The sequence below is a fragment of the Suncus etruscus genome, chromosome 6 (genome assembly GCF_024139225.1).
Source record: "Suncus etruscus isolate mSunEtr1 chromosome 6, mSunEtr1.pri.cur, whole genome shotgun sequence".
In the NCBI taxonomy this organism is placed as follows: domain Eukaryota; kingdom Metazoa; phylum Chordata; class Mammalia; order Eulipotyphla; family Soricidae; genus Suncus; species Suncus etruscus.
The window spans coordinates 74842120-74986298 of record NC_064853.1 but is presented as its reverse complement, the minus strand read 5'-3'; the positions used below and the strand labels follow the sequence as shown (position 1 = coordinate 74986298).

General features: G+C 38.4%; 1 protein-coding gene and 1 pseudogene across 1 annotated transcript in view; both read right to left on the bottom strand.

Moving 5' to 3' along the window:
• Window positions 1-30650: 30650 nt before the first annotated feature.
• Window positions 30651-94472, bottom strand: LOC126011805 (tRNA (adenine(37)-N6)-methyltransferase-like; annotated as a pseudogene).
• A 9333-nt stretch (window positions 94473-103805) lies between these two features.
• KIF16B (kinesin family member 16B) overlaps window positions 103806-144179 on the bottom strand; it is a 291493-nt gene continuing 251119 nt past the window's right edge. Inside the window, exons 26-27 of the mRNA XM_049774326.1 lie at window positions 135362-135445; window positions 103806-105145 (exon numbers count right to left, since the gene is read on the bottom strand). Coding sequence (XP_049630283.1) covers window positions 104987-105145; window positions 135362-135445 — 243 coding nt within the window. The 3' untranslated portion in view covers window positions 103806-104986. The remainder of the gene's footprint in view (window positions 105146-135361; window positions 135446-144179) is intronic.

Genomic DNA, 144179 nt, shown 5'->3' with positions numbered 1-144179 from the left:
CATAGGAATGATGTAGCCTTGTGTATTGTTCAGGTAGGATTGCCAGACTAAGGTAACTAGTAATTTAGATAATGACCATCAAAAATTGGGCTTCCAAAAGGAAGATGTATTCTGTATACACTTGGTACAACAACATAAATATAAAAAAGCTTTGGCAGAAACTTACAATGAAGAGGAACTAAAGTTCTTAAAACTCATGTAGAGCCTGTGATTTTCAGAGATTCATGGTACATACTGAAGATAGTTTGGGTTAATGATCAGCCATGATATCCTCATACATATAAAAAAATGATAATGGGCACTATCGATGACATTTCCAATAATAGTTTATGTAAAAATAAATAAAAATACTAAAAGGAATTATGAAAAAATATTTGTCTGATGATACAAGTAAAGAAATAAAAGATGCTTAGTGCATTCTTGGGTAAAATTAAATTTTCTCCAAGTATCTATTATTTTATTTGCGATTGTTGAATGTAATACTCCTTCACTGACTCACTTTTGGAAATTCTTCTTAAGTCTGCAATTACATAGTTCATAACTCTCCTCTTACCATACTATTATCAACCAGAGCCTAAATTCTGGTGAATTTTTCAAATATAATTAAATATCTACAAGAATGGTCACCATTTTCTAAATTAAATTAATCTTATATTTATAATATGTAGAAAATACAATTTAATGATTAATTTGATTTTTACATACTTGTATTATCATTTAATAACAATAATAAAATAAACTTTGAAGGCACCAAATGAGTACTCCCCTAGCTAGACTCCACTGAGCAGAGACTATACTGGAGATCAGTAAGTCTATACATTTTGATGTTCTTCCATTGTATTGTATTAGGAAATCAGATCAGGGCCAGAGGATAACTCAGTGGAAAGTTTAAATCTATGATCCATTGTGAAGACCAAGAGAAATCAATTACATGAGTGCAGATAGGAATCATTTGGTGACAATCAGCATAGAGTCAAACTTTAGAAATACTTTTCCGGCCCGGAGAGATAGCACAGCGGCGTTTGCCTTGCAAGCAGCCGATCCAGGACCAAAGGTGGTTGGTTCGAATCCCGGTGTCCCATATGGTCCCCCGTGCCTGCCAGGAGCTATTTCTGAGCAGACAGCCAGGAGTAACCCCTGAGCACCGCCGGGTGTGGCCCAAAAACCAAAAAAAAAAAAAAAAAAAAATACTTTTCCTTGTTTTTATGAGATTCTAAAGTTTTGCTTTATGTTCACACGTTCCCAAAAGAATTTGACCCTTCAGTAACCAGGTTCCATTCTCCTCTCACAGGAAGTTAGACTATTCTTGCCCACAAGACCCTGGTTAATTTCATCCTTAGGAGATCTTTCTGCAGGATTCCTTCTTCCCAGTACATTCCTGTATTTAAGACTTCATATCTATAACTGAGGCATCTATGGGTTTCTAAAATAAAATTAATTTAAGTCTCAGTCACCACAGCAATTTTACACTACCTATCCCCCAAGTCTTCTATAACTCTTTCGATACCCCTTTTTTATATATACTTCTCTTCCAGGAGACTCCAAGCAAATGTATGTCAACTGGGCTTTCTCACTATTCCACCAATCATGCCAAACACTATAAGCAAAAAGTAGTATGGATAACCAAGACTGAGGCCAAATCAGTAATAGAAAAAGGTACTGGACACAGGTGCAAGGAAATAAAAGAACATTGTAAGCTCCATACTTAAAGCCTTTTTCCTTAAAGCTAATGAACACAGGTTTAAACTCAAAATCATATTCGATTTTCTGCCTCTGACATTTGAAATGAAGCCCTGAATTTTCATAACAACAAAAACCTACAGTGTTGTCTCATTATAGATGTCAGTGGTACAAGAATAAACTTGCCAAATAGAAAAACTCAAATCAAACTATTATTCAAATAAACAAATTGAGAATGAAGGCATTCCAGATGTTTTTGACAAGGGACAAATCAACTAACTCAAACATTTTATAAATAAATTAGCAGTGCATATTATTGAAACACTAACATTAATGACATACACCAGATTGTCAAGGTTCTTCATCAAATCTTTTTTTTTAAAGTTTATTGATTGATTGGTTGATTTGGGGGTCACACCCAGCGATGCTCAGGGGTTACTCCTGGCTCTGTGCTCAGAAACCGCTCCTGGCATGCTCAGGGGACCATATGGGATGCCAGGAATTAAACCGTCCCGGGTCAGCTGCATGCAAGGCAAATGCCTTACTGCTGTGCTATCTCTCCCACCCCACATCAAATCTTTTCAAAATAGGCCCTTGTATTGTTAAAGGGCTGGCTCTGATAGAAAATTTGTAACGCACACATACATACACACACACACACACACACACACACACACACACACACACACACACGACTCTCCAATGATGTTTGTGCCATCCTCAAATGTTTTTCTTCTGATCTGTCTCCAGGTCTGACATTTTTTAAATTAAACTAGAATACATTACCCATGATGTCTTAAATTTAATTACTCAAAATAACTAACTTGCCAGCTCCATGACTAAATTATCCACCTGCCGTCTAAACTTTGTAGTTTGACAACATACTGATTTTATTCCCATTTTGAAAAATAGAAGTAGAATTACATTACCCCTGGGAAAAAAATCTTTGTTTCCCAATGACTTTAGCAATTGCAGTCAATGTCCCATTGTAAAACAAATGACAATACATACATGTTTGAAGGTAATGACTGAAAAATCATACTCTTCATTCACCTCCTTTTCTCCCAATGCTTTTATGATAGTCTACTTTCTTGACTATTTTTTTAGGTATTGTTTTACACAATTTAAAACAATAGTGGAAGTCATTTCTACCTTTGTGCATGTCTCTGAATCAAAGGGAAGCCACATTTTAAGTCACAAAAGTACTATCACATTTTCTTCCCACTAAAGATTTTATTGCTTTATAATCCTTCTATCAGTGAACAAAAGCTGATGTTTCCCTTCACACTCATTAGCACTTCCCATTATCCATCTTTAATTTTTGCCATATAATAGGCCAAAAAATTGCTGATTTATACTGCCATTTCTATGATAATTAGAGATTAAACAGGTTTTCATATGTTTGACTCTATTTACACATGATTTCCAAAGTTAGTATTGATAGCTGGAACACTATTTTTAAAAGCTATAACTTCATAAGATTTAAAAACTGCCCAAATATTTTTGTTTGAATAGGACATTTTAAAGAACTGAATGAAAAGATTAGAGTCAAATTTTCATCAAAGATACATGATTTGAAAAATATATTTTCGGGCTCCCTGTGCGTGACACCAGGTGGGGAAAATCCGCGAAAGTACATCGGCCCAGTGGAGCCACTCTGTGAAAAACTGTGAGTGTGACCTGTCTATGTCTGTCTACTGTCCTCTTGCATGAAACTCTTGCAAGTGGGGCAAAAAGAGGCTCCAAAAACCTTGCTCGCCCAGAGGCCATTTTCAGGGAGGGACTACAGAGCATGAAAACCAGCAAGGCTTTGCAAAAGCCGGCTCCCTGTGTGTGACACCAGGCGGGGAAATTCCGCGAAAGTACACCGGCCCAGTGGGGCCCAACTGTGAAAAACTGTGAGTGTGACCTGTCTATGTCTGTCTACTGTCCTCTTGCGTGAAACTCTTGCGAGTGGGGCAAAAAGAGGCTCCAGCGGTGCACGGCCGCTCCGCTTCGCTACGCGGCCGTGCACTCTTTCTAAGGAAATAACACCATTGCAACAAGAAGGAAAAATTACACTGAGAACGGCGCTATATCATAGAAGCAAACATTTCTCTCCGGACTGTCTTCTCTGTTGCATGCTCGGGCCTAAGATTTGACCCAGTGTGAGGCTTCATCCACGGAGGACTCCCCTCCCTTAGAGGCAAGTCAGCCCATCCAGAAAGGGAGGAGCCAGAGGAGTGTGCTGCCTACATCATATAGACAATGAATACCACTACAACACGTAGAAAAACCCACAATACAAGTGTGACAATGGGGAAACAACGCAGGCCAGCATCAGACATAGAGAATGAAGATGACAATTCTGAGGACCAGATAATGACCAACCAACTAATCAACCTCTCAGATAAGGACTGTAGACTAGCAATATGGAAGATGCTCAATGGACTCCAAGAAACCATGGATCGAGTTGAACAGAACACTAATAAGAACCACGAAAATATGAAGTCAGAAATCACAAAACTCCAAACTGAAATAACATGTCAACTAACAGGACTGAAAACGTCAGTAAATGAAGTGAATGACAAAATGGATAAGCTCTGGGACAGGGTATCAGAAGCTGAGTATAGACTTGGTGCTGTGGAAGATGAGATACATAACAATTCCATACAGCAGGAGAGATTGGACAAAAAACTTAAAGCAAATGAGCAGACAATGGAAAAATTAGTCAAAGAATGGGAACAGATGAAAATAGAAGTCTATGATAAGATCAACAGAAACAACTTAAGAATAATTGGAGTCCCAGAGACCAAGAAAGAAAATTTCCAGGAAGAATCAACAGTCAAGAACATCATTAAAGAGAAACTTCCAGAGCTAAAGAATATATGTGATCAAATCCTGCATGCCCGAAGAGTACCAACCAAAAGAGACCCCAGAAAAACCACCCCAAGACACATCCTAGTCACAATGACAAATCCCACAGATAGAGACAGAATTCTGAAAACAGCAAGATCAAAAGGGGAAATCACGTTCAAGCAAGCTTCCCTGAGATTTACAGCAGACCTGTCACCAGAAACACTCAATGCCAGAAAGCAGTGGTGGGATATTGTGACAAGACTGAATGAAATGAATGCTTCACCCAGAATACTATACTCAGCAAAACTCACTTTCCGGTTTGACGGAAGAATACATGGCTTCACAGACAAAAAACAGCTCAGAAACTTCACAGACACAAAACCAGTCTTAAGAGAAAAACTGAAAGACCTAATCTAAGACAAGACTACCCAAAAGACACACCAAATTTCGAAATAATGATGGCGTTAAATCCCAGGACAATTCTTTCTCTCAACGTCATTGGACTAAATGCACCAGTTAAGAGACACAGAGTGGAGGGAGGGACTTCAGAGCATAAAAACCGGCTAACCTTTGCAAAAGCTGGCTCCCTGTGTGTGACACTAGGCGGGGAAAATCCGCGAAAGTACACCGGCCCAGTGGGGCTCAGCTGTGAAAGACTGTGAGTGTGACCTGTCTATGTCTGTCTACTGTCCTCTTGCGTGAAACTCTTGCGAGTGGGGCAAAAAGAGCCTCCAGAAACCTTGCTCGCCCAGACGCCATTTTCAGGGAGGGACTTCAGAGCATAAAAACCGGCTAACCTTTGCAAAAGCTGGCTCCCTGTGTGTGACACCAGGCGGGGAAAATCCGCGAAAGTACACCGGCCCAGTGGGGCTCAGCTGTGAAAGACTGTGAGTGTGACCTGTCTATGTCTGTCTACTGTCCTCTTGCGTGAAACTCTTGCGAGTGGGGCAAAAAGAGCCTCCAGAAACCTCGCTCGCTCAGACGCCATTTTCAGGGAGGGACTTCAGAGCATAAAAACCGGCTAACCTTTGCAAAAGCTGACTCCCTGTGTGTGACACTAGGCGGGGAAAATCCGCGAAAGTACACCGGCCCAGTGGGGCTCAGCTGTGAAAGACTGTGAGTGTGACCTGTCTATGTCTGTCTACTGTCCTCTTGCGTGAAACTCTTGCGAGTGGGGCAAAAAGAGCCTCCAGAAACCTTGCTCGCCCAGACGCCATTTTCAGGGAGGGACTTCAGAGCATAAAAACCGGCTAACCTTTGCAAAAGCTGGCTCCCTGTGTGTGACACCAGGCGGGGAAAATCCGCGAAAGTACACCGGCCCAGTGGGGCTCAGCTGTGAAAGACTGTGAGTGTGACCTGTCTATGTCTGTCTACTGTCCTCTTGCGTGAAACTCTTGCGAGTGGGGCAAAAAGAGCCTCCAGAAACCTCGCTCGCCCAGACGCCATTTTCAGGGAGGGACTTCAGAGCATAAAAACCGGCTAACCTTTGCAAAAGCTGGCTCCCTGTGTGTGACACTAGGCGGGGAAAATCCGCGAAAGTACACCGGCCCAGTGGGGCTCAGCTGTGAAAGACTGTGAGTGTGACCTGTCTATGTCTGTCTACTGTCCTCTTGCGTGAAACTCTTGCGAGTGGGGCAAAAAGAGCCTCCAGAAACCTTGCTCGCCCAGACGCCATTTTCAGGGAGGGACTTCAGAGCATAAAAACCGGCTAACCTTTGCAAAAGCTGGCTCCCTGTGTGTGACACCAGGCGGGGAAAATCCGCGAAAGTACACCGGCCCAGTGGGGCTCAGCTGTGAAAGACTGTGAGTGTGACCTGTCTATGTCTGTCTACTGTCCTCTTGCGTGAAACTCTTGCGAGTGGGGCAAAAAGAGGCTCAGAGGAGCACGGCCGCTCCGCTTCGCTACGTGGCCGTGCACTCTTTCTAAGGAAAGAACTCCATTGCAACAAGAAGGAAAAATCACACTAAGAACAGCGCTATATCACAGAAGCAAACATTTCTCTCTGGACTGTCTTCTCTGTTGCATGCTCGGGCCTAAGATTTGACCCAGTGTGAGGCTTCATCCACGGAGGACTCCCCTCCCTTAGAGGCAAGTCAGCCCATCCAGAAAGGGAGGAGCCAGAGGAGTGTGCTGCCTACATCATATAGACAATGAATACCACCACAACACGTAGAAAAACCCACAATACAAGTGTGACAATGGGGAAACAACGCAGGCCAGCATCAGACATAGAGAATGAAGATGACAATTCTGAGGACCAGATAATGACTGAACAACTAATCAACCTCTCAGATAAGGACTTTAGACTAGCAATATGGAAGGTGCTCAACAGACTCCAAGAAACCATGGATCGAGTTGAACAGAACACTAATAAGAACCAAGAAAATATGAAGGCAGAAATGACAAAACTCCAAACTGAAATAACATGTCAACTAACAGGACTGAAAAAGTCAGTAAACGAAGTGAATGACAAAATGGATAAGCTCTGGGACAGGGTATCAGAAGCTGAGAATAGACTTGGTGCTGTGGAAGATGAGATACATAACAATTCCATACAGCAGGAGAGATTGGACAAAAAACTTAAAGCAAATGAGCAGACAATGAAAAAATTAGTCAAAGAATGGGAACAGACGAAAATAGAAGTCTATGATAAGATCAACAGAAACAACTTAAGAATCATTGGAGTCCCAGAGACCCAGGAAGAAAATTTCCAGGAAGAATCAATGGTCAAGAACATCATTAAAGAGAAACTTCCAGAGCTAAAGAATATATGTGATCAAATCCTGCATGCCCGAAGAGTACCAACCAAAAGAGACCCCAGAAAAACCACCCCAAGACACATCCTAGTCACAATGACAAATCCCACAGATAGAGACAGAATTCTGAAAACAGCAAGATCAAAAGGGGAAATCATGTTCAAGCAAGCTTCCCTGAGATTTACAACAGACCTGTCACCAGAAACGCTCAATGCCAGAAAGCAGTGGTGGGATATTGTGACAAGACTGAATGAAATGAATGCTTCACCCAGAATACTATACCCAGCAAAACTCACTTTCCGGTTTGATGGAAGAATACATGGTTTCACAGACAAAAAACAGCTCAGAAACTTCACAGACACAAAACCAGTCTTAAGAGAAAAACTGAAAGACCTAATCTAAGACAAGACTACCCAAAAGACACACCAAATTTTGAAATAAAGATGGCGTTAAATCCCAGGACAATTCTTTCTCTCAACGTCAATGGACTAAATGCACCAGTTAAGAGACACAGAGTGGCTAAATGGATCAAAAAACTCAATCCAACCTTCTGCTGCCTACAAGAAACACACCTGAATAGTCAGAACAAACATAGACTCAAAATAAAAGGCTGGAGAAAAGTTATCCAAGCAAACAACACCCATAAAAAAGCTGGAGTGGCCATACTAATATCAGATAATGCAAACTTTATACTCAGGAAGGTTGTAAGGGACAAAGACGGACATTTTATATTAATCAAGGGGTACGTAGAGCAGGAAGAATTCACTCTCCTAAACATATATGCACCGAATGAGGGGCCAGCAAAATATTTAATACAACTGTTGACAAATCTGAAAAATAATATCAACAACAACACAATAATTGTGGGGGACCTTAACACGGCCTTGTCAACACTGGACAGATCAACCAGACTGAAACCCAACAAGAATATACTAGACCTGAGGAGAGAAATGGAAGAAAGAAGCCTAGTGGATATATATAGGACACTCCATCCCCAGAAACCTGGATACACATTCTTCTCCAATGTACATGGGACATTCTCCAGGATAGACTACATGCTGGCACATAAAACATACCTCCATAAGATCAAGAGAATAGAAATTTTGCAGACTACCTTCGCTGACCACAAGGCTCTGAAATTATTTGTGAACTCCAAAGGGACTCAGAAGAAACACTTTAACACCTGGAAGTTAAACAGCCTCATGCTCAATAACCAGTGGGTCCGAGATGAAATCAAGGAGGAAATAAAAAGGTTCCTGGAAACAAATGACAATAAAGACACAAACTCTCAGAACCTATGGGACACAGGAAAAGCAGTACTGAGAGGAAAATTTATAGCTTTGCAAGCACACATCAGGAAGGAAGAAGGAGCTTACCTGAGTAGCTTAATGACACAGCTAATAGAACTAGAAAATGCTCAACAAAAGGACCCAAGAATAGGAAGACAGAAGGAAATAACAAAGCTGAGAGCAGAAATCAACGAAGTGGAAACTCAAAAAACAATCCGAAAGATCAACGAAAGCAGAAGTTGGTTCTTTGAAAAAATAAACAAGATTGATAGACCACTGGCAAACCTAACAAAGAAAGAGAGAGAGAGAAACTTGATAACTCGTATCAGGAATGAAAAAGGAGAGATCACTACTGATATGACAGAGATTCAAAGGGTAATCAGAAACTACTTTGAAAAACTCTACGCCACTAGAAATGAGAACCTGGAAGAAATGGATAAATTCTTGGACTCTTATAATCTTCCACGGTTGAAGGAAGAGGATGTAGCATATCTAAACACCCCCATCACCATTGATGAAATTAAAACAGTAATCAAATGTCTGCCGAAAAACAAAAGCCCAGGTCCAGATGGATTCACTAATGAATTCTATCAAACTTTCCAAGAGGAACTACTGCCAATCTTGGCAAGACTCTTTCATGAAATTGAACAAACAGAAACACTTCCAAATAGCTTTTATGAAGCCAACATCACCTTGATACCTAAACCAGACAGAGACGCTACCAAAAAAGAAAATTACAGACCAATATCACTGATGAATGCAGATGCAAAGATCCTCAACAAAATCCTGGCAAATAGGATTCAATGCCTCGTTAAGAAGATCATCCACTACGATCAAGTAGGTTTCATCCCAGGAATGCAAGGCTGGTTTAACAGCCATAAATCTATCAACATAATACACAACATCAATAACAAGAAAAATAAAAACCACATGATCATATCAATAGATGCAGAGAAAGCATTTGATAAGGTCCAACACCCATTCTTGATCAAAACTCTCAGCAAGATGGGAATGGAGGGATCCTTTCTCAATATAGTGAAGGCCATCTACCACAAGCCAGTGGCAAATATTATCCTCAATGGAGAAAAACTGAAAGCCTTCCCTCTAAATTCTGGCACAAGACAAGGCTGTCCTCTCTCACCACTCCTATTCAACATAGCACTGGAAGTACTTGCTATAGCGATTAGGCAAGAAAAGGATATCAAGGGAATCCAGATAGGAAAGGAAGAAGTCAAGCTCTCACTGTTTGCAGATGACATGATACTCTACTTAGAAAACCCTAAAGACTCTATCAAAAAGCTTCTAGAAACAATAGACTCATATAGCAAGGTGGCAGGCTACAAAATTAACACACAAAAATCAATGGCCTTTCTATATACCAATAGTAATAAGGATGAAATGGACATTAAGAAAACAACCCCATTCACAATAGTACCACACAAACTCAAATATCTTGGAATCAACTTGACTAAATATGTGAAGGACCTATGCAAAGAAAACTATAAAACTCTGCTCCAAGAAATAAGAGAGGACACACGGAAATGGAAACACATACCCTGCTCATGGATTGGCAGGATTAACATCATCAAAATGTCAATACTCCCCAAGGCATTATACAGATTTAATGCCATCCCTCTAAATATACCCATGACATTCTTCAAAGAAGTAGATCAGACACTTTTGAAATTCATTTGGAACAATAAACACCCTCGAATAGCTAAAGCAATCATTGGGAAAAAGAATATGGGAGGAATTACTTTTCCCAACTTTAAACTGTACTACAAAGCAACAGTTATCAAAACAGCATGGTATTGGAATAAGGATAGGTCCTCAGATCAGTGGAATAGGCTTGAATACTCAGAAAATGTTCCCCAGAGATACAACCATCTAATTTTTGATAAAGGAGCAGGAAATCCTAAATGGAGCAGCGAAAGCCTCTTCAACAAGTGGTGTTGGCACAATTGGATAGCCACTTGCAAAAAATTAAACTTAGACCCCCAGCTAACATCATGTACAAAGGTAAAATCCAAATGGATTAAAGACCTCGATATCAGCCCCAAAACCATACGATATATAGAACAGCACATAGGCAAAACACTACAGGACATTACAGGCATCTTCAAGGAGGAAACTGCACTCTCCAAGCAAGTGAAAGCAGAGATTAACAGATGGGAATATATTAAGCTGAGAAGCTTCTGCACCTCAAAGGAAATAGTGCCCAGGATACAAGAGCCACCCACTGAGTGGGAGAAACTATTCACCCAATACCCATCAGATAAGGGGCTAATCTCCAAAATATACAAGGCACTGACAGAACTTTACAAGAAAAAAACATCTAACCCCATCAAAAAATGGGGAGAAGAAATGAACAGGCACTTTGACAAAGAAGAAATACGCATGGCCAAAAGACACATGAAAAAATGTTCCACATCACTAATCATCAGGGAGATGCAAATCAAAACAACGATGAGATACCACCTCACACCCCAGAGAATGGCACACATCACAAAGAATGAGAATAAACAGTGTTGGCGGGGATGTGGAGAGAAAGGAACTCTTATCCACTGCTGGTGGGAATGCTGTCTAGTTCAACCTTTATGGAAAGCGATATGGAGATTCCTCCAAAAACTGGAAATCGAGCTCCCATACGATCCAGCTATACCACTCCTAGGAATATACCCTAGGAACACAAAAATACAATACAAAAACCCCTTCCTTACACCTATATTTATTGCAGCTCTATTTACCATAGCAAGACTCTGGAAACAACCAAGATGCCCTTCAACAGACGAATGGCTAAAGAAACTGTGGTACATATACACAATGGAATATTATGCAGCTGTCAGGAGAGATGAAGTCATGAAATTTTCCTATACATGGATGTACATGGAATCTATTATGCTGAGTGAAATAAGTCAGAGAGAGAGAGAAAAACGCAGAATGGTCTCACTCATCTATGGGTTTTAAGAAAAATGAAAGACACCCTTGTAATAATAATTTTCAGACACAAAAGAGAAAAGAGCTGGAAGTTCCAGCTCACCTCAGGAAGCTCACCACAAAGAGTGATGAGTTTAGTTAGAGAAATAACTACATTTTGAACTGTCCTAATATTGAGAATGTATGAGGGAAATGTAGAGCCTGTTTAGGGTACAGGCGGGGGTTGGGTGGGGAGGAGGGAGATTTGGGACTTGGGTGATGGGAATGTTGCACTGGTGATGGGTGGTGTTCCTTTTATGACTGAAACCCAAACACAATCATGTATGTAATCAAGGTGTTTAAATAAAAAAAAATTATGCATTAAAAAAAAAAAAAAGAGACACAGAGTGGCTAAATGGATCAAAAAACTCAATCCAACCTTCTGCTGCCTACAAGAAACGCACCTGAATAGTCAGAACAAACATAGACTCAAAATAAAAGGCTGGAGAAAAGTTATCCAAGCAAACAACGCCCATAAAAAAGCTGGAGTGGCCATACTAATATCAGATAATGCAAACTTTATACTCAGGAGGGTTGTAAGGGACAAAGATGGACATTTTATATTAATCAAGGGGTACGTAAAGCAGGAAGAATTCAGTCTTCTAAACATATATGCACCGAATGAGGGGCCAGCAAAATATTTAATACAACTGTTGACAAATCTGAAAAATAATATCAACAACAACACAATAATTGTGGGGGACCTTAACACGGCTTTGTCAACACTGGATAGGTCAACCAGACTGAAACACAACAAGAATATACTAGACCTGAGGAGAGAAATGGAAGAAAGAGGCCTAGTGGATATATATAGGACACTCCATCCCCAGAAACCTGGATACACATTCTTCTCCAATGTACATGGGACATTCTCCAGGATAGACTACATGCTGGCACATAAAACATACCTCCATAAAATCAAGAGGATAGAAATTTTGCAGACTACCTTTGCTGACCACAAGGCTCTGAAATAATTTGTGAACTCCAAAGGGACTCAGAAGAAACACTTTAACACCTGGAAGTTAAACAGCCTCATGCTCAATAACCAGTGGGTCCGAGATGAAATCAAGGAGGAAATCAAAAGGCTCCTGGAAACAAATGACAATAAAGACACAAACTATCAGAACTTATGGGACACAGGAAAAGCAGTACTGAGAGGAAAATTTATAGCTTTGCAAGCACACACCAGGAAGGAAGAAGGAGCTTACCTGAGTAGCTTAATGACACAGCTAATAGAACTAGAAAATGCTCAACAAAAGGACCCAAGAACAGGAAGACAGAAGGAAATAACAAAGCTGAGAGCAGAAATCAATGAAGTGGAAACCCAAAAAACAATCCGAAAGATCAACGAAAGCAGAAGTTGGTTCTTTGAAAAAATAAACAAGATTGATAGACCACTGGCAAACCTAACAAAGAAAGAGAGAGAGAGAAACTTGATAACTCGTATCAGAAATGAAAAGGGAGAGATCACTACTGATATGACAGAGATTCAAAGGGTCATCAGAAACTACTTTGAAAAACTCTATGCCACTAAAAATGAGAACCTGGAAGAAATGGATAAATTCTTGGATTCTTATAATCTTCCAAGGTTGAAGGAAGAGGATGTAGCATATCTAAACACCCCCATCACCATTGATGAAATTAAAATGGTAATCAAATGTCTGCCCAAAAACAAAAGCCCAGGTCCAGATGAATTCATTAATGAATTCTATCAAACTTTCCAAGAGGAACTACTGCCAATCTTGGCAAGACTCTTTCATGAAATTGAACAAGCAGAAACACGTCCAAATAGCTTTTATGAAGCCAACATCACCTTGATACCTAAACCAGACAGAGATGCTACAAAAAAGAAAATTACAGACCAATATCGCTGATGAATGCAGATGCAAAGATCCTCAACAAAATCCTGGAAAATAGGATTCAATGCCTCGTTAAGAAGATCATCCACTACGATCAAGTAGGTTTCATCCCAGGAATGCAAGGCTGGTTTAACAGCCATAAATCTATCAACATAATACACAACATCAATAACAAGAAAAATAAAAACCACATGATCATATCAATAGATGCAGAAAAAGCATTTGATAAGGTCCAACACCCATTCTTGATCAAAACTCTCAGCAAGACGGGAATGGAGGGAACCTTTCTCAATATAGTGAAGGCCATCTACCACAAGCCAGTGTCAAATATTATCCTCAATGGAGAAAAATTAAAGCCTTCCCTCTAAATTCTGGCACAAGACAAGGCTGTCCTCTCTCACCACTCCTATTCAACATAGCACTGGAAGTACTTGCTATAGCGATTAGGCAAGAAAAGGATATCAAGGAAATCCAGATATGAAAGGAAGAAGTCAAGCTCTCACTGCTTGCAGATGACATGATACTCTACTTAGAAAACCCTAAAGACTCTATCAAAAAGCTTCTAGAAACAATAGACTCATATAGCAAGGTGGCAGGCTACAAAATTAACACACAAAAATCAATGGCCTTTCTATACACCAATAGTAATAAGGATGAAATGGACATTAAGAAAACAACCCCATTCACAATAGTGCCACACAAACTCAAATATCTTGGAATCAACTTGACTAAAAATGTGAAGGACCTATACAAGGAAAACTATAAAACTCTGCTCCAAGAAATAAGAGAGGACACACGGAAATGGAAACACATACCTGCTCATGGATTGGCAGGATTAACATCATCAAAATGGCAATACTCCCCAAGGCATTATACAAATTTAATGCCATCCCTCTAAAGATACCCATGACATTCTTCATGGAAGTGGATCAGACACTTTTGAAATTCATTTGGAATAATAAACACCCTGGAATAGCTAAAGCAATCATTGGGAAAAAGAATATGGGAGGAATTACTTTCCCCAACTTTAAACTGTATTACAAAGCAATAGTTATCAAAACAGCATGATATTGGAATAAGGACAGGTCCTCAGATCAGTGGAATAGGCTTGAATACTCATAAAATGTTCCCCAGACATTCAATCACCTAATTTTTGATAAAGGAGCAGGAAATCCTAAATGGAGCAGCGAAAGCCTCTTCAACAAGTGGTGTTGGCACAATTGAATAGCCACTTGCAAAAAATTGAACTTAGACCCCCAGCTAACATCATGTACGAAGGTAAAATCCAAATGGATTAAAGACCTCGATATCAGCCCCAAAACCATAAGATATATAGAACAGCACATAGGCAAAACACTCCAGGACATTACAGGCATCCTCAAGGAGGAAACTGCACTCTCCAAGCAAGTGAAAGCAGAAATTAACAGATGGGAATATATTAAGCTGAGAAGCTTCTGCACCTCAAAGGAAATAGTGCCCAGGATACAAGAGCCCCCCACTGAGTGGGAGAAACTATTCACCCAATACCCATCAGATAAGGGGCTAATCTCCAAAATATACAAGGCACTGACAGAACTTTACAAGAAAAAAACATCTAACCCCATCAAAAAATGGGGAGAAGAAATGAACAGGCACTTTGACAAAGAAGAAATACACATGGCCAAAAGACACATGAAAAAATGTTCCACATCAATAATCATCAGGGAGATGCAAATCAAAACAACGATGAGATACCACCTCACACCCCAGAGAATGGCACACATCACAAAGAATGAGAATAAACAGTGTTGGCGGGGATGTGGAGAGAAAGGAACCCTAATCCACTGCTGTTGGGAATGCTGTCTAGTTCATCCTTTATGGAAAGCAATATGGAGATTCCTCCAAAAACTGGAAATCGAGCTCCCATACGATCCAGCTATACCACTCCTAGGAATATACCCTAGGAACACAAAAATACAATACAAAAACCCCTTCCTTACACCTATATTCATTGCAGCACTATTTACCATAGCAAGACTCTGGAAACAACCAAGATGCCCTTCAACAGACGAATGGCTAAAGAAACTGTGGTACATATACACAATGGAATATTATGCAGCTGTCAGGAGAGATGAAGTCATGAAATTTTCCTATACATGGATGTACACAAAATCTATTATGCTGAGTGAAATAAGTCAGAGAGAGAGAGAAAAACGCAGAATGGTCTCACTCATCTATGGGTTTTAAGAAAAATGAAAGACACCCTTGTAATCATAATTTTCAGACACAAAAGAGAAAAGAGCTGGAAGTTCCAGCTCACCTCAGGAAGCTCACCACAAAGAGTGATGAGTTTAGTTAGGGAAATAACTACATTTTGAACTGTCCTAATAACGAGAATGTATGAGGAAAATGGCGAGCCTGTCTAGAGTACAGGCGGGGGTCGGGTGGGGAGGAGGAAGACTTGGGACATTGGTGATGGGAATGTTGCACTGGTGATGGGTGGTGTTCTTTACATGACTGAAACCCAAACACAATCATGTATGTAATTAAGATGTTTAAATAAATTAAAAAAAAAAGAAAAATATATTTTCAGGGTCATGTTTGAATAAAATTAGAGTGTAGGGAAATAAAGAGTATGTGTGAGATTACAATAAAATTATGAAATTAAAGTTTATAAAAAGAATTTATTGATGGGCTGGTACTTGACTTACTTACTTGTTTTCTGTATCTGCCTTAACAAATTATCACAAAAGTACTGGTTTAAAGCAACACCAATATTAGCATATGGTTTTATAAGAAAAATATCCTGTAGTAGACTAAATCAGATATCAACAGGATGCATTTTTTTCCAAAAGTCTAGGTTCCAGAAAAATTTGTTTTCATTCATTTGAGGTTGTTGGCTGAATTCAATTCCTTCAAGTTATAGAAAAAATGTACCACTTTTGTTACTGACCATAAACTGAAGAGTGTTACTAATTTCTGGACGCCTCAGATTCCTTCATCTTCCAAGTTAGAAAAGGCTCTAATTTCTTCTGACATTACATCTCTGTAGATCACTCTGCCTCATTCTTTTTCAAAAAGTTCTTGCGATGAGATGCACTCACTTGGTTAACATAGGAAAATAACCTTATATTTGACTGAAGAGGTTAACCACAATCACAATTGCATCTGAAACTATGATTTCTGGTTTCTATATGGCAAAACATACACAGGTTCTAGGAATTGGGTTGTCTTTCTTGGAGAGAGAGAGAGACATTGGTGGAGAGAGAGACTTCGTTCTGAGTTTCAAAATACAGCTAATAAGATATTCTAGTGGGATAATTGAGGAGCATAGAAATGCCAAAAAAAAATGCTGCCTCGTGTTCTACTGCTTTTTGTCCCTAACTGCTGAATGAAGAATAAAACCAAAAATTTCTGACTTGGTGCTGGGAAGATATTACTAGGAGTAAACACCCTGCCTGGCATGTGGCCAACCTGGGTTCAATGCTCAGTATGACATATGGTTCACCAAACCCATCAGGACTGATTTTTAAATGCAGAATCAGTAGAAACCTCTGAGGACCACTGGATGTGACCCAAAACCAAACCAAACCAAACAATCGCTGACTCCATAATTTTTTATGGAAACTAGTCTCCATGAGGTAGCTGCCACTTGGGGATTAGTTTCTTTTTTTTTTTTTTAAGATCCCTTCCCTTATCTACAGATTAGATATCGTCGCAACTTTCACTGTGTTTTCAAATAAGCCAAACCAGGCTTTGCTTGTACAAAAAAGTAGAGAGTATATCCCCTCCTTCAGTTTGTACCAAAAATCACAAGTGGGAGTCCTATAAGTCCTGCTTCTGTTACTATATTTCCCAGATCTCTCCTGAAGAGAATTTTATGCTTTTCTGAATTAAATTTTGATAGTTAAGAATATGGTTTGTGCACTTAATGAATTAGTGTGCAGAGATACTTCACATCACCATCACTAAAGTGCTCAAGACTTCTAACCCCCTGCAATGGTCTTCCTTCTTCTTTGAATCTTGAGCACTGTATGATTTCTCAGAATCCTCTTTTCTCCTCTTTATCTCGTTTGATGAAAGAAATTTAGAGCAATGGATACCTGAGCCTTACTCTTATATGTATATTCATGTGTATATGTGTGTATACATACATGAGTGCAGATTTATACTTTCATACACAATGAAACAAATAATCCACTTTCTCACCATGGAGTTCAAAATTCTATATAAAAATTATAGATAGAGGGGCCAGAGCAATAGCCAACGATAGTGCATTTACCTTCCACGTCTGACCCAGGATGAACCTTGGTTCAATATCCAGCATCCCATATGGTCCCCCAAGCAAAGAGTGATTTCTGAGCACATAGCCAAGAGTAACACCTGAGCATCACCAGGTGTGGCCCTAAAACAAAACAAAACAAAAATTATAGATAGGTAGGTAGATAGATAGATAGATAGATAGATAGATAGATAGATAGATAGATAGATAGATAGATAGATAGATAGATAGATGATAGCAAGAAAGAATGTGAGGCCTAAAGAAGAAGGAATTTCATTTTGTCAACCCACTGTTAAGTTTCCATTTAAGGCTAATAAGGTTAAGTTTCCATTTAAAGGTCAAATTTCTATGCAAACCCCAAGGCTGTTAGAAATCACAAATATTGCCCTGAAACTTCTGGCCACAGCAAAAGATAGCAGGATCTGTGGGAAAATCCTCAAAACACTAACCTATCAGTTTACAGGTCAACAAAATGAAACAACTCTTATATATGCCCTATATAACTTGCTTGCAGGCTATGGGGAAAGGGGTCACCTCTTGCAGGAGGTGGTCAGCTTGGGGCTTGCTGGCACATAGAATTAAGCCTTGTTATGCTTTATTTCAATTGCGTGGTCTCATCCTTCATCTCTGGATTATAATAAGAGAGGAACAAACCTGGTTGTGCTCAAGATCTACTCCCTGATCTACACTCAGGAATCATTCCCGGTGATGCTCAGGTATATGAACTGGGGCTTGAATTTGGGTTGGACAAATGCAAGGCAAGTGCTTTAACTCTCTGTATTATCTCTTTGATCCAAAGTATTTATTTTTACTGTATATTTGTTGGTCACATAATAAAACAGTCTAATTTTCCAGATTATAAAAGACTATCTTTTACTCACGTTTATTAGGACAACTAGTGATCAACCCCAGTAGTGTTGCTCTGAGATGACCATCACTACATTAAACCAAAGAGTTTATCTATTATGGAGACAATCTATATCACAGGTCTTGGTGCTCCTAATTTAATGTAATTTAATTTATTTTTTAAATATCTTTATTTAAGCACCATGGTTAAAAACATATTTGTAGTTGGGTTTCAGTCATAAAAACTACACCTTCCTTCACCAGTGCAACCTTCCCACCACCAATGCCCCCATCTCCCTTCTCCCCATTCCTCTTCTGTCTTCAAGGCAGGCATTCTATTTCTCTCGTTCACTATCATTTTCCTGATAGTTGTTGGTGTAGTCATTCCTCTGAATGCACTCATCAATCATTGTGATGAGCTTCATATCATGGCTGGTACTTCTAGCCCTCATCTCTATTGTCTCCAGGTATAATACCATACTGTCTTTTTTTTTAATCCCACAGATGAGTGAGACTATTCTGAGTCGATCTTTCTCCCTCTCCTTCTCCTTTCACTCAGCATAAGTTTCCATGTCCATCCATGTATAGGAAAATGTCATGATTTCATTTTTTCTGACAGCTAAATAGTATTTTATTTTGTATATGTATCACAGTTTCTTTAGCCATCTCTTATCAGGCATCTGGGTTGTTTCCAGATTCTGGATATATTACTATTCACTGTTGGTGGGAATGCTGAGTAGTCCAGTTTTTCTGGAAAACAATATGGATATTTCTCAAAAAACTGGAAATTGGGTTGCCATATGATCCAGCAATATTCCCTAGGAATATACCCTAGAAACACAAAAATACAATTCAAAAATGCACTCTGCATTACTATCTTCATTGCAGCTCTATTTGCAATAGCCAGATCTAGAAATAATTTTATTTTTTTCCTTAATTTATCATTGGCTAACAATTCTGTAGGACTCATGTATATTCATACTTATCACCAAAGTTTCAATTCAATAACACCAGCAAAATGACCCCTCTCTCATTCCTTTGACTTTTACTGTGTTTTCCTCTGGTAACTACCATGCTTTTCTCATAGCATCTATGAGTTGCTTTTGTGCTATATTTGTCCAGTTCACTTATTACATATATTTCACATATTATTAAAATAATTGTCTTCACATAATACAATTGCCTCATGTCCTATCCAAGTTGTCTCAAAGACCAGAGCTAATCTTTTAAAATAGTTGATAGTATTCCAATGAATATATAACAAAACCTAGTTTATTCATTTGCCCTTTTAATTGTGCAATTGGACTTTAAATTCCAGATTTTTGCCTTTACAATACAAAACTCTAGTTGTCTTGATAGCTGATATGAGCTTATTATGTACATAATATTGATGGATGATTCTATTTAAATCCATCTAACCATTCTGTAACTTCTTATTAGTACATTCATACCATTCACATTTGAATGATGTTGATATATGGGTTTAATGACAACTATTCAGTCTTTTCTGGTTGCGTTGTATTTTTGGTGCATCTTTGTTTTGTGACAGGGGCAGGGCATGCTGGTGGTGTTCAGAGATTACTCCTGGCTCTGAGTTCAGAGAACACACCTGACAGTGTTTGGGGAGAACATAAGAGGTACAGGGAAATAAATCAAGGTTGGCCATGTGCAGGATATGCTCTTAAGTAGCATATTGATGCCAGTGAATATAGTGCTTGTGGTGTCTTTTTAAAGATATTGGCAGCAGTGCACAGCTCCTAGAGTTTCTTTTTATCTGCTTTTTCAAATGGATGATTTTCCCTGGTGAATGTCTCCATTTCTTTGATTTTTTTTTCTTCTAAGTATCTCTGTTTCAGATTTGGTTTTGTAGCCAACAGGGTTTAAATAAGTGTATTTGTACCTAAGATTGTCTTTTTGTGTGTGATGGTATTGATTCGTCATTCATCTTTAGACAAAACAGATTTTGTCCAATTTTTCTTCCCCTTTGAGGTTTTGTTACCATCCCAGTTTCTTTTTTGGGGATGAAAGATGATCTGAACCATGCCCTCCTCTGTACTCAGGAATCATTCTCAGCAAGGGTTAAGGGTCCATGGATGGAGGCAAGAATCAGTCACATACAAGGTGAACACCTTAAACCTTGTATTCATGTATTCTCTCTCCAGCCTCCTGTTTATACATTTTTATGTTCTTTTTTTTTGGGGGGGGGGCGGGTTACACGCGGCAGCACTCAGGGACTCAGGGGCTACTCCTGGCTCTATGCTCAGAAATCGCTCCTGGCAAGCTCGGGGGACCATATGGGATGCCGGGATTTGAACCAATGACCTTCTGCATGAAAGGCAAAGGCCTTATCTCCATGCTATTTCTCGGGCTCCTTTTCTTTTTTTTTTATGAAAGAATTTTTTTTTTTTTTTTTGGTTTTTGGTTTTTGGGCCACACCCAGTGGTGCTCAGGGGTTACTCCTGGCTGTCTGCTCAGAAATAGCTCCTGGCAGGCACGGGGAACCATATGGGACACCGGGATTCGAAACAACCACCTTTGGTCCTGGATCGGCTGCTTGCAAGGCAAACGTCACTGTGCTATCTCTCCAGGCCCATGAAAGAATTCTTATCAAGATTTCTTGCCATGCTATTTTAGTCATTAAAAACTACAATAAAGTTTTGATTATTAGGAAAAATTTTCTCCATATTTGCATGATAAATTTATAAAGTAGAATACTCTTGGCTGAAAGCTTTTTATCTTTTCAGTTGTGACTATATCATTCTATTCTTTACTAGCCTATAGAGTTTTTGCTGATAAATTTGATGATAATCTATGATATATGTATATGTAAATATAAATATACACACATTTTTCTTTAGCATCCATTAATATTTTGTGTTTTTACTTTGGGGTCACATCCTCTGATGTTCTGGTTGCTTCTGACTTTGTTCTCCTAACAGGTCTCAGGGGACTATCTGGGATTCTCTGAAGTTGGAATTAGGCCATGTTTGGCCATGTGCAAAGCATGTAACATACCCACTGTACTATCATCTTTTTATATTTTCCTCATGTACTGATATATCTTGGCTATGTATGTCTCTTTTTATTTGTGAATTCTGATGATCTACCAGATTCTGAAATTGCTAGAGCTAATCCTTCTCTTAAATTTGGTAAACTGTTGAGTATTACTTAAAATTTCTTTTAAATTTAAAACATTATGTTTTACAGCTATTCATAGTTGAGCTTTAGATAATGTTTAAGCACCAATTCCATCAGCAGTATCAATTCCTTCCATCAATATTCTCAGATCCATCCCATCACCTCCACCATTCCATTATCCTGGAAAGTTGCACCATAAGATGGCATATTTTTCTGTTTGCTTATCAAAGTTTGGGTCTTACTATTTCAGTGTTATTGGTATTTTATTTTAAATAGTCATTTTCTCCCTATGTTCTTTGCATTCTCTTTGCTTGTTTCTGTTGCTTTTCCTGTAACAGAGTCCAAGATCTTTAAGGACTTTCCATTTTTCTATATCTTCTTTCTCTTTTTCCATTTAATTACTAAAATTTTATCTGTAATTTTATCTATTTTTTTCCCTCAGAAAATAGCGATGGTGGTGGTGGTGGGTGGCCAGACTTTAAACCATAGTCAGCATTGCTCAGGGCTTACTGAACTCTGTGCTCAGAGATCATTCCTGACAGTGTTCAAGAAACCAACCATATGCAGTGTCAGGTGTTAAACCAGGGACAGTCACATTAAAGGCAAGTGCTGTAACCCCTTTACTGTCTCTACTGGCTCAATATTGAAACTCTTTGCAATGCTTTCTATGAAAAAAAAATGTATTACCCATAATTTTTTATATTCAGCACCTTTTTGAAATTCTTTCTTATAGTTTCAATATCATTGCAGTATTCTCTTTGCTCCTGCATGGCTTTATTTCATTAATGTCTTGTTTTGTGTTTTGGTGTGAATTTGATATATTTCATTTGGGGCTCTTCATAATAGTTATTTTAAATTTGTCATCTGTTTGAGTCTCCATTTCTATGTTGTTAAGATTGATTCCTTAAAGAAATTTTCCATTTATTCTGTTACCAAATTTAATCTTCTTTGAGGGACATTGGCTTTGTTGTTTCCAATATAAAGTGCTGTGTTTCTTCATTTAGAATTTTGTTTTGTTTTTCAGGAGCTTTGCTATGAAGAGCGGGGTCAGTTTAAAGGGGTTTCCTTTGAATGCTTCAAGGGTGATAAAGACTACTTTGTGTAAATTCCTTTGCATTTTTCTGTCTTGTGATAAAACCTGTTATTCTCTGAACTCAGTGACCTATCTGAGATCCTTTCTCTAGGCCCACGTATGGGTACCTGTTCTAACTACCTTGCCTGTAATACCAGTAATGGTATGAGGGTCTCAATCTTCTATATTAAGCCATTTCTCCCTCTGCTGAGATAAGCTACATGACAGTATTTGGTAGCCTGAGACTTTGTAACTGCAGTGTTTGTAGATCAAATAGCACAAAGGCAAGGGTGGGGTGGATCTGTTTTATCATGTTTTATTTTTCCAAATTTCCAAATTAGTTCAGAATCTAGTCACACACTGTTTTCAAAAGCCATATAATAGTGGGGGAATTTATTGGGGCCCTGAATAATATGGTGTCCCCAAGACAATATTTTGCCTGTAATCCATGCTACAACTTTAGAGTATTTTAGTTTGCCTAGGAGTAGATGGATCTGATCTCACTGTTGCTATTATACCAACCCCACAGACTTTGTGGGACATACCTTCAAAAAGGTACAGGGCTTGGGAAATAGTATAGGAGTTTGCCAAAAGGGCATGCAGTTTGATTTCTGACAGAATATGGCTCTCCAAGCATCCCCAAGAGTGATTTTTGCAGGCCTCAAGAGTAGTATTGGATGTGGCGCTGGTTGTCTCCAAGCATCACTGAAGTGGACCTGATGGTCACCAGCATTGTAGTGCCTAAGAAGCAATCTATCCTGATGTCCTTGCATTGAACACAGGCCTAATTGACTAATAATCATTGGAAGCGTCCTATCCTCAGAACTGATTAGTAGCCCCCTCTCCAAGAGCTGTGCCCTTCAGTGAGAAGCTGATTAATTGTATGAGATTGAATTTGCTTCTTGTTGCATTTTAAGGGAAACATTCCATGGCATGGTATATTCCTCTACTTTATAGTTGTATCATCCCCATCAAGTGTTGCACTTATGTTTTTTTGTTTTTGATTTAATCCCTCCCAATGGAGGGATTCCAATATGGAATTAGAACAAAGACTTAGAACAGCATATCACATAGGACGAAAGATAATTTCTCTGGCTTCTAAAATCATGGCATGCATTTCAATGTATCAGAACTGTTGGTAATTTACAGGATGGAAAAAGCCTGCAGTTTTTGACTCTGGTTAAAACTTATGCCCTCTTATCTTCCTTTTCACAATAGTAGAAATACTAAATAAGTCACTGTGTTTATAACAGAAATTATTTTTTCTTCAATATACTAAGAATCTGAAATGGTTTTAAGTAGCTCAAAGCCTGTGAAACTGGGGTTAAGGATGTGGTTCAAATCCCGGCATCCCATCTGGTCCTCCGAGCCTGCCAGGAGCAATTTCTGAACATAGAACAGAAGTAACCCCTGAGCACTGCCAGGTGTGACCCAAAAACCAAAAATCTAAAAATAAATAAATAAACAAACAAACAAAGCCTGGTATTAACACAGGAGTTAAAATGATTATCATAATTGTGGATGACACTGGTTTTAATCCCTGCACTACATATCAGACCTATGTTTGATTTCCAATATTGTAGCTGGTCCCTTTAGAATTGCCAAGAATTATCCTTGAGCACAGAGCTAAGAGAAAGACATACCATACCTGGTGTTGCTCCCCAAACAACAAGCAACAACAAAAGAGTTATTCATATAGTATTTCATGTGGTAATTCAGTGACAATTCAACTTTTTCTATTATAAAGACAATTAAGTAGGATGCCAGACATTTTATCAAGTCTCATCATTTTTCAACATTATCACAGAACATAAAAGTTGGGAGAATTTTCATGGGTCTCTGTCTCAACTCTGCTATATACATCATGCAAATGGGTGGTTTGGGAAGAAATTCAATACTTTTCTTCAAAGATCTAAACCCTAGTAGAAACCAAAGCAATAGAAAAAGAACTGAGGTGGAATCTCAACTCTGTATTCATGGCTAGTGTGATCTCATGCCAGTCACTTCATATCTCTAAATCTGAATTCCATATTTACATATTCCATATTTATTGGATATGATAATTGTGCACAAAGAACTGCTATGAAAACAAGTCAATCTTAGATAAAGCCATACTATAGTAGTATGTTCTTTCTTTTTCTTTAAATTCATTAACGAAAACCCCCTTGCTCTATACTGACTATAAGAACAACCCATCACACTATTCATACTCAGAACTAAGTATTGCTTCACACAATAGTTTCCTGACCTAATGTGAAAATTGGAGCCTGGTCCACCGAGTAGAGATAGTAAAGATCAAAGTATATGGACATAGTTCTAAATAAAGTGAAAGGCAAGATCTCTTGGAAGGATCAATTTTGCTAAACTCTGGATACTTAAAATATGGTTTAAAAAATAGTTAAAAAAAAAAGAAGGACCAGAGTGGTAGCATCTGGCATCTACAATGATCCTGGGTATGGCCCAAAAATCAAAAAAAAATAAAAATAAAACAACACAAAAATAAAAGGACCTAAATAGCAGCAGAAGAAGTATACTAAGAACTTAAAGTATAACATTTATATTTTCCTGACTTCAAACCTTATGAAATATGGTATGAAACATGGTATTTCTTATTTACAAGAATATTCAAATATATCTTAGTATATGAAAATGACACTTTATAAAATATTGTTCACAGCATTTTATTGAAAAACCTAAGGAATATTTAATAAGAAAATTAACCAGTTCCACTAACATTTTTAATAGGCTAAAAAGAAAATGCAGCTTTTAGATAAAGCATCCTAACTACAGACCAGATCAGTTGGGCTACTTTTTCCACTCAGATAGGAATTCATACAAAACAAACAAAAAAAGTGATTATTTCATTCGTAGATACTGAGGTCTAGGCCAGTTTTTAGTTCATATTCTCAAGTACAGGCTCATTTTTACAATATTTCAAACCCAACCTCCACCATCATTCTTTATAAAATACACACACACACACACACACACACACACACACGGAGATTTACATATACACACTTTGTTAAATAAGAGGAACTCATTCAGGGGACAATCTGCATTTGGGGAGTCTACTGCCTTTTTTATATAGCAGAAGCATCAGTTTGAGTGTTCTCTGTTCAGGCTAGATTTTCTAGACCAGAGACCATGAGTAAGACATTTGAAACTAAACCAAATCTCATCAGATGACTTCTGATGAGGTCCTGGAAAAGAGGGAATGAAACAGATTTGTAAGGAGCCAATGTATAATTCTGTTTTGTTTTTGTTTTTTGTTTTAGGGACACTCCTGGTGGTGCTCAGGTTTTACTCGTGGCTCTGTGCTCAGAAATCACTTCTGGCAGGCTCAGAGAACCATATGGGATCCCGGTCAAACCAGAGTCAGTAGCATGCAAAGTAAACACCTTATTTGCTCCAGGCCCATGTATGATGTTTTGATATTCAAGTAATCACCATGGATAACTGATGTTAAATGCATGGAAAACTCTGGGAGACTGGATAGTGTATATTTTAGAAGTGTTCCCTTTTCAAAACATTAGAAGAGTTTATATATATTTATCCATCAACACTTTTTTTTGCCATTGGTTCAAGTCTGCATAGTCTGGTCTGCCAGATAGACCAGACCACAATCCTTTAGTCTGTAAGAGTTCTGGGGCATTTTACTTTTCAGGCTCCTCAAATGAAAAAGTAACAGTATTGTGCATAAGAACGACAAATAGAATTATAGGCTATTTTAAGCAAGGCATTGAAAATGTTCCCCTTCTACTATTCATAAACCTCCTCATATTTGGTCTCTGTCAGGATGACCATTTGTCTTCTCTATTCTAGTAGACTTAGTGATGAACTTTAGAAGCTTTCTTGGATCTAAAAGCACCATACTTGTCACCTGCCTTTCAGCATAGTCCTAATACCAGATATCCATGTTTTTAAATGAAAGGGGTAGATTTCATTTCAAATCCAAGAGAGCACCAAATTAGCAACAGTAAATGCAGTGATGAAGAATGTCAATGTCTAGAACTAGAACTTTATATCATCTATTCCTCATTTCAAATTTAGTTCAATACCAGGTCCTGATACTTTTCATGATCCTATGCTGTCCACAAGATTTCTAAAAGTTGCCCTTTTTTCTCACCCCAAATAAGAAAGTATGCATAATGTGTTATATTATTAAGGCTAAACTTGCACTGCAAACCCTCAAATGAGGCTAGTTGTGGTTATTTTCAGTCACATGGCAAGAAAAGGTCATTATTTCCTGGAAGTGCCCATAGATGTTTTGGTGGGGCTTGAGGGTGAGATGCTTTTGGGAACAAGTTCCAATTTACAAACTGAAAACAATTATGTATTTACAGCTTCATTCTAATCCCACAGACCACCAGGCAGAGAGCCATGTGGAATTGGTTGGCCATTAGCAAGGCCCAGAACAATTTAATTATAGAAATAAAATAAGAAAATACTAACAGGAATAAAATAATGGTAGGGCTACATATGAGAGAAAATGTGTGTGTCTAAGAAAAGAAACAGTGAAAAAAGAACAGCAGAAATAGCTGAACATCAGGGGAAGAGTAAGAAAAAGTGGAAAGAACATTAGTCGCGATTTTTAGTTTCAAACAAAGAAAAGTAACTGTGATAGATTTAAATTGAAAGTTAAACATTGTATGAATCACTCATAAAAGGGGACAGATAAGTATGCAAGTATCTCTAAATATGACAACCTTGGAATTCTGGAAATTAGAAAGAAAGGGATCATCTCTTCAGATGTCAGAACCACTACTTATGTATTCCACCTCATCCCTCCTCCATCATCTTCAAATTTTTCAGAATATTCTGACTTTTATTTATAAAGTACTTCACCGGACTTTATTTTATACCTGTGTTAGAGGCTTGAGGTTAAAAGGCTTGATTAAGAGTCTCTAACAGTCTAACATGGAGTGAAGAAAGTCCTGTCAAACAACAATATTAGGAAAATTGTTCAAATGCATAAAAACACCCTCAATGCCTATCTCACACATGCACAAAAGTCAATTAAAATGAATTATATACATCAATATCATAACCAAAGTCATGAATCATACTAAGGAAAATACAGGCAGAACCCTTTATAGTGCTGAATCTAGTGGCATCTTCAATGACTCAATGTCAGTGGCAAAGCCAATAGAAACAAAAGTAACAAAATGACACCAAATCAAGAAGTTTGCACTACAATATATATACTTATACACACACACACACACACACACACACACACACACACACACACATATATATATATATATACTCGCAGACAGGTAGAAAATTTTTCAACCCACATCTGTCAAAGGGTATACACCTGTAAAACCAAATACACTTGTATATAAAATAACACCTGTATAAACAAATGCAATAAACAAGAAAACTCAATAAATGGGAAGAAGAGTTGGACACTTCCATAAGATATACAGAAAGTTAATAGGTATATGAAAGCATGAGCTTATCAATTATCAAAGAAATGTAAACCAAAAGAACAATGAGATATCACCTCATACCAGGAAGGCTAATATACATAAAAAAGAAAACTAACCTTAGTGTTTATGTGGGAAGAAAGGACCCTTCATACACTGTTGCGTGAATGTTTACAGGTTAATCCTCTTTGGATAAAAGTATGTGTTTTTCTGGAAAAAAAAAAAAAAAAAAGAATTGGACTTCTTAGTCCAATGACCAAGCAATTCCAGTTCTTCACATCTACCTGAAAGGTCCCAAGTCAATATTGTAAAAAGACATTTGTGTTTCCATGCTCATAGCCACATTATCCCAATAGCCAAGATCAGGAAACTACCAAAGTGCCCCAAAACAGATAACTTAATAAAGTAACCATGGTATGTAATCACAATGAAATCATATTGAGCTATAAAAGAATAATTTAATCATGCAATCTGCCACCAGGTGTAAGGAATAAGAAGATATCATGCTGAGTGAAATCAACCAGCAGGACAGATTCAAAATGAACTTTCTCATATGTGTGATAAGTGAGGAATAATATGGGAATAACAAATGGTCATAGATAATAGAACTTAATAACTGGTTTTAGAACTGGGGTTATTAAAGGTAGGAGCAATAGCCTGGGAAGAGTGCCTGAGATAAATGCTGGAGGGAAGCATTTACACTGGTAAAGGGCCATTGAATGTGTGAAACTTGATCATTAATAGCAATGTGCTTCAAATCATGGTACTTCAAATAGTGATAATAATTAAGAAAGAGTCTTTCACAGTTTACATCAAATGAGGTCTGAATGTTCCAGGAAAACTTAAAAAAGAGCAAGAGAAGAACTGCTCAGAAATATCAGCTCTTTATCTCTGAAAAGAATCCAAAGGAGAAAGATAATAGCACTCATAAGGAGTTAAGGCAGAACCAACTACATACCTGGAAAGTATGTGGATGTAGGGAAGGGAAAAATTAAAAAGATAAAAGATAAGAATATAAGAAACTATATAAAGAAAAGAAACTAGATAAAGAAGAAAATCAAATGCAGTATGAGAAGAACCAGATAAAGAAAGGGAACAAAGAAAAAATAATAATATAATTTAATTCATAAATTCATTGAGATAACAATCATTCTAGGCACACTAATTTGATCTTCTAAAGTAGCTAAAAAGTAAAAGGAGCCCCTGAAAGAATATTTCAACCTTTTTCAGTGTTTTTACACTTGTGGGCTAACACTTGCACTGCATATCACCAATACATAGGCCCACATAGATAACTAAAGTGGTAGACTCTTTTTTTCTTTTAATTTAATTTAATTTTTTATAACAAACATCAGTACATATAATAAAGGCAACAGGTAACCAGATAACCAATTAAGCATTATAAACAAAAATTACCTAATAAGGGATGACGGATTCTCAGAACAGAGTCCATCCATCTAAGCATTCACTCCTCACACACATCTAAGTGTTGTTCCTAAAAGTCAAGGAGTTTGTGCACTATCACTTGACTAAGACTAGTTTATATTAATGCTAAGGTAAACTTGAACTAGTCAATGGGTCCTGATACAAGAGGGAAAAGTGAGACCTTTTTTTTCAAACCAATTGTAAGATTAAACAATTTTTGATATTTAAACACAGCCACTATGATGTAATTCATATTTTAAAAATAATTTTAAAATAGCAGCATCTCTGAATTATTCCCTATGGCTAGTTCAAAGGCATACATTGATTTTTTTGCGTTTAAGATCTCAGAAGCTTATTATTAAAATACATATCTTTTAAACAAAGTGTGTGAACCATCCCAATCAAGCAAAGTCATGAAATCACAAGTGCTACTTTCTTCCTCAAAGAAGGCACCCCATGCATGAGGTCAGGATCCATAAGCGACCTTCAAAGCCAACCAGCTCTTGGACATGCCAACAGCTCCTTAGGACCCAAGGTCCCCTAGGCCTCCTCAGGGTTAGACACTCCAGGAGGCCCAGAAGTGGGCTAAACCCTGAGCATCTCAGCAAAGCAGTCACCAAACCACCAAACCACAGTGTCGACAGTGAAGCAGAAGAGGTGGTCCTGGCAGAGCTTCCTGGGGTCTGCACAGCCTCGATGGCCCTTTGGGCCTCCTCTGCAGACTGGAGGTATTTGAAGGAAGCCAGCCCAACAACATCTTTGGAGCCAAGGTCCCTGAGCTGCGCTTTTGCATGTGGCGTGAAGCGGACTTGTAAGGTGATTATGGGGGCGTCCTTCACCCAGGTGGGCACGGCACTGTGCAGGGCTGCCTTGACTGGGTGAGGAGAGCAGTGAGGAGGTCCACGGTCTATCTCTGTATTGCTCCTCAGTAGTGCTGTAAGATCTCCCCTCCCACCCTTGGGGGTTTCCTATAGTACACTGCTCCACAGATGGCTCTGCCAACACCTTTGGACCCCCATTACATCCTGATTCAGAACCCTGACCTGCAGCCAACTCCTCAGTCAGAGGTGAGGCTTATGGGGTGCAGATTGTCTCATCCCGTTTCCTGCCCTTCTCTCCAGAAACCCTGTCCTCAGGGCACTAACGGCTCTCCTCGGAGTCACTATGGGACCGTGGTCCAGATGGCACTGAGGCTGCCCTCAGAGTGGGGTACAGCTTCCAGTTGAGGTGGGCACACGTTCTGGAGAGGTGCCATCCAGTTTTGGGGTGAGTAATAATCTGCTGTGTAGGGTTTTATGTGTAGGACAGGTGTGCCATGAATCATGTCAATTCCAGACAGGTACACAGTTTCTCCTTCTACCCTTTCCAGCCTGGCCAAGGTCAGCCCAATTGTACTGGGACGATGAGGGCTCCTTGTGGGAAACACTCGTCTTTGCACCATTCAGTCGAGGAGGCTGCACTTTGGCCTTACAGCTCAGATGACCATTCTTGTGAAAAACAAACAAAATCCGAACATGAGAAAACTGTTCTAAGCCCATCAAGGAATGTTCAGGATTATTAAAGATGCTCTTTCTAATTCTCAAGCAAGCCCTTGAGTAGCTGCAAATAGATGGCTGCCTTGGAGTACCATTCTTGTCTGAGAAACATGATTCCAATTGGCTCAGTTAATTCCCTGTCTCTAGCGCAGGCTTCACACACCCACGTGGGATCACTAAGGGCCAAGGCCCACCTGCCTCCCCCTGTTTTTTTGTTTGCTTGTTTGTTTGTTTTTTAATATCTCTGTATCACTAATCTAGCACCAGTCCTCCTACTGATGGTAGAAAACTCTGTATTAAGTAACTTGATCTCCATTACAGGCATATTCTGGCTCTTTGTTCCTACAGAGCAAATCACTGGCATATAAAGCATCATGAAATCACTTATTATCTCTTAAGATTGGGCTTGCTGGGGGTCAGAAGCAGAGTTTCTGTGGTATGGCTTAGGAAGTTCCTTTAGGTATCAACTAGAACTGTGATCATTAGAAAGTTTAGCTGTGTTCAAATGCTCAAGGAAGCAACACATTCACATGAATGGCAGTTGACACTACATTTCAAGTGACGCTATCAACTGAAATACCTCAGTGTGATTTGGGACTTTCTCAGCATCCAGCCAGGTTCTGAGAAGTCCTTGCAGTGAGCAAAGAGTACAGAGAGAAAGTTGTCAGTCAAGTTAAGCTAAGCCTGGAACACTCATGGCAGCATCACCATGGCCATAGTTACTGATCAAAGTTGTCACGAGACATACTCAGACACAAGGAAAGGAAAACAGCCTCTTCCTTCTGTGGGGAGTTTGGCAATGTCACAGTAGTAAGGAGCATGCAGGGTGGATAACCTTCTTTAGGGAAAAAAAAAATAGTGTCAGAGGTATTTAGCCTCTTGACATTGAAAAATGATGGTCTCTTTGCACCTTTCTGAGCAGTTAAATGCAAAGCAATCATATACATTGTGAACTTCCTATCCCATGTGACCTTCAAATGTAACCTTTGAAATGTCCTCATTTCAAAAGCAAATTGGTCATATCAAATGTTATATTTTCTAAGAATTAAGTTACCAAAAATTTCTATGCAATGCCCAGATGAGTGCATACTCAGTCTCTACAGAGTCATGGTATTTACAGTACTAGCCTCTTACACATTCATGTAGTCATTAATCATACAAATATTTTAGTCCTGGTACTCTGTTATGGATTGGGGAATGCAAAGATGAAAGACATAGTCTCTACCCTCAAGGGTCAAGTACTATGAGAGATATTCATTTACATCTCATTTTATAAGAGGCTTGTGGCATAGAGTTTAAATTTAGCAAGTAATCTTAAAATTGCATATTACCAAAATTGCTCTTCAAAATCTCTAAGGAAGGCATCGTTTAATATGCTATTCTTGAAAAATCCCCAACACAGAATTTTTTATCTGTGGGAACTAAATAAGTGTATTATTTTGTTGAATATCAACTAAAACACTGGCATCCCTTATAAATTACTTTCTTCTCCACTCTTACCACCCTCATCTTCTAAAAGATCCTATCACTTGATTTCCCTGCTTATAACTTTACCCATTTATTCTAGAGAAATTCTTCTTAGATTGAAGTCATATCATGTTATCCCTCTGCTGAATATCCACACAGGTCCATCTCACTCAAAACATCCAAAGCATTTTCCATTTCCACTTAAGACTTGCATCATTATACTCCTCTCTATTTAACATCAATTGTCACCATTCTCTTCTTTCCCTAGACTTCAACCAAAATGACTCCTCCTTCATATCAAAATCAAATATGCCTCAAGACTTTTGAACACTCTGCTCTTTCTATGTGTAAGAAATATAATAATTCTTTACTTTCACAATAATTATTTTCTTTACTGCTTAAAAGAAACCTAAATAAAAGTAATTTCTTGACCAAAGTAGATCAAACAGTCTGTCATTGTCTGTTCCCCTATCTTGCTGTATATATCTTAATCACACTAAGCACTGGATTGAGCATTTGCTTTCTCACTGGATATATACTCCATATGTGAGCTAGTGCACTACCCCCAATTCCTAGAAGAGTGACTGGCACATGATACTTTATGCTAATATTGAATGAATAAAAGAATTCATGAGAGAATAAGCAAATAGATAGAAATTTTAAAAAATCCAATAGAGGCTTCAACCAAATCACTCGTATATCTCAGGCATCTATTAATTCCAGATGCTATAGTTTTAACTGGATTCCAGCAATGTCCCTCCTCAATAATTGTCTCGAATTGAAAGAACTCACTATGCCTAAAGTTACATATTTTTCTCACTGGCAGCTGCATTGTTGATGGGTTGACTGAGTTATTTAGAATAGTACTTCTCAATTTTTTCTGAGCATAACCCTTTCCAATCACATTTACTTTCTGGAGCTTCCAAGTTCAACCCACTTACTTTTTGTTCCCATAGGTGGTTCCCCATTTACACAACTTTCTTTTTTTATAAGTTTATTTTATTGTGGTAGAGGTAAGATGGTTCCAATAGTGCTCAAATACATGATATTGATGAACAAAGTTTTTGCATTTCATCACCACCAAAGTGTCCTAATCCCAACACTACTGTCCTTTTTCCACCCTTAGTTCAGTCTTCATGACCATTTTTACATTTTTTTATCTGTCATCTCTTTGAAATATCCTAGAGACTCACAGATCCATAAGGACTTTGGTTGAGAATTGCTGATCTGAAAAGTTGGCCTTCTTGTCTCCATTTGATGCAAATCTCAAGCCTACGTTGCAAATTGTTCTATAATTTAGCTTGACTTTGCCCAATTCTGCTGTCCCAATTTCTAAATATATAGGCCCCAAAATGCCCCCCAGAAAATTTCCACCTCAGAGTTTGTTCCACTGAGATATGATCTAAGACAATGTAGTACCAAAAATATCCATGTTAATAAATAAAAGCAATTCACGTAAGAACAAAAAAAAACCTGACAAATTGGAAGATTTAAATAAATTTTCATTTATTTCTCCTTTCATAATATATTTTTCAAGTAGAGATTGTGGCAAAAATATTTTCATCATTTGAACTCTGGGGCTCCCATTTCTCTTTCCTTTGACCTACGTCTTCTTTTTTTTTTTCCTTTGTTAATTGAATTTTATGCAGATATGATGTAATCCCACTCTGTCTACTTTGACCAGGAAAAGATATCGAATCCAAGAAAGCCAGACAGATGTTTGCCAGATAATCTGTAAAAGTAATCTCTTCACCTCAAAAGGTAAGCCAGCTCCAATGTTCTCAAATCAAAACTGCTAATTAAGGAAGTGATAGCAGGATACAATGCTTCTAAAAGAGAAAGAATAAGGAAGATATAAGATATGAGTGATCTTAATAAATAGACAGCAAGATATAGAGCCCAGACACTGATGATGACATTCAGAACATTTTGAACACTGTTGAAGATCAGACTGTGGACCTGATGGGTCCTGTTGGTGGACATTCCACCCCTATCCTGTCACATTTGTTCCTACTAATAGGTCCAGGTATCCTGTTACCTAACTCCTATATGTATTTTCTCACTAAAGACATCAATTGATGCATATGGATTCTTTAACATACCAAAGTCATTCTGAAAAATATAAATACCATTGAACAGTTTTGATAATAGTATTATAATTGACTTATGTTATGGTCACCATAAAAGAATGCTTTCTAAAGACCAAATATGTATTATGTCCTCACAACCCTTCACAAGCATTTACAAGTAATGAAAATTGAGTATAGAAGGAACTGCAAGTATCTGGAAATTGATTCAGGTATTCAAATTCAGGTTTGAACAAGGTTTGTAAGGTTTTTAAATACCATATGTATGCTTCTTCAACCTCATTCTAAGGTCTATTCTGCATTGGTATATATGTGCATATATATATCCACTTAGCCACCCATTAAAGCAAAAAACAGAGTGAGATGGAGAGTTCTGCCCCATAATTAGTATAATAGTTTTGCTCTTGTTTCAAAGTTGGAACCCACTGCCTAGTTCTCCATGGATTTCCAAAGGTCAAATCTCAAGAGACTTTGTGTCCCGGAATATACCTTCTGCTCTTAAAGGAAATGAGGACTCTATGTATACAGAGACCTGATAGTTCAGGAGTAAATTTTTAAAGGAATGCAGACAGACATATACACAAAAACTATAAGAAAAAACAACTCTCTGTCACTTACTCTGCTGGGCCATATGGATGAACAGAAACCATCCTCAATAAAGTTCTTCTTCCTGATAGGCGATCCAAATATCTATTTATGTAATCATGGTTTTTTATGTACATATGTGGATATACAGCTATTTTACAATATACCATCTGTATTATCATAGTTATAGTCCTGACTGCATTTCCATAAAAATGATACTAAATTTTTATTTTATGATTTTATGAAACAGTCTATAAAAACTTGGTCTGGTTAAAACTATTGCCCAACAGCTTTCAGCCAGAACAATTAATAGATTTTGTTAATTAAACAAATATCAATTCACTAGAAAGGGTAAGGGATGCCAAAAATTTACTATTTCTGGATTCAAATATGCATTAATAAAGGAGAAAATAACACAATTTCAGTATCATCAGTATTATAGATATAGATTTATTTAAATAAGTTTCTAGTCCATTCCTTTGATTAATTTACAAAATTTTAAATAAAGTTAACACTAAACTATCTACAGATATTTTCTGATTGTATTTGTTGAAAATTTCCCCTATAACCAGCAATAGAGTAGGACACTGGAAAATGTTAGCAACAAGAAAATCCATCAGAGATACTCTAAAAATGGTAGAGAATTATAGAAAGGAACAGAGACAAAAAAAAAAAAAGAACCAGAGATGTATATGGGAAGTAGAACCAGAGTCTTAGGAGCAAAAAAAAAAAAATGCTTGTTATTACTAGATCTATAGTACAGATACTTTAAGCCTTTTATCTTCCTCCATATATTTTTCACGTAGATTCAAAATCTCAGAAAAGGGGATGAATAACAAATCCTGTTACATGTTTTTTTAGATTGTTTCTTTTGTGCTTTTTCTTTGGAGATCTCCAAAAGAAGAGGACATATCTGGGGACATAATTCATAATTGCTAAGGGAGGTAGGAAGAGAAGAATGGTGTGAAATGGAACTAGAAGGATAGGAAGGAAGAAGGCTGGAGTAAAACAGAGAAAATAAAAAGCAGTGAGAGAAAGAAGTTAAGAGCAGAAGGAGAGAAAATACAGAGAGTGATGGAGGAAGAATAGGAAGGAAGAAAATATATAAACAAAACAGAGGGAAGTAAAGAAAGAAAATACAAAGAGACAAAATGATAAAAATAAGAGATTGCAAACACTACATGACTTCAATACCAGAGAAATCATTGGGTAAATACAAATATAAAAATATTATATGGTCAATCAAACCTATAGAAAAGGCATTTAATTATTTAAAAATCATATTCATTGTAGTGTTAATAAAGTATATTGCCAAGTAATGATCCTGATATAATTTTATTTTAGGAATTAAATTGGTGATAGACAAATAATAAAGATAAGCAAGTTTTTATACTTTCTTAACAGTGATAGGAATCCAATTTATATCTGTGATATAATTTCTTATATACATATTGAAACTACATGTATATAAAGACTAGAGAGATAGCACAGAGGGTAAAACACTTGCCTTGCATGCAGTTGATGTATGAACCCTCAAATTCTGCCATGAGGGATCCCTAAGTGCCGAGTCAGGATAAGCCTTAAGCACTGCCAGGTGTTGTCTGCAAAAGAATCAAAAATGCATGTATATATGGATGAGCTATTAATATGAATGGATGAGCTTTCAATAATGCATTTCCGTTTTAAAAACTTCTAGAACTCAGAGCTCGAGAAATGGTACAGTGAATAGGATGCTTGCCTTGCTTGGGAGAATTTGGGTTCAATTTCCAACACCAGAAATTATTTCTTGAATCCTACCATGCCTCCTTGGCACAGAGTTAGGAATAAATCATGAGCAGTGCAGGGTGTGACCCCAAAATGAAAATAAGCAAATAAGTGAAACTTTCCAAAACTCTTAACGCTACAAATAATGTTTGTCATTGCCACCATATGTGGATGGAAAAGTTGAAGTCCAAAGTGAGTATCTCTGGGCAGTTTCTGCAGAGATAAGAGAAAACTAGCCTTGGTCTCAGGTTCTCGTCTCTTTTCCTCTCTCTTTCAGGAAGACTGAAATCACCTGAAATGTGACTTTCATAAAAGTGACCATAACTGGGCACTTGACACCTTTCCCGTGAATACGACCAGCCTCCCTACAGTCTTAAACTCTGAAATTCTAGATTATGGATCCATATCTCCTTATTTATAAAAGGAGAAGGGAAACTGGCAGTCCTAGAATTCAGTATGCTGCATTGGAGCTGCTATCTGTGACCTTTCACATGCCGTGTGGAAATCATCTCTGTGTCTGAAAGGTCACTTGTGCTCACTAAATGCCATTGATTTTCAGACATTTACAGGGGCACACGATGACTCCTGAGAAGCGGTTTTCAGAGACTGAAAAGTGAAACCAATCAAGTGCAGGTAATCAATGTCTCCTCCAAATAGAGTCCTTAAGAGGAAAATAAAGCCAGAGGTACTTGTCACCAGCAGTCTTGAAATGATGATGCTTCTCTGCGAGGACAGTTGTCACCATGACACTGTCACAGCTGACTCTAGCAGGTCACAGTGCCTGGCCAATCTAACACCACAGTGAGCATAAGTTTCTGCCTGCAGCTACCCCTTCTATGCACCAGGTAACTTTTGCTCCATAACAAAGAAATAAAAGAGGCTTCATGATCTATGAGGTTTGATACTGGGCACAAGGGTTCCTGGTTATTTTTACAGTAAATATAAGAAGGTTTTAGAAGTGGAAGTAGGTTTCATTAATCATTTGCATTGTTTTTATTAAATGTTTCTTATAAATAATTTAATTAAAACACCATGAACTATGCAGTTACAAAGTTGTTCATGACTGAGTTTCAGTCTATAATGTCAAACACTCTTCACCAGTGCATATTTCCTGCCACCAATATCCCAGTTACCCTCCCACTTCTCTCTCCCCCCTCTCTGCCTCAATGGCAAATATTTTTTCCCTCTCTCTTTCTCTCTCTCCCTCTCTCTTTCCTTTCAGACACTGTGGTTTCCTAAACTGTTACTGAAGGGGTATAATTTTCATTTTATATTACCAGGATTTATAATGTTTTATTCTAAAAAGTCAATTGAGCTGTGATGCACCATTTTTAGCACCGAGGGGCTAAAGCATAAAATCAATGGTTGTTCTGTCTCTCAATTTTATTCTTTACCATAAAGGATAAAAGCACTCAATTTTACCCTTTATAGGAATAAGTTTATATTCATTTAAAAACAAATTTTTGCCATGCTACAAAAAGCTAGTAGTGTCCCTCCCCACTCTTACTCTTGGGTGAGGATTATGAGCAGCATAGGTGGATTCATGAATATTACTTGAAACATCAAAGATGGCCCCCAGGTACATGGATAAATATTAGGAGCTTCACAGAAAGGAATCCTTCACTGTCGAGTTTCTTCATCCCCGAACTTCTCCAAATTCTCTGTATTAACTTCTCTAGGGCTCATTAGTAGTTGAGAAAAATATACACCCTCTGTTTCCAATATGCCATGTCTAAGATAATGTCATCCTCTACAAGAGATCTGTCCTGGCATACCATGCCAAATTAAAAAATAAAAACAAGGGGCCAGAAAGACAGTACAGCGGTAGAGCGTTTGCCTTGCACGATGCTGTTTCAGGTGAGATGGTGGTTCAAATCCCAGCATCCCATCTGGTCTCCCTGTGCCTGCCAATAGTGATTTCTGAGTGAGTGCAGAGCCAGGAGTAACTCTTGAGCTTGGACCCCCCAAAAAGAAGAAAAGTCTGGTATCACGAAAACCTGTCCAAGACAGTGGAACTAGATTAAAAAATGGATTTGAATGGCATGGCTATTTCCCTATTAAGTATAATGAGATTTGTGGTTAATTAGATATGGAGGAAAGAAAGCAACTGAAGAAGTTGTAAGGATTTCAGCTTGAAAAGGTGATAGAGAAAAGGCTATTCTTTGAAGCTAAGATATTGAAGGAGAGTGGGAGTGGGAGGGAAGATCAGTTGAAAACTCTACTAAATGCAACCCAAACAGGACAAATAACTACTGAGTCCCACAGGACTATGCTATGCCTGTGTGATATTTATGAAGAAAACATTTCAGTATTTACATATAGAATAATGAAGCTCGCAAGAAAAAGTATTAATCAGTATTGTGGGGTTCTCTGGAATCTTTGTTGCTGATTCTTAGTGGCAAATGCTTTTCCTGCAAAATATGCTGGTCACTGACTGAATCCCTGTTGACTATTAAACCTGCCCTTTTTTTTTAATGCTAAATTGGTTTTATTCTTTTTTAATAAAATCTTTATTTAAGCACCATGATTACAAGTATTATTGTACTTGGGTTTCAGTCATAAACAGAACACCCCCCCCTTCACCAGTGCAACATTCCCACCACCAATGCCCCCCCTCCTCTCCCCCACCCCCTGCCTGTATTCTAGACGGGCTTTCTACTTCTCTCACTCATTAACATTGCCTTGTTAGTTATTAGTGTAGTTATTTCCCTAACTGCACTCACCACTCTTTGTGGTGAGCTTCATATTGTAGCCGGTCCTTCTGGCGCTCATCTCTATTATCTCTGGACATTATTACAATATTATCTTTAATTTTCCTTAAAACCCATAGATAAGTGAGATTATTCTGTGTCTATCTCTTTCCCTTTGACTTATTTCACTCAGCATTATAGATTCCATGTACAACCATGTATAGGAAAATTTCATGACTTCAGCTCTCCTGATGGCTGCGTTAATATTCCATTGTGAATATGTACCACAGTTTCTTTAGCCACTCATCTGGTGAAGAGCATCTTAGTTGTTTCCAGAGTCTGGCTATTGTAAATAGCACTTCAATTAATATAGGTTGATGAAGGTATTTTTGAATTGTATTTTTGTATTCCTAGGGTATATCCCTAGGAGTATAGCTGGGTCATATGGGAACTCAATTTCCAGTTTTTTGAAGAATCGCCATATTGTTTTCCATAAAGGCTGGACTAGACAGCATTCCCACTAGCAGTGAATAAGAGTTCCTTTCTCTCCACATCCCTGCCAGCACTGATTATTCTTGTTCTTTGTGATGTATGCCAGTCTCTGTGGTGTGAGATGGTACCTCCTTGATTTGATTTGCATTTCCCTGATGATTAGTGATGTGGAGTATTTTTTTTCATGTGTCTTTTGTACATTTATATTTATTCTTTGAAGGAGTGTCTGTTCATTTCTTCTCCCTATTTTTTGATGGAGTTAGATTTTTTTCTTGTAAAGTTCTGTCAGTACCTTGTATATTTTTTATATTAGCCCCTTATCTGATGGATATTGGGTGAATAGTTTCTCCCAATCTGTGGGTGGGTTTTGTATCCTTTCCTTTGAGGTGCTTTGAGGTGCTCCTTTGAGGTGCTCCTCAGTTAAATATATTCCCATCTGTTTATTTCTGCTTTATTTTCTGCTACGCTCCCTGCTATACTCCTCAGGCCATTCCTTTTACCAGACTTTGCCCCTCTAAGTTTATCTAGAATGCTTAAACCTCCAAGGCAATGCACCATAGCTTATCTTATGACTCAATTAAGCACACATAACTATTCTTCAGGAATCTCAGGAAATCCTTTTATGCTTCCTTTGCTGGATTTCTTTCTCAGAAATTAAAGAGGGTGTTACACAGGGAGAACTTGTGAAGCCAGAAGGGAGAAGGATCCCTGGAGTACAGTAAAAATAAAGCTGTCATTAGCAAACTTGTAAAAAACTTTTTTGTCTTTTATGGTACATAGACCCAGATTATGTTTTTAAGAGTCTGGTTTTAAGTGGCTAGTTTGGAGGACTCATTGAGCCAAATCTCCAACCCTGGAGATGATTTAATTCTTTTAAAAAATGTTACTCTATTCATAATGTATATGTAATATCAGCAATAACCATATGATAGCAATAATATCTGTAACTTTCTTAGTGGTCTGTTAGCTTCTATATTTATATAATAGTCTCATATCAAAAGAATACAACGTGTTTCTTAAGATTCACTATCGGGGGCTGGAGCGGTGGCACAAATAGTAGGGCATTTGTCTTGCATGCGCTAACCTAGGAGGGACCGCGGTTCAATCCCCTGGCATCCCATATGGTTCCCCAAGCTAGGAGCAATTTCTGAGAGCATAGCCAGGAGTAACCCCTGAGTGTCACCTCAGGGTCTTTTGGATGAGGCCTAAAAAACAAAACAAAAAACAAATAAACAAAAAGATTCACTATAGTGGCAGTTTATTAAACACTTTAGTATTGATGGGCAATACATTTTTACATCAATACTATAAAATTTACACTACTGTAATAATATTGCCTAAACTATAATAAAAATATAATAAAATTCAAATATATTATTGGTTAAATTATATTTTGTTGAATTATTGATTATTCAATTTTATTATTTGTTAAATATTTTGCAAGAAGATGGAAGAAAATCCTAGCTTTGGTCCAAATGTTGTTTAGTTTGGAACGTTTGCAAGTTTTTACTGAGATATGTTTAAACTGAACAGTTATCATAGCTAAGTTTTCTCCTAGATAATGATATAATGTCAGAGAATGGGTCATCTGTATGACTATAGCCTTCCTTTAAATGCTATTTGTCAATGACCTAGTTGAAATCTTGAAATGGGTGAAGAAAGTTGAACTGGTGAGATCTGACTAGGCTAGTCTTGATTATGCTGTAGTGGAAAACTATCACCTAGGTTATGCCATAGTGGAAAACTATGACCAAATTCCAGTGGTTTCAACAGTATGCCTAAAATTAAATGCATAATCATTGAGTCCTAGTATTGCAGTCAAAGAACTGGTTTGTAATCTTTTATCACATAACTAATATGGTAATTCTGTTCATAATACTGCATAAAGGGTGAAAAGAACAATAATATATTCACTGGTGACATGTGAGTTTATCCTGTATATCTGTATGAAATACTGGCATAAAATATGTAACAATTCGGTGATGAAATTTTTAGTAAGTTTATGTATGAAGCATGTTTCCTAGATGTTGCTACCTATTATCTTTACTAGAGACCCAGGCTCATCAACATAACAGGAGAAAGATGAAAAACGAAAATTTATTATATTTTGTGTGTTAATATAAGTAAATAGGGTAAAATAGAGAAAGAAAAGAATTAGAAAGTTTTGTAAAATAAAGTCAATATCTTCACCCATAAAGAAAGACATTGACAGTGTCTTAATGGACTGCCTTTACTCACTTTTAGATCTAGAATTGATATCTTTCATTCTATCCACATTCTTTTAATTTACAAGTCACATGAGTTGGTATAAATTCCAAGAGGAACTGGAAACAGAAAGTTAAATATTTATGAACAAATGTAAATTTTAACAGTAAAAGAAGAAAGAAGCTTCCTTCTTTTTAACTTTAAGTTCAAGGAGATACAGTGCATACAGACAAAAACAAAGAGAGTCATAGGATATAATCATCTCCAAATACACATTGAATTTCTGAATTATATATTTTGAGAACAAAGTAATTTTAGGGAACACATAAATCAAACCACGTATTATCAATTAAATTCAAATAATTAAGTGACTTGCTATTAGATCATACAACCTGTAAGTGAGTCTTGTCACTTTTGGTCAGGCTTTGATGTCAGAGAAATACAAAGACTGAATTTTAAAACCATAATAATAATAATAAAGGCACAACTTGCATGAGAATTTTTTTTTATATTTGGGCCACACCCAGCGGTGCTCAGGGGATAGTTCTGGCTATCTGCTCAGAAATAGCTCCTGGCAGGCACGGGGGACCATATGGGACACCGGGATTCGAACCAACCACCTTTGGTCCTGGATCGACTGCTTGCAAGGCAAACGCCGCTGTGCTATCTCTCCGGGCCCGCAAGAAAATATTTTATATTAAAAATATCTGATTACTTCTTCATTCTATTTATAAAAATCTAATTGCTAGTAATCCCAATGAGAATAAAATTAAGTCCTTTTAGAACTCATATACTCAGCTGTAAACTTGGACAATCAAGACAGATATGCAAATGCTTCCTACTTCTCATTGAGGTCATGCTTCAAGAAATTGTCAAAGTAAACCCTGGATATATGCATCAGTTATTTGAATCAGTAGAATGATTGGCAAATTAATGAATGAGATCTAACAGAACCTGATTCATTTCCAGAATTCAATAAACATATGTCTTTAAAATTCCAAAGAAGTAATAAAAGACATGGCAAATATTGTAGTACAAATTGTATTGATTATGCACATTGACAATTCATTTCCCTTATGGTGGTTAGGGTTTCCAAGTGGTGCTGAGGGGATCTGAGAACCACTCTCAGCAATATACACACAACATAACCAGTGGTTCAATTCTGGAACCTGAAGGTGTAGTTCTTCTCAGTGTCTGGGATGCCAAGGACCACAAGATCCCCACCAGTGGTGCTCTGGAGGTCAGGAGGTGCCACTACATGTGCCCTAACTTGTGTAACATTTCCTCTGTCCATAATTAATTTTTCTTCTAAAGTTTATTACAATCAGAACTACAAATGATAAGTGGGCATGGGTCCCTTTATTACAAGATTTTTAAAATTTGAATCAGCATTTGTTTTTAAGAATCACAGAGATGAGAATTGGGAGGACCAATCCATAGTAGGAAGCTTGCCACAAAGAGTAGAGAGTAAAAACAGAATAGAGAAGGGTCTACTATGACTGAAACATGCATGGCACCCCTTCATTAATAGTGGTGCAAACCATAGTGTTACAAAAGAAGAGAGAGAATGAAATAAAATGCCTGCCTAAGAAACAGGCAGGAGAGGATATGTGAGAGGGGAGAGGGCATGAGGGAGAATGAGAGGGAAATGATATTTGTGATGAGAAATTTGCACTATTAAAGGTTCTTGTACATTGTATGACTGTAACTCAATCATGAACAATTTAACCTGTGGGGGGAAGAACTGTAGTAAGAACAACCTTTAAATATGATGTTTAAAAAACAATCAAAAAAGTATAAAGACCAATGGAACAGAGAAATAGTACAGAGTTTGAGACACTCACATTGCTTGTAACTGACTCAGTTCAATCTTTGGCACCACAAATGGTCCATCAATACCCACAAGAAACATAGCCAGGAGAGGCCCTGAGCTCAGCTGAGTGTGGCCCACTCTACTTCTTATCCCTCAAAAAAAGAAAAGAAAAAAAAACTAATAAATTGTACCTATAAGAAGCAAGGATATATCTATTATGAACTCTATATAAGCTTTCAACCATACTTGGATAATAGGATTGAAGTTTTAGGACTATGAGTTAAAAGAGTTGGTGAAAAATCATCCACTGTGAGTGTGTGGGTCTGTGGGGTCCTCTGTGATATGTGTAAAAGTAAGAAGTGAAATAGTAAATAATAGCATCCTATAAGATTTCTTCTCTTAAAGTGGTCTTAATGCAGAGTCTTTGGTCACTTTGCCCTAGGATCTATCTATATGGAGGCTCCAAACAACTCAAATAGTTGAGGAATAGCAGGTTTTCCATTAAACTAAGCTACATTTTCCCACCAAACATTTCTAACACTTGTACTTTGCTCCCTAAAGTAAAACAGGCCTTGATCATAATGGTCAAATCAGAGTGTGATATAGCTCTATATCCAAAGCAGAGATTTTAATGACACTGTAATCATGAGACCTAAATAACTACAATCACTGAGATTTGAAATGTGCATGTCAAGGTGGCAGCTGGGATGGGGAGTTTGGGAACTCTGGTGGAAGGAAGATGACAACTGGTAGTGAGAATGGTGTTTGGTTGTGAAATATTATATGCCTAAGACTCATCTATCAATAACTTTGTAAATCACAACTCTTCAACTTTAAAAAATAAAAAGAAATATTTTCAAAGGATTATTGCTTCTTCAACTATTCTTTTTTTTTTTTTTTTTTTGGGCCACACTCGGTAACGCTCAGAGGTTACTCCTGGCTATGCGCTCAGAAGTTGCTCCTGGCTTGGGGGACCATATGGGACGCTGGAGGATCGAACTGTGGTCCGTCCAAGGCTAGCGCAGGCAAGGCAGGCACCTTACCTCTTGCGCCACCGCCCGGCCCCTCTTCAACTATTCTTTCAAATATTTTCAAGTAGCTTATATGTTGTCATTCAAAAATTGACAATATATAAAGTACTGTACCTAACCATGTCAAAGAATTTATGCCACAAGTTTATTTTCTGCTCCCTACCTCGGGAGTCATATACACTGTATATACATAAACATATACAGATGTTTATGATGAGAACTGTTTTTGTTAAAAAAATTAATTTCAGCAAAGAAAGCAGTAAAATAAAGGAATAATAAGATGCACAGAAAACATCCTTAAAAGAATTTTGATTTTATATATGTTGTTGTCTTGCCATTACAATGAACAGAAAATTTTCAGAATTTTTGTTTGTTTTTGAGCCACAATCAGCAGTGCTCAGGGTTTACTTCTGGCTCTGTGCTCAGAAATTGATCCTGGAAGGTTTGGGGGAACATATGGCATATGGGATGCCAGGGATCGATCCTGGGTCATCAGTGTGCAAGGTAAAAACCCTACCCACAGTGCAATCACTCTATCCCAAAAAGCATGTTGTTTTTACATCTTGACCTCTTGTCTATATTTGAAGGTATGTGAAAGCTAACATTAAAGGGACATAGTTTCTTTAGTTTTTTTAGACCACATCTGGCTGTGTTCAGGGCCACATCTGGCTGTGTTACTCCTGGCTTTGCCCTTGGGATCACTCCTCGTAGGGCTTGAGGAAACCTATGGGATGCAAACCCTGGCTGGCCAGAACAAGGCTTAGTATCCAATACAGTTTCTTCTAACTTTTGTTTAACAATCACCACATTAAATGTCATATTTATTCATGCTTGGGAAAAAATAACAAAGATAAGAAACTCAGAGGACTAAAGTAAATTATCAGAGCCCAGAGATTACAGGATTTGAGAACAAACTAAGGGTGTGAGTGTTATTTTTAGCTAACAAAATGTTTGGTGGTTAAGAGAAAAGACAAAATTAAATCCATGAAAATCGCCTATTCTTAGAAACAGAGATCTTGATTTGCCTGGTTAATCCTAGATTCAGTGTATTCCATATATTTCACAATTAACAAGTCAGCAATCCAGTCCAACAGCATTGGTAAAATTAGAAACCTTTGTGTTGATCCCATTTATCCCAAACTTAAAAGATTCAGTACCTAGTTTTTATGAATAAATTTGCTTTCCTAAATAAACTTGATACTGAAACTGCTATTGCTGGTTAAATCTCTACTCTGGCACAAAACACAGTAGAATAATTCTATAATTAAATTATGGGAAATTCACCAAATGCTCTCTTCCAATGGTATAACCCATTCCAGTTCTACTGGGCTCTTGGTTACTTTCCAGTGCTTTTAGTATCTGTATTGATAAGAACTGCCACATTCATATTAGTATTCCTTAAAGTCAACTTTAAGGTAGCTACAGAGTTTAATTCTTCAATTCACTGACAGTGTCAGTTGTGTGACTGTGAAGAAGTTTTATAAAGTGTAAGATGAATTTTAGTAGTCCTTGTTATGAAATACTAATGCATAATATTGAAAGCAAATACACCTGTCATATAATAAATGCTAGCTGACTTTACCAATCTCAGACACTAAATAAACTCATAGTTAACTGTCAATTGTAAATTATTATACTGGAATTATATCATCATTTTGGGGAGTTTTTTTTTAAATAGAGCTTGTAAGATTTGGAGCAAAGGAGATGATGAAGTTAATCAGGGATAGATTTATATTTTAAAAGTTATTCTTTAGGATCTATTTTGTTGAAAACTAAGCTATTTTGCCAAATTTATGGCTAGATACTTTTCTTTCCTTTGCTGAAAATATTCAAGTGCATCACAAGAAATGGCTATAGTCTATGAATGAGTAATTTGCTATACAATGTACAGTTTTTAAGGAATAAAAAATAAAATCAGAACTTTAAAGTCATTAATTAGTAACACCAACAAATACAGAGCTGATAATTTACTTTTAGTTTGTTCCTAAAAATATACAACTAAAATACAAATTTAAAAATAACATAATTTTATTATATTATATATATTTCTAGATAAATAATGTGTATTTATATACTTTATATTATATATTACATATAAATATATAATATTAGTTATATTATATATAGCATATAATTTACTTTTAGTTTGTTCATGACTAAAATACAAACTAAAAAATAAACTTGATGTTTGGAGTTAAGGACAAAAGGTTATTAACAGGTTATCCAACTAATAGAGAATTGAGAACAAAATTATAAATAAATTCATAGATTCTTTTTTAAATATATAAAATTTTTATTTAAGCACCATGATTACAAACATGATTATAGTTGGGTTTCATTCATAAACAGAATTCTTATTATCATTTGCTTATCAAAACTTTCATCATGTACACAATCCCCTAGGAGAGACAGCGCCATGCATTAGCAGGGTGTAATAGGTTAATATTAGGTATGCATAATAACTGCTGTCGATGAGTGAAATATATTAAAGAAGTACCTATTCCAAGAGAGTGTATTTACTAGAAATGGTGCCTTGAAAACTTTCTCTGCTTTGGGGATTCAACCTGAAACTTACACATGCAAGGCACTGAACTGCATTTCTTGTTTCCTTTGGCCCATTCTCTTGAAAATCTGTATATATTGGCCACCACCAAAGGATTTGTGGTGACTTTCAAAGCAGATGTGCAATCATAAATTTCAAATGTTCTATTTCTACCTGTGCCCTTAAAGTGGTCTGTTGTGGCTGAGAGTTCAAAATATCTGGAGTATCACACAATAAAGTGTTGTTTTGTTTTTTTTCTTTTTTTGAGAATATAGTTACCAGCTCTTATATGGTGTCATTAAAATGCTATGGATCTTACACTTTATAACAAAGTTCAACTTGTAGGTAAAGTTTATGGCAAAATATTAACGTGTCCCTCAAGTTGATAAACTTATAAAGGAGGAAGTCAGGCCAGAATGTTTCTATCTCTTGACTAGACTCAGGTCAATGGACACTTTCTCAGACAGTTACCTTCATAGGACTTGTAATATTATAGATATTAACATAAATCTGAAAAACATCAACACAGTAACATTTTAGGCTGACTTCATTCTGATATTCAAATAAGTGACCATTTTACATAGCTGTTCATAAAATATCCAATATTTGAGTTCTAAAATTTAATACTAAAAATAATTCAAATAATACTAAAATTTACCTATTTTGAATTAGTTTTCTGAGGATTCCAAATAATCTTCATAAAATTTCTTAGTGATCTGCAACTATGAACACCCATTAAAATCACTTGAGATTTTTTTTATAATTTTTATTGTAGTCAAAGTGAATTACAAACCTTTCACAGTAATATTTAAGACACATGGTGACAATGAAGGAGGGGCATTCCCACCACATTATAGTGTTGTCTTCCCTTCATCCCCGTTCCCAGAATGCATCCCCTATCTGCCTCCTTTGCCCCTTAATGCTAGTGGAACTGTTCCCCACTTGCACAGCTTGTTGTAGATTGGGTATTGATTCTGTTGTCGTTGACTTTGGTTTTGGTGTTCGAGTCTGATCATTTTTTATTTTCATTAAATGTACATACGACTGTCTGTTCTTGGTACCATCTATTTTTCTCCCTCAATTTATGAAGCAAACAATGTGATTCCAGTAATGTGATTCTGTTGTAAATATATGAAAAGATAACAAAGAAGAGAAGAAAAAAACAGAAAAGAAGTTAAAAAAAACTAGGAGGTGTCCAGACTCTAGGTGTTATAAATACACATTTAGAAGAATAAAGGTAAAAAAGAAGGAAAAGGTAACAAAACAAAACAAAGAAACAAAAGGCAAAAAAAGAAAAACAAAACAGAAACCAATAAGGCAGTAACAACAAAAGTACAAAAAGAACAAAAAAAAAAAGAACAAACCAAGAACTAAAACCATCAACTATGAGAAAACTAACAAAACATAAGCAAAAAAAAAAAAAAAACAATAAAAAACAAAAACATTTTAAGTCTTGATAGCTCATTTCTTTTATTGCTAAAAATATTCCATTTCTGAATGTATCACAGTTTGCTTCTCCATTCACCGATTGAAGGTCATTTAGGTTATTCTCTAACTTGACTTGACAATTATGAATAAAACTCTTATAGACAATTAAAAAATGTCTTCTTCTCCTACTCTTCCTCCTCCTTCTTCTTCTACTTCTTCTCTCCTTCTCCTTCTCTCCTCCTTCTCCTCCTCCTTCTCCTCCTCCCTTACTTTCTCTTCCTCCTCCTCCACTGCTGCTGCTTCTTTTCTTCTTCTTCTTCGTCTTCTTTTTCTTCTCCTCCTCCTCTTCTCCACCTCCTCTTCTTCCTTCTTCTTCTTCTACTTCTTCTTCATCTTCTCCTTCTTCTTCTCCTTCTTCTTCTTCTTCTTCTTCTTCTTCTTCTTCTTCTTCTTCTTCTTCTTCTTCTTCTTCTTCTTCTTCTTCTTCTTCTTCTTCTTCTTCCTGCAAAGGCATAGTAAATATTGGAGAAATTAGAACGGGAATTTCCTAGAATTTCCTTGGCCTAAGAGATACAGGGTTTCTCTACCCTTGAAGCATACTGCCATGGGAACAGCTACATTTTCACACCTCAAGGTCTTTTATGGTGCCAGGAAACTTTCTGCTATTGTGGATGATGACATCATGCCTCTGTAGCTAGAGATCTTGTTATTTGCATCATATGAGGAAGGCTAGGAGTAAGTTTTTCTTTATGGTTCTAGTAGTTCTGTTCCATCACTGTTATTGTAATCAGTCTTCTGTAATTAGTGGTCTTGGTTTTTGTCAAGATCCTAAGACAAAGCCTAGGATAGAGCCTTTCAGTAAGGTTCCAGAAGTTCTGCTCAATCGCAAGTTTTCAAAGTTAGACCACTGGAATTAGAGATCTTGATTTGTATATGAATCCTAGGCTGAGGCCTAAGCTAGGAACTTTCTCATTGGTTCCTCGATAAGTTCTGTCCAGTCCATGTTTGTCAAAGTTAGTCTTCTGTAGTTAGCAATTTTGTTTTTTTTGCATTGAGCAAAGGAAGACATGTCTCCTGATTGCATCATACTGTTAGGTGGTGAGAAAGGGCAACCCTCTCTTTAGAGCAAGTTGTTGCCACTTTCTCATGTCAGGATGTCATATCAAAACTGGTGCAATTTGGTGCCAGAGCGGTATTAGGAATTTCCCTAGAGAAGTTTGGTTCCTAGTACTGTTGCTGGGACCTGTGTCAGTTTCACATCTGGGATCTATGGTTCTGGGTTGGACAGTCGCTGTCCAATCACATGGAGTCTAAGTTGGCTCTGCATGACACATGTTCAGAGTGGGAAGCATCCCTGTATTATTACAAGTATGGGTTCTTATCCCTAGTAGATAAAAGCTTGTTTCTGTGCATAATATTTCCCCTTATTTAGAGTGCCTTTGCAAAAGAGGATAGTGCCATATTATATTGCTGGTGGATTTGGAGGTCAGAATGATAGTCTGTACAATCTCTGTGCCCTGGTTTTAACCTGAGCTTTTACCCCAGGCAAGACTTTTTCTTGTAGGTTTTTGTATCAAGCAGAACCAAAACAAGTGAAGTTGAAGAGAGAAAGAGGAAAAAAAATGTTGTGCTTGGGGGCTAGAGAAACAGCACTGGTGGTAAGGCACTTGCTTTATATGTGGCTGACCATGGCTTGATCCCCCATACCACATATGGAGCCACAACCAGGAATAACCCTAAGCACAGTGGGATGTGACCCCAAATCTCTCTTCATCCAAATAAAACCTCTATTTTAGTGGTAACAAATAAAAACTAATAAGTTATGAAAGAAAATTACATGCCTATTAATGGGGAGATAATTTAAATGGTAGAATACGTGATGAATATATGCAAGATCCTGAATTCTAGTCATGACCATGTATTTCCTATCCCCTCCCCAACTTGGCCTAGCCCTAGTGATCCCCAAACACTGCCATGGTGGTTTTATGGCAGCTAAGTACTGTATATCTGGGTTCAATCACTGAATCAGGTGGATCATAAACATGAATTTTCTCTATCCCCCTTCTTAGTACTAATTGAAAAAGAATTGTATACCTGGACATGACTCTCAGATATTCTACTTCAACTTCGCTGGATCAGGATCAGACAGAGTAGTTCCTAAAAGCATCCAAAATAATTCTGCTGTCAAGATGGAGTATTGAGTTTGAAACCATTGTCCTCTTTGTTCTCTCTATGGCTAGAAAAAGTGAATCTTTGAGGACCTCAAAAAGCTCACATCTTTCTTTCCTGCTTTTTAGGTTATTTTTCATATAAAGAACATTTTTATGGAAACTGGGAGAAATAGCTATCCCCTGAATCTGACTTTGCTGCTCTCCATTTGCTTTCAAACTAGTGGTGTGCATTGTGTAAAAGAAGACCACAGAAGGGAACAACAGCACTTTGGAGGGGGGAGCAGGCTGGACTCAATCTTACTGCTATTCTGCTATTTGAAGTACAAGTTTACATGAAGATACACGACAAGAAGGTCATGTAATAAGGCCAAGCACTATTATCCTCAGAGGTATTAGAGAAGACTAGCTATGGTTTGGGGCCTAGTGAGAGATTACTTAGGAGGGGAAAAAATCTAATAATGACTGAGTGAAATGTGTATGATATAAGAGGTGGGACAACACTGATGTGGAGACCAAGTGACCAATGAGCCTTCAAAGGGCCTGCTATAATTGTTTGCTTCTTAGATTCAGCAATGTCATCTATGCTTTACCTTCTCTCCCAAAATATAAGCCAGTAAGTTCAGATACCACTTAGCCAAAAATGATTTTTTTCTATCAATGTGCTTATAACTGACACACACAGTCTTTACTTGTACAAACTGAACTCGCTTTACAGATGTTTTACCAAGTGAACCTCAAAAATGAAGAACCACTGATGAAAGTCTTGTGTGACTCCCCAGTATAGTGCTTACCCTGCATGCATAAAGTTATCCTTAACATTTCCCCATCTTATTCAGTGACCCCTGGTTCCAGAAGTGTGACTCACTAAGTATAACCCACTGCATTACACAAGTATGTGGCCTGACACTGCAATGGTAAGCATAACTACAACCAAAACTGAGATGGATGCTATTTCTTCTCTCTGAAGCACCTGGATATAAATAACAGTAACATGTAGGAAACTCAGATGAGATTCAACTCCAACCACCAATGATGTAATATTCACTTCATGCCATATCTGCTAAAAATGGTGACCACAACTGTGTTCCCTGCAAATTTTCCAAGAATGGTCAACTCAACTCCCAAATGTCCTTCCAGTCTTCTCTTTGGATTATTCTGATTCAAATTTCATGTGGTAGAAGCACCAAATCTAATGCAGCCTGAACAAAAGGGCTGTTTTAGTTACAGAACATCCTCTTAATAGTCCTGTTCTTTTTATGCTTTAACTGACACGAAAATGATGTAAATAAAATTAAACTAGAATCAATTATAGTTTAATTCCGTGTCAGTTCACAAGCACTGGAGTGACAAAACCTAGTAAAAACAAAAATTATATTACTTATAAGATATTTTCCAGTTATACTATGTCCCATTAATCCATTAATATCCAGTCTATTTACAAGTAACTGGCACACACTAAGAAAATACCTGCTTAATAGAGCTCACAGATAGAGATTTTACTGTATTTCTCTACTAGAAATATTATTTGTATATTTTTGAGGAAAGCTGGTTACTTTCAGAGATACTCCAAGGAAATTTGTCTAGTTCATCTCTTTCTTACTCAAATGTCCCAAATCAAAGGTCTATGGCTAGCATCTAGGGATTTAACAGCGATAAATTTTAAAAAATGATTCCATATTCACTGTAATCTAAGCTCTCCTTGAAACCTCTAGAGAAAGCTTTTATAAGAGTTTTCTGCTCTGAGTAGATGTGGAGCAGAACTTGGAAAGATGAATTATGCTCTCTGGATTCTTAAAGCAAGTTGGAAATGAAGCAACTTGAGATATTCAGCTCTTACTTCCTAATAGTCTATCTTTTTTCTTTCTTACTCCCCCTCCCATAGATCAAGATTTTTATGCAGAATGGTTCATGAATCACTTTTGCAAGTCACACATATATACAGAAACAACTTGAAAATTCAGTTTAAATGCTGACTATTGAGTAAATGCACTGTGTGTCATGGTAGCTATTGGGAATCATGATTCCTACGGTACTGAGCTATGTGAGTGATGGATGCTGTGTGGGATGTATATACAGACAGTGCTCTAGGGATCAAAGAGCAACCCTTGGTTTTTGTTTTTTGTTTTTAATTTATAAATGCATTCTAAGACCTTGCCAATGAAACAGAAACATTGAATCTTAGCAATCTTGTAAGGAATACAATTAGATATTGTAAAAGTTTTGATGTGTCTACCTGTTGTAAACAGGTCATTAATACACACACACATATATATATATACATACACCTCTCACTTTAGTGTTTACGTAATATGAACTTTTCAGAAAGGGCCTCTTAAAGCTCTATTGGATAACTGAGTAGTGTCCAAGGTTAAAGACTGGGGAGTAGAAAAGTCTTAAGAGGAACACATTTTAAAGCCTACTTTTAAGCACACAATATTGGTGATGGAAATGTTGCACTGGTAAAGGGGGGGTGTTCTTTACATGACTGAAACTCAACCACAATCATGTTTGTAATCAAGGTGTTTAAATAAAGATATTAAAAAAGAATGGGGGAATTATTTCTTCAAACAAAATTTGAAGAAAGTAAATTGCTTTTATTCAGATCTCAGTGAACTTTAGGAAAGCTTTTTTCCTTGCCCTCTAGGTTATGTTAACATTTTGGAACTACCTTCTAGCTACTTCAAGTCCAAGATCAGTACTGCTCCTTCATACTCTCTTCATTGATTATGTAACCTCTGGCCTAATAACCTCCAGTTCAATTTTTACCATTCAAGCATCAAGACATTGAAAACATTCCAGATTCCTAGAATCAATGAGGTTGCAGGGTAAGGAATAAAATTTAGTCATTCAATGCAAAGTTCTCCAGTATGAAATACCTATATGCCTTAAACAAGTTCAGTTCCTTATCCTAATAATTTAATGTTAGCTAAATTAAAAAACAAAGGATTGGAAGAGTTCACCACTACTTTCACTTTGTAAATGTTTCTGATAATGTTAAGGCTATTTTATTCCTGTGTTGTGCATCTGTTCAGGTCTCAAAAGAAAACCTGAAATTTTAATTTATTTCTCATTCTCATAATGAAGCTGTTAAATTTTACTACTTATATATCTCCTGGGTGAGATGCATGACCACTTCCTTCACAAAGCATCATATGGATTAATGCAGATTAGACAATGGATCATTTCTGTGTCTTTAGGAATATATCCTTTTCCCACAAATTATAGGGGACCAGAAGACACATTTAATTCAATGTTTGGTTAGGATAAACCAGAATCACTCACAGGTCTCATTCAGCTAAACAAAACAGCTAAATACAAATCTGTTTAATGTGCACTGAGAGATAAAAATCACTAGCAAAGCACCACAGAATAAAAGTTCAAGAGGAGGTATAGAGATAGATAGTAAAGGGGTTAAGGCACGATCCTTGCCCATAGATCACCCAGGGCAGATTTCTGGTGTTGCATATAGTTCTCTGAGTATCATCAGGAATGAGGCCTGTACAGAGTCAGAAGTAAGCTCTGAACATCTTCAAGCATGGCCCCCAAAACAAAACAGAAAACAAAAGAAGAGGAAAGAGCAATAGAGCAAGTAAATAGAGAGAGTGGAGAAAAAGAAACCAAGGTAAAATCAACCAGCTAACTAATTCAGCAAAGTTCTGACTTGGTGTTGGGTGTGAGACTGATGCTATTGTATTAGAAGCTCACACCTTGCCTGTGAAAACAGTCTCAGGCACATGTGACTGCTGAGGAGACTGTGGCTCAGGGTGATCAATGTCAACATCACCGCAGCAACAGCTAGATAACAAACGTCAATCATGTGGGCAAAAGAAAGTTGAGGAGACAGTACAAGAGAACAAAAAAAAAAGATTCTCTTTCTTCCTTGCTCAATTGCTTCTGTCTGTTGGCCAAACTCAACAGAGCATGCCAGTTTCTGACCTCTAGTCAATGAAAGCTGGGACTAAGGGGAACCACACGTCAGAATTATGATGGGCCACACCATGCTGCATTTTTTATCAGCAGCAGCCAGAATCAATTTTGATGAGGTTGATTTTATATCTGTCTCTTCTCTTTACAGCCTGGCAGAGTCAGCATTTCTGAATCTGCAAGTGCTTCATCATGATGACCAGTAATGAAGGAGATAAAAACACAATTATTTGTGAGGACATCTGAACACAGGATCAAGCACAAGTGGGATAAGAAGCCCTGCCCACTTAGTTCAAACCTTATGTTAGAGTAAAACTCTGTAGGGGAGCTTGGATTAGTACATATACAAGAATGATGTTCCCGATGTTAAAGATATTTAACAGGGAAGTCTAGCAGGAGGGGGTTTGGCAGGCTCCTGCCATGCTGGAGGCCTTCCTAACCAGGCCTAGTGGGGGTGCGGGACTTGGGTAACCCCAGCACCCCTCTACCACCTTGCTCCAGATCTCCAGAGCTTCCCCGGGCCACATGCCTGGGCAAGCCAGTAAGTTGGGCCCCTTGGTGGAGCTTGAAGGTACGATAGGCTTTCCCCGACTATCCATTCAGCTCCTTAAGGAGGGTCTGGGTGGGGCCTGAACTTCTGGCCTCCCAGCTTCTTGAAGTCACTGGTAATCTCTGTCCAGTCTATAATATTTTCAAAATCGCGTGGGGGCGACAGTTCCCCCCCCTCCCGCGTGCACAAGAAACATTAATAGTACTAATAGTACTCACTATCGCCCCGCCCCCTCCGGGTTTCTCCTGCCCCCAGAAGGTAAGGAAGCTCCGTCCACCCACGCCCACCGCGGGAATGGCCAAGCCCCGCCCCCACCGGGTTTCTCTTGCCCTCTGAGGGCAGGGAAGCTCCGCCCACCCACGCTGACTGGGTGAAAGGCCAAGCCGTTAGATACTGAGAGGACCACATATTCTAGCCGCCCTGGGGGTGAGGGAAGAGGAAATGGGAGGTAGGACAAAAACGGAGGTGTAGGGAGGACAATTTGGTGATGGGAATCCCCCCTGATTTTATGTAAATATGTACCTAAAATAGTATTGTCAACAATATGTAAGCCACTATGATCAAAATAAAAATTATATTAAAAAATAGTACTCACTATCATTGAATTATGTTTTTATATATGCAGAATGTCCATTTTGTACTCTGCCCTTTTGCATACCCCTTCATAAGATCATATTTCTCTTTAACTTCCTTAACTCCTATCATCATTACTCCTCATTTACCCTTTCTAACTTAAGTACTGTAGAGTCCTAAGTCACAGATCAAAGTGGTGCCCTGGAGTTAACACCCACCCAACTATTTTAAAAGGCATAAAAAGGACACTTATGTCTCTTCAACATTTTATGGGTGTTTTCTTTGATGGCTATAACTTTTGCTGAATATTTTCTTATACAGTGATGATTCCCCCCCCCCCCATGTTTTTATCTTCTCTTTGTGAACTGTTCAATATGGAATTTGGTGTGAAAGAATCCCTCAGTTTAATGCTTATGTTTGAACCAAGTCATGGGTATTGTTGGAAATGTTCTTACTCCCCCATATATCTGATAGCACCACGTGGCTTTATTTCTTGTTTGCTTAGGCACACTAAAATGGGAAAATACTATACATACCAATAAGTTCTTATCTAATAGAGATGGGAACACACAAATCTTGTAGTGCAATGAGACCTTACACCCTGAACATTGACATAAAGACCTGGTACAGTCCTCAGAAGAATGGGCATTCTCCATTCACCCCTGATCTAGAGAAGACATCTACAAAACATCCAAAGTTGTATATAACATCACCTGGAGGCATTCCTCTACCTGGGAAGACCCTACAGCTGCTCTGATATCAATCTACTCAAAAAAGACTTCCCTTAACACTAAGAAGACTTAACAAAAACAATAACCTGCTTACTGGACAGGGCTTGCTGTATTGCCCCTTAATTGTGAGGTTTGTCTATAACATCACCTGGAAGCAATCCTCTACCACGGAAGACCCTATCACTGCTCAGACATCGTCCTGCTGAAAAGAGACTTCCCTTAACAATGAGAAGACTTAAAAACGACCTACTTACAGGACAGGGCTTCCTGCATTGCCCTTTCATGGTGAGGTGAAACGAGAAGACACTCCACATCATGACTTCAATTTAGGATATGCAGATTCCAGAATCTTTAATACAGAAACATGATACCAACAACAGAGACTGTGTGAAAAGTGTGTTGGCACTACGGACAATGTCTTGGATCGGATGATAACTTGCCTGAAGCCTAGAGTTGGTCTTATGCCAGGAAACGTCAGGGGTAGGATCTCTTTGTATTTAGGCCAAGGTTATTCCTTTCCATGCCTCTCATATTTTGGTGGGCCTATGCAAACAACAATTGCCACTCTAATACCGTTTTTACTGTGCTCCTTTGACTCTAATCCTTAAAATGCACCCACTTAAAATTTGAGGTAAACTTAAGCTAATATGCATGTACATGGAAATGTAAAAAATACTATGCCTCTAATGTTTAAGGAGTTACATAAGTTTTATGGCTTTAGATTGCCTTGTATGCTGTTAAGAAATATTATAATGTGCTACAATCTGGGGACTTGAGGGACAAAGTAATTGTACATGGATTCTGTTTTATTTATCTTAACGTTCTTTGGCTGAAAGTTCAAAGTTAAGATATCAGCAAGGGGACTTCTTCTGAGAATTATGTTATGGCTGATTGTCCTTCCACTGTAACTATACCTTGTCCTCTTTCTTTGCATCTTTTGTTCTCATAATTCAAAATAAAAAAATAAAAAAAAAGATATTTAACAGCTTAAGAAGGTGGTTTTGTGTCCTGCCCTATGTTCTGGGTTCAGGCCTCATATCAGCTCCTCATTCACTAGTCTTGTCCCTTAATGTCCATGTATGTAGTCATAGTTTGTTTCTCATTAATCTTATGCCTCAATATCCACTGAATCCAATGACCCTTGAAGATTGATGCTCTAGGGTCTGCTGATCTGCTTCTAATACACTATGGTCTTGCATTCTCCAATCTGGTGCTTGCTGTTCTTTGTAAACTTTGGTTCCTCATTGGTCTTTTTTCATGGACACATGGGTGAAAGAGTTGTTTGGAGTCTTCCATCTGGTGAAGGGACAAAGAGAAGCTATTCGCTATCTGTGCATTGGTATACTGCATAGGGCACTTGTACATCCTCTGCTCTCAGCCTCTTAAGGGTTCTTTCTGCTGTAGCCATTTTCTTTGAATTATCTGTCAGCTACATCTAGTATAGGCAAGGTTTAAAATAAAAAAAGTTATTTAACTAAATTATCTGACAACCTTCTCTTTCTCACTCCACTTCCACTATAACACTTAGTTATAGGATCACTTAATTAGGATCACTCACCCTCCATCTTGCTCATTCCCAGCATAAAATTATACATCTACGGATCTGCGGCACTTTGCCTAGCTCTATACAAAAATGTATTTCCCTATCTGCATAGCATTGGACTAGTAATTGCTTTGGACAATGGATTCTTAGTAGATGTGAAAGAAATGGCTTTAACTGTGCTGACATAATTTTACCTATTACAACAAGGAGCAGAAGATGCCACTGATGCCACCACTTTAGCAGAATTCAAATAAGGGAGTAGAACTGAAATTTCATCTTGTAGTCTGAAGAAAAGCAATTCATGCAACTGGTCACATTAGCAAAATAATAAACCTTATCTATTTCATTTTTTATTTTTGTTGTTTTGTTTTTTGGATAACACCCAGAGGTGCTCAGTACTTACTTCTGTCTCTATACTCAGAGATGACTCCTGATAGAGCTTGAGGTACCACATGGGATACTGGGGATAGAACTCAGGTTGGCTGCATCCAAGGCAAACTATTCCAGCCTACCACTATTATTCTAACCAATCAATTTTTATATATATTGTGCAAAATAATTATAGTACTAATGGTTAATATTTACTTCTAGTAAGCAGTTCATAGTCTAACATTGTGAGTCTTCCATTTGAGATTGAAACTCACAGCAATTGCCATCTGGAAGGACCAAGCCAATTGTACACCTGTAAAACTGAAGTTGAGTGGTTTGCAGAATAATAGCTAAACTATTCTTGCCTTAAAATTAACTATTTTTATGTAGCCTGGAGTTTATAAAACTTAATAGCTATAGGCTTCATATATTTTGTTTGTTATCATTGTTGAATAGGATGTTGAAAGCACATCTCTTAGAAGAAAATAAAACTTACACACTCATGACATGAAGCTCACCACATAGAGTGATGAGTGCAGTTAGAGAAATAACTACACTGAGAACTATCTCAACAATGTGAATGAATGAGGGAAATAGAAAGCCTGCCTTGAGTACAGGTGTGGGTGGGGTGGGGTGGGGAGGAGGGAGATCTGGGAAGTTGGTGGTAGGAATCCTGCACTGGTGAAGGGAGGTGTTCTTTACATGACTGTAATCATACAACTGCTCTCATGTTCGTAATCACGGTGTTTAAATTAAGAAAATTTAACAAACAAAAAGAAACTTATACACCATGGTTCTTTCCTTCGTTGAATACAGGCACCAAACTAGAACTGTTTAGTAGTAGAAAGTTTGATTGAGTTCCAGTATGTAGTAACATACGTAGATATGCCAGCTCTATCTTATTCAATCTCCTAACCACTCCCTCCTGCTTAACATAAGAAAAACTTACAAACTATTAATCAATTCAGTTACCTAAATTAAATATTAATAAGACAAACCTTATATTCAGTCCTTTGTATGAACGGTTTTATTCAGAAGTCACAGACATTTCTAAACCATGGGCAACTATAATTCTAAATTGCAGATTAAAATATGAAGACTAGAGGGATTTTTCTAATGATACATATGTGCTTAATATGCCAGAATTTTAATGTACCTCTTATTAAGTTCAAATCAATCCAGCTGGGGTAAATCCACAGACCAATGAATCAAATATGAGACTCAAAACCAAAGAAAATATAACTACTGATAAATCCTGAGCAGTCAATTTATGCTTTCTAAGTTAGATTTCTGCTAAAGATATCTTCACTTACACCAATTCTCAGCCTTATGAATAAGAAGTGTACCTAAAAGAAAATAACATAAAAATAAGGATGAATTCTTACTCAAGTTTTTACACACACACACACACACACACACACACACACACACACCTCCTCTTTAGTAATGGGATCTGCGGTAACATATCAAACGCAAAACTAAGGAGTCAGAAAGAACTGGTTGTAAATTTCAGCTCATCCATTTAAGCTTTAAATTTTCAATTTAAAAAATCTAGGACAATACCTCTCAACTACAACATAAATTAGGTTTTTTTAGAAGCTTAACCAGAGATGAGCATTTACATCATTGAGAAATCATTCCAAAGGGAATATATAAATTGAGCAGGAGAATCACAAAATAAAAATTAGAGCAGTTGGGGCCATGGAGATAGTGCAATGGATAAGGCACTTGTCTTGCATGTGACTGACATGGGTTCAATGCTCAGCACCATAGATGGTTCACTGAGTACTGCTATGGTCTCTAAAGATAAAGCCAAATAAACCTGAGTGCAATCAAGTGTGGTTCCCCACAAAAACAAAAACAAAAAATTGAGAAAGCCAGTAAGGAATGAAAACTCTGGAAACAGTCTTGCAAAGAGTTTCAATCTGATCCTGACAAAAATTCTATGCTATAAATTCTGCCAAGGAGCTAACTCTACAGTAAGGAGTTGGGCATTCATCTCTTTGCCTCCTTTAGTACTAGAAAATGGTTGTGAGAAGGAAGGCTAGTGTACATTCTTCAACACTTTCATCTCCACAGAGAAAGCTCTACTAGCTTAAGGGAAACACTAACACAAACAAACAAAATAAAACAAAACAAAAAACTCCAAGTTTTTCCTATTAAAAAAAAGAGCATATTTAATATTTAATCTTGATAGTACACAATATGCAAAATGAGTGAAAAATGTAGCAAAAACTGAGTGGTGCACCATTTTTTAATTTTTTAGAGAGTTTGAGCCACATATAACTCTGCTGACTCCTGTGTCTATACTCAGGGATCACTCTTGACAGGGTTTGTGGGATGATATGCAGGGATTAAACTAGGCTCAGTTATGTTCAAGCAAGTGTTTTACCTTCTCTACTCTCTCCCCTACCCAGTGTACTATGTCCCACCACAAAAATACATTACTTTTCTTTATGGGAAAGTATAGATAGATAGATAGATAGATAGATAGATAGATAGATAGATAGATAGATAGATAGATAGATAGATAGATAGATAGATGGATGGATAGATAGATAGATAGATAGATAGATAGATAGATAGATAGATAGATAGATAGATAGATAGATAGATAGATAGATAGATAGATAGATAGATAGATAGATAGATAGATAGATAGATAGATAGATAGATAGATAGATACTGGGTATTTTTGTAAATAATATATTTTCATATTATTGCTGTCATTATTTTTATTACATTTGGTGTTAGTATCATGTAAATCTTTCCCCCCAAAATCATTTTTTAATTTTATGAAGCTTCATTTATTTTTGTGTAAATTTTGTGTAAATTTTTGGATAAATGTGATGTTTTACAAATGTATATACTATTAATTGTTCTTAGTACATGTTCTCCTCATCCTCAATCATGTTATAGTACCTTTACCCTCAAACAAAAAAATCATTTTAAAGATGATCTCTTCAGGTCCGCAGCCAACAATCCCAGTGTTTCCATCCATGCATTCCAATTGTCTGTCAGGCTGGCATCTATCCATATATACTGATTCCACATCTGCTTTCCACAACTGCTTTCTCCAGTTGATGCAATACTTATCACCAAACTTCAAAGGCACAGTCCTTTGGGAGTTCCCTCTTCCTTGACTACAAAGTATGACGTCCTGCCAGATCATGGAGGGAAGCATGTAGTCAGTGGCTCTGTGTAAGTCCTATTTTCTCTCTCTCTCTTTCTCTCTCTTTCTCTCTTTCTCTCTCTCTCTCTCTCTCTCTCTCTCTCTCTCTCTCTCTCTCTCTCTCTCTCTCTGCAACTAAATTATTGAACTTTCGGTAAATATGCCAGCCCTAAATCCTCCACTCTCATCAAATAAAACCCAGCTTTTTTTAAGTTTTTCTGTTCATCTTGCCCCTGTACAGACTAAAGATTTTCTTGGAATGATCCACAGTCCACATTCAGTATCCAAAGACCTTGCAACCTTCCCTCCTAGTGAACCTAGGATATCCAGAGGAACAGTGCAGCCTGGGCTTTATTGAATTAAACTTCCTTAATATTCTTTCAATATTCCATACAGGCAAACTCATCTCAGAGAAATACTACCCTCTGACATTAATATTCTATGTTAAAAGATTATGCTTTGCACCAAAGTCATCTTGTACATATACCAGCACACAAAAATAGCCATCTTTGTCAAATTCTGTGGCCATGCTATCCCAGACCCTCATTTTCTGAGCTGCCATCATGCCTGAAATTAATTTAAGAGCTCCCCACCCCCCTTTTCACAGAGTGGCAGCAAATATCCAATTCAATTTGCTTTCACCCAAGATTTCCCAGGAGCCAGGCCGAATGAGATAATCAATGATGATTATAGGGCTTGGCCTGCCTCACTGAGCCCAAGTGTTAAAAGTAGGGAAAATTTCTACTTTGGTGCTCACCCAAGTCAGGTGCTAATTCGGGCAGATCCATTACTTTTCTCAGCGGCTGTAAACCATCTGTGCTGCAATAATCACACTGGGTAGGTAGAGGCGATTCATCTTCCCACCTAAGAAAAGAGAATTCATTTTTTGTTTCTCCTCCCAACCCGAACAACAACAAAAAATGTATAGAGCATCTAGAGCAAAAATAAGTGGGCTGTTCGAACTGATGATGCTGAAGAGATTTAATTTAGACAAGCTAAACTGGCTTTCTCTCAGCAAGAGACTAGTCAATACCTCTGCCACTAATTGAATCCCAAGAAAGTATGATATTACTTGTTGCTGCCATTTTAACTCTGAGAGAACTGTTTTCTGCTTGGATAACTGGTTAGAAGGATTGACACCTTATAAAATAAAATAGAGAGAAAAGAATAAAGGGGGACAAAAAAAACCTTTAGAAGCTTTGGTGTTCCTAGTCAATCTACTTTTTGCCTGCTACTATTGTCTTATCTGGCTGAAGATAGGACACTACTAGACTTGCCTCACTTTTACAAAGGCTGTGAACTAAAGTGAGGATGTAATTTTGAGTTAGTTACCTACTGCCATGTACCAAACATGACCTATTACATAGCAGCTAAAAAGTATAATTTATTGTATTTTATTTATTATTGTTCCTATTAGTCAAGAATTAGGAGTTCTAGGTCAAGTTATTTTTTACTTCAGGGTCTTTCATCAAATTGTCCATAGGGTGTCAACCAGGGCTGCCTGTCATCTCTAGAATTGATTCTCTAGAACAGTGAGCCTCTAAGTGCTTTCATTTGAATGTAGGCAGGAGGCCTCAGAAGATAGGCCAGTGGAAACAACAAGCACTGGGGCTGCCTCACAACAGGAAAATAATCACAAGAATTTGAAGATGAAAGTTGGTCATTTAATAACCTCCTCTCTGAAGGGAAGTCCCATTATTACAAAAGCCTGAATACAAGGAGACAGAACCATTAGAGACATCCTCAAACACAGTTCTAACAGAGTGGAGTGCTACTCCCTTGGAGAGGCTATCAGAGCATGAAAATGGAGGGAGTTTTCCTATTAGATATAGAATTCAACCAAGTCTGAAGGAAAACTCCAATATAGTATATTCATTTTTGTGGTAGAATGTTATCTTTGACTCCAGGTAAGGAGAGAGAAAGTATCTACAAGTACATAAGATCAGTCAGGGTGTTCAAGGTAAAAATAAAAGCTAGCAGCAGCACCCACTTACCTCCAAAGTTCTAAGGGCACAATGAGCTGAGAATATGTGTGTTAACTTAAGTACTATCTTAATCCATTATCTAAAAACTGAAGAAAAATATGAGTAAAAGAGAAGAGACAAAGTTCCTAGACTCAAGAGTTGGGTGGTCAAGTCTCTCTGTGCAAGATGGTTATTGCCATGGTTCAGTGAATCATATCTCAATGTCTGCAGCCTATTTGCTGCTTTGGTCAAGCCAATAATTTGTAAAATTAGACAGTGGAATGTGTCCCCTGGAAAAGTATTTCCTGAGGCCAACATCTCATGAGCACTCCTGCTGTGAAGAAAATTAGTGTGAAAGACACCATGTTAGAAAGTTCCTGCTATGCTACCATTAGAGCAGGACCCAGTCTTAGCCAACATGGCCCTCCAGCTAGATGAAAGTTCAGAAGTATTTCCAGAGATAATAGCAGAAGAAAGTTATTAGCCTCTTTTTCTCATCAATTTTTCCTCTCATATCTGTCATTATTTTTGTCTCTATTTCTGTCTATCATTCTGTCTCTATTCAACTCAGTATTATCACCTGTCTCTCTCCATGTGTGTCCTTCCCTGTTTCTGTATATATCCATTTCCTTCTCAATTTGTGAAAGTAGTTAACTAACATAAATATTTAATGGTTTCTATATTCCCCCAAGCTCCTATTCACAGAATAAACAGCTGAAGTCACAACATAAAAATCTTTACTTTGGGCCCGGAGAGATAGCACAGCGGCGTTTGCCTTGCAAGCAGCCGATCCAGGACCAAAAGTGGTTGGTTCGAATCCCGGTGTCCCATATGGTCCTCCGTGCCTGCCAGGAGTTATTTCTGAGCAGACAGCCAGGAGTAACCCCTGAGCACCGCCGGGTGTGACCCCCCCAAAAAAATCTTCACTTTAAGAAAAGCGTTCTAAGAAATCACAAACCAAAGGCCTTTTCTAATCCAGGACTTCCCAGGAGTCCATAGGACATAGAATACAGAAGTACAGGAGGCTTCACCAACAGGTGAGCTAAGGGCATCCTTTGTGTGACTCAGGTATTCTTGGCTGCAATCACATCACCTCTCTGTATGCAGGGAAAGTGCTTCTGAGTGACAAGATTGCTACTGATAATTCCTTATCCAAGGTTTCTTGAGAGAACCTGGCTTCAATCAGTGTACAAAGTGAAAATGCACTGGGATCTAAGGACTGGCTGGCTTGCTACCCTAGTCCACTGATTGCTAGATGCCATGACTCCAGATGCAGTGTCAGTTGCTCTGGGGAAGCATCACCTGTCAGCCCCGCTCATCCCCATGGCCACATCTCTCTTGCTGCTTTCAGGAATATATCCACCTCTGGCTGGCTCCAGGTACCATTTTGCTATGCATCGTCATGATGTTCTTGATGAGCCCTTGCATGTGACACATAATAAACATGTTGTGAACTGCTGGTAATTTACTCACAAATATGTGTTGCTCTGTTAAGTGTAATTATTATTGAGTTACAGTGTTTACAACACAATAGTATTTAGCACTTTTTAGCACTATTTTTATTTAGCACTATTTATTTAACACTCTTCATGTAACAATTGCTCTTACAGTTCTTACAACACAAAATACTTACACTTTTTGGGCACATAGTCACTGCTACTTTACCTACCAAAGTGCCCCAAACCTCTACCCCTGTCCTCCTGTCTTTTTTAGTTTGCCCCTCCCCCTGACCACTTTTCTTCTGCCTTAAGAACTTCAGTTTATTGAGGGACCCCCGGCGTCCATGGTGAGTGCACTCTTTTAGGGCGCTCACACGTGGACGACCCGCAGACACCAGCCACCCTGCGCGCGACCCCCCTCCCATAGACTGCAGAGGCCAGCTGTGCCAACGGGGAGTAGGGACCCCCGGCGTCCATGGTGAGTGCACTCTTTTAGGGCGCTCACACGTGGACGACCCGCAGCCGCCAGCCACCCTGCGCGCGACCCCCCCCCATAGACTGCAGAGGCCAGCCGCGCCAACGGGGAGTAGGGACCCCCGGCGTCCATGGTGAGTGCACTCTTTTAGGGCGCTCACACGTGGACGACCCGCAGCCGCCAGCCACCCTGCGCGCGACCCCCCCCCATAGACTGCAGAGGCCAGCCGCGCCAACGGGGAGTAGGGACCCCCGGCGTCCATGGTGAGTGCACTCTTTTAGGGCGCTCACACGTGGACGACCCGCAGCCGCCAGCCACCCTGCGCGCGACCCCCCCCCCATAGACTGCAGAGGCCAGCCGCGCCAACGGGGAGTAGGGACCCCCCGGCGTCCATGGTGAGTGCACTCTTTTAGGGCGCTCACACGTGGACGACCCGCAGCCGCCAGCCACCCTGCGCGCGACCCCCCCCCATAGACTGCAGAGGCCAGCCGCGCCAACGGGGAGTAGGGACCCCCGGCGTCCATGGTGAGTGCACTCTTTTAGGGCGCTCACACGTGGACGACCCGCAGCCGCCAGCCACCCTGCGCGCGACCCCCCCCATAGACTGCAGAGGCCAGCCGCGCCAACGGGGAGTAGGGACCCCCGGCGTCCATGGTGAGTGCACTCTTTTAGGGCGCTCACACGTGGACGACCCGCAGCCGCCAGCCACCCTGCGCGCGACCCCCCCCCCCATAGACTGCAGAGGCCAGCCGCGCCAACGGGGAGTAGGGACCCCCGGCGTCCATGGTGAGTGCACTCTTTTAGGGCGCTCACACGTGGACGACCCGCAGCCGCCAGCCACCCTGCGTGCGACCCCCCCCCCATAGACTGCAGAGACCAGCCGCGCCAACCGGGGAGTAGGGACCCCAGGCGTCCAGGGTGAGTGCACTCTCCTAGGGCGCTCACAGGTGGACGACCCACAGCCGCCAGCCACCCTGCGCGCGACCCCCCCCCCATAGACTGCAGAGGCCAGCTGGTTGGCACAGAGACCACACCACCCGTTGCCTCAACTTCCAGGCCCCAGAGTTCATCCCACCTGACCCGAGCGTAGACTGGGGAGGACATTCCCTAGTACCTAGTGGGCCGGAGTCACCTGCCCAGCTGGGACAGGTGGGACGAATAGACTAGGTGAGCTTGGGCCTGCCCCCTGGACCTTTAGGTAACCTAGAGCAACCTAGCCCCGAGCCCCAGAGTGGACCGGAGACCCCCCCCCTAGGGCTGAGAGCAGCTACCGGGAGGGCTTGACTGGGGGAATTTCTTCCGCGGTAACTCGGAGGAGCAGAGCTTCATTGACCCCCAGATAAGGGAGGGAACAGAGAGTCAGGCTCAACAGCGCCCGCAACCAGTGTGGCCAGAAGCGGAACTACACCTGCTGACAGAAATTAAGAGGAAGACTGGCTTCCAAGTAGTAGAGGAGAGGAGAAAAAGGAGAGGAGAAACAGTGCCCCCCACCACTGTGGTCAGGAAAGGGCCAGTACTAGCTGCCAACAAAAGGGGAAAACAACTAACCAGGCCACATAAAGAGTACAGGAGGATCAAAACCTCAGCGAGTTCACCCAAAAGTCCCTCTAGAACCACCCTCAGGGAGGGAACCAACTCCCACACCACAGGGGATCAAAACAGGTGAAAATTAGAAGCACAGCACTCTAAAACACACCATTAAATACAAAGAAGTATGCGTAAATCAAGGAGATCACTAATATCTGGAGATATGGTGACAAACTCTTGCAAGCTTCCAAGTCCACCAAAACGCACAGATACACGCGATGAAGACCTAAAAGCAGCCATGAGGAAGGAAATGCAAGAATTAATAAAAGGAATGAGAGAAACCCTAGCTATCGAGTATAAGAAATCTATGGATGAACAAATCAGCCAAATTAAAGAAGAAATGTTAAAGAACATGAGAGATTCCATACAAAAAGAAGTGAAGGAATTAACAGACAAAGTAACAAGCCTTACAAGCAGAAACACAGAATTGGAGAAACACATTGAAGAACTCGAAGGAAAACTGCAAACAAAAAATGATCAAGAAACCAACAAAGAAATAAAAGGCAAAGCACTGGAAGGAAAGGTCCAGTATCTAATGAACAAGGACAAAAGAAACAACCTAAGAATTGTGGGTATACCAGAAGGGGAGGAAGTAGGGAAAGGGGAAGAACAAGTAGTCAGAGAGATAATAGCGGAGAACTTCCCCACCCTCTGGAAGGATACTGCAATGCCAATACAGGAAATAAAAAGAGTTCCCAATAAGATAGACCCCAATAAACAAACACCAAGACACATGGTAATCCAATTGGCAAAAAACAAAGAGAAAGAAGAACTCCTTAAAGCAATAAGGAAGAAAAGAAACCTCAAGTACCAAGGTAGGGACATAAGAATCAAACCAGATCGCCCATTTGAAATAATTCAAGCAAGAAGACAATGGAATGACATATTTAAACGACTGAATGAAAGAAATTTCCAACCTAGGGTCCAATACCCAGCAAAACTTACATTCATATGGGAGGATAGACTAAAAACATTCTCAAACAAGAACGAATTTGAACTATTTGTGCAAACAAAACCGATCCTAAACGACTTACTCAAAGACGAATTACACAATCCAAACCCCCGATTGTAACAAAAACCACCCTACACAACACAACTACACAACAATCCTCTCTCTCAATAATCTCCCTAAATGTTAACGGACTAAACTCTCCAATTAAAAGACACATAGTAGAGAACTGGATTAGGAAAAATAAACCGGACTTCTGCTGTCTGCAAGAAACACACCTACAGATGCAGGATAAGCACAGGCTTAGAATAAAAGGATGGAAAGTAATTATTTAGGCCAATGGAAAACAAAAAAGAGCAGGGACAGCAATTCTTATATCAGACCAAATTGCATTCAACCTCAAGAAAGTGATCAGAGACAAAGAGGGTCACTACTTACTGATCAGGGGAACATTAGATCAAGAAACACTAACCCTGGTCAATATCTATGCACCTAATGTAGAGCCAGCAAAATATGTGAGGCAACTACTGGCAAACCTGGAGAAACACATGAAGGGAAATGTGATAATAGCAGGGGACCTCAATACTCCACTATCACCACTGGACAGATCCACCAAACAGAAAAATAGCAAAGAAATAAGAGCTCTGAATGAAAAATTAGAAGATTTAGGGCTAATAGACTTATATAGAGCCCTCCACCCCCAGAAAGCAGAATACACATTCTTCTCAAGCCCACATGGAACCTTCTCCAGAATAGACCATATATTAGGATACAAAGCCAACCTATATAAGACCACAAAGGTAAGGATCATTAGAAGTACCCTCTCAGATCACTATGCCACAGAGCTCAAAATTGAGGTCAAGAAGAAGCAATGGAGAAAAACTAATACCTGGAGATTAAACAACATGCTGCTCAACAACAGCTGGATCAAAGAACAACTCAAGGAAGAAATAAAAAGATTCCTTGAGACAAATGACAATGAAGAGACAACATGTCAAAATTTATGGGACACAGCAAAAGCAGTAATTAGGGGGAAACTCATAGCAATACAGGCCTATGTCAAGAATCAGGAAAATAACAAAACCAACAGTTTAAAAGATCACCTCAAAGAATTGGAACATCAGCAACAGAGAAGTCCAACCACATCCAGAAGGCAAGAAATAATAAAAACCAGAGCAGAAATAAACAACATAGAAACCAAGAAAACAATACAAAAAATCAATGAGACCAGGAGTTGGTTTTTCGAAAAAATAAACAAGATAGACAAACCACTGGCAAAACTCACCAAAAAAAAGAGAGAAAACACCCAAATCAGTAGGATCACAAATGAAAGGGGAGAGATTACAACAGAACCCCAAGAAATACAACATATCATGAGATCATATTATGAACAACTATACTCAACTAGGCTAGAGAACCCAGTAGAAATCGATAGATTATTGGAAAAACACCCTCTTCCAAGACTGGAAAAGGAAGATCTAGAAATCCTAAACAGACCAATCACCTCAGAGGAAATTGAAGATGTAATTAAAAAACTCCCTAAGAACAAAAGCCCAGGCCCAGATGGATTTACAGGTGAATTCTATCAAACATTTCAAGAAGACTTACTACCACTTTTCCATAGGCTCTTCCAAACCATAGAAAAAACAGGAATCCTCCCCAACTCCTTTTATGAGGCTAATATCACACTCATTCCCAAAGAAGGCAAAGACACTACCAAAAAAGAAAACTACAGACCAATCTCACTAATGAACATAGATGCAAAGATACTCAATAAAATATTAGCAAACCGAATCCAGCACTTCATCAAAAAGATCATACATCATGATCAAGTGGGATTCATCCCAGGAATGCAAGGTTGGTTCAACATACGCAAATCAATCAACATTATACACCACATCAACAACATAAAAGACAAAAACCACATGATCATATCAATCGATGCAGAGAAGGCATTTGACAAAATCCAACATCCTTTCATGTTAAAGACACTCAGCAAAATAGGGTTAGAAGGAACCTTCCTCAAGATAGTTACAGCTATCTATGAAAAGCCTACAGCCAACATTATACTCAATGGTGAGAAACTAGAAGCATTCCCACTAAGATCAGGAACTAGGCAAGACTGTCCACTCTCTCCACTCTTATTCAATATAACCTTAGAAGTCCTAGCAATAGCAATCCGACAAGAGAAGGAAATCAAAGGAATTCAAATTGGGAAAGAGGAACACAAGCTATCTCTCTTTGCCGACGATATGATGATATACATCGAAAACCCTAAAGAGTCCACAGTAAAACTCCTAGAAACAATTAACCAATACAGCAAAGTGGCTGGTTACAAAGTCAATACACAAAAGACAGTAGCGTTTCTATATACAAACAATGAAGTTGAGGAGAGAGAGATTAAAAATACAATTCCATTTAAGATAGTATCAAAAAATATCAAGTATCTAGGAATCAACCTTACAAGAGAAGTGAAAGACCTATACCAGGGAAACTTCAAAACACTCCAGAAAGAAATTGAAGATGATCTAAAGAAATGGAAGAACATCCCATGCTCATGGATAGGTAGAATTAACATAATCAAAATGACTATCCTACCCAAACTCCTATATAGATTTAATGCAATCCCTATCCAAATCCAGACACAATTCTTTAAAGAATTAGAACAAGCATTCACAAAATTCATCTGGAACCACAAAAGACCCAGGATAGCCAAACAAATACTGAAAAACAAGAAGCTGGGAGGCATCTCCTTACCTAACTTGAAACTATACTATAAAGCCATAGTAATCAAAACAGCATGGTACTGGAACAGAGACAGGACATCAGACCAGTGGGTCAGAACAGAATTCCCAGACATAAACCCCCAGGTATATAGCCAACTAATATTTGATAAAAGAGGCAAGAATCTGAAATGGAACAAAGAAAGCCTATTCAACAAATGGTGTTGGTACAACTGGAAAACCACATGTACGAAAGTGAAAATCAACCCATACCTTACTCCTTATACAAAAATCAACTCAAAGTGGATCAAAGACCTTGAAATCAGACCCGAATCCATAAAGTTTATTGAGAATAAAATAGGCAGAACACTCAAAGACCTATATATCAAAAAGGTCTTTGAGAATGGAGCACCAATGGCAAGAACGTTAGCATCAAATATAAACAAATGGGACTACATCAAACTAAAAAGCTTCTGCATGGCAAAAGAAACCCTGCTTAACGCAAGAAGACAGCTAACAGAATGGGAAAAAATCTTTTCACTCGACATATCAGATAAAGGGCTGATATCTAGAACATACAAAGCACTCAGAAAGCTGAGCCCCCCAAAACCAAACAAAGCTATAAAAAAATGGGGAGACGAAATGAATAGACACTTCTCTGAGGAAGACAGAAGGATGGCCAACAAACACATGAAAACATGCTCACCTTCACTCATCATCAGGGAGATCCAAATCAAGACAACAATGAGATACCACCTTACACCAGTGAGGATGGCCCACATCAAAAATAATGGAAACAACCTTTGTTGGCGGGGATGCGGTATGAAAGGAACTCTCATCCACTGCTGGTGGGAATGTCCCCTAGTCCTACACCTATGGAGGAAAGTCTGGAGAGTGCTCAAAGAACTCAGAATTGAGCTGCCATTTGACCCAGCAATTGCCCTCCTAGGCATATACCCACAAGATGGAAGGACATTCATTCCAAAATACGTATGCACCCCACTATTTATCGCAGCACTCAGTATAATAGCCAAATCTTGGAACCAACCTAGGTGTCCAACAACGGATGAATGGATCATTAAGATGTGGTACATATACACAATGGAATATTACATGGCAGTTAGAAATGATACAATCACAGACTTTGCAGCAACGTGGATGGACCTAGATCATGTTATGTTAAACGAAGTAAGCCAGAAGACAAAAGATAAACACAGAATGGTAGCACTATTCTGAAACACCTAGAACATATATTTTATACACAACTAATACCTAACAATCATATAACAGGGTTTAACAGGGTAGAAACTCCGATCATTGTAATAGTCAACATATACGTGGGAGCAGTGTCCAAAATACATGAAAAAGGAACAATGCAAACTCTTGACTGCACATTATACCACAAGGAAAACAGCAACAACAAAAACAGCAACATGGAGAGAACAGGTATGTAACCAGACTCCTACAACAAAGGCCCACAATAATCCCTTAGAGATCGTAAACAGGAACACAAGTATAGAACACCGCGGGAAATCACGTAATGCAATGGCAACATACCATAACACTACGTTTTAATCCCTTTACCTTACTATATTTTAAAAATAACCTCTCAGCTTTTCTTTCCACAGGCGCCCTTAGATACAAAGGGCGGACAAACTAAGATGGCAATTCGGGATACCACACGAGATACCATACCTTGCTTGCACTATGAGACGGCCACGAGAAAACTCTTTAACATACACTTTATCTCTAGGTTAAACCTTCTTTTAGGAATCGAAGCACGTGACCAGTCAGACCACCAAAGCAGTACCTGCGATGTACAGACCTAAACTACAGGCTCTAGTCATCGAACACATTCAACCAAACCAGCATTCCCTTGCTATTCTCTCCTTTCTTCTCTCTATTTTTTTTCTCTTCTCTTTTCTTTTTCTCTTCTACTCTTCTCTTTACTTTTTTCCCTTTCTCTTCTCCCTTTCTACGGTATTTTCTCTTTTCTCTTCCTTCATACCCCTCCCATATACCTTCCCCTTTCTCCCCCCCGGAAATCCAACTATCCCTTCACCCCTCAATCCCATCCAGATCTCCCACCATATTAAAACTCTCCACCCTCAGTCCTTAATCTTTTAGGCATCAAGATCGACCTCCTACCCAATGAACCAGTACCCAGCACCCAGGCGAGGGGACACCCAACCGAACCCACACATCGTCTCCTGCAAGAAAAGACAGCCAACTCCCCTGTGGACACATGCTGTGAGACCCTCCCTACCAACTCCCCCTAACATGGACTGTTTCTTGAAACCGGACTTAGGTCCAATAGTATCCCCAATGCAAGAACTCTTCCAAGACCTCCCAGCTGCAAATTTTTACCAATCTGAAGGGGGGCAGGGGGTGTGATTGGAAGATGCCTGGGAACCCACACACCACAAGAAAAATCCAAAAGACAATGGGAAAACTGTACTTCCAACATAGGCATAAGACCTGTAATACACCAACTCTTTACCTGTTCTCTCCCAAATGCAAAGTAGTCTTTTGCACCACGTTGGTCCTTTAAAAACTTCGCTAACTCATTTTATTTTTTTTATTTTTTTTTAATTAACTTATTTATTTAAATGTTTGCCTTACATATACATTTGTGGGCACATACACTTTTATTTCCTTTTTTTTTTTTTTTTAATCGTCTTTGGGTATGTGACCTATCTCTGTTACCCACTCTGTCCACCCCAAATACTCCGACATATAATGGAGCACCACTTCCCCCTGCAAAGGCACACTAAATAAAGGGGAAATCTTACATATTTAAAAAAAAAAAGAGCTCTTATCTACTAGAGATAGGAACTCATAGTTGTTTACAATACAGGGTTATCTCCTACCTTGAAAATATGTCAAGTGGAATCAACTTAGACCTCAGGTGATTAGATACCATTCAACCAGCCTTGAACCCTGGATCCCAGACGTAGAAACGGCACAGCTCCTCACAACAGCTGTAAGAAACAATCTCCATCTGGGACAGCCTTATTACTGCAGGGTCAACAACAAGGGCCAGCTCTAACATGATATCTCGACAATGAGGAAAATGTGAACAACTTGACCTTAGAGCAGTTTAGCCTACCTCACCAGCTAACGACAAGACAAAACCAGAAGACGCGGCACCCTTTGGTAGGTCCAAAAGCCAAGATCGTGATTTACAGATGACTGGATACTAGAACCACGACCAGACTGTATACATCTTGGGACCAATAAAAAAGCCCTAGTCTAGGGTTTGAACTAAGACCTGCACAATAAGCATGATTCCCAGTCCCAAAGGTCCGGCAGAGACAATTGTAACGGAAAGGGGCTTCTGGAAGAACAAAGAAAGACGCTATCCTAGATGCCTTCCTAGGTTCAGCGCAAAGACCAAGATCACCAACCACAGAAGATGGATTAAAATGGCACTGAGGTAACAGAACCTCTAGATTCACAAAGACTGACTTCACCATAAGTCCCACCTCAGGATATGTACAGATACTGGGACTGCTAAACACAGAGCTCTGACGGTATCACACTGGACAGAGCAGAAGCCTTCCACACACCAAAAAAAAAAAAAAAAACCCACAACCTGGAGAGTAATGATCCTGAGCAAAGACTAGAGCTGATTCCATGACAGTATACTCCAAGGACGGAGAAACCCCATATCTTATAGGGCAAGTGAATTCCTTTTCGAATGACCCCAATATTTACTGTGCCAGGGCAGGAGGGAAAAAAAAAATACAAAAAACACAAAACCTTGGTTATGTATATATATATATATATATATCTTACCTTCATTTATTATTGTTATTATTATTTTTATTTACCTAGCTATTTTGGTCGATTCCTCAGTTTGGATGTGATTATTGAAATTGTTGGCCCCAATTATTCTTTTTTTTTTTTTCTTTTCTTTCTCTTCCTTTCTTTCTTTCGTTATGTGCTACGCCATGTTTCTTATTTCAAGACCACGGCGTGTTTTTTGTTTGTTTGTGTTTGTTTTTAGTTTGTTTTGGTTTGTTTTTTATCTGTTTTTTTTGTGGTGCTTACCGTTATAGCTGGAGTCCTCACTGGATATTTGACACTTCTTTTGGTACTGGTGGAGTGTTTCAACTTCTTTTTCTCCTTCATTTCCCAAATCGATGATGAGAACCTCTAGAAGGATTCTGCCCATTTTCGGGGTATTAAACTCTTACCCCGGTTTATTTATTTTCTCTTTTTCAGGCAAAACCACGCAACTTGAACTAGCTACCCCTGCCCCTACTTAGAGGGGGAAATAAGGGAGGCATCAAGACCAAACTGATGCAAGACTACTAAGTAGTTGGTTAGAGACAGAGGGGACCACATATTCTAGCCGCCCTGGGGGTGAGGGAAGAGGAAATGGGAGGTAAGACAGAAACGGGGGTGTAGGGAGGACAATTTGGGGATGGGAATCCCCCCTGATTTTATGTAAATATGTACCTAAAATATTATTGTCAACAATATGTAAGCCACTATGATCAAAATAAAAATTATATTAAAAAAAAAAAAAAAAGAACTTCAGTTTATTATCCAAAGATTTGTTTTCATTGTTCTCTTTATACTCATATTGTTTCTTGATTCCCTTTCTTTGTTTCTCTATACTCAGATATGAATTATATCATCCAGCATTTTCCTTCTTCCTCAGACTGACCTTGCTTCAAGTAATGCCTTCTTGTTTGTCCCACGCTGAAGCAATAGGCAAGATTTTATCTTTTATAGCTAAGAGTTTTCCATTAGTTTATATACTATACTTTCTTTTATTTTTCACTGGACAATTGTTTATATTTTCTAGATCCTGATGCTTATAAAAAGCTCAGAAAATATTATTTAAACTCCTATCAAAGAATGAGATAAATGGACCTTCAGAGTGCTTATATTCTAATCAGAGGTAATGTAAAACAAATAAAAACATTAATTATAATAAAAAGCATATAAAGACACTAAATCCTAATTTGGGGCAAAAAATAACCTTTACAGTTAGTACAACATGGGGATGACCATGTCATTCTTTGGAGTACACATTTTGTTCATTTTGTGCTACTCTCTCTCTCTCTCTCTCTTTCTCTCTCTCATCCTCCCTCATAAAACTATTTGACTTCAAAACAAACAGTACAAAAATGTCTGAGAAAGTAATAAGTGTTGTACAGAAAAAATGAAATACAGAAGTGGAATGAAGAGCAACAAATGTAATAGAAGCCAATATTTAAACAAAGATTTGAGGAGAAGGATTTCTTCAAGTATTTGGGGCACAGGAAACTAGGAGCACAAAAACCCTGAGGTAAAGTCTTCCTAGTTCACTTGAGAAACCACTGGGAAACCAGAGTGACTATAGCCCCGACCACAAAGGAGCACATTTCAAAGCATGAGATTGACCTAGGAATGGGCATTGGGGGGGGGGGGGTTAGTTTGTATGGGGCTTTGCAGGCAGATTTAGTATCTCTGCTTTAGGAGAAAGAATTCCCAGTATAGTCAGAAGAGACACTGCTCTGGGATTTTTGAATCAGAGAAATAATATGGCTCAATAATATCAGTGAATGATATGGTTTGATTTAAGTTTTAAAGTGATTAATTTGGTTATTCAAATGAGTTAACTTTCATAAAGAGAGAGACTGTGGAAGGGTGTCAGAGGTAGTGATAGTAAACTACAGGCAGAAGCCAATGGAGCCTTGGAACAGAAATGCCTAAACTCAGCTCTACTCTGAATAGGTTTGTTTGTTTGCATACTTGCTTTTTGGGCCACACCCAGATAAACTGAGGGCTTACTTCAGTCTCTGAATTGAGTTTCACTTATGGCAGTACTTAGGGAACCATATGGAGTGCTAAAGATTAAAACTGGGTCAACAGAGTGCAAGGCAAGTGCTCTACCTACTATGTGCCAATTTGGAATATTACTTTCTAACTGATTTGATGCAAAGTATGAAAAAGGGAGACGAGGATATTAGGTGAGAGATTAAGTTAATTGATTATCTACAATCCTTTCCAGTGCAAAAAGCAATTATTTTTCTAAACTACTATTTACACCTCATGGCTCACATCTCTTTTCCATTTTACTTTTGCTGTTTTTTTTTTTTTTCTTTTTGCAAACCATTTACCCCCAAGGCTCCATAAGACATCTCTTTCAAACAGTGAGCTCAAGTCCAGCAAGAAAGAAAGTTCACTTCTAGCTCAGCTCTTGGGAGCCCCAAGTTTCTGTCTAATTGAAAGAGAGCACAGCCAACAAAGACTGGCATGATTGCTCCATTACTGAGAATGATGGATATACTGGATGGGATTCCTACCTTGGAGAAGAAACCACTGCTGCCTATGGGCAGAGGCAAACATAACTATTCTTTCTGGAATGGAGCAGGAAGTCCTTTGGCTTTAGATATCAAATGAATGTATGTTCAGCTTTTGCTAAAACATCCAGAAAGCTTGTTTCTAGGTATCTCCCCAAAGCCCCAGCAGAGTCTTTCCTTGATGAGTCAGAACAGTTTGACTGTTGAGCTGTTTTATCTCTAAGGAAAACTCTCAATACACAGCAAAAGTATTAAAGTCTACTTAATGGCCCCACTGGGGTGATTCAAGGATCTATTCCTAAATCCTTCTCTTCTTACGAAGTATTGAATCACTGAGGCTTTCCAGATCTTTGGAATTCCCTCCATTGAGGCCAAGCCTTTAAAAAATACTTGAAGTTGTCCATGTAAATGTTTCAGGTCACCTGGGCCATTATGCCATGGAGATGAGAGAATCACACTCCACTTTTATATTTGTACATATCATTGTTCACTAATAACCTTTCTCTACATCCATGTAATAAAAAATAATCATATGCTCCTGATGCAAAGCATCATGGGGAACAAGAAGAGATTCTATTTTAATCCTACCCTTTGGTCAAGAACAGAACAGAAAACATTTAGAAATCACCAAAAAAAATTTTTTTTGAAAAGGGAGATGATGAAGGAGACTGAACAGACCGGATAACAATCTGATGATATAAAATTCTCCTGTCCTTCAACCAACATGTTACATTGATTATTCACTGTACCAACATTTGTTGAAATGCCATTAATCAAGTGCCAGCCACTTGACATGCATTATCTCATTTAATCTTCATGGTCATACTCTGAGATCAATTTTATTATTTTAGCTTTGTAGATGGGAAGCCTGAGGCTCACAGAAGTTAGATGACTTCTGAAGGTCAAGCTTTTGCAGAACAAGAAAGAATTGAAACCAAGGTCTACATATACATCCTATCTAGAAAAACTGGTTCTGTGCAAATTATAGCTGAATCATTCTTCTCCTGTTCTGTTAAATGTGTTATTTCCTCAGAACTTTCAGTTGGGCTCTCATGGAAGGACTCAGTTGGTTCCTTTTTTCTTTATATGGGTGAGGAAAGTAAATAACTAACTAGCCTCAGGCACACAGTTTGATGGTGAGGGGATGCAAAACCTCAATGAGCAAGATAATATCAAAAAACAGTATAGCTTTCAAAATCAAATTGCCCATCTGTGGTGCTAGCTGCCTGCTCTGTAATTAAGGTTCACTGACATTTGCTGTCAAGATAGACCCAATCTATTATTGTCTCTACAGGCTTGCTCTCACTTGCAGAAAGCTTTTTGCCTCTTTAGCCCATTCACAAGAGCAGGCCTGTAAATAAAGCTCGTGTAAGTATTGGGTCCTGAATGATTGTGAAGAGGAGGCAAATTGCTCTGGGATTCCCCTTTGAAGCCAGAGTGACCCTGATGTGATTTTCAGATGAGAACAAGAAGTGCAAGGGATTGCCCTGAGAGCTCTGGGAGAGAAACCAAAATACTAGAGGGTTGCTCCTACAGAAAACTCTAGTCTTCAAAAACTAACTTGACCTTATAGGACGTACCCTGTGGCACAGAGGGACTGACTTGCCACTTCCTTGCTCCATAAGGGTGATGGGAACTGTAGTTATTTATAAAATGTACATTTTTCCAGGGCTTGGACTCTACCATATATAGCAATGCTGGTGCCAGAACAGAGCAATTATTAACAGGAAAAGAGAGTGCTGGGGCCCCCAACAGCCATTTTTAACTGTGGACATTATTGCTCAATTTTGAGCTTCACCAAGGGACTCATAAGAGGAAGACATAATGCTTGTTTGTGGAACTTTTATAGCTAATTGACATTTTTCCAGGGCTCCCTTGACAGCTGTAGTAACTCCTGATTGGAAGGACTAGGAAAAGCATCAAGTAGAGCTCTGTCTCCAGATGGGGCCATATTTCTGATACAGTACGAACAAAAAAATGAAAGAATAAATAAAATGTGTCAAAATAAACACTTTTCGAAGTGATAAAGAGAAACAAATGATTGGCAAAAGCAATTCTCTTTGTGCAACAATAATCCATGCTATTTTCACACTAATTGAAGATGTTTGACTATTTAGGTTGTCAGATTTTTTTCCTTTTTGGGAACTAGCACCTTCCTTCTATATTTACTTTTGCATTTAAGAGAAATGGGACTATATAATCAAGTTTCACCCTCCCCTATCTAGCTTTTTTTTTCTTTCCTTTTTCTTGTAGCAGGGGTTGCTATAGATTGGGTCAAACTGGTTGTTCTCAGGGCTTACTACCGCTCTCTATTTAGGGATCATCCCTAGTAAGGATCAAGATATCATATGGGATGCTAGGGATTGAAGCCAAGTTGAACAAAGTACCTCATAGGCTCTATTATTGCTCCAGCCCCAACTCCTTTTCCTTCCTCAGTTTCCTAGACTCATAACACTACTGCATAAAGCAGTTAGTGTTTTATTATTCTAGATGTTCCAAGTCAAATTCATTATGCAAACCCAATATCAGTCTAATACTAAGAACAATTTGCTCACTCGAAATATTCACATGTAGATTATTCAGGAAGGTCATTTAGTAGAAGTATTAGTATTGGTATTAAAAAGGTCATTTTCGTTAGAACAAAATACAAATAGAATGGAGTAGTCACTGTTCTAAAAGTCAGCTTGGGTTTTTAGAAATTAACAAGCATATATACGAATCTAGGAACTCTCAATTTTATTTGATTTTGGTTTATTTTTTGTTTGTTTGTTTGTTTTTGGGACACACCCAGGGTGCTTAGAGATTACTCCTGGCTCTGCATTCAGGGATATTCCTGGCAGACTTAAGAAACCATATGAGGTAGGTAGGTGAATAAACCCAGATCTGCTATAGTGCAATGCCCTACCTGCTGCACTCTCTCTGGCCCCTTATTTGAATTTTTTTGACAAAAATAATCACAAGTTCATATATTATCAGTTTATCCAACAAAATTACTTTCAATAAAATAATATTCCAGTTGGGGGCCAGATCAGTGGCGCAAGCAGTAAGGTGTTTGCCTTGCCCATGCTAGCCTAAGATGAATCCCGGTTCCATCAACCTGCATCCCATATAGTCCCCCAAGCCAGGAGCGATTTCTGAGTGCATAGCCAGGAGTAACCCCTGAGCATCACCAAGTGTGGCCCAAAACCCAAAATAATAATAATAATAATAATAATAATAATAATAATAATAATAATAATAATAATATTCCTATTCCAATTGATTCCCTAACACCAATCAAGTTTTATGGTTGTTCAAATAAATAGCACATCTTGCCAATATGTAGGTCTATAAGCCCATACATTGCCCAATTGAAATATATCCCATCACAAATATAAAAATCAAAAAATGTAACAACAGGATAATGTTATCAAAAAGTAAATCAAAAACTTATGAACCTGAGTCACTGAAGAACTTGTCAGACATTTGCTCGTATGTACATTCACATTACAATCAAGTAACTATAGATCAGAGTTATAACCATCATAAGTAGCTTCTAAGGAGTCCTTGTATTAGAAGTACTCATCAAAAGCACAGAAATTTGGTAGAGAATAACAAAATGGTATTATGAGGAAGGATTTTAGACACAAAAATAAAATAATTAGACATAAAAAACTTAAGAAGTCCTCTCCACCCAGTCTATTTAAAAGTCTTTGTGAATGATCTAACATAGCCTCTCCTATGAGCAATAGTGTTAAATGCCAGAGAGGATGATAATGACCACTGTGCTTTAAGCTCTGTTTAAAAAACAAGGAAGAAAACATTTTAGAAAAATAATCTTTTTGTTTGTTTTTTTTGGGGGGTCATACCCAGTGGTGCTCAGGGGTTACTCCTGGCTCTGCACCCAGAAATCATTCCTGGCAGGCTCAGGAGGCCATATGGGATGCCGGGAATTGAACCCAGGTTCATTCTGGGTCAGCCATGAGCAAGGCAAATGCCCTACCGCTAGTGCTATATCTCCAACCCCTAGAAAAAATAATCTAATTCAATATGCTCATTGCTTCATGTAAAACACAGTTACTATTTATTAATGAGAAAAATTGAAGAATAAACCTTCTGTATATGGCAGCACTATTTTGAGCTCAAAGAAGAGTAACTCCATTCAAATGCACTTAAGCAAGCAAATGCATTAACTTCTCAAATAAAGCTTTATTGTTGATCTGTGTTGAGGAACAGCTGACTGCCATAATCAAATAGCATAATCAAGTATCTCCAAACTTTTATCCTGCCTGTCTATGAAATTTTCTTTTATCCAGCTAACTAAACACTCAATGGCAAAGAAGACTGACTTATTTTAATGACTGAAGCATATTCTGATTCAGCCAGCTCAGGCTGATGTGCCATAGCTCAACCAAACACTGGTCAAAAAAATTCAGTGTCCTGACTGATCAGGCCTGGATCACTTACCTACATAGAGACAGAGGGGAGAGGGGGTAGAGAATGTGCTCAGTTCCATGGCAAAATGAACTGGGGGGGGGGGGTCCTCTAGATCACCAGTTGAAATACTGAAGGTAGGTACAAAAATTAGGGAGAGAGGATGGTCTTACTGATAAAAGTAATGCGTGTTCACTTCACCATTAGCTATCATAAAGCATAATTTTCTAGAAGAACTCATTTCTGTGAGTTTTAAAATTGTGGTTTTTTTAATTCTCTCGTGTTACCTGAGGTAAAAGGCTTAGGTGTAGGTGGATTGCTTCAGCGGGATCTTGGGATAGCATCAGGGAGGCAGTAAAGGAAGCTAAATTAAGCAGCAGGAGGAGTTGTGCTGTCAAGTTATATGAGTATTTTCAGTCCATATCACAAAAAGCTCAAATATCAATTGTCTTTCTGAATCACCTGAAATTAAGGGTCATCATTCTGAACCTCCAACACAAGCAGTCATTTGGATGTGGACTGCCCTTTGGGATAGTTACTGATCTTTCTGAGAGGAGTCCTTGAGCAAGGGAAATACTTGGGAGAGGGACTCAGAGAAGAGCCATCATCAGTCAACAATGCCAGCATCTAGGAGGAACACTAAAAATCAATGAAGAGTGCCCAAGAGGGAGGCAGAGTAATGAGGGGAGTAAGAGTAACATCCTGAATGTGAGGCCAGGCTTCATGTTTTCTGTTTCAGAGTATTTCAATGTGACCTGAATAAACTGAGCTCAAAAAAGAAAATGAGCAGCAACTGTAGATAAAGCATACCCTTAAACATCTGAAATTCTTTGCGCTGAAATAATAGGGAAAGGAAAAGCAATAGCATCTACTGTGCATCTACCTTCTGCTAGTTCCATGTTGGTATCTTTCTACTGTACAAAAAAATACAAGTATTTAATGATTAAAATATCATTGTAATTATTACTCTCTAAATAAGAAAGAAAGAAACAAAAATGCTAAACACAATTTCTTTTAGCATGTAATATCACTGCATCAAGAATTTTAAGAACATTTAGGCCAATCCCCAGCATCCCACATGCCCACATGGTCCCTAGAGCCTACCAGGAGTAATTTCTGAGTGCATAACCAGGAATAAGCTGAACACCATTGGGTTTGTACCAAAAAAATTGTTTTTAAGGAAACTAATTCTAAATTTGTATTACAAAACCATTCCAGTGTTACAGCAGAATCAGCTAACTTTGGGACCTTGGGATCAGTGATTGAGAATACCATTCTAACATCAGTGCTACAAGTCTTATTCAACAGCTCTTTATTTACCAGCTCAGGTAAGTTCATCTCTGCATTCACCACCAGGCCAGAATTAGGAATCTTAGCACTTGAGATAGTATCTTTGACCTTTAATCTGGTCTTTGGCTTTGATGCAAAACTTGAATCATCAGAGCCAGATCAATAGTACTAGTAGGGTGTTTGCCTTGCACATAGCCAAACCCAACTTCAATGCCTGGCATCTCATATGGTTTTCCAAGTCTACCAGTAGTAACTCCTGAGTTTAGATCCAGGAATAATCCTATAGTACTTCTGGGTATGACCACCCAAACCAATAAAATAAAAAAATTTTAAACTTGGATCATCAAGCAGTAGTGGCAGAGTGAAATAAGAGGAAGAACTGGGTGAACTAGAAATGATATAGAGACATTAGTAGAGAGTACTTTGGGAATGGTAACCAGGTATGCTAACTTTGCACATCAAAACATTAATCTCAACAATATTATAACCATGTTACCTAAACTATGATACCAAAATAAATAAAACTCTTTTGGATAAACAGGAAAGCAAGAGAAGTCAAGAATTTAAGAACTACACCACCTAAGTATAACTTGTAAGGAAAGCCAGCACTCACAGATGCTCAAAATTTACCTTATTCTTTTTCAGACTTTTCTTTAGTTTGAGATGAGATATTCTTGTTTGTCTTGGGGAAGTTCTTAGCACCAGAGCCTGACGTCATGTTCTAAAGAAGCTAAAGTAGTTTTTTATTTTTGCACTCCTTGTGGGTTCTTTCTAGAAGTCCCAGCTTTTAGTGCTAAAAGAAATAATTCTTGTCATTTTTATTACTTTCTATCCTTTCATATATCCATTTCAAAGTCCTGCTCCTATCCCTCTCCTGGAAAGAAGAATGTGATTCTCAAAGTATGAGATCAGAGAATTGTCATAGAATTGTCATTCTTATCCATTTTCCCATTGTCCCTATTACAGAGCAATAAAAACTGAAGTGACTTTTTGAGCAGATACTGGGTAAATTTGATCTATTCTTAAGTATTGCAGCCCCAGGACCAACAATTGTTGGCTCATTGCTACACTCATAACACCAGGAAGGAACTCTTAATATTGTCCCTGACATGACAATGTGCTCCAATGCTGTCACTGCTAGCAGAGGATGCCCCTATCTTGTCAGCATACTTGCCTCTGCATTTGTAAGTTTTTAATTTAAAATGGTATGTTTTACACTGAGGAAGTCATTAAAGCTGTATGAAACAAGACAAAACAAGCCTAGGCATAGCTTGTTATGGCAGAATTGACTTGTGCAGTAATTATGTCAGATTTCTGTGGTGTGTGTGTGTGTGTGTGTGTGTGTGTGTGTGTGTGTGTGTGTGTGTGTGTGTGTGTGTGTGTGTGTGTGTGAAGCAAACAAAAATATAACTCTTGGATTCTTCTCAATGCTCAATTTAGGCAGGTAAAGCTTAGGGACCAGTAAACATAAATACTAAACACATGAGCTTGTGGTGGAGAGCCCACAGAATGTGATAAAAAGCAGCAGATATTTGAAGCTAATACTGGGTCTAGCTAGAGGGTGCTGAGTTTCTCACATACATTATCATCTTTAACCCTAAAAATACACTAAAAGATCTGTTTTATTCATAGGCAAGGAAGTAAGCATATTAAGAATGAATGACTTTATAAAAGATGCATGAAAAACAGATCCATAATTCCTTCCCCCAAATCCGTTCAAACCAGCCAAATTCAGAATGTTTTCCACTCAGAGAATGTAATGATTAGTGACACTACCTGATGTGAGTCTCCACCAGGATCTGAAGTAAAATTTCATCATCATATTTCTGCAGTAAAATACAGGCATAGTTTCATGGTGAGGGGCCACTAGAGAAGATAAATCAATTCTCACTTATGATCAGAACTCTATCAACTCTCAAAAGTTGAAGGTGAGGAAATATCTGAATGTCAAGCATTTGAGGTCACCAATAAGAAAGTATTGAACCAATTTATTTTTCTTCTTTTTTTATTTTCAATTTTTCTTCCTTTCTTATTTCATCTTCCACCCCTTTTACCTTTGCTTGTTTTTTTTTCTACTTCCCTCATTCATTCACATTGCTATGATAGTTCTCAATGTAGTTATTTCTCTAACTGCGCTCATCACTTTTTCTGGTGAGCTTCCTCTCTTTTGTCACTGAGAATTATTGCAAAAATGTCTTCTGTTTTTCTTAAAGCCCATAAATGAGTGAGACTATTTTGTGTCTATCTCTCTTCCTCTGGTTTATTTCACTCAGCAAATAGATTCCATGTACAACCATATACAGGAAAATTTTATGACTTCATCTGTCCTGTCTGGCTGCATAATATTCCATTGTGTATATATACCACAGATCCAGCTATACCACTCCTAGGGATATACCCTAGGAACACAAAAATATAATAAAAAATACCTTCCTCATATCTGTATGTTTTCTTTCTTTCTTTCTTTCTTTCTCTTTCTTTCTCTTTCTTTCTTTCTTCTTTCTTTCTTTCTTTCTTTCTTTCTTTCTTTCTTTCTTTCTTTCTTTCTTTCTTTCTTTCTTTCTTTCTTTCTTCTTTCTTTCTTCTTTCTTTCTTTTCCTTTCTTTTTTTAATATATTTTTCATTTAAACATCTTGATTACATACATGATTGTGTTGTTTTGGTTTCAGACATGTAAAGAACACCACCCATCACCAGTGCAACATTCCCATCGCCAATGTCCCAAGTCTCCCTGCTCCCCACCCAACACCCGCCTGTACTCTAGACAGGCTTTCTATTTCCTTCATACATTTTCATTATTAGGATAATTCAAAATGTAGTTATTTCTCTAACTAAACTCATCCTTGTTTGTGGTGAGCTTCATGAGGTGAGCTGTAACTTCCAGCCCTTCTCTCTTTTGTGTCTGAAAATTATTATTGCAAGAATATCTTTCATTTTTCTTAAAACCCATAGATAAGTGAGACCATTCTGCATTTTTCTCTCTCTCACTTATTTAACTCAGCATAATAGATTCCATGTACATCCATGTATAGGAAAATTTTATGACTTCATCTCTCCTGACAGATGCATAATATTCCATTGTGTTTCTTTAGCCATTTGTCTGTTGAAGGGTATCTTGGTTCTTTCCAGAGTCTTGCTATGGTAAATAGTGCTGCAATGAATATAGGTGTAAGGAAGGAATTTTTGTATTGTATTTTTGTGTTCCTACAGTATATTCCTAGGAGTGGTATAGCTGGATCATATGGGAGCTCAACTTGGAAGAAATGGGCATTAAGAAAACAACCCCATTCACAATACTGCCACACAAACTCAAATATCTTGGAATCAACTTGACTAAAAATGTGAAGGACCTATACAAAGAAAACTATAAAACTCTGTTCCAAGAAATAAGAGAGGACACACAGAAGTGGAAACACATACCCTGCTCATGGATTGGCAGGATTAACATAATTAAAATGGCAATACTCCCCAAAGCATTTACAGATTTAATGCGATCCCTCTAAAGATACCCTCTAAAGATATTCTTCTTCAAAGAAGTGGATCAGGTACTTTTGAAATTCATTTGGAACAATAAACACACTAGAATAGCTAAAGCGATCATTGGGAAAAAGAATATGGGAGGAATTACATTCCCCAACTTTAAACTTTACTAAAAAGTGATAGTTATCAAAACAGCATGGTATTGGAATAAAGACAGAACCTCAGATCAGTAGAATAGGCTTGAATTCTCTGAGAATGTTCCCCAGACATACAATCACCTAATTTTTGATAAAGGAGCAAGAAATCCTCTTCAACAAGTGGTGTTGGCATAACTGGCTAGCCACTTGCAAAAAATTGAACTTAGACCCCCAGTTAACCTCATGTACGAAGGTAAAATCCAAATGGATTAAAGACCTCGATATCAGACCCGAAACCATAAGATATATAGAGCAACACATAGGCAAAACACTCCAGGACATTGAGACTACAGGCATCTTCAAGGAGGAAACTGCACTCTCCAAACAAGTGAAAGCAGAGATTAACAGATGGAAATATATTAAACTGAGAAGCTTCTGCTCCTCAAAGGAAAAAGTGCCCAGGATACAAGAGCCACCCACTGAGTGGGAGAAACTATTCATCCAATACCCATCAGATAAGGGGCTAATCTCCAAAATATACAAGGCACTGACAGAACTTTACAAGAAGAAACATCTAATCCCATCAAAAAATGGGGAGAAAAAATGGACTGACACTTTGACAAAGAAGAAATACAAATAGCCAAAAGACACATGAAAAAAATGTTCCACATCACTAATCATCAGGGAGATGCAAATCAAAACAACTATGAGGTACCATCTCACACCCCAGAGATTGGCACACATCACAAAGAATGAGAATAAAGTGTTGGCGGGGATGTAAAGTGTTGGCGGGGATGTGGAGAGAAAGAAACTCTTATCCACTGTTGGTGGGAATGCCATCTAGTTCAACCTTTATGGAAAGCGATATGGAGATTCCTTTGCTTGTTTTTGACTCGTTCTTTCTTTATTACTAGTGGTCTGTGAGAAAATAATAGATTTCCTTACATTTTTGTTTGCTTTGGGACCATACCAAGCTGTGCTTAGTGTTTACTCCTGGCCCTGTGTTGAAGAATATCACTCTCTGTGGTGCTCAGAGGCCTTCATGCAGTGTTGGGCATCAGATTGTGGTTGGCCACAAGCAAGGCAAGCTTCCTATTCATTGTAGTATTTTAATGATTATACATTTTATACAATTGTAAATTTATACAGTTATACATGATTATATATTTTAATAAGGAAATCATGGCAGTCACTGCTAAATGAACTGCATTAAGAGCTAACTAATCAGTTATTTACCTAATTACCTCATTTAATTTTTTTAAATCCTAAGTACTATGATGAATTTCTATTTCCAGATAAGAAAGCCAAGGACTTCCAAAGATCAAGTGACCTTTCCACTTAAATTCCACAATAAAATAAAATATTTTTTTAAATTTTTTTTATCTTTATTTTAGCACCATGACTACAAACATGTTTGTAGTTGGGTTCTGCAGAGAAGTCAGACTGAGCAGTGAATGTTGGGCCAGAAAATTCTGAATTAGGAATCAGATCTCTGTGATGGATACTTGGTGGTAAAATTACAGTCCCCAGTTATTCTATCAAATACTAATCCTGGTTCTATTGTGTTTTTGCTGAAGTAATTAAAGTCCTGAACCAGTTGACTCAAAATAAAGGATGATGTCTTACATAATTTGGGTAAACCTGACTGAATCTATTACAAAGGCTTTCAAAGTAAAGCTAGGATTTCAGAGAATAAAAGGGGAGGAAACAGTTGAGATGAAAATTCTCTCTGTAAATGGCAGCCTCTGATCGTGTTCACTGAGTTCTAATTTACTGAGCATCTTTCCTTTGTGAGAAAAACTCTGTAGAATTCAGCCTTGCCTTGTCACCTCACAGTCTTCCTCTGGAGATGATCTCAGTTCACCAGAATATACTGTATGGTTAGAAAACCTGAGGCCACTCCAGTCTTTGGGGATTTCATGGAGCAGGATGGTAAAATCTGTCCCAGGAAGAGGCAGAAGAGGAAGGGAGTAGAAAGGACAGAGGGTCAGGAGGTGGTTAGATCAAACCAAACCTGCTGAAGAACACACAAAGGAAGTAGGGAAAGACTGAGGGATTATTTGATAAAAACAAGATTAACAGAGTGTCTGAGATGAACTGAGGTTGTGGGATGTCTTTGCACAAGATCTTCCAGTGTGCATCTTCCCTCATTTACATCTGTTTTGTTATTTGCAGACTTGGGCTTTCTAGGGCTGAGATTCCACAGAACCTCTGGCTGAGACTCCCCAGGCCTAACTCCACCTACCTTCAAATTCTGATTTCATGCTCCAGTGTACTGTGACGGTCCCCCAGGTTGGGAACATCTGGCTGCAGTTTGCTGAAACAAAACTTCCTAGAAACATAACTCCCACCTTTCTTCTGGATCCCATAGACACACTGAGGCATTCACTGCATCTGGAATGTCTGTTGTTTGCCTCTGGTTACAAACTGCCATTTGATATCCACTAGAACATGATGTAACCTTTAGGAACCTCCAAGTTCTCCCCATCTTTGGGGTTTAGGATAGCACTTCAATTTGTTCATGTTGAAAGAAGGAAAGTCAAGGAAACCCAAATTTGATTTCTACCTCTCCTCAATAACACAAGACCAAGAGATCCAGGCAGCACAGTTTTTGAAGGCAGCCATTTCTTTCTTCAGCATTGTTGATATATCACATTTGACCTCCATCCATCAAATCTTCTGATTCTATGCATGCTCTCCCACTCCTCCCAACAAGGGAGACTGGCACAGCTGAGGTTCCCATCACTCGTGATTCCTAACCTTTCTCACAATTTCCACATGGGCTACAGTCATTTTCTAAGCAGTCATTCAAGGAATCCTTTTATATGTGAATCAACTATCCCAGCCCCAGCCTCAGACACATCCTCATGGTTCAATTTAGTAATCTCTGGTCCCTGATTTAGGCGTACAACCCTGAACATAGGCAGCTACTCTGACTTGTCCCAAATTCACTACAGAGGAAACTGAGGTTTACCAGACAAGTGTTAACTGTACTATTGCTTCCTATAGAGTTGAGGATGATAACTGTTTGCCAGAAGCTTTCATTACTTGACCCATCCCTCCAGGTATCCTCACATGCAGAGCCCAGCTTGTCCATAGCACAAAGAATGATCCTCTGTGCCTGTCACTCATTCCAGACACCTGGAATGCTTCTCAGTAACTTCTACATGACATCCTTTTTGTGTCTTTTTATAAATCCAGTTCAAATAATCCTGCCTCTGAGAAATTTTTGTAACCTGAAAGGCTGGAAAGAACTCTTTTGGATCCTATCTCTATAAGAATCATGTTGAACCTGCTTGTGAGAAAATATGCTTTAAAACTCCATCTACCTTTCACATAAGCATTTGTTATAACCTCTCATTTTGCCTTGATGATTGCCCTGTCTCTTAGTCCAGTTAAATACACATTAAACATACATTTTGTATACATTGTGTGCTTAACAGTAAAACTGGTTTAGTTATGAATGGGTGTAAGGTAGAAAACATTGGGTCTCCTGGAAAATTATTTTGAAGTTTATGGCACAAATGGTTGATGATCTACAGTATCATCTCAAAGTTTTACAAGGGAAAGCTATCAGATTCTTGGATTCATTAACCATGGAAACTAACCCAAACTGACTCAAAACAGGATTTCCCCTGCTCCTGTTCCCAAATTTTGCTAACGTACTTTCCCAAAATATCCTATATAACCCCCTGGCTCCAATCTAAGAGTAAGATGAATTTCTAACTACTGAACAATTTTTTTTCTTTCTGCACAATCACCTTACACACACACACACACACACACACACACACACACACACACACACACACACATGATCAACTTGTCTCTTGAATAATGGACCTTTCAGAGTGAACATCGAATCTTAGGTTTGGTTATCTGCATCAACAGTCTTCTGGCTATGAGAAGGTGGCAATAATTTAGATTATCCATAAAGCTAGGATAGGAAGGGCTCAAGAAGAAAGAAGAGGGAGAGAAGGAGTAATGATGGTGAGGTGAAGAAAGACAGTTCTGGAGTTGTAATGGTTGATTCTATCAATGTTTTCACAACTTTTATTAACTTTGGAAAAAAATTATGCATGAGAGAGGCTAAAGCTTAAAATGCTTCACGGTAAGTTCACCTCAGCATTTGACTCTCAAGGTGTGTGTGTGTGTGTGTGTGTGTGTGTGTGTGTGTGTGTGTGTGTGTGTATGTGTGTGTAAGGGGTGGGGGAAAACATGTGTTTTTCAAGAAGCAGCAACTCTCCCAAGACACATTCCACTATTTGTAACTGTTTAATACTGGTTCAGAAATGATGTTTCAAGATCATTTTTTGGGCATTCCTTTCATTCTTCAGAGATATCACTTCCAGGTCACCAATTATAAAAGGAAGAACAACTCAAATGAATCAATTCTGAAGTAGAGGAAATTTCAAAGGTGGTTTTGATGGTGGAGCACAATCAATCTAAAAACTTGAAAGAACATTCTTAGTTGTATGTTGTTGGTCCATCTTTACCAAGTAAGTGATGGCAAGTCATAGAGACTGTTTAAAAATTCTCTATTTTGACTTCTTCTGGAAACTCTCACATTTATGTTTTCTTGAACTCGTTGATATTATCCTGTCTCCACTTATAATCTCCTCATGACACATTTTTCAGACAGCAATTGGTCTGTTACAGCTCATGGATACTGCCACTCTTGCAAGATGAAGCTGACCCTGTAATTAGATGTCTGATAAGCCACTTGTCACCTCCCTGTAGGTGATTCTAAGGTAGATCATTCAGGGTAATAATGCTGGGTATAAGAGCTCAAGAAATCACTGCATTTACTCAACAGTATATAAAGTTTGGATCCTCCATCTTACTCTCTTATTAAATGTTCTAGAAATATGGTCCTCTAGCTATTCAGGGCCTGCTGTACAAAGATAAGGTTTTAGAAAAAATCTTCTTCATTACTAAGTAACTTTCTTGGGCAGGTATGAAAAAAGTCAATGATCATTTTAATTTTAGTCCAGTATTCTATGGATATTTTGGCTCTTTGTCTTTTAAATGTAGTTTTTGAGCCATTCTTCACTTGTAATGAAAACTGGCCTGTGGCAAAGTCTGAGTGAGAAAGGAGATATTCAAGGTCTCCTTGTTCATGAGATGAGCACCACTGGTCATGGCTCCTCCAGAAGAGAAATGTCCAGTTTCTTCAGTCTTCTTAACAAGTCTTGGAACAAACTTTTTGTAGGTACAAACTCTTTGTAGGTAACTCCCAGAAAGAAAAGGTGATGCAAGGTGAAATCATAGGTGAGGGCTCTATTGCACAGTAATGGTAGAAGACAGCTACTCAAGGAGGCCTGTGATGGATGTGTTGGGAGACACAGCTTCTCAATAATTCCTCCAGATATGATAGACAGCTAATAAGACACAGACTGGTATTTGCTCACATACCCCTTGCCCAATGCCATATGCTAATCTTACCTAGATGGTCAGACCGACCCATACTTGGGAGGGGCTGTTGTTGGAAAAGAATATAATAGGGCTAGCTGGGGGGAGGGGTAAGAGGCAGAGAGCATATGCAACTAAGATAGATGGAGAGCAGCAGAAAAGAGGTTGATTAGCTTAGAAGCCATGTGAAGAAATGCAAATGGTGTTAGGACCTTGAAATAAAGCTGGATTTCTCCTGAAACTTCATCTGTCTGCTTTGTGAATTTCTCTGCCATCACCCTGAAACCTACAGACCCGCTGGGCAAAGGGGCTACAGGTGCCAGGCCAAGCTAAGAAAGGCCTCACCTCCCACCACACTAGGACTCTATATTTTATATTTAAACAACAATAGTGACTATGCCAGGAGCTGACCTCTTAACTTTTAGCTACAATACCATGCTTCTGCTCAACTCTGATGTGTGGGGGGTGGGACTCTGTAATCCAATTTGCTTTGCCAGTCATTCCCAGCTAGATTTAGCTAAAGAAGGGCAATATCACAGAATTCATGGTATAAGAATTATAAAAAAGTGTTTGTTCCTTTTGCTTCCTAATTCCATGAGCACCAATCTAGCAACATTTCCTACCTGCCTTTTCTTCCTATTAGTTTACTGACTATTCTTGTTGGCACTACATCAGTCTCACTGTTCTTAGGCAGTGACAGCATTTGCAACCAATTTTCCTCACTGTTGTCTGATCCTTAGAGATGCTGACACCTTGCCAGAGATCTGAACCTCAACTTCATAGCACCTTCCCTTAGCTCAGACATTAGTACCAGGAGAACTTTTTCTTTTCCCCAAATTTCAATCATTCCAGTCCCACTCAGGTTTCGTTAGCCCTCAGGAAAGCAACCATTTCCTGTAGTTAGGATGCCCTCAGATGATCATGCATTATCTTCAGTTGTTGCTCTTTTTCATCATTTTAGTTATTATTTTTAAAAATTTCTTCCCCCAGAAATAACCAACCAATAATGTTTAATTTCTGTACCTGGACTCAACCATGTTTCTGTGCTAGGTATGGCCTAAATCAAAACAAAAATAAATAAATAAAAAGAATAAAAAAAATGGAAGCAGAGGTAGGAGGCTAAAGGTAACACATAACATTAGAACCAGGTTTCAGTTAACTCAGTTAACTGGAGAAGGTACATTACAACTCCCCTAACCCTCAAACAGTAAAAGTAAGTGGTTCCTTTAAATTAGGTATTGCAAATGGTTACCAAGGGCAGAAAACAAACTGTAGATGGGATTTTTTTAAAATATAAATTCTTTATTTAAACACCATGATTACAAACATGATTGTAGTTGGGTTTCAGTCATAAACAGAATACCCCTCTTCACCAGTGCAACATTCCCATCATCAATGCCCCCCTCCCTCCTTGCAGATGGGATTGACTATTCCTGGTCCCTTATGTGCATGTTCACTGCAAAATTAGGGTTTTCTTGAGTGGACCATGCCCTCCTGGCTCCCATTTGCACTGTCTGTGAGCACCAGAATGCATACAAGATGCACACCATTGCCAAGGTTCTTCCTCGCTAGGATTGCCCTGATCTGTGCTTCTAGTGGGCCTTTGGAAGGTGCTCCACAAAGACCTACTACTAGACGATTTCAGTCCAGGCACAGAAAATAAGATGCAAGACAAAGATGGTTGTTCTATTTGCACTTTCTCTGGAGCAACACCGACTCACTGAAGGCACCAAAGGTCCCCTAGAGTCCTTGGGGTCCTGTGTTGTGCAGCTTATTCTCAACAGACATTAGTTGCTACATTACTAAATTTGCTGTGATGTAGAAATTTTTATGTGCTCTCAAGCCTGGCTTGGCTTTAGGTGTAACAAAATTCTTAGGGCTTGGAGAGATGAACAGGTCTCCTGCTGTCCTCAAGGACTCCTCAGACTGACAGAAGCTCTCCATGGCTCACTGACGTCAAAACCCTGTGTGCGAGGAGGGGCATGGCAGTGGATGGAGGCAGCAAGAAATCAGCAGCAACTGCTACTGAAACATCATCCACTGCTAGCTGCCTCATACCTCCTGCTTTGAACTTGCACTTGTCCCCTCTCATATGCCACCTGGGGGAGCTGCTTTTTGAAGTGCCTCTACTGCTAGCAAAGTGAATTCTTGCTTCAGCTCAAACCTATCTGTTCTGCCTGAAAAATGAGCCTTGTAAGCCAGAACAGCAGAAAACCATTGGTAGCAGCCAAGAGAGAAAACATGTGGGTCCAGTTTTCCAGTATTTGCAGAGACCATATGGGGTTAAGGTTTGCAAAGACCAGAGCTTCTGGGTCTCAGGACCCAGAGTGTGAGATTGAATTTGGATTCATATAATGCAAGGCCAGAGTCTATCCTATTAGACTAGCTCTCCAACCCATGTTTTATCTCACAGATCTTACCTCAGAAGTCAATTTCTTGAAAAACCTCTGAGAGGATTTGGTAATATATGATCTCCTAGCACCCTTCAGTTTTTCTTGGTAACACTTACCATCTTATGTAGCCACAGTGCAAGAACTGAACTATCCCTGGTAGAAACAGTTTCCTGGAAGGCAACCCCTTGGGCATGTTGCTCACTGTAGTGTGGTGTGGGAAGGACCTTAACCATCTTGGGACAAATAAGATACTCAGGAGAATGGCTGGCAGAGCTGGAAGTTCCCAGGAGCAGTAGCTAGATTGTTCCGCAACTGGAAATCAGCAAAACAGGGCAAGAAGGTTAGACATTCCCTTTGTTCTGCTTTCAGCTAGGACCTTGGAACACAGCATGTGACACAAGAATGGCCCCGGTGTCTGGTGATTATTTCTTATGGTCCTGCTTTGTGAAAGGGCCTGGGGTGAAACATTTATACAGGGGAAACAACCAGTATCATTCTTACCAGGGGCTCCTCTGAGCTTCTCCTCAGGCACTTTCCTTCAACCTCAAGAGTAAGAGAGATACCACGAGGTGTGAATAGCCGAGGGTGAGTGGGACAAAAGGTACTAGTGAAAATTGTTGAGGTGGTGTGGTCCCATGCTGTGAAGCAAGAAATGGGGGGTGGCTAGTTGGGCTGCACCTTTCTGATGTTTTTTTGTCAGAACTGTACATACAGCCAAGGGCCTACTGTACCTCATCTCTTTTCTTTCTTTTTTGTTTGTTAGCTTGTTTGGGGTCTATATCTGGTGGTGCTCAGAGCTTACTCCTGGCTATGAGACCAGGGATCACTCCATGTGGTGCTTGAAGATCACATGAGGTTCCTGGGATCAAATGCAGACCAGTCACATGCAAGGCCAGCGCTCTGCCCACTCTACTATTACTCCAGCCCCTAGTTCTTACAAGTTATCCAAGAGCAGCCCTTGCTCAACTCTGAGCTCATGACCAAGCAAATCTACAGGGCAGTTACCGTGGCTGCCCCTCTAATATCTTATCACATGAAAACTCATTTATAAATGGAAATTGGTCTTTCACATTCACTAACAAAGTATGAATAAGCAATATTTTAATATTTCAATATTTCTTTTTGTTGTTATTGTTGTTGTTTAGTTTTTGGACCACACCCAGCGGCATTCAGTGGTTACTCCTGGCTCTCTACTCAGAAGTCACTCCTGGCAGTCTTGACCATATGGGATGTCAGGGATCGGACCTAGGTTGGTAGGGTGCAAGGCAAACACCCTACCTGCTGTGTTATCATTCCAGCCACCAGTATTTTAATATTTGTTTGTAAGTGAAGGTCTGTACCCTCCAAGAGAGAACTCTTCTTCATTCATTGAAATGAGGACCTAATAAAACAGCACACAAAAGAGCCATTTGACACAACACCACTTTCTCTGTTGTTTCTAGATATTTTAAGGAGAAAACTAACAATTTCAAATCAATGGAAATACAAATATTTAAAAAAAAACAATCATCACAATCATCACTGGCAGCATTGTTCAAGGTTATTTTCTCCGGCAGCTTCGATGCAGCAGCTGAAGGTTCCTCTTCTCTCTCCTCTTTCCCTCCCCACCTGGAAGAGAGGAATTTTAGGAATAGCAAACCCTGAGGCCAATCTTCAGCAATTTTTCAGGCTCAAGTTGAAGTGAGATTGGAAAAGCACAAACATTTCTGTAAATAGTAGCTGGGCATAAGGATTTGTGTGACCTTGGAAGAAAAGAACTCTGTTTTCAAGCAGTGAAGATGTTCAACTGTATTTTTCAGTCATTATAGTCTGGATTTAAATTCTGGAGAATATTTCTGATGAATTTTCTTCAGAGTACCAAATGGACATATCTGTAATGGTCTCTCTGTATCTCTTTCTCTCAGGTAGAGTGGCAACTCCCCTGTATACCCATCAGAATCCTAGAAGATAAGTAGAAAGCTACCATATTGGCAAAACTGTTTACCCACAAACTTGAGGCAGGAAGAGAATTAAAACCAACTCTGGGGACCAGAGTTCTGTAGACCTCATAGGAAAGTTCTTGCAGTTCCAGCCAGGAGCAGGCTGGACACATTCCAGTTCTTTTGTTTTTCTTTTTCAGCCATGTTTTATGGTGCTCAGAGATCATTACTGACATGGCTTGAAAAATCTTATGCAAATGGAAGAAATCAAAACTAGGTTGGCTGCAGGAAAGGCAATATCCTTATCCACTGTTCCTATCTCTGGGACCTTTACATTGCCATTTCTTTGAAAAATCCTGAGAGTTGGGGAAAACACCCATTTAGAAGCTAGCTCTGAGTGGTCTCTGTGGTTCCAGAGGCTAGTTAGGACTGGGTAACCTCAACTATTAAATAAAATATCACTAATTAATGAGAAAAAAATACTTTATTTGAGAATATTTACATAGAGGGTTGTCCAAAAATGTTCCACATAGAAAGAATTCTGACTGGCTGCTTCTTCCACCCACTCCCAGAAGGGCTCCATTTTATAGACAATTGGAACAGGTCAACTGTTCTCAAGAGAAGAAATTTTACAAAAAGAAATCCTTCAAATCACAAAGCGTTGTTTTTGAAGTACAAATGACAATTCCTAACATGCTGGCTGAACATGAAAATGCCTATTTTGAACTGAAGATGGTTCTCTCTGAGGAAGAAACTAAATAAGGTGAGGAAATACATATTAAGAAATAAATGCTCACCAGAATCTGTCTGCCAGGTAGACATTTAGGCCTTGTCTGCTACTGCAGTGGACTGACCATGACTCTTCAAATTTGTCCTCTCAGCAGGGGCTGCAGCCACAGGCCTTCAGCCTGAAAGGGAACATTCTTTCGCTCTGCATGGCTGACTAAAATCCTTTGCAAATTCACTTCCTTTGAGCCTAATTTTGCTCCACAGTGTGAAATTCAAAATTTGAATAGGCAGAAGTGTCTACCACCTACTGTATTATTATTCTAAGTATGAGAAAAGAAGAAAGTCAATAAGGATCCCTTATAAGGTGGCAGAGTAGAGTTCCACAGATCCAGGAGTCCTCTTTTAAAAGGTATTCATTTCCCCCAAATATTAATCACAAGTCAAGGTAGTTTAAATACAATGGAAATAGGTGTATTAGCCATGGGATTTTTCTTATTTTTTTCTTTTTGTCTTTCGGGCCATATGAGGTGGTGCTCAGGGGTTACTTCCTGATTCTGTGCACAGGAATCACTACTGATGGATTTGGGGAAACATATGGAATGCCTGGGTATAGAAATAATGAATGTAAGTCCTTGATGGTTGTGGATGATGGTGGATGGATGGTAAGGCCTTTCTCAGCTGGTCCAGGTGCCTGCATCCCCTTCCAGCCAGCATATCTCAGGGTTCAGGGTAGTGGCGAGGAAATGACCCACAACAGTCAGACATCAGGAGACAAGCAGCTTTATTAATAATCAGCCACATGTGTGGTTTCTATGCAAACCTTTTAAGCAGGCTCCATAAGCAGCCCTGCACTTAAATCTGTTTCTAATCTCTCTCTCTCCCTATCTCCTCCTGAGGCTTCTTCTGCTGAATTCACTTTGGCTGAATCCTCTCTCAGCCCCCCAACCCCTTTGTTGCCTTCTATAGACCCCTCCCAAATGTGGGAGGGTCTGACCATCAGGTAATATTAGCATTTTGCCTAGGGTGGGGTGACAACTGGGATCAAACCCGGATCAGCCAGTGCACTATTGCTCAGGCCTTGGCCAAAGGATTTTTACCCGTTTTTTTCTTTCCTCTTATTCAAAATGAATGTTACAAAAAAAAAGATCTTTCCAAAATGTGTGGGTTGTGTGAGTGTGTGTGTGTGTGTGTGTGTGTGTGTGTGTGTGTGTGTGTGTGTGTGTGTGTGTGTGTGTGTGTGTGTGTGTGTGTGTGTGTGAGAGAGAGAGAGAGAGAGAGAGAGAAACAGAGAGAGTTCTGATTTTAACTTGTTAAGTATCTGGGACTGAAATGGGGCCAAAGAAAACTGATCTGATCTAGGCTAGTTGTGCTTGCTTTATCAGGGATATTCCCCAAACCAAAGGACTCAGTTTACCTTTCCTTGGAAATACCACTCATTGTTTTGGTTGCAGGTAAGATGGAGTGTCTCAAGGGACCAGCACACCAGAGATTATTTTTTGCACAGTGGTCTACAACTGACCCTTTCTTGAAAGTATCTTGTTCTCTTTCTACATAAAATGACACCTTTTCCCTGTTGCCAATGTTTGCTTTGAGGGCAAAAGTCTACAATTACCCAATCTACTTTTTTTTTTCCAATAAAGTTCTTTCTTCAACTGTTACTATGTCTTTTTTTGTTTTGTTTTAGGGGCTTCACCAGAAGTGCTCAATGCTTACTCCTGGTTCTGTGTAAAAAGGTTCACTCCTGGTGTTACTCTAAGTCCATAAATGGAGCCAAATATTGACACAGAGTTGGCCACATGCAAGGCAAGCACCATACCCACTGTACTCTCTCTAGTCCCTATTATTACCATGTCTCTTAATTAATCAGTACTTGAACTCTATTAAAACTGGGCCTTTTTTAATTACAGGATTATGGGAAAACAATAGTCTCATCTGGCAAAAATAATCAGCTCCCAACTGATGAAGCTTCGAGACATCATTTTTTTTTTTTTTTTTTTTTTTTTTGGTTTTTGGGCCACACCCGGCGGTGCTCAGGGGTTACTCCTGGCTGTCTGCTCAGAAATAGCTCCTGGCAGGCACAGGGGACCATATGGGACACCGGGATTCGAACCAACCACCTTTGGTCCTGGATCGGCTGCTTGCAAGGCAAACATCACTGTGCTATCTCTCCAGGCCCTCGAGACATCATTTAAGGCATTTGTAAAAGAGTTCAAAATGATCCTCTTTCTGACACTCTTGTTTAGAAAGTACACATCACTGAACATTGTCTCTTTTATGAGGTATGACCATCATCTGAGTTCCTCCTAAGGGAACTTCACCTGTTGTGGTTTAGAAGGAGGAGCATGAACCATATGACAGCAATGCACTTTTCACTTCTGAGAGCATGTTTGAGGAATATGGAAACATCCAAGGGTTGGCACTGAAGTAGTCGGATAGAAGCAGGGGTGGTCGCACTGAATGATGAGTTTTTGAGAAGTTAAAAAAACCAATGTGGTATATCCTCAGGCATGGTCTTCTTGGGTTCTGTAGAAACTCAATTTCTAGTTCTATGTAATGTGTGCTAGTTTAACAATAATTTAATTGAATAATTTGTTTATAAAAAAGAAATAAATAAAAAATAAAGATTAAAAAACTAAAACAAACCAAGATGGGATTGACAGAAATTAGTCTGTCACTACCAATTTCCTCCTGAAATTATTTTCTGTGAAAACCCTGGTAGCAATTAGGAATAGCTTTCCTTTCCTGAGAAGAGTAATTCCTTTCTTCAGCCAGGGAATGATGGCTCCCTAAAAATCAGGTGGCATGACTGTATCCCACTGTGGGCTGAACAAGGGGGACCCAGAGGTGGTCTAACAACCACATTATGGGATTGGTGAGAGGAAAGATCTATACAGTACAGGGGCTCATCACAGACCCTCATCAGTACCAACTGTCTACCAGGGGTCCTCAAACTTTTTAAACAGGGGGCCAGTTCACTGTCCTTCAGACTGTTGGAGGGCCAGATTATAGTAAAAACAAAAATTATGAACAAATTTCTATGCACACTGCATATATCTTATTTAGAAGTGAAGAAACAAAATAAGTACAATATTTGGCCTGCGGGCTGTAGTTTGAGGACCATTGGCTAGACACTTGCCCTGGTGACTGGGGTGGGTAGAGAAAGAAAAGTAGGGAACATCCATGTTCTCAACTCTGCAGCCACTATACTTCAAGTTCATGGATCACCAAAATAAGAGTTCTCCATACTTAGTTTACTGCACCCTTCAAGGGAAAAAAAAATCACTCAGTACATTAGAAATTTACATTCTTTTTTTTTTTTTAGGTTTTTGTTTTTTGGGCCATACCTGGTAATACTCAGTGGTTATTACTGGCTATGCCTCAGAAATATGTGCTCCTGGCTTGGGGGACCATAAGAATGCCAGGGACTGAACCCAGGTCCGTCCTGGGTCAGCTGCTTGTAAGGCAAACACTACCACTGCACTATTGCTCTGGCCCCCCCAATTTTTTTTTTACATTTTTTTAGTAAATGATAGAAAGCACACAGTCTCATCTCCCAACTCCAACTTCCAAGTGCACCTGAGACTAAATGCATGCCTTGAAGACTTCACAGTAGGTGGTGATGGAAAAACTGAGCAGAATTTGTTCTTTCCACTATAAACACAGACAGAAGTGGCCTGGGTAGCCAGTTCATCAGCATCCAAAGCGCTTCCATAATGGGCATCCAAATATTGTAGAAGCTGCTCATTAGGGAGACCCAGTATGACTTGGTTCCTCCCTCTTCACATGACTACATTTATCTCAGCTTCACTGGAAGTGTTCTAATTCAAACACAGCAGGATCTGGGTTGGATGCAAGGCTGAAGGTTATGACTTTTATAAACAAGTAGTCTATACTTGGATGGATCAGTAATTGCACAATTACATGTGACTGCAAACTTAGTGAACAAGTTAGAGTCGTAAACTTTTATTCATTAAGCAAAATCGAGAAGGAAATACTGAGTCTACCTGAAGAATTCTGACTAAATGCTTTCTCTCCACCCCTCCCCCAAGAAAGGGTTCCAATTTATTTGCAATCAGAACAGGCAGGAATAAGTGTAAGTTCCTTAGAACTAATTCTAATTGCCAACAAAAATATTTATAACAACACCTCAATTTGAATTGCTTATGATCAGCTTGGCATTGTTACCTGATGTGCTTGAAAGCAATAAAATATGCATTTTCTAATTTTCTCTTACTCCTTTGGATTAATTCAAATGAACAAAGTGAAGCTTTTAATTTTGCTATCTTAACTTTGTCATCTATTGATCATGGGTCAAAATTATTCACGAACTGGTACATTTTTGAGATTTGTAAGTCAGCCAGGAAGAGAACAAATCCTTTCTGCTGGGACTGGGGACATCTTTGTGGCACAAACTCATTTATATTTCATACAGCCCTTGGATTACATAGATAAACCAAGATTTTGCTGATGAGTTGTAATCACTTCACTTGTATTTCCTTACACCTAGCATGACTCTTGGCTTTGAAGGAACAATTACATTTAAAATATGCATTTCCTTGTTTAGCCAGGATATTAGGCATTGCCACAAGTCTAGTCCCCAAAAAGGGAATAAGGACAGTAAAAAGCCCATCAAATTCTCAGCCAGCTGCAGCTGGAATACTCAAACCGCTCTCATACATTTCATGCAGTCACCAACAGACAGAAGAGAAAACTAAGACTGATTAGCCTCTACTTCTCTTGAACCTGCAAACACCAATCAAGACCCACTAAAAATCCCTCACTAGCCAGTATGCCACTCTGACACCACTCTGGATGATCCCCTCCAAGCCATAATAAAAGAAATTGTAACGTAAGTCCCCTAGGCGTTGAGTCATTCAGCTTGACTTGCTCTGCTTTACAGAGTTGAATACAAAATCCTTTCTCATACAGGGATCTGGATCAAACTCCTCTGCTTGCAAGATAAATGGTGAGTCACATAGGAGGGTGTCTCCATCTCACTTCTTCATGTGTGATTTTGTGTTGTTTTTTTTTTTTTTTGCTTGTGGTTGGGCCACACCCAAAGGTACTCAGAGTCTGCACTCAGAAATTACTCTTGGCAGGCTTGGGAGATCATATGGGATTCCAGGAATTAAACTAGGGTTGGCCTTGTACAAGGCAAAATTACCCATTGTGCTATAGCTCACCCAGACTTTGTGTCTTCTTTGTTTTAGATGCCAGTCAAGGACAGAATCCCACACTCAGTTTGTAAATATTTCTTCTACCAAGAATAACCTGTTGATTACAATTGCAAATAGGTTGTACCCCTTTCTTGGGGGGTAGGACTAGAGAAAAACATTTAGTCGGAACTCCAGAACTCTCCCTGTGGTGACTTCTTCCTCTGGGAGAAGTAAAATGAAAAATACAAATATTTTTTATTTTCCCTTTTTCTCCTTATAGGAGACATATAGGTTTTACTTTAACATCGTTGGAGAAAGAACTTGAACTATTTGTTTAATATTGTCACAATCTTCTTAACATCTCCTCGGGTTTTATTCAAATGAAACTGCCCCTGAAGAGCTGAAAACTTGGACGTTTCACATTGATACTGTCTGAAGAAGATCCTTTGGTTTGCTTGTAAGTGTGGACTGGACCAGCACTAAAAACTGATTCCTTCAAGAGCTTTATTTTCAGAGAAAAGGCCCTAGAAGAGGAAGATCTTTAGACTACAGCAGCCTGCTTTAGCTGTAGCTAGCTGAACTTGAACTCAAACTTAATACAAAGTGTTCCTCCAACTGAAGATTGGCATCAAGAGTCTCAGGATTCCTGCATTCCTCACAAACACAATTCTTACCACGTTATTACTGTGCACTGTTGTGTTTTTCATGAGCCTGGCCTCCAATTCGTAAGGGCAAAGGCTCTGGTCAGTTAAGGATGCCATTTTGTCTACTTAGCAAGCATTTGGTATTCACACTCCCAAAAAGATTACATATGTTAATCATTATCTCTGTACCTTTATCTTTTTAATCTTTAGTCTTAAATTCTCCAGTAGTAATTGCCCCTAAACTCAAGCCCTGCTCTGAGAATTGCAGACAAAAGCAAAGTCTTTCCACAGCCATTAAAATAAAGTCCTCATTTTTTTTCATGCTAAACAATGATATCCAATTAGTATAATAATAGTTTGCCCCTTATCAGGATAATTACATTCTTAAATTTATTTTTTCAGGTTAGAGGACTCTATGTCTCAGTCATATTATAGAAGAATGAATGCAGATACATTTCATTCCCCATTCACCTTTCAACTTCAATCTTACTGTAACTGAATCTTAAGACATGTGAAGCTAAATTATACATTATTTATCTTTCCAAGCATTTTAGATAAAATTTTAATAAACTAGTTTGAATGACAATGTTACACACTTAAACTAAACTACAGGTAGATTTTTTTTAACTTCGTCGATATTGATAGCAGTCCCATTTAAATTTTGGAAAAGCAAATATCTTTAATAAATTTGGTGTGATTACATACGTTGATACAATTATTATACAAGTGTATACATATATAAATCTATAGTCAATTATATACATTTCAATATATAGCACATGTACTTTTCTGCTCACCTTTTTCTCTTTTGTAAAACAAAGTAGTTTCTCTGTACATGGAGGTACAATGCTACATCAAGTCCTGAGTAATTTAAATAATCTTAATAAGCTATTGCAAATTCTAGACTTTAAGCTAATGAGCCAGTTGATTCTGTAACCAAAAAAGAGAAAATAATGTCTAAAAATATACTGTCAGCTACACGCTTATTTTGTGCTTAGCAGGAAAAAGATTGAGAATGCACAGTAGCCACATACAGCTGGAAAGATTCTTTCAAAGATTTAAGATTAAACAAATATCATCTTTGTATGTATTCATAGGCATTTCTAATGACATTACCCACATCCAATTTGTCGAGATTGGAAGACTCCAGTCATGATTGAACAGAAAATCCCTTAGCAGAATATGAAATTCTGTGTAAATAACAGTTTAAATATTATACAAAAGTTCTGGTTCAAAGGGGAAGAAAAGAAACACAATGAAAATAATTTAAAATGCTTTTCTTGGGATTGACCCAACCGCATGGATGGAATATAAAAAATCTGAGTGCATTTTGGTGAAAAAAGAAATCAGATGAAAGTCATTTAAGGGAGGTCTGGGAAGTCACCCATTTTGGGAGGTCACAAGTTTTTTGGCTTGGCTCAAAAAACTCAAAAAATCAAGCCACATCCATATTGGCACAGAGGACAGACTCCACTGTGCCATGGGAAGGAAGCACTATGGGAAAAGGCCACGTTCAACTGCAATGTAATCATAACAGTTGCTCATCAAAGTTCTCATCAGCAAGTAAAATATCCCAACTGCGAAGTCAGGCACTAGGTCTGAACTGGTGAGGTGGTCCAGGCAAGCTGTCTGAGTCTGCCTGCAAGAGAAGGAGGCAAGCCCAACCCTGGTCTGGAGGCCAACTTCAACAGGAAGGCACTGCATTGGTAGTTCAGGCATCCCCTTGGTCCTATCCCGTTCCATGGCTGCTGTAGTCAAAGACTCCTTTCTTGAAGAAGGGTGAAAATTCACAAATGGTGTGCTTGGAAAGGGTCAGTCCAACTTTGTTGATGTGAAGGGGAGAGGTCACGGATTGAAGCATCACGTTGAAAAAGTCTCGGAGGTACTTCTAGGGAAGACAGACAATGAAAATAGAGGATCAAATCAGTGTTGGGTCGAGACAAGGAGAGGAGAAAAAATGTCAGGGAATAATTCCCCATCCACTTGGAAAGAGTCATCATTACCATTAGCATTGGCACCCAGGGAATCACCTCCATTTCCTTAGGCACCAACTGAACAGTATTTCCAGGCAAGTGACATTTCTCTGGCTCAGCCATATGGCTTTGGGCCTATCTATAGATGATACTCAAAGAAAATCCAACACAGTTCCTGGCACAGAGGTTGGCTCTTTTCTTTCTTTTTTCTTAAATTTGTGATAACTGCCTTATCTTTTTATATTTTTAAAATTTGTGATAACTGCCTTTGCTCTTTTGTCTACCTTTTATTTTAAATTGAATTGCTGTGAGATACACGGTTACAATGTTGTTCATCTGTCCTAATAATGAGAATGTATGAGGGAAATGGAGAGCCTGTTTAGAGTACAGGTGGGGGGTCGGGTGGGGAGGAGGGAGACTTGGGACATTGGTGATGGGAATGTTGCACTGGTGATGGGTGGTGTTCTTTACATGACTGAAACCCAAACACAATCATGTATGTGATCAAGGTGTTTAAATAAAACAAACAAACAAAAAAAAAACCAATGTTGTTCATGACTGAGTTTCAGTCAAACAATAACCAACACCCATCCATTCACCAATGCACATTTCCAGCCACCAAGATCCCCACTTCCTTTCCACCCCACTAGCCTGCCATTATGGCAGACATTTCTTTTTCTTTTTCTCTGTCCATTTTTTCCCTTTAGATAAAATTTTAATATTGTTACTAAAAGTGTATCATGCATATCACTTTACCTCCTTTCAATACCCAGTTCTTGTCCACAGAGATCAGTTCCAACTATTATTGTCATAGTGGTCCCCTTTCTGCCTTAACTGCACTCCCCAGCATTTTGTGATAAGCTTTCTACTATGAATCAGTTCTCCTGGCTCTTGTCTCTATTTTCTTTGGATATTACTACCATATTACTTTTCCATCACATAAATGAATGTGGTCATTCTATGTCTATCCCTCTCCAACTCATCTCACTTAGCACAATACTTTCCATACCTATCCACATATAAGCAAATTTTATGACTTTACTTTTTCATAATAGCTGCATAGTATTCAATTGCACTGATATACCATTGTTTCTTTATCTACTCATCTGTTCTAAGGCACTTAGGCTATTTCCAGATTCTGGCTATTATGAATAGTACTGTGATGTACATAGTAGTGAAAAATTCCTTTTTTTGCACTGCATTTTTGGGCTCTCAGAGTATTCTCTCAGGAGCACTATTTCTGGTTTATATGGGAGTTCAATTTCTTGTTTTTTGAGTTGGGTACCTTTTATTAAAAATTATATCCTACTTAAAAAAACTTATCCCCAACTTATTCACTAAATAGAAGGATGATTAAAGAAAGAGAGGAAATGGGCTAAATTGTGCTGTCATTGTTAAAGACACACTATCTACTTTAAATATTAAAAAAATACTGAGAACAAGAAGGATAGTTCTAAGCACTAATATTTACAAATTCCATGGAAATTTGTATTAACTATACATTTTTATTAAGATTGTTATAAACTGGGGCCGGGAAGGTAGCGCTAGAGGTAAGGTGTCTGCCTTGTAAGCGCTAGAGTAGGACGGACCGCAGTTTGATCCCCCGGTGTCCCATATGGTCCCCCCAAGCCAGGGGCGATTTCTGAGCGCATAGCCAGGAGTAACCCCTGAGTGTCAAATGGGTGTGGCCCAAAAACCAAAAAAAAAAAAAAAAGATTGTTATAAACTATGCTCACTCCCATGCTACATTTTCCCTTTTGCAGTTATCAGTAGACTTCTGGCAATGCAAAAATAAAATATACTGGAGACTAGATGTGAGATGCTGGAATGGAATTCCACATGGATGCTTATGTAACACATTAAAATATTTCAGCACTACATCCATAAAGAATCTTACCTAGACCAGGAAATGAGGAGGTTAGGTGGATGTTGGGTTGAACTTAGGCCTCACTCAAATCAGTGACCATTTCAGCTTGTTTAAAAATAATTCACAACCATGTCACAAACTTTGAAATTAAATGCAAGAATGATAAACTTTGTGCAATTAAAATATTATTCTTTACATGTTCTACATCTAGATTTGACTGGTTCCAAGGAGATATTCACCACATTTGCAGACATTTTGGATTGTCACTCCAGGGGAGTCAGGATACCTATAGGGTTGAGAGATGAATATCTTCCAATTTACAGATCAACTCTTACCTCAAGGACTTACTTGATTTCAGGTAAACCTGCCTAAAAGGAAAATTCAGTTCCCTTTTGGATTTCTAATCTAAAATTTATTTCTAAAAAAGGACTCTGCTCCAGGGGCCGGAGTGGTGGCACAGTGGTAGGGCGTTTGCCTTGCACATGGCTGACCTAGGACAGACTACAGTTTGATCCCCCCCACATCCCGTATGGTCCCTCAAGCCAGGAGTGATTCTGAGTGCATAGCCAGGAGTAAGCCCTGAGTGTCATTGTGTGTGGCCCGAAACCCCCCACACCCCCCAAAAAAGGACTTTGTTCAAGGGAAATTTATTGTTTTCTTAAGCAAAACTTATAACATAACTGTACAGTCTACACATGCACAACTTGAGAAGTGTTGACACATCTATAGCCTATGCAATTATCATCCACAGTAAGATAATTAATACTTGGATCCTGCAAAAATTTGAAGCTCAGCACAAAGAGTGGTGAATGCTATTAGGGAAATAACTAAACTAACAACTAGCATGACAATGTTAAAGAATGAGAGAAGTAGAATGCCTGTCGTGAATACAGGCGGTGGGGGGGGGGGGCATTGGTGGTGGGAATGTTGCATTGGTGAAGGGGGGTATTCTATTTATGACTGAAACCCAACTGCTGCAAATCAGCCCCTGATGAGGTTGACTGATGGAGGGATGGAGGATAAGGCCTTTCTCCTCCAGCTCGAACCACGTGTCAGTTACCCTGTTCAGCTGGCGGTTCTGAGGTGAATGCAGTGGGAAGAAAGCCAACAGGCAGTCAGGCTTCCAAAGAAAACAGGTCTTTATTCCGTGAAGAGGCCAAAGCCCAAAGGCCTAAGAATAGGCCCAGGAAAAAAGCCCCTCACCTTCTACAGACCTTGCTTTTATGCCCCAGAATCAGGTACCACCCTAGGGTGGGAGCAGGATGCCAGGTCACACCCTAGGGTAGGGCACACTCACCATCAGGGTAGGGTCAGTAACATAATAATCCCATAAAAATGTTTACATACACAACACCAACTACAAACATACTTGTAATCATGGTGCTTAAATAAAGATTTTTAAAAAATTGCTAATTTTATGTTATCATTATATTCTGAGGAACTCTTTTTATTATTATTATACTTATTTCAAATGAAGTTCCTTCATTTTCGAATGTGTTCCTTCCCTTTAATTCCTGAAGAGACTTATTTAGTATTTAGGAGGAAAACAAAGCCTGGTTGCCATTTATTTTATTATTATCAAGAAAATACAGTTTAAAATAGCTCTGATGTTAATGCTTTATAAGAGTACAAAGCTAGAGCACTTTCTATGCCAACAAAGTCCACCCCATTGTCCCTGGGTTCCTTCTAGTCTGTCCCATCCTATCTCACTCCCAAAATATACAAACACACACACACACACACACACACACACACACACACACACACACACACACACACACACACACGCGCGGCAACCTCAGTTGTCTTTTTTTTTTTTTTTGAGAATGTCAAGACCCAAACTCCATCAATGTATTAATAAATATTGAATACTAAAACCTGTTGACCTGTAGATACAGTGAAATTAACACACTGGTAACCGTATTTTCAAAGAGAGGAAAATGAAGAAACCAAGGAGCTGACCTATGAGTTCAAGGAAGTCTGCTCACCACAGCTCTAAAATGTGAATTGAACTGTCCATGATATGACATTTCAGGAGGTTTCGGGTAGTTCTTGCTATAGGTCCCAGAGGCTACATTAAAGTACATACAGACACACACTACAATCTCACCTTCAAGATGGATTCATCCAAAAATAGAAGGTATTTAAATCTAGGAACAGATGTTGCATCAACATTTGTCATAATTAGTTCACAAAGCAGGGGTCCTTTTAAGAAACAAATAAAGTTGAAGGGTACAAAGAAGAAAGAAGCAAGCATTAATAATATAAATGAAAGAAAGAGAGAATAGATTGGAAACTTTACCTGAGAAGGTATCACTATGAAAAGAATACAACTAACGAGCTGCAATTCATAGCTTTTTCTTTAAATTAACTTGTTAATTTTTTTTTTTTGCCTTTGGGTCACATTCAAATGTATTCATAGGCATTTCCCACAAGCTAAGCATGTGTGCAGTCTGTTGAACATTCATCAATGTTAACTTGATAAAAAAAAATCTCAAGAGTAAGGTTTGCTTCAACTAATTCTAAATGTTATAGAAGAATTTTTTTCTTCTTTGAAAAATATACCTCAACTTAGCAGGCTTGAGTATCTCTGGTTGTTTGCCTTTATTTTTCCCAGAGAAATGCTATAATTAGGAAGTACTCTTTGCAATGACCTTCCAAGTGCTCTGAAATATAAGAGACAAGGTTTTCACAATTGATCTCAGAGCCACATGTGCAAATGACTGTAGGCAGGACAAATTTTTCATGGTCAACGATGAAATCATAGGACGGAGCTTAGAACTGAAGTTGGGACCAAATAAAATTCCAGAAAGTTCTAGAGGACATAAACACGATCTCATTTTTCTTTTTAATTCCTCTATATTTTCTGACGTATTGCTTAGCTATTTAGAAAGTATGTACAATGACTTATTTTAATTAGCTTATTTTTTTAGTAATTTAAGTATGCAAAGAGAAAATAGCAGACCTCAGAAGCCTATTCCTAATGCATTTCCAAAATATTTCTGTGATCAATCTAGATAAAAATAATATCACATAAGCTGGAATGACAGTACAGTAGGTAGGGCACTACCCTTCCACACAGCAGACCTATATTTGATCACTGCTGCCACGTAAGAACCCCAGAGCCACATAAGTAGTGATGCCTGAAAAGAGTTGGGAATGGTCCTTCCTAAACACACATACACTCATACACACAAACATACATAATAATACAACATGTCTAACAAAGGCATAATCCCCCGCCACTGATCACTTTGTTCATTTTTAAATTTTCTATTAACGGATTACAATAAAAGATGCACTGTTGTGTATAATGTGTCTGATTTTTCACTGATTCACACAATGTTGTAAGATTTATTACTATTTGATACGATTTGATAAGTTGGCAACTGCAGCTACAGGGAATTAAATGGAAAGTCATCTCTGGTCTGATATATCCCAGTTCTAACATGTATGCAAAGTAAGACCAGAAGTTGAAGTGCACTGAGGGCAGCATTTTTACCTTTTTATAAAGGATGTTATGGAAATTAATGAGCAGGAGTAGTTGCTAGAAGGGCAAAGCAGAAAAATGATCTGTGACATTCAAGGTCCAATTTCTGTTTCCTGTGACATTTTTGCCATTCATAAAGGAATTGCAAGTAGGTATGTCTGAATCTCTATCTGTAAGGGACCACCAAAAGCCCGAACCAGTTGACTTGGTTCAATACCCAGGGACAGACCTACTAAAAACTATAGAAGGGGCCATAGAGAATTTAAAGTCAAGCGTTTCCTATCTACAGCACCTTCCAGGGTCCCCTAAGCACTATCAGGAGTGACCTCTGATCACCACTGAGTGTGATCTATAAAAGAAAGAATAAAAAAAAGACCAGTAGTTGCATTTGAGGGCTGTGCACCTTTCCAGCTTTGCCCTCCACCTTCACTGAAGGGTGAAGGTGATTTAAACAAAATTTTCTATGAATTAAATTAAGAGTGAAAGTAGGAAAAGGCAAGGCAAAGAATCTGGAAGGCAACTGTCCAACTACAAGTAATTGAAGGGAGAAGAAAGAGCCATAAGAAAAAATAAGTCACAGAGACACAAAGGCTCTGACTGTGGGAGATCAAGACAGACAGAGCAGGGTAGAGTGGGAGAACTGAAGAGGTTGGGGGATAGGGAAACAGATTTACCATGACAAGCAAATGTTCATTATTTATTTTACTAAGGTGGCACCACAGACTTACTAATAAAAGATATGTTCAAATTTATCACGGTTATTTTCTTTTTGCTACTTAGCAAAGTAGATGGATTCTCAATACTTTCAGAAAATCATACTTTGCTAATAGTGAGGACAGATATTTGTAGCAATGCTGCAGACCTAATTTAATCAAGTGCCTTTCTTCTAAATTCTGAAAAGTGCCTTTCTCTTTTTTAAAAAATTTTACTTATTTTTATTGAGACCAATGTGAATTACAAGTCTTTCATAGTTATATTTAAGGTATATAGTGACAATGAATTAGGGAAATTCTGACCACCAGGGTAAACAGGTGGGATCCCTTGTCTAGAAGCTATAAATATAAATTTAGAAGAAAAAAGAAAAGAAAAAGAAATAAAAAGGTGGGGCTGATGTGGCAAGTTTAGTTTTTTTTTTTTTTTTGCATAGGCGCAGTAAATATTGATAAAATTAGACAAAAAATTCCCTTGGCCTAAGAGATACAGAGTGTCTTCTCCACCCTTAAAGCATACTGTCATGAGACTGACTACAGCCTCTGATGTTCATTACGTTCACTGTCAACTCCAAGTTCTGGAAACTGCCTTTTTCCCATATACTTTCTCCCATATTCTGGAAAGTCAATCATAGGTTTCTGAGCAGGAGAGAGTAATAGAAAATGAAACCCCATATGTCTTTTCTAAAAGGAAATATTGAACTAGCAAGCATCTATAAAATTCCTCTTAAAACAATGGCCAAATTCCACAGGTCATTCTGAACTTTAAAACGGGAAGTTCTTTGGGCCAGAGTGGTGGTGGCACTAGGGGTAAAGCGTCTATCTGTCTTGCCTGCACTAGCCTAGGACAGACTGTGGTTAGATCCCCCGGCATCCCATATGTTCCTCCAAGCAAGGAGCAATTTTTAAGTACATAGCCAGGAGTAACCCCTGAGTGTCACCGGGTGTGGCCCAAAATCAAAAAAAAAAAAAAAAAAAGGGAAGTTCTGATGTTTCCTTTTTTTTTATTTTGCTTATATTTATTTTCATTCTTTTTTAAATTTTTTAAAAATCTTTAAACACCATGATTACAAACATGACTGTAGTTGGTTTTAGTCACAAAAAGAACTCCCCTTCCTTCACCAGTGCAACATTCCCACCACCGATTCACCCCATATCCTCCACCTACACCCCCTGCCTGTATTTGACACAGGCCTTCTACTTCTCTCACTAACATTGTCATGGTAGTTGTTAGTGTTCTAACTGCACTCACCCCTCCTTGAGGTGAGCTTCATATCGTGAACTGGTCCTTCTGGCCCTCATCTCTTGGCATTATTACAATGTCTTTTATTTTTCTTAAAACCCATAGATAAGTGAGACTATTCTGTGTCTATCTCTTTCCCTTTGACTTACTTTACTCAGAATAATAAATTCCATGTACATCCATGTATAGGAAAATTTCATGACTTCATTTCTCCTGACTGCTGCATAATATTCCATTGTGTATATATACCACAGTTTCTTTAGCCATTCATCTGTTGAAGGGCATCTTGATTGTTTCCAGAGTCTGGCTATTGTAAATAGCACTTCAATGAATATAGGTGTGAGGAAGGGATTTGACAATTCCCATTTAAACCACTGCATTTATTCACGCAGTTATTCTAAATACCACATATAAGTGATATCCTGTTTTTATCCTTCTGGATTGTTTCATTTAGCATATTTTCCAGTTCCATCCATGTTGTAGCAAATTGGGTGATTACACCATTCCTTAAAATTATGTAGTATTCTGTTGTATATCTGTACCACATCTTTATGATCTACTTGTCTGTTGTTAAACATCTAGGTTGATTCCCACTCTTACCTACTGTATTGAGTGATGCAATGAATAGTGGTGTGCATACTTCCTTTTGGATCAGTATTTTTCTGTCCTGGGGATAGATACACATAAGCACGATTGTTGGGTTATATAGTAGATTGATTCTTAGTTTACTGAGAACCCTCCATACTGTTTTCTTTAGGTGTTGGACCAGGCAGCATTCTCACCAGCAGTGGCAGTCTGGAGGGTAGGGAGTGGTGGCATGGGACGGACTCTGGGAACATTGGTAGAGGGAAGTTAACACTGATGGTGGGATTGGTCCTGAAATGTATGTCTGAGACCTAACTATAAAAAGCTCTGTAAATCACAATGGTTTAAATAAAAATAAGAAATAAATGAAATGAATACAAAAAAAAAAAATAGAAGTTCCAGCGAGAGCAGAGGAAGAGTAAGAAACCTAGAGACCACACAGGTACCTCCTTTCTGGACATCTGACTTCTCCTAAACTCTTATTTTATTTTTGAAAAAACACTATAATCTGCTCAAATTCCTCTAACTAATGAGGATTTTAACTTAATTGTGTCAATGGGCACATACCAGGGAGATCAACTCCTGACTAAATATTATTGAGAGGTTATTTGCCAAAGGATTTCAAATGTTCAAGATTAAAAAAAAACATATATTTCAATTATAATGACATTATTTAAGAATCTATTATATGTCTTACAGATGAAGACACAGAGCTCCAAATTCCTGAAATTATGTTTCAATAGACACAGGAAAAGAGCAACAGCTAGAAATTGGACAAGATCGCCTAACTCCAGAGGGCTGATCTTCAACTTGCACGATGGTCCAGAATCACCCTACCCATACCTCCTGATCAATCTGGGCATCTCCTGGCTAGACACACACCATCCTGGATGTGATGGGGCCCTGTGTTCTCCAGAGCAGAAGTTTACAGCAGCAGAGGAAAAGACCTCTTTCTTGTAATACAGACTTTTACATGGAGTCTAAGAGCTATGCTTTGGCTTCCACATCTTATAGTTAACAACCATGTCTGAGTCTCCATTTAGCCTCCCAGGAAAGACTTCTACATTATGATGAGAAAAAACCTTTCCCTTCTTTGAAGTCTGGGTTCTCTGGCTGCTTTAAGGCAGAGGCATGAGGAATATATTTTTAATTCTTTGTCTTATCCTGGCATGAGCATCTCACAACTGAAGAACTAAAGTGTCATGTCATCCAGAGTCCACTGGAGCCAAAGGTCCTCTAATAGTGTTTCTCAACCTATTCCTAACTGTGCCCCCCCCCAGGTAATATTTCCATTTCTTTCACTTCCCACAGTGACCCAATAGTCTCCTACCACGTTCCCTCACTTATGAAAAGTCAACCTTGACATAACTGAGGTCCTGCTTTCTATCTCAGATTGTTGAGTTTTGTTAGAGAGCATTTTTAAGAGTGTGATAAAGTCAAGAGAATTCTGTAAAAGGGTAGGTTTATACCCTGAGGACTGATGAGCTATTTGCTCAATGGCAACTGTCAGTTTCTGATTCAATCCAGTGAACTGACAATAACCTCCCTGGGTGCTGGCAGGTGGCCTTATCAGTCAGCTATCTGAAGAGACCCAACCTTTATTTACATCATATTCTGGCTCCTTGGTCTGTCCTTGGATTAAAGTGTCTCCCAAAGCATTCCTATCCTAGAAAAGAAGTCTGTCCAGAAAGAATGAATGAGCAGTATTTCAACAGGTCAGTGCATAGCAGTGCCTCAGCCCAATCATGTCAACCTTGAAGGCTTCTGTTTCAAACTCTGAGTTACGCCAGATAGTCAATCTTCAAAACCCCAACACTATTTCAAAGTACAAAGACTAAATTAAGTTAATAATTTGAACCCAAATAGTGGGTCATATTGTTTTATGCTGCAATGATAAGTTCTAAAAGCTAACACATATCCCTTTCAGCAACAGGTAGGTAATTTACTGAAATTTAATCCAATATTATAAAGCTGTAGTCTGGTGGTTTGATCAAGATATTGCATCAGGGGCTGGAGAGATAGCATGAAGGCAGGGTGTTTGCTTTGCATGTAGAAGGATGGTGGTTCGACTCCTGTCATCTCATATGGTCCCTGGAGCCTGGCAGGAGCAATTTCTGAGCGTAGAGCTAGGAGTGGCCCCTGCACACTGCCGATGTGACCCAAAAAGCAAAAAAAAAAAAAAAAAAAAAAAAAAAGATACTGCATCAAAAAAAGAAAGCTATGAAAACATAGGGACCAAGGAGAAGGACTAGAGTGTCCCTGTAACAGGGGTCTCAAACTTGCGGGTGGGCCGCAAACGGCCCTCCTTACAACATTTTGTGGCCCTGCCCTAGATGAATCTTTTTTTGTTTTGTTTTGTTTTGTTTTAGTTGTTTGGGTCACACCCCCCAATGTTCAAGGCTTACTATTGACTTTGCACTCAAGGATCACCCCGACTTTGCCTTTTTCGGCCCGCAGGTAAATTGAGTTTGAGACCCCTGCAAGGTGTGGGTCAAATCTTAATACCATGTGGTTTCCCGTGAGTACCTCCAGGAGACACTCCTGAGCACATAGGAGAAAGTAGCTCCTGAACACCTCTGGATATGGTGTCTCTCAACCCAAAATATTTTAAAAATATAAAGGCTGCTATATGGTGTTTCATTTTAGATATTCTCCATGAAACTCATTACATCTATTATACAATTTAAGTCTGAGCTCTGTCTGAAAAAGTGCTTTGACATTACTGAAAACAATCTGAACAGAAGCTGCTTTTCAACAGCTCTGCTTGGAATTCTTATAGAATGGAGACATTCTGGATGAAATGCTAATCTGCTTAGTGACCATGTGTTAAATAAAGCTCACCCAGATACAAATGCTTAAAGAGTATTGCAGGGTATAAAGTGGCATGACCTCCCCATTTTTATTACATTTGGAGGTCAGACCTTCTCAGCGTTGATTTGTGAAAGAAGGGTATGCTTGAGATCAAAGAGAGAGAAAGGGGGAGAGGGGAGAAGGAGAGAAGGGGGAGAGAGAATGAGAGATCAAGGGAGATAGGAGAAGGGGGAGAGGGAGAAGGGGAGAGAGAGAAGAGAGATCTAAGCTCAGTGAAGAGCAAGATCAAAGGAGAAATGCTACTTTTCATTGGATTGTACATGAGGAATTTAAGAATTATGATTCAGTATTAGAATCTGTGGGTGCGCTGCATAATATGTTTTCCAATTGATGAGGAGAACAGGAACATATGGTTTTGATTATTATGAGGAAAAGATCTTAAGAGGGAGAGATGTCTGGTCAATCTCAACAGACCAGACTGTGATAAAATGGAAGCGTCTTCAAACTTAGAGAAAGTCAGAAGGGCCCAGTGTAATTCTCAAGATGCCAGTCTTTGAGCAAGAACCATTTCATGTAAAATGTAAATGAAGTCCCTCTTTTTAGGGTTTGAGAATGCTTATGTATGCTCTCAATCATAAACAACTTTATATCTGTGAAAAATAAAACACACTGTATTATGAATAACCTTATAAACATGGTATTTAAGTAATAAAAAATGTGATAAAGTTACATCCAGCTTCCCATTGTGATGTATCACAAGGGAAGACATAGTGGCAGTTTAAAGACAATCCTTAGTCCAATAAAACTTAGAGGTTTCATTTGTAGCACCTGAAAAGAATTCGTTACTTGATGGGTTCTGAAGTTAAATAAATTTAGGATGAAGACAGATGGGCTGAGTTTTATATATATCTGAGTGAAGTCTGGTCAACATAGCCCATATGCTGTGATTTGACCCAGTGAGGTTCAGCATTATTTATCCCCATCAAGTCTTCCCAGTTCTGTACTCCTACCAAATCTAGTCTCAACTGTTGTCATCTGTAAAATTATAGACACCTGTAAAATCAGTTTTTGCTTTTTTCTTTCACCTTAATTAACAAATGTATCCTTAATTACATTAACCCTGCCCCTTAAGTGATTTATTGAAATTCTGGCAAATAAAAACAGCTCAGAGGAGAAGCAGAAGTAGAACAGAATAGCATGCAGGAAACCAAAAACAGTATGAGAGAACAGCATAAAGAAGCAGAGCAAGAGTTTGAAGAAGACAGCTAGATCCTAAGGCTGCTCAAACCCGTGACCCCTCCCCCCCTTTTTGCATCTTCTCTCGTGACACAGTTTATTTCTTTCTCATGTGACATCTCTTGCTGCCAACCCATCCATCCCAGGGTCTGCACTAACACGAACAAGGCGATTACCATGAACTGCAGGAGGCTAGAAGCAGGCAGCATGCAGCAGGCATCACCCAAGGGAAACTAACCAGCCGAAAAGTTTCCCACAGATAAACATCACTCTCTATTTTGGTCTCCTTTTTCTGGATCAAATATTCTGGTTAGATACTTCCCTGAGTATTCTGCACAAAAATGAAATTAGGAATTTGACTTGTCTCGGCTACGTTATCCTCAGGAAGGAGCCTGCCAGGTTCTGGGCACCACTGTTGATATGACAGACACATGTACGTGCCCTTACAAGGAGACTGGAGTCGTCTATACCATATTCCAATTGTTTAGAATCATTCTTACTCGTATTTTGTTCCCAAGTTCTAATTTCTATTATATGTTAGGGTTATCCTTTGCTAATTCCTCTTATTTAAGACTTCCTTCATAGAGAAGGAGCATCATATAGAACTTCATAGAGAACTTTCTACATATGAGCAGAGCTGAATGATTAGTAATCTAATTCAGTTCCTGCTTTGACTTGTAGGACTAACATAGAGAAAAATAAGCAGTAAAGTGCACCTAACTAAAGGTAAGAATAAGATACTTTTTGTACTACAAAGCATCTAGGAAAGACTTTCAGCCTAGTCCTGGAAACAGGTGACATTTATGTCAAGACCTGTGGGGTAAATAAAATCAAGGTGTTTAAGAATTAGAAGGATACAGAACAAAAATAAAGAAATAAGCTATTTCAGACCTAAAGACTAACTGAAGAGGTAGTTTGGGGTACCACCAACAGCCTAGCATGATTGTGCCATATGAAAGGGCTGTTATGTGCAGAAGACACACTCCTGAAATGTGTGGATTATCCTGGATAAGCACTGGATTATCACTGGTTAAGTGGTCCACAAGCATTTGCATTTTAGTTCATACACTGTGCTGACTATATCTCTTCTCTCCAACCTGCCAGACATTCTCAGTAGAGCCTGGTACTTGTTTTAGCATGGAGGTAATTTGTGAGCGAGGTCATTTTTCCCTAACAGAACCACAGAACCCCATCATTAGTGGATATAATATAGGATGAGTGCCCTGGACAAATCCAGCTTGGAAAAGATGAAGCATTCAGCTGAATCTTTCCTCAGTGCCACACAAGATTCAAAGAGCAATAAAACAGCAGTTGCTTCAATTGATGAGTACACTGCAATTTGTGTAGATTAAGCTACATTAAAATGTGAACCACTGGAGGTATGTACCAAATTAACATGTAAAGGTACTAAATTTGGGGTAGTTTTTAACATAGCAAAAGATAATATAAACACAAATTATGAGTATAAGGTAAAAATATGAGGGAATAAATCAGTCAAATCAGGACAGAAATGTTTTCTTCAGTTTCCACTTACAATTTATAACAAGCCATAAGTTACATCTCTCCTATTCATGCCAGTCTCTTCCAACCTTTTTTAGAAACATTTCTAATGAATAACTCTTATCTTTGAACGGACTTTTCTACCTATTCTAGGTTTTATAGCAAATACTTGAAATAAGTAATTATCACTTGAATTATGGCATTTGTTTTTTGATATTATGGAGAATTTTAAGAGCTACCAGTTAAAATTCATAAGGGTGATATGTTAGTCAGTGATTACAGAATCAGAACTATTCATTATAACTGCACAGAGAATATCTTTATGAGTTTAATGACATAAGCATATTGTATTGAATTATTATGGTACTCTATCAATTGGACTCATAAATTTAATATATTCAGTCTGGTTCACATACATATATCCTAATAAAGTCCACTAAGCTTTAAAAATTTACAAGGGATGTGCATTTAGTGTCTATGTGATGTTTGATTTGTACAGGTTGATTCTCTTACTTGGCAGATTAAGTAGCTTTAAAGATCATAATGATACAATCTAGAGAACACAACCCTCAACATGTTCATGGGCTGTGAAGTTGGTTGATATCTCAGGAGAAAAAGTCAAGACTATTTCAATAATTACAGGTCATGGGGACAAAGAAAGGAAGTGAGTTAATGATATACTTGTAAGAGAAAATTAACAAGTACCAACTGCAGCTGATTGAGCTGACTGACTTCCAAGCAGTACAGTGAGGCTCTCCTGTCTCTGGGGTTGAAGCCAAGAAATGGGAAGAAATTTAGGGAGAGTTCAGTTGTCAGTGCTCACCTTTGCTTTCTGACTTTTGATTCCCGTTACTTTGAGATCATATAAAAAATTGATAACAGGTTAAACACTGATGCAGAGTGACTCCACTTCCTCAGCATAAAAGAAGATTGAGGGAGACTGCAGGGCACATCTTGGCTCTTTGGCCTATACAGCTCAGGCAGCCAGGTCCCCAGGCATTCAGTTTTGTGGACCACTATGCTGAGCAGGCAGGAACTGACAACACAGGGATTTAAAGAATGACTGAATACCTTTGCACCTCAGGTTCCTCATTTATTTAAATTTTCTTCTACAGGGTTAGAAAATTAAATGGTATGTTATCTATAAATTTCTAAGAGTAAATCCCAGTTTATAGTACATTCAGAAGTTAGTAGGTTTCTTTCATACAGCTTTAGTCTCATGGAGTTAAAAGGCAAATGACAATGTTCACGTTCTCCAATTTCTTTATTTTGTTATGAGGTAAGATTAGTTTACAAGAGTATAAATTTTATGTTTTATGGTATGTTTCTATATTTATTTTATGAGGGTTACAGATGGAAGTAAACATATTTAACTTGAGCATTTTGTCCTTCAAATTAAAGTAAAAGATATTTCTCCCTTTAAGTCATCTAATATAAGAGCCTTTATTTCAATGTTTGCTTAAAAGGAAGACTAAAAAGGCTTCAATATGGCCAATTATAGTAGAGCTTAGTTAAAAAAAAAACTAATACCAGATTAATTTATTATTCACCCAAAGTTCATGAAGGACATCTTTCGGCTATGGAAATTCTATAAAATGCCATCTGGGGGAAAGAAAACTTTTGTTCCTAAGCCCATAATTCCTTTCTGTACTGAGGTCTCTAACATTCTGAGATTGATTGGCTGTTCCCAATGACCAACTTGATTGGCAGACTTTCAAATAAAAAAGCTTGCTGTGTGGTAGGGACCTGCCGGCTAGACTGTATTTAAATTCGATTTCAAAGAAGCAGGTTCACAAACCTCTGAGAATCAAGGAATTGTTGCACATCAATTCCTGGCATCCCAAATCTTTCTTTAAGTTGAATTCAGAGCTGTTTGTTGTGTGGTGCTCCAGGAAGATAGAGTAACAGTATTTTTCCTTTTCTCTCAACTATGGCCATGTGATAGAAGACAATGATTCCTTCTCTTAAATGCTTGCTCTCAGATAGTTTGTGTGATGGTGGCAGTTTTTTCTTTATCTGACCTTGGACTGGGCTGTCACTGAATAATACTAAGTCTTAGAATCCCAAGGAAGAGGGTAAACTCCCATCACTCTAGGAGGGAAGACCAGCTACCCTTTGCATTCTGTTCTCTAGACTAAGGCCGGCTGATGATCCCTATTGTGACAATTTGCCTTGAAGATTATCTTTCACCTTGTGCAATAGTTCATAGTGTCAACACTGACCTCAGCCCTGGGGGAAAGCCATGGTCATGCCCCAAGTGTGATGAGGACTAAGCCTCGAGTGGTGGGATCTAATACCCCATCCCTGAGAGGATTATCTGGGATTTGAATTATCTGCACCAATGAGTCTGTTCACTGGGGACAATGAAAGAGGCAGGAATGTGTCAGAGAAAGTGAAGGTGGCAAGAAATACCTGATCTTAACTTTGCTAAGGCCAGATCTTCAATTTTTAAAAAGGAGAAAGTACATGGTATATTTTACATAAAAAGATGAAAATAAGAAGCTCCTTAACTCAACATATCTCCAAGTCAGTTAAAAAAAAAACACAAAACATGTGCACTATCTATACATTCACCATAGCACTTTTCTTGTAAAAGCAACAGGAGTAATCTGATGAATGCCTATTTAGTTATTTTAATAAATTCTGCTAAATGATGAGGATGAGGTTTTTTTCTCCTTAGACCTTCATTTTATAGCAACATTTCATTGGTTTATAGCAACTTGCTTTTTTCCCTCCTAAGCAAGGATCATTTATTTAACTTATACTATAGAGAAGGGAGTCCAGAAAAATCATTTCTGTTTCAAAAGCAAACATTAGAAATTCTTAAGACCACCCTGGCCATCTTTTAAAATTGGCAACACTGCTGCAGCAGAGAGGTGAAAAATGCTGCTGATTAGGCAGCTGATTAAACATGTGCTTTCTTGGACACTGGTGTCGGGCTGTATTAAACACCAAATGAACCCAAGAGCTGTGCAAGGGTCTTTCAGTCATCAAAACTTTTAGCACAAGTGACTGTTTTCAGCTGAAAGGTTGTGTTTGAAAGTAGTGAGGGAAAATTAAAAATAAGTGGCCAAATGTGGACCAGAAGATCAAAGGGAAATCTCACTAACTAAGGACTGTTGGGGAAAGCAATGTAACCACTTAGTATAACAGAGGAATAGATTATTTTGGGCTAACGTGACATTAAGTCTCAGATATGAGGAAAGTGCCTTTCAAAGTAATACATGTCAGTTCATGTTGACTGAACCACTGAATATGCCCAGACTTCCAAATAGGAATCTGAAAATGAGTATCAATTTTTGGAACTGAAAGACACTCATTACAAATGGAAAAAGGGAAAGATGAAAGATGAATCAGCAACAATATAGACCAAGAAGCCTAAGAGCCTGGGTCTCTGAAGATAGTAACAGTCAAATTCTCTTAAGGTTCATGGTGCTTATCCATTGAACTCTGAAATAAACAGTTGTATGATCCATTGGGGTTAAAAAAATTCCATTGAGAAAATGTCAGTGACTTCATCTGCTACCATATTCAACTTTGATTAGTACATGCTTTCTTGATTTCAGTATCAGTTTCTTAAATTTAGTTATAAAAATACGAAACAGGTGATCTCAATTAGAAAACAGATTAGATAAAAATTTTTTGGTTGCCTGAAGTGAATATTATGTATGCAAATGTAAACACACTGCAGTAAGTTGCGAGGAATAAATTCAGCTAAAAATGGATAGGAGCTTTACACAGGCAAATGAGATAAAAAGTGGAGGAACTAGAAGAAACCAAAGTTCTTCCTTATTTCCACTAAATATGGTCTCAAAGGGCTGTACTATGTGCTATGATTAACATTATGAAGCATAAGTAACACATAGAGAAAAGATTTGGCAAGGAAGAGGAAAATAGTTGAATTCCAAAATAAAGATACAGTTTACCAAGAAAGGAAAGACTCACTGAAAAAGACCACCTTTGATATAAGAAACACCTCTGATACAAGAAAAGTTCAACTTATTTGGGAGGTGGAATTAAGAGGCTTGAACCATCTTTAAGAAAGCCTGGAACAAATTAATCAAAACTTTACAAAAAAAGGAAGGAAGATCCTCATATGTTGAAATTGTGAACATGTAATAAGTGGCTGTTAAAATCCAGAGATGCTCAGGGAGAATTCTGAATCTTCTGAACTAGCAACAAAGGGAACAAAAAAGAAGAAAGTGGACTGACTGGCATCAATGGAAAGAATAAAATAGACTATTTTTAGGAAGCATAAACCTAGGTGTTCAATTTTATTCCAATGACAAACATGAGAAAGTGATATACACTTCTATGTAGAATTGTTAACACAGGGTAGAAAGAGTATGGGGCACCTCACAGAACTAGTTCTCATAAAATCTGTAGAGGAGAGACAGGGTGGGAAAGAGACCTGAGAAACAGAAGAAAACAAGAAGGGGACCCAATCAGGAGGCTGAACACAAAGAGGATTGTGGAAAGCGACAATGAAACTTCTGGGAGGGAATCATCAAGAAAATCTCTCAGAAATAAAGAACATGCAAGAGATAAAGTCCATACAGTTAACAGCAGTGAAACTGATGAACTGCTCACCAAAGTAGGAATGTTGAAGCTCAGAATATGAGGGGGTAAAGGCCTGATAAACTTTTGGTAGGGAAGAGAAAAAGACCATGTTATTTACAAAGGATCAGGCATCAAAACAGCTTTGAATGGCTCAATAGGAGCATAGGAATCAGAAGACATTGAGCAATTCTTCTGATATAATGAAAGAAAATGATTTCAAACTAGTATATTATCTCCCACCAGTGTATGGAGGAACAACTTGCGTTTCTCAGAGGGGTCTTTTGAAATTTATGCTTTCTATTTCCTTTCTAGGAAACTTCTAGAGATCTTGTCTCATGCCTGGTGGTCTGGATGCTTTCACCAGAGACTCATACACCAAACCAAGCATTTGAAGTTGAATTATGGTGAGTATACAAGCAACAGCAAGCCAACATGCTGCTCTAATATCTTTGTGCTGTCCTCACAAGAAGTCAGCAGGAAAATGCCAGGTGTCCCCACAAGTCTGTTCTAGAACAGTAGAGTGGGGTGTGCATGTTAGGGAGTCACCAGCTATAGTGGGTTGTCAATAGACAACACTTCACATTAAACAAAAATGAATACAGGAGGAATCATACAAATGAGAAAATCTCTGAAAGTTTAGAGGAAATATCAAAAGGTACTGAGAAGGCTGCTAGTGTGTGTCTTTCTTTGAGTCCTGCCAGAGTATCAGCTTTGTGTTCAGCCAAACAGGCCCAAGTTTCTCACTAAGTGAACAGAAATATGTAGAATTATAAAATAATTTCTTTGTGTTGACTTGATTCTTATTCAAGAGAATTATTTTATATATAGTCAATATTGACACAGTTAATTTTTTTAAACATTTTCTAATGGTGGTGTGCTTAGTGAATTTTTTTTCATGAAAAATAGTGTGCTTTTGCACAAAAAGGTTGAAAAATACTGCCCTAGACAACAGCTAATCAACTTAAAGGTCAAGACTTCCTGCTTCTAGTCCTATATAATCTGGTTTGTAACTCCTGCGTGGGGTTGCCTCCTGTAGGAGGTGGTCCTGATCAATCAGTTTGTAGTTTATTGATTGATGGAATAAAGATTTGCTTTGCTTTATTTCAATTGTATGGTCTTGTCCTTTGACTCCGGACCCTAACAAAGAATAGTAACCTCACAGCTGTTTAACATGTTCAGGCATGCTAATGTTCAGGTATCATTTATTTAGCCTCTTAAAAGTAACCTAAAAAATAGAAGCAAAGAATGTTCTATCCCAAACTAGCATCAGAGCAAGCACAGTTCCAAGTCCTGCAATTTGGGCTGTGCTGATCTACTGCTTTGGGCTGCACTGCTCTTGCATTGATGCTATTTCTGTACACACTCTTGTAAACATTTCTGTAAACACGACACAATTGGCTAAGTTTTAGTCAAGCATTGGGACTGGAGAGAGAGTACAGGGTGTAAAGTGCTTGCTGGTTCTCGTTTGATTCCACAGTATTGCATATGATTCTGAGAGCCCCTAGGCTCTCATCACCCTTAGGCTCTAGCCCCATCCCTCCAAAAACTATTGTTAAACTTCAAATATCTTGATAATAAACATGAAATGAGGAGATGACAGGCATTATGGAAAGTAATATAATGATAGTTGCATTTTAACAGAAAATTTCTATAATGGTTAAATTTTCTATCACCTCCTTAGGTTGCAGGATACTGAGTCAAGCATTTTTCTGGTCAATAAGTGAGTTTTTTTTTGATGAGATTAGCATCTGAGTGAAAATAAACTCAATAGATTACTCTATTGGAATAGTAGGCATGCATTCACACATACACTCTATTGCATCTATTCTCTGGGAGGGTAACAACTAATCAATCTAGTTATTAAATTCCAAGTAGTGAAATGGTAAGTAAGAAAAATATTGGGATATATATAGTAAATAAGACACATACCTTGCACAAAGTAGACCTAATTTTGAACCTCAAAACCCCATATGGTTCTACCAGGAGTGATCCCTAAGAGCCAGAAGAAAGCCTTGAGCAAAACCAGATATGGCTCAACAACAATAACTATTTCCTTATAAAGGGCTGAATGCAGAAATGCAAAATTCATAGATATGCTTAATGGCATTTTTCTTCAGTATACATATCTTGTCTAGGATGTTGAACAACCAATTACATCACTACCCCCAGCTCTCATCAATGAACTGACCAGTCCCAATGATTTTGTCTTGTGTATCTAATCCATCCACTTTCCTCATCCTAATTATGATATCCTTCTTAAGGCCACATGCAAATCTTACCCAAAGGAAACACTAGAACTCTTCCCTCTTGCCTCAACCTCTACCCCCACCTCCCACACTGTGTCTATAACAATAATTGCTCATTTTACCAATTCCCTGCTTTAAAACCCTCTACATAGCTTAGGATATTTTCTTTTTCACTGTCTACCCAGTACCAGTCTTATCTTTCCATAGTAGATTAGGACTACCAAATATAACACTCAGGGACATGCTCTGATACCTTGTCATTTTCAAATGACACAAGGTCATTTCAGAGATGGGTCAAACTGATCAGGGAACTATGTTCTGTGAGAATCTCAAAGGCAGTGCCTGAGTAGTTATTAGACAGTGGCCTGTATTACTAATGCCTCTGCTCCAACAGGTCTATAAACCTTGGCTAACAAAAAAAAATCCACATTATGATGGATGATATAGGACAGGCTCCATCAAAGCATGGGAAGTAATCCAGAGCAGGAATAATGACCATCACAGCCACTGAATTACTTAAAGCAAAGATGATAAGAGAAAATACTATCTATCTCATGATGATAGGAAGGACATTATAGCCTATACTTGTTTTTGGTCAAAGCTTCACTTGATCAAATCTGTGTATCTAACTATTGGGTTTCAAAGAATGTAGAATTAAAATACACCACGAGGAAGCTAGTACAAAACACAGAATGTTAGAAAACTGTGGATCAATGATAGAGTTTTACCAATAAACAGAGACAAAATAAGAAGGAAGAAGCACTTATACATTTGGTTTGTGTGGAGATTGTATATGCATCTGATGTGACCTGAAGTGACTACTCATTTACATAGAGAGATTGACAGGGGGCAGGAGTCTTGTGGATCTAATCCAGATGTGTGTGATAATAGCACTGTAGGTAAATTGTCAAAGATAGTCTCACTTTTGAAGATAGATCATAAACTATTCATAGATAGCACAATATGATACTAAATATGTTTTTAAAATGATGATGTGTGTATCTGGGTTTTAGTGGCTAGAAGGCATAAACAAAACAAGACTGGTTGCATACTGATTTATTGTTGAAGTTGATGATAGAGGGAAATGCTCATTAAGTTATTCTCCTAGTTTTGACTTTCCTGTCATAAGACATTAAGTAGAAAAAGGTCTACGTCATTGTGATATCTCAAAGGTCCTTTAATGCACTCAAGTTTTCAAAGTTGGAAACAGTTTTATAAGCCTCCACTATATATAAATTTACAAATACACCAGACTGCATCTAAGACTGTCTAAGTCTTAGACTGAGTCTAAGGATTCTTTTACACTTAACACAGACATATTTACTACTCTCAGGAAAAAGCAATTTTACTTTTGATCCTGATATTCACAGAGCTGGATTCCATAATGAAGTCTGATTTTAGAACATTCCATATCCCTTCCATACTATCAAGTTTCTTCTCCCCTTGGTGGACTTACCCCAAGATTACAAATAAAAAAAAATTAATAAAGAAAATCAAATTTCTGGTTCGTTTGACTTCACAGGTCACCAAGAGGAACTAACCCCCATATTCCAGTTCAATCTCCCTGCCATATTCTACTTACCCCTTCAACATACTCTACTACTGAGAATGGATATAATAGACAAATAGCATAAAACAGTGACTGATGTAAGCAACAAGATCATTAATAGTAATAATAAAAACTATTAATAAGAAAACTATTCTTTCTGAAGCCTTTCTTAAATCTCAGTCTATGTTTGATAATACACCTTCATTAACCATTTTGTAGGATCAGCAGAGAAGAGTTAGAAAAAAATGCTTAATTATGAAGAGAATTCTAGACAGTTTGCAAATCGGCAAATGAATCATGAATATACACACACCCTTGAGAACTGTGGCCTAAAAATTTTGCACTGGAACTGAAAGGGATTCAATTATAAAAAGACTACATCAAATAATTCAATTGTTGGAAATGTAAAGTTTGCAAGGGGGCATAATGAGACATTTTAAAGAAAAGCAGCAGAGGGGCCGGAGAGATAGCACAGCAGTAGCGCATTTGCCTTGCCCACAGACAACCCTGAACGAAAGGTGGTTCGAATCCCGGCTTCCCGTATGGTCCCCTCTGCGTGCCAGAAGCAATTTCTGAGCCCAGAGCCAAGAGCACTGCCAGGTGTGATCCCCCGTATACCCCCAAAAAAAGAAAAAAAAGAAAGAAAAGCAGGAGAAGAGGAGAGGAGAGGGGAGGGGAAGAGAGAAGAAAGGAAAGGAGAGTGTGAAGAGGAGGGGAGAGGGGTGGAGGGTGGGGAGAGGAGAGGAAGAGGGGAGGAGTGCAGTGTTTGCTACAGGGGGAAGGAAAGGCAAGAGGGAAAACTGAAGAAATTGTTGGTAAGAAACGTTTACTGGTGAAGGGATGAGTTTTGGACATTGTATGATTGAAACTCAACCATGAACAATTTATTAACAGTTTATCGCATGGTGAGTCAATTAAAGAAGCTATCTGAAGAAAAGAAAAAGAAGAAAGAAAAGCTAATATGTGTGCTGCAGGAAAGTGACGCTGGCATTAATGAGAGCAACACAGACAGCTAGTCCTAGCACATAAGGCACTTTTATTTTGAAAGTAGGTCTTTATTTAGTTCTGTTCCCTCAAGAAAGTATGATGCCTATAACCCTAGGAACCCATTAATGAAAGGTAATCACTGGGGTCTGCTGTGGTACACACCTATGCTGCAGCACTCTGCGACTCACCATATACAATTTGCAAAGAACATCAGCACCAATTGGTGAGGCTACTCAGCAGCCACGGAGGGGCAACACAAAGCAGAGAACACATAATCAGGTGCTTATGTAAACCATGAACTTTACCAACTCTAATCTCTATTCTTTACTCTTAGAGATGAGAATTAAGACATTCAACGTAGAATTAGCCCAACATATAATCCAGAGCCAACTCCCACTTTTCCCATAAATCTTACACTTCAAGACAAACACTACCCTAAATTCTAGGTAACAGCTTCTTGCTGAGATGTGCCATGTTTCCCATTGATAGATTTTTTATGGAATGCAATGACTCATTCATGGCACACAGTGAAAAAAATAGGTATATTTATGGGGATACTTGACCAAAATACATTGAAATTTGTTTCTTTATTTTTTACGCATAAGCAGAAGCTCAGTAAACATCAGGTGAGTTGGGACTTACAGTCAATGACCAGGAGACATGAAGAGAAAAAAAACAGTTATGAATAAATATAAATATGGAAGCACTATATTCACTTCTTTTTGCTGTTGTTGTTTTTTGGGGAGGTGGCCCACCTGATGATACTCAGGGGCTGCACCTGACTTTGTATTCAGACATCACTCCTGATGATGTGGAAAACTACTTAGGGGTGGTGGTGGAGGTACCTGGAATGGAACTCAGGTCCGTTGTATGCAAGACAAGCACCTTCCTGGCTGTACTATCTTTCTGAACCCACTTTTGCTTTGTTGGTAAGCCTACCTATACCACGATTTATTTTCACACTGGACAGTTGCTTTACCATGATTAAATAACCCTGAGCCATTCCACTTTTTATTTCATAGGTAGAAAGGAAGTATTAGAGTAAGAAACTACTGTTTTCTTCCAGGCAGAGTGCTGCATAAAAACACATCCTTTTAGTATATTTGCCCTTAGAAAACTGATCTTGCAAGTAGAAGTGACAAGCTGAGATGCTCATTATGAAATACTGAGACACTTTACTGCTGCCGGGGGTTGATGCCCCTTTGTCCTTCCTTTGCTCTTAGAGTGGCTCTTAAGTGTGCCACCAGGCTCTATTACTGTCAACAGAGAAAGGGAGCATTTTTATTATCCTCATTTTACAGATAAGAACATGGAAATAGTGGCATTTAAAAAACTCCAAAGGAGTAAAAGCAGGACTTGACACTGAGATGATTTGCTTTAATAACCTCACTCTTGGCTACCATATTCTTTTTATTGATCTTAATAAAGAGACAAAAGTGAGGAAAAAGAAGAGACAAAAGTGAGGAAAAAGAAGAGACAAAAGTGAGGAAAAAGGTAAGACGTGGCTGTGGGCTAATGCTCTAAAATTTTTGTATTTTTTTTTTTACTTCAAAATATGGTTACATTATTCCTGAAAGCTTTAAGTTTTAGGAGACTCCACTTTTTTTTTTTAATTTATTGTAGTTAGTCCTCAAAATGATAGGCTATTAAGATGATTAGAAGAAATATTTTCACATAGGTGATAACCTTCTCTGAAACTATTAACAGAAAAAGTGGCTTTTATTAATCAATGAGAACAAAAACCTCATTCATCTGGGACAACTTGTGAAGGTTTCCTGATAATTCAGTGAATAATTCAATAAATGTGAATCATATGTGGAATATCATGGGAAATTAAGATTCAATTAGGTGTTGATTCCGCTGCATTCAAATAACTTGAGTACAATAGAGAAGATCTCAGGTGTAAATGTCTTTTGATAGAAGAAAATGGGTGACTTAATTCCATTTAATTTTTCTAGCAATTCTTAAGTCATTTTGTGAAAGTAGTAATAAATGATAGTCTGAGTATTGGGTCCTTTACCACTGCAGTTAGAGAAGCAGTACATTCTAGTTTCTTTTTTTTTTTTTTTTTGGTTTTTGGGTCACACCTGGCAGTGCTCAGGGGTTATTCCTGGCTCCAGGCTCAGAAATTGCTCCTGGCAGGCACAGGGGACCATATGGGGTGCCGGGATTCGAACCGATGACCTCCTGCATGAAAGGCAAACGCCTTACCTCCATGCTATATCTCCGGCCCACATTCTAGTTTCTTAAACTGATCCTTTATGGGTTTGAGTTAAACTTGGAATCAGTAAAAAGTTTCTGAATGTGCAATTAACAACACTTATTTGAAATTAATCACATAATACCTCTGAGGTATTTCTGGCAGCTCTTGCCCTTGCTTCTTGGAGAAATGAGTATTGAGAGAGCAAAAAGCCAAGTTCTAGAGTCATGTCATTCAACTTGGGATATTTAATGCCAGATTTTTATAAATGCAGCTCCACATTAATTGGTTAAAAGTTCAATTTTATACCCATTTAGGTATACGTGGTTCATAGTTATATATTTACTATTCAATGATACACTTACAATAAGAATATAAATATTTTAAGGGCTGGAGTGGTGACGCTAGAGGTAAGGTGTCTGCCTTGACTGTGCTACCGTCGGATAGACCACCGTTCGAGCCCCCGGCGTCCCATATGGTATCACAAGCCAGGTGACGCTAGAGGTAAGGTGTGTGTCTTGACTGTGCTATTGTAGGATGGACCACAGTTCGATCCCCCGGCATCTCATATGGTACCACAAGCCAGGAGCAATTTCCGAGCACATAGCCAGGAGTAACCCCCGAGCGTCACGGGTGTGGCCCCAAAACAAAAACAAAACAAAACAAACAAACAAAAAGAATATAAATATTTTAAATAGCAAAAATTCTCTTTAAAATTAAGGATTCAGAGAGCTTTGCATGCTATTGAAACTGGGATTGATCCCCAGCAATCCAGTGTCAGGAGTGATCATGAAAATAGAGCCAGGAGTAAGTCTTGAGGACAGCTGGGACAAATACCAAAATACCAAAAAACAAATACCAATAAAATATTAGTCTTTTACGTCAACCGTCCAGTGTGGAACCCTGAATCACAGGCCTAGAAATGACACAATTCTTCACAACAGCTACAGGAACCAAATCCCATCTGGGACATCCTTAATACTGCTCAAACACCAACATGGCCCAGCTCTAATAGGATATCCTGACAACGAGGAAATTGGGAACAACTTGACCTAAGAGCAGGTTACCTTACCTCACCAGCTAATGATAAGACAAAATCAGAAGATTTGTCACCCTTTGGTCTGTGCAAAAGCCAAGATTGCGATCTACAGATGACTGGCTAATAGAACCATGACCGGGCAGTATGTATCCTGGGACCAAGAAAAAAACCTTAGTCTAGGGTTTGATCTATGACCTGCACAACACCAGGATTTCTAATTCCAGAGGTATGACTGAGACAGTAGCAACTGAATGGATCTTCGGGTAACATAATGAAAGACGCTATTCCAGGCTCCATCCTAGAATCAGCGCAAGGACCAAGAACACCAACCACAGAAGACTGATTAAAATGACACTAAGGGAACAGAACTTCTATAACCACAAAGAAAGACTTCACCATAAGTTCCATCCTTGACCTGTGCAGAGACTGAGATCTCTAGATACAGAAACCTGATTTTACCACCTAGGATGGAGCAGAAGTCTCCCATACACCACAAAAGCACCAATGGGAGAGTAAATGAACTAGAAAGGAGTCTATAGTTAATCCCATGACAATATACTCCAAGGGTGGAGAAACCCTATGTCTCTTAGGCCAAGGGAATTCTTTTTCCAATGATCCCAGTGTTTACTGTGCCTATGCAGGAGGGGAAAAAAAGAGACAAAAAAGCATAAAATAATCTTTTTTTTTTTTTAATTCTATCTAGAGTTTGTCCATTTCTTTGATTTGGTGTGGATATTGAACTGGTTGTCTCCATTTTCATTTATTTATTATTTCTTTCTTCTTTTCTCCCGTTTTGTGCTCTGTCATGATTTTTATCTCAAGACCATGGCAAGTATGTGGTGCCTATCTTTATTGGTGCAGTGCTCACTGGATATTTTATTCGATACTTCTTTTTATACTGATGTGGTGTTCCACCTTTTTTTCCCCCTTCGTCTCTCAAACCGAGGATGAGAGCCTCTAGAAGGACTCCACCCATTTTTGGCATATTTGGTTTTTACCCCATTTTATTCTTTTCTATTCTTCAAACAAAACCACATAACTTTAACTATCTAGTCCAGCCTCCCAATTAGAGGGGAATATAATGGAGTTACCATGACCAAACAGGTGAAAGATCACTAAGTAGTAAGCTAGGCACAGAGGGGACCACCCATTCTAGCAGCCCTGGGGGTGACGGTGGAGGCTATGGGAGGCAGGACGGGAGAGGAGGTCGAGGGAGGACAATTTGGTGGTGGGAATTCCCCTGATTCAATGTTAATTTGTACCTAAAATATTGCTGTGAATGATATGTAAGCCACTATGATTAAAATAAAAATTATAGTAAAAATCTGGTTAAAATATTAGTCTTTTATATATATGTATGTATTTAATATAGAATTTGTTTCAACACTGTGACTTACAAAGTAGCTCATAATACAGCTATTTCTGGCATTCAACATTCCAATACTAATCCTATCACCAATATAACATTCTGTCCATCATTATCTCCAGTTTCCAACCTCCCCCAAGGTTGCTCCTTAGATGGCACAAATAATTTACTTACTATAGTTAGTTACAACTAAATGGCAATAAAATTATCAAAAAAAGTTTATTAAAAGAAAATGTGTGAAAACTTATAATTTGCAATAGGGTCATTATGTCATTGTCTAAAGGTTTACTAAGCTGTTTGGAGCTAGTTGAACATTCTGTTATCGGTTTTGTTTGTTGATCTTAGGTAGATTTTATAGTTAGTTCACAATTAATTTGGTGCATTCCTTTTACTGGCCAATGCCACAGACTCATTTAACCCTTGAAAGAGAGACAAGTTCAACTGCAAACATTCATGGATACACTGGTCTTACAGCTGAATGCATTGGGAGGCTTCAGGAGAGGGGCAGAGTAAGTACCCTGTCTTGAGTTTTTATTCTTTAGTAATTCAGTATTGCCACATATAAATCAACAAGGGGACAAGATAGCATCTCTAATGTCTAACAATGAAGCACAGGCCACTGAGATTCAAAACATTTTGAGAATCCAAGTGATTATTTAATAATCCAGAATTATATTTCCTGGAATAAACAAAAAGTGAAATTAAGGAAATTATGAAAGACCATCCCCACTGTCCTGGTTGAAAAGGACAAGGAAAAGGGAGGCCAGTCTTCCATGGCGCGCGCGCACACACACACACACACACACACACACACACGGAGGCCAGTCTTCCACGGTGCACGCGCATGCACACACACGCACACACACACATACACACACTAGATATGCCTCTCTCCAAGGCAAGGAGAGAGCTTCAAAACATTCACCTTGTGAAAAGTGAAAAGTGTTAACATGGTGTCTGTATCTTTTTTTTGGGGGGGGGGTCTGTAACACTTGAAAAGTGTTAATATGGTATCTGTATATTTTATTTTATTTTATATTTGATTTTTGGTTTTTAGTGTCTGTATCTTTTTGTTTGTTTGTTTGGTTTTTGGGTTACACCCAGCAACGCTCAGGGGTTACTCCTGGTTCTATGCTCAGAAATCGCTCCTGGCAGGCTCGGGAGACCATATGGGATGCCAGGATTTGAACCACCATCCTTCTGCATGCAAGGCAAATGCCCCAACCGCCATGCTATCTCTGCGGTCTGGTGTCTGTATCTTAATGTGAAAACATTTGATCCTTTTTTAAGTTGTTAAACTAAAACACAATGTTTCAAAGTCTTGGACATATCTTAATAGCAAGAAAGATCAAGACACAATTGAATGTTACTTAAAACAGCTTAATATAGCTCAACATGGGAGGTTAATAAAATTGCTGTATTTCTGAATTTTAAAAATGATCAGATAAAATTCCATTTATGCAAACACAATCACTATAGAATACATATATCACTATGTAATAGGGAATATATGTCCTATCAAAATCCACCTAGGTTTTTACATAAGAATTGAAACATATGCTTTTAGAGGGAAAATGCCTATATTTACATTATATATAGCATCGAGCATTATCTTTAACATGTACTGAGACTAGTTAAATAAGATTAAATTAAACTGATGTCAATTTTCACATTAAAACATAATATTTTAAACCTCTGTGAACTTTATTTTTAAGTATTAGTAGTTGGCTTCTGGAAGCATAGGGCATTTGCCTTGCACACTGTCAACCCAGGTTTGATCCCTATCACCCCATAAGATTCCCTACTCCTAGCTTTACTGCCATTAAAGGTACCTCAATAAAGGAGACATTTCTGACTGGCTATGGAACAAAAATAATGACTAATTTTTATGTAGCACTTGACAATTCAGAAATATTTTCTCAAGTGTTACTTAATTTGTCATATTATTTCTCAGTAGCAAAAAGGACATGAAAGATCCCTAGAGATTAGCTTAATAAGACTGTATTATTCTATCTGTATTATTGTATTATTGTATTATTCTTCTGTTTGTCTCAGTAGTTCACATGGGCAAGAGAAAAGCCAACAACCAAAAATTCACCTGTGATGTCCACTTTGTACATAGATTCAACCCCTTTCACCTAAAATTCCTGCCAAATAAGCAACTCTACCCTGAAAATAAACACAATCTACATAAAGCTGTTTATAATGTGTATTTGATGAGAGGATGTCAGGAAAAACAACAGCCATGCAAGGATCAAGCTCTATATGAAGCTAGTTCAGAAGACTCAGTTAAAGTACGTCAAATAAAACCTAATCGTGACTAAAATAGCTATGAGTCTTTTTTCTTCCAACTATCTTGAAAAAGGAACAATAATTCAATACTATAAATCTCCAGTTAATTAATTCATGCTTTCTTTGCAGCAAGTTCCCCTACCCTCATTTTGCATTGCATACCATCTGCCTATGGAGAATATTTACCTCTCAGTCACAACCTGCTTCCTAGCCCCAAGAATAAATGTATCTCCTTAAGAACCAAAGAAATGTTTCATTAGACCAGAATAACAACTTATATTTTAACATAAATGATATCATTACTTTATAATCTACTGCCATCTTCAGTGTTAATGAAGCAACACCTTCACATCCTCAGACAGGGGTAATAATGCTTCACAGGAATAATTCGCATTGGTCAATCAGATGCTAATTTTTCTACATACCGCTAGAAAAGCTTAATTTTATTACCTCTAAGTGACTTCTCCTCTCAGCAATCACCCGTTCATCCTTGTTTCCAAATAATTTCTTTGGCGGAAATTCAAGGGCAGCAAGCTGAAATACATATTTGACAAGGAATGATTAACCTTCCACTTAATGATACTTGCAATGTTATTATAGATTTTATCAAATTTAGTATGGGGAGTAAGAAGAAATAGGTTGAATTTTTAAAGATGGCAGATGCATTGTGCTGGGGAGACTGTACAGCAAGTCAGCACTTGCCTTGCATGCCGCTGACTTTACTTTGATCCCTGACACCCTCTATGGTTCCCCACACTTGTCAGGAGTGATCCTGAAGTACATAGCCAGGAATAAGCCCTGAGCATAATCAGATGTGGTCCAAGAAAAAAGAAAAAAAAAAAAAAGATGTCATATCTTGGGCCCAGAGCAATAGCACAGTGGTAGAACTTACATGCGGATGACCGCAGCTGACCTGGGTTCAATCTCTGGCATCCCACATGGTCCCCCAAATCAGGAGTGATTTCTGAGGGCATAGCCAGAAGTAACCCTTGAGCATCACTGGGTAAGGCCCAAAAACAAAAACAGAAAGAAAAAAAGAATAAAAGATGGCAGATCCTATTGTACTTTGTACTAACAGCTGTGACCATAAACAGAATGGTTAAAGGACACAGCAGTGCCATGAGAATTCAAACAAGAACAAATCCAACTCTCCAGTCTCTCTCAGACAACATATTAGACTTATAGGACGGTCTTTCACAACATTAACATTTCAAAACTCCAGTTTATTCTTTTAGACACCTCCTACAAGAATGCAATTGTTTCTGTGCTGAAATGAAAATGTGAGAACTCAGTTTTGAAACTATCTTAACATTTTGTGAAAATCTCTCTAAGAAACCATCACTAAAGCTATTTAAATATCCCACATTGTCTTCCATCAGCTACTGCAAATGAAAACTGCTGCTGTGAAAAGAAGCCATCTATAAATCTTTCCATATTATTATCAATTTCTACCCTCATTTCCATAACATAAAGGAAAACTTGGTGAGTGTGGGTGTGGATATGGGTATGTACTCAAGAATATGCCAAAGTGGATATGTGTAAATCCTATCTATGTCTGGGAGATGTGATACTTTCAGAAATATGACTGTAAGTTCTCTTTTGTTATGCCTATGCCTTCTCACTTTCCCACTTTCCTAACTGCTTGACCATTTCATTGTCATAGGTTTTGGTAATATAAGATACTTTCAATTTTATTTTAAAATCTTTGAAAAAATGCTCATTTTAATTGTTGATAAATCTAACCAACATTCAAGCATAAGAAGATATTTACACTTGGCAGGTAACTTGAAAGATGATAAGTTAAATATTGGTGGCTTTAAAAGTAATCCATTTTGTAATTTCATTTCTTTTTCTTTCTCTTTGGGCCACACCCCACAGTGCTCAATGGCTACTGCTGGCTCTGTGCTCAGAAATTACTCCTGGTTTAGGGGACCATATGGGTTGCCAGGGATAGAACTTGGGTCTGTCCTGGGTCAGCCTTGTGCAAGGCAAATGCTTTACAGCTGTGCTACCGCTCCAGCCCCTGTAATTTCAAACCTAATTGAAAATATTACAATTTTCTAATTCTCCAAACTAGAACGAACAGACAGCAAGACTTAAACAACACTTTTAAGATTACTACAAAAAAAGAGTGAAGGTAATTTTCATCTGTGAGAGGGACAAGGGATCCCTGAACATTTGTCATGGAGACTTGACTTGGGCCTCAACTGATCAGACATCAACCATCCAACTCCAAACCTCAGATACCAACATTGGAACTGGCACAGTTCCAACACCACCTTATGATAAAGGGCCTAGGACCACATGACTTCACCAGTGAATTCTACAAGACTTTGAAAGAACTAAAACCCATCCTGTTCTTCCAAAAGGTCCACAAGGGAGCAAGAATCCTTAACAATTCTATAAGGTCAATATCATTCTAATCCCAACTGGAAAAGGATATCACACGAAACAACTATGGTAAGATACTTCTGGTAGAGATTCAAAGATCTTCAATAAAATCTTGGAAAAAATGAATTTAATACATATAAACAGTTAATAATCATGACCATAGTCAATAATCATGGAAATTATCAAAGAAATGTATGAAATACAGATATCAATGAATATATCATATTAATAATATAAAATAAAAATAACAATATATATCAAAAATGGATCTGTCAATATTACATATCTATTTAAGATTAATAAAACTCCAAACAAGAGGTGGAGAGATAGTACCTGGCCTTATATACAGTTGACCCTGTACTGATATATGGTCTGTGAGCCTAGCTAAAACTAATCCCAGACAGAGCTAGGAGTAGCATCAATTGTTACCCAAACTTCTGTCTTTGTCCCCAAGACAAAAAAAATTGCTTCCACTCAATTAATTAGGAATAGGAGTATACTGCACATATTTACATACTTAACTACATATTATATTATAAACACATATCATCATAAATGATGGAAACTGAAAGCTTTCCCTCCTAAGATTTGAAACAAGATGTATATTTTTATACTTTTAGATTAATTTTGGAAGTGATACTCCGGGCAGATAGGCAAGAAAAAGGTAAGAGCAGGAATTCAAATTCTAAAGGAGGAAAAAAACTGTTTGCAGATAATAAAATAGACAATAGACATAAATAAAATAGATAATAAAATAGACATCTAAAATCTAAATCTAAAGATTCCATATAGATTGCATGCTATAATTAATAGGCTCAGTAAAAGGGAGAGTATACACAATGAGTTAAAGGAAATTATTAAAACAATTAAACTTATAATTGCATAAAAAGCCAAACTACTTGAGGAAAAATAAAGGAGTTGAAAGACCTGTACACCAAAAACTATAATATTACTATTATAAAGAGAAATCTACAGATACACTCATCTCCTTTAAAATTCCAGACATTTTTCAAGAAAGAAAAACAACAATTCTAAATTTTACATGGAGACGTAAGAGACAATGAATAGCCAAAAATAATTCTTAGAGGAAAGAACAAGGTAGGCATGACAGAATCTGGCTTCAAACTATATTACAAAGTAATGGAAATTAAAGTAGTATGATATTAGAACAAAGACAGAGTCATGGAATAGTGAGTCATGGGAATAAGTAAATTCAGAGATATATAGACACCTAATATGTGGCAAAAAAGACAAAACTATAAAATACATAAAGGAATGTTTTTTCAACAAAATGGTGCAATGAAAAGCTAGCCTCATGCAAATAAATAAATCAAAATGATGATCATCATATGCAAAAATAAAAGAAATTAGTAAGGGACTTTAAAGCTAAGGGTAGAAACTGAAAAATTATAGAAGAAAATATGGTAAACAAATTCTTAGACTTACATTTAATATTTTTTGTGATTTAAACTTCAAAGGAAAATAAAAGTCAGAATAAACAAACAGGTCTACATAAAATCAAAACTGACACAGTGAAAAAAACTTGCCATATAAGTTAAAAGATAAGTTAGCTATTGAGAGACTATAATTGCATCATATCTGAGAAGGGGTTAATAGTGTTCAAAATACTTTAAGAATCCACCAATTGAACAAAAAGCAAGTGATCTTACGAAAAATAATCTGAATAGACATGCCTTCAAGTAAGCATATAAACACATGAAATATTGCCCAAGTACGTTATTTGATATCACCTTCTCAAACTAGCAAGAATAGTCTTTATCAAAAACATTTGAGAGACTTCCAGACAATACAGTAATATTTAATACAGTGATATCTGATTCCCAGCACCACATCATTCTCCCAGTGTGCCTGGCACAGTGCCTGAGAGGACTGAACTGAAAAGGTGGCCTGGCTAATCCTTGGAACATCAGGGCCCAAGGAACATCACATTCTCGGGCCCTGGTACATACAGAACTACTGACCCAGTTGACTATAATTGCTTGTGGAGGTCTCAGGGATTTCTAAGAACCACCTTAGAGGTCATTTTCCCCATCTACTCTCAATCAGCCAAAAGCAAAACCAAACTCAAAAGATTGTAAACAATTTGGTAAGGATGTGCTTATAAAGGAATTCTAATGCACTTTTGTTGGGAACATAATTGGTATAACCTCTATGAAAATTTTTTTTGAAAAAAAAAAAAAGAAAGAAAAATCCAAAATTCCATTTGATTTACAAATGCGCTCCTAAGCATTATCTGAAAAATATAAAACACTAATTCTAATTTGAAAGGATATTTGTATAAGCACAGCAACATTATTCAAAATAGTCAAGACAGAGAATAAATCTAAATGCCTATCACCAAAAGATCAGATAAAGAAGCTCTGGTATGTAAAATACACAGGGGATAGTAACATGTCTTTAAATAAAATTACAGTGTCTATGGGATAAGAGACCTGAAACATGAGGTAGCAAGACATACAACTGCCTAAGATTTTCAATCATAAATAGAATATGAATAACTAGAGCAATTAAACTGGAACTCATCACCCTGAATAAAACAGAAAACAAGCAACAACCTAATTTTAGATTCAGTGGAAGCTATTTCACTGAAGGGAAGAGGAGTGATTAAAGAAGGAAGGAAATTATAGACGCATCTTTTTGGGCTTGACAGGGCTGAAAGTTTGGTGGTGGTGGTGGTGAGAATTATAGAGAGCTGTAAAGTTAAACCCCTAAGATTCTGTAATTTTGTAAACCAATGATAAGTCATAAGAAAAATAATGTTCATTAAATGTTCAAACACAGATTTTGGGTATATGTTATCTATTATGTGAAATGTAAGTCAGCATACATAATTTTAATAGAAATTATGGGATTGATTATTCTTTTTATAAATTTAATGCAACAGTTAATGTATTTTTCTGTTAAGAACTCTGGATTTTAGGCAACTGGAATTCATGAATCAATTCAGAAAACAGATGTCAAATGTCCTGCAATATAAGAAATCTTTCACTCCTAGTTTATATCATTCAACCCTGAAATTCCCTAACTCAAGGACTAATGATTAAAATCTTTACAGTGAGTTAGAAGCAGCCTTTCAAAGGGTATAGAGATATTTTTCCTATTATTTTGGTCATATTACTTTTAGGATATGCTCCCTATAAAATCTTCACAGCATTCATATTTGAAGCAAAGATGAGTAGAAGGAAAATAGATTCCAATATAATAATGAAACATGTTACTTTTCAAGAGGTTGTGGAATAGAAAAAGGAGGCAAATGGGAATGCAGTATTCATGAGGAGCCCTTTTCGTGGTATAGCCATTATCCATACAGCTGGAGTGGGAAATGATGCAGGCATTTGCGCTCTGATGGGAAAATTGTACATTAAAGTTAAAAATGATGACTGGGGTCAAATAAACTGGAAATTAGGAGACATGATAAGCCTAAAGAACAGGGAATAAAATATGACAGTAGTCCTATGGCTTGCATTTTCTAATTATGAAACCTGATTCTGCTGAATAAAACATAGGAAACAAACAAAGATTAAAATAGCACATATTCGTGGCCTCAGAGAAACAGAATAGCAGGCTGTTTTACAATTCTGTAAATAAAATATACTCTAAAGACAAAAGGACTGACTTAAAAGCCATTAGAAATAGGACAGTAGTAATTTTTTCTTAAAGTATTTTTATTTAATTAAAGATGGCATAAATAATTTTGAGGCTTACTGACTTCCAATGAAATTTGTCTTTCTTTAATGCCCAGAGAGCATTAAATCTAGGGTCGTAATTTTCCTTTGAAATACCAAACAACATCATCTCTATTTTTAGGTTAAAAAAACAAAGAAATAGGGGCTGGTGAGGTGGCGCTAGAGGTAAGGTGTCTGCTTTGCAAGCGCTAGCCAAGGAAGGACCACGGTTCGATCCCCCAGCGTCCCATATGGTCCCCCCAAGCCAGGGGCGATTTCTGAGCGCTTAGCCAGGAGTAACCCCTGAGCATCAAATGGGTGTGGCCTGAAAAAACAAACCAAAAAAACAAAACAAAACAAAAACCAAGAAATAACAGAGACTGATAAAACAATCAGGAGCTGCTTATAATAAACACAACTATTTCACTGACTTTCCATTAAATGAGTTTGCTACATTCTCTCTCCCGATACTTCTAAATTTCTCCTTGTTGCTATTGTTGTTTAGAGATCACATGCAGTGTTGCTCAGGGGCTACCCCTAGTTTTCTGTTGATGGCTGCTCCCCAACCTGCCTGAGGGAATATGCAGTACTAGTGTCTGAACCCAGCCTCCTACGTGCCAAGAGTGAGCTATCACCCTGGTATTATACTAATTCTTTCATGATCTCAGAATAACTTTTTGTTTGGTTTGGGGCCAAATCTAGCATTGCTTAGGGCTTACTCCTGGCTCTATGGTCAGGAATCACTTGTTAGTGCTCTGAAGTCCATATATGATATTGAGGATTGAATCAGGTGGGCCCAACCCATGTATCAGGTGGGCCTAACATACTCTGGCACTCAGACTGACTTTTTTTAGGAGGGGGTTTGGGTCACACCTGGTGATGCTTAGGGGTTACTCCAGGCTGCATGCTCAGAAATAGCTCCTGGCTTTGGGGACATATGGGACACCAGGGGATCGAACCTCAGTCTGTCCTAGGCAGACGCCTTACTGCTTTCGCCACCGATGATTTTTTTCCATCTTTTTTTTACATAAATAGTTGATCTAATTCCTAGGAAATTGAGACAACCCAATTATTTTGAGAGTGATCACCTTCATACCTGACATCAATATTTAGTATACTGTGAGACAGATCCTGCCAATCGTTTGCCACGAAACAAACAAATTAAATAAGATGGAAAAGTTATTTGTTACCTCTTCCTATTTTATTCAAATTCATTTTTTATTAGCCAGACCTTATATTAAATACAGGCGATCTTAAAGGGAAAAAACATTTTAATACACAGCACCATGGTAACAATGGATAAAAATAATGGCAGTCCTAATACACAAGAAAGATGAAGATGAGTAATAAAAAAAGTCTTGCCTATCTTATGATTTTATAATGAGTAAACTAAGCCTTGCTTATAAATCATGAAAAGAAAATGGAGCATAAATAGTAAGATGTAGAATCTTTACTAATAAAAGAAAAACATTCATATCTGCTACCAACTTATTAAAGTGGGCTTTATTGCCATTTCTCACTTAATAGACATTTATTGAATTCTTCAATACCTGGCTAATTAGTTTAGTAACTGCTTTTTAAAGAATAGAAGGAAAAATTCTACATGGCACTCTAACTGGTCAAATCAACTAGAACCTGTCTTTTCCAGGTAGACAAATCTATATGGTAACTGACAGCATTTGAAAGAAACATCCAGGCCCAGCACAGGTTTGTGGCTGTAAATCTCAGCAATCTAGCTTTTGTGAAATGCAAATAATGAAATTCATCAAAGGGCTCCCATAATTCTCACTGCTGACTAGATGCAAGTATTTCCAACTACCCCAAATTAATAGCAGCTCCCAAGGTCTGATAAGAACAGCTGTCACGAGAAATTTATTCACAAGCAAATAAGTAATTCTCCTCCAAGTTTGATTTGTTAGAAGCATGAAGCAGCTACTCTTTGGGGAAACTTGGATAGACCTGATTAAGGGGCAGACATGCAAACCTCTGATATGGTAACTTGAATGTAAAGGTAATAGTTTTAGTACCTGCAATCTACTAGTTCCATGCTTGGTACACACTAGACTCTTATTATGAATCTGCTGAGTAAGACAAAATTTCTTGCTGGTGGCCCAAGTACCAAAACTTGTTGAAGTTCCAGACCTTGAAGACTTTCTAGGTATAAAAGACAATGGAAATGTAGGCTGGTGTGCATGAAGTTCATTGTGTTTGGATAGGAAAGAAATTTGATCTTGGATAAAGATAGTAAATTTCTCATTCTTCTCACAAATCAGTGTCCATTTCATTCAGACATGAGCCAGTAAAGACAGAATTGAGAATACACAAACTACAACCGTGTATGAAAGGGAGAAATATTTAATATCTGTGACAAAACACATGCCAGGATTACTGTTTCTCTCCTACAGGTATGGCTGGGAAACTGGGCAGACAGCTGGCCAATGGCCTCCTGGGCTGACTAACTAGTCCAGGAGACTGAGATCCCCCCCCCATGTCAAACTGGTCTTCAGGGCCAGGTTTGGCAACTGGGCTCTGGGGGGAGAGGTGAAGAGGGAAACCAGAACTCCATGCTTTTTCAAACTGGGAAGGAAGGCTGCAGCTGGACAGAGAAAATCCCACATGCCAGGATTACTGCTCCTCTTCTACTGGCATGGCTGGGAATCTGTACAGACAGCTGGCCAAAGGCCCCCAGGACTGATCAGTTAGTCCTGGAGACCGAGAGCTCCAAAACGCCAAGCTGGCTTTCAAGGCCAGGTCTGGCATCTGAGCTCTGGGGGGATGGGCAAGAAGAGGCAAACTCCTCCCCTATGCTTTTTCATACTGGAGAGGGAGGCTGCTGCTGGACCCAGAAAATCCCACATGCCAGGATTACTGTTCCTCTCCTACAGGTATGGCTGGGAAACTGGGCAGACAGCTGGCCAATGGCCTCCTGGGATGACAAACTAGTCCAGGAGACCGAGATCCCCCCATACCAAACTGGTCTTCAGGGCCAGGTTTGGCAACTGGGCTCTGGGGGGAGAGGGGAAGAGGGAAACTCCTCCCGTATTCATACTGGACACCCTGCAGTGGTGTCTTTTCTTATTAATACTCATTTTTATAACTGCGCGGGCGCAAATATACTTTTTGAGCATTATCTAAAAATGTTCTTCATTCTAGAAGGTTTCTAGGAAAGGAAATGGAATACCAAAGATTTG